The 144179-nt window shown below is 36.9% G+C and overlaps 1 protein-coding gene across 1 annotated transcript; it reads left to right on the plus strand.

The window, feature by feature from the left end:
• Positions 1-37483: 37483 nt before the first annotated feature.
• Il15 (interleukin 15) lies at positions 37484-121126 on the plus strand. Its single transcript, XM_004868894.4, has 8 exons — positions 37484-38070; positions 65703-65824; positions 106496-106594; positions 107568-107665; positions 108955-109039; positions 113351-113395; positions 115492-115629; positions 118776-121126. The coding sequence occupies exons 3-8, from the start codon at positions 106583-106585 to the stop codon at positions 118884-118886; spliced, it is 489 nt and encodes a 162-aa protein (XP_004868951.1). The 5' UTR covers positions 37484-38070; positions 65703-65824; positions 106496-106582; the 3' UTR covers positions 118887-121126.
• Positions 121127-144179: the final 23053 nt, after the last annotated feature.

Raw genomic sequence — 144179 nt, forward strand, 5'->3', positions numbered from 1 at the left:
ATCTAAACTTGATACAGAAATGCCCTGATCTAGTAGTTCAAACTGTCTGACAACTATCAAATGTCAGGGTAATTCCTTTAACATTCCTCTCGCCCTGACTCAGTGCATTTGTAGGAATAGAGCAAGCACATGAGCCCACAATATGGGAATGACAGGACTACATAGCTTGCAGGGCCTTTTCAACTCTGAAAATGCTGTAATTTAATATAGAGAGGAGATTATTGTGCATAAAAACATTATCTTCATAGCAAGTAGATTTAAAGAAATCCTCACATTTTTGAGGTCTGTATTTTTCATAGTAAAACATTGCAATGCAGCATAGAAAGGACAAAATGATTTGAATCTAGACACATATGCATTCACTACTTACACTATTTACTCTCTGGAACCAGCAAGTTATTTAAATTCTGTAATCCTATATGTCATAATTTCTAAAATTTAGATAATGTTATCCACACCTCAGTACAGTACTGTGAGAGGAAATAATACCTGTACACTTTTCAACCAAGTGCCTAGGACATTACAAATGCTCAGTAAATCTTTTCTATTAAAATAAGAGCTTTTTACTTTAATTGAATCTGAAAAGATTTTTATGATGATGTTTCTCATAAACAAATCAAGAAACTCGTAATGTCCAGTACGTCACTGAAATGAAACTAGGAGATAAATGTTTCAAGATTTTATTTCTTTTTGTTTGTTTGTTTTTGGTACTGGGAATCGAACTTGGGTCCTTGTGCTTGCTCAGCAGGCGGTGAAACCACTCCGCTAAATCCCCGGCCCCTGTTTCAAGATTTTAGAGAAAGATTGTTAGATTTCTCTTGGGGTGTTGCTTTCTCTTAAGGTGCAAAACTAGTTTTCTGTCTCAGGGATCTCATATCAATGATTTCATGCCAAGAATATTAGTGTATTCTGGCCCATTGCTACTCTTTTGCAGTTTCCTGCATTGAGGTATACAGATTTAACTCATTCCTACAAAGTGTTTTCTGCCTGTTCCATTTCTCCACCTTTGCTCTCTCAATGACACTCTGAAGGGAGATTTTCCTTCTCTCTCTTCCTACCTCTACAAAGGCTTACAAAGAAGCAAAATTAATTACTTCGAGGAGCCACTGGCTCAGAAAGATTACTATGTGCTCTTTCAGAGAATTACTTTTGCGTACAGAAACTAAACATGACTGGGGTTAAGGGAAGGGGAAGGCAGACAGAAATGTAGAAAAGAAATAAGCCAAGTGTTACGAGGTAAACATTATCACAGAGACCCAACATGTGTGGTCCATCAGCAGAGGTCTTCCCTCTAATCTACTGTCTGTGTTCAACTCAATTTGCAACAACTTTAGACTTTTTTGTGTTCATTTGAGTGAAGAAGTACCTAGGATGCAGATAGAGACATGAGAGACAGACTAACTCATGACCAAGATAAACAAAAACAAAAACTGTTGTACATTCTTCAATGAGTCTGAACAGTGGTAAACAAGCACATTGACAATATTAAAATCATCATATGATTTTTAATCATTATGAATGTTATAAAATCGTGAAATTTCTATGAGATATCAAAAAGTTTTAAAATGCCAAATAAGATAAAATGGCAATTCTATAAATTAATGAGATATAAAAGGATAGATGGGAATTCTTTGAAGTCAGAAATGAAATAAGAGAACAAGTCTAGGAGGTAACCCAATAGCACAGCTGCTCATGGGTCTGAGACATCAGTTGTACATTAGCTTAGAGCTAGCTTTGGAAATGGCTTAGGAGCAAGTCAAGGACAAAAATTAGTGCCATCATATAGAGTGAGAAATTAGCTTGGAGACCCCTGTGTAAAGCCCAGATTTTTAAAGACCTAAATTGAAGAAAGAATAAAACAGTAAACTTCTCTGATTACAAATTACTTTGGGCAAAGCTAAAAGCAATAGTTTCCCAAAATATTTTTGACTGTGGGTCTGCTTCTTAATAGGCTTGGGACTTGAATTCACATTATTTGCAATTTTAAAAATTTTAAAAATCTAGGTATGAGGCTTTCTAGGACATAGAGAAAGTAATCAAATTCTTTCTTAGTAAACATATTTTCACATCAAGCCTCACAGGTAGTAGGACTAACAGAGAGACATAGAAAGTTTATATGAACAACATATGATATGAAATAACTAAAAATCAAGTATCAAAGATCAGCGGATATAGTTTAGAAAAAGCCCAAATGAAGTTTTAGAAATAAAAAATACAATCAGAATCACAGCTAAGTTTATATAGCACACATCTGTAATCCCAGGACTGTGGTAGGCTGAGGCAGGAGGATTGGCAAATTTAAGCCCAGCCTAGATAAATTTGCAACTTAGTGAAAGCCTGTCCCAAAACAAACAAACAAAAACTTAAAGGCATTGGGAATGTAGCCTAGGTTCAATCCCCAGTGCCAAAAAGAAAAAAAAAGAGCTAAGTTTATAGTATGACAGTATGAAGTCATAAATTTATGTTCAGAGAAAACAAGTGATGGAAAAGTCAAAAATAGAGGTTGAGAAACCCCCCTAGTGGAATGAGTTATTCCAACATATGTTAAAGTTCCAGAAAAAGAACAGACTGAAGTGACAATATTTGAATGGATGATGGTCAAGACTTTCCCAGAGTTAATGAATTCATGATACAGAATACCAACAGATCACAGCTAGCATAAATGGTAATACTAAACATGCACAAAAACAAAAGCTGAAAAGAACCAAACAAGATGATAGTAGTTTTTTTAAAAAGGAGGAAGAAAGATGAATTACAAACAAATAACTAGACTAACAATTGACTTCCACAGGCTTCTCAATGGAAGTCACTAGTCACTTGAAAAATATCTTCAAGGTTTCTTGAAACTTTCATTTTTTCTGTGAAACATGGGGACACAGTGACTCCAATCTGATCTCCTACTTGAGGTATCCTGCTGTTGTATGGTATAAAGAGAAGTAATGGCTGCCATGTAACTGTCAGAAGCAAAACTGAATTTATTTCCCACGCAGACGCCTCCAACAATACTCCCTTCAACCCCGGCCTCTGGCCTTTTGGCTGTGCAGCTACTTGGTTACACACTGCAGAGGCACAGGGGCACAAAAGCCATTGTCCTGAGCTCCAGAAGTGAACAACAGAGAGAGGGCCTGTCTCAGGCTCCCTGATGAAAACAAGACCACTGGAAAAGTGAAGGGAATCTCTGCAATAAAGGCACACCAGACCACCGTGATTGGTAAATTGGAGGGATTATCAGCTCCCATCGGAAACTGGAATTTCTTCAGGGGAAAAGCAGCTGAAACCTGCAGTAGAAACTTGCAGAGTGCAACCCTGCAGGAGGACAGGGAGCTCAACTTGGGACTTGCAACCAGAAATCTGCCTGAAACTCACTGGTCTGGGACTAGCTTACTGAGACTCATTGACTTATAACTGTACACTGCTGCCCACATTGTCTATTGTGACAGCAGAGACACACCTCGAAGGAGGCCTTTTATTTTTTAAAGGTGATAGATTAATAACTACAACAAATTGTCATTCTTTAAGAAGTATTTGATGCTATGGTGTTGCTGATTGTCTGACTTGGACTAAGATGTCGTGATTGATCTAAACAGTTTTCCTTTCTGGTATAATGAAAATGAGATAGCCTCTGAGTCATTAGAGACTCAAAGCCGAAAGACCAGCTATATCTGGTAGCTAGCTCTGAGAAGCAAAAATTCCATAAGGGTTTTAAATAGACCAACAAAGATACTTACAATAAACAACTTCATAATATCAACCTAGGAACTAAAGGGACAGTACCAAAAACAAAAATGAGAAGGCATTTAAGCAAGTCACAAACCCAGACTTCCACCCCACAAAAGGCAATTTCTGGCGGAAATGAGTTGGAAAAGTCTGGCAATCAACCACCTGGACACCCTGAACTGATAGCACAGGAAAGTAACAAAACAGATGAATGAGGTTCTAGAAAAATTCAAAGCAGAAATAATCTCCCAGATAACTACAGAGATGGTGAGCAGAGTGAAAGACATGATTAGAGGCTCTAGAACAGAAACTGATAAAAAAATAGATGAGCTCAGAAACATGCTGGAAGCCAGGAATGCCCAGCATAAGAAAGAAATGGAAACCATGATCACCCAACATAAGAAAAAATGGAATCCATCAAACAGATATGCAGGAGATTAAAAACTCCATTGAAAGCATGCAGAGCAGATTAAGAGAATCTGAAGATAGAATATCAGATATAGAAGACAGGATTGCGGTGAAGGACCATGAAAACAGAGATTTCTTAAAAATAGTAAGGGACCATGAGAAATCAATCCAACAGCTGCTAGATGATGCAAAGAAGAATAACATAAGACTGATAGGAGTCCATGAAAAAACAGGAGAAAGTACAATGGACATAAAAAACTGTTCACAGAAGTAATAGTAGAAAACTTCCCCAACAGAGGAGGAGAATTGGACGTACAGATAAGCGAGGCATATAGAATTCCAACCAGCCATGATAAAAAAAATCTACACCTAGACGTATAATAGTCAAGATCTCAGAAACCCAACAGAAGAACAAAATCCTACAGGTAGTTAGAGAAAAAAAACAAATCACCTATAAAGGAAAGCCCATCAGAATCACGGCAGACTTCAAAACGCAAACCCCCAAGGCAAGAAGAGCTTGGAGTGATGTATTTCAAGCCCGAAAGGAAAACAGTTTCCAACCCAGATTGATGTACCCTGCAAAATTATCTTTCAAAATTGATGGAGAAATAAGAGACTTTCATGACAAAGAGCACTTTAGGAACTTCGTGAATACCAAACCAGCACTCTAAAAATTTTAGACAATATAGTTGGAAAAGACAATGAGGATCATGACTCCAGGAAGCCCAGCAGAATGAATCTACTGGGCACAATAAGAAATTAAACACAAAGAGGGAGAATCCAATAAAAAGAAAAAGTCATGACAATGTTAAGTCAATACATACTAGTTATAGCCATCAATGTTAATGGTCTCCATTCACCAATCAAAAGTAATAGACTGGCAGAATGGGTCAAGAAGCAAGATCCAACAATAAGATGCATACAAGAAACACACTTAATTCAAAAAGGAACTCATAGACTGAAAGTTAAAGGTTGGAAAACAATACTCCATGCAACAGGAACCTGAAAAAAAGCAGGAGTAGCTAACCTCTTTGCAGATCAAATGGATTTGAAACCAACACTGATTAAGAGAGATAAAGAAGGACACTATATCCTTTTAAAGAGAACAATCCAAAAGGAAGAGATGACAATCATAAATATCTATGCACCAAACACTAGTGCTCCCAACTATATAAAACAAATGCTAACGGACATGAAAAATCAAATAAGCACTAATACAATAGTAGTGGGGGACCTCAATACCCCACTGTCACAAATAGATAGATCAACTAAACAAAAACTAAACAACAAAATAATAGAAATCAATCAAATTCTTGAACAAATGAACTTAACAGATGTTTACAGAATGTTCCACCCCACCAAATCAAGATAGACCACATACTCACTCATAGAACATGTTTAAGTAAGTACAAAGGAATTGAAGTTACCCCCTGTATATTTTCTGACCATAGTGGAATGAAATTGGAGAGCAATAGCAAAAGAAACCTCAAGAATTTCATAAAAACATAGAAATTGAACAATACATTTCTGAGTAACCAATGGGTCACAAAGGAAATTAAGGAAGAAATTAGATAGTTCCTATAATTAAATGACAGTGACAATACAACATGCCAGAATCTATGGAACACAATGACAACAGTCTTACTAGAGAAATATATAGCAGCAAATACTCATATTAGGAAAACAGAGTGAGCCCAATTAAACAACCTGATGCTGAATCTCAAGCTTCTAGAAAAAGAAGAGCAGGACAAACCCAAAGCCTTTACAAAGGAGGAAATTATAAAGATCAGGGCAGAAATCAATGCAATGTAAACTAAGAGAATGATACAAAAAAAAAAAAATCAATGAAGCCAAGAGTTGGTTCTTTAAAAGAATAAACAAAATTGACAAAACCTTAGCCAACCTTTCAGTAAAAGGAAAGAAAAGGCCCAAATCCATGCAATTAGGAATGAAAAGGATGAAATTACAGTGGACCCAGCAGAAATCCAGAGGATCATCAATACCTACTTCCAGAACCTATATGCCAATAAGATGGAAAACACAGAAAAAATGGACAGATTCATAGATACATATGAATTATCAAAGTTGATCAAAAAAAATCTAAAATTTCTAAATAGTACAATGTCAATCAATGAAATTGAAAATGTAATCAAATGTTACCAACTAAGAAAAGCCCTGGTCCTTATGGCTTCATTGCTGAATTCTACAAGACATTTAGAGAGGAACTACTGCCACTACTGTTTAAACTCTTCAATGAAATTGAAAGAGAAGCAATACTCCCAGATTCACTCCTGGAAGCAAGCATCACCTTGACCCTCAAAGCAGAGAAAGACCCAACCAAAAAAGAGAACTATAGGCCAACCTCACTAATGAACATAGATGCAAAAATTCTTAATAAGATACTGGCAAATAGAATGCAGATCATCAAGAAGATCATTCACCCTGACCAAGTGGGAATCATCCCAGGGATGCAGGGATGGTTCAACATATGCAAATCAATCAAGGTAATACACGGTATCAATAGAGGCAAGGAAAAAAACCGTATGGTTATCTCCATAGATGTAGAAAAAGCATTTGACAAAATCCAACATGCATTTATGATAAAAACCCTACAAAAACTTGGAACAGATGGTGTCTACCTCAATCTGATAAAAGCCATCTATGAAAAACCAACAGCCAATATCATACTAAATGGTCAAAAATTGAAATCCTTCACACTAAAATCAGGAACAAAAAAACGATTCCACTATCACCACTCCTGTTCAATATAGTTTTGGAAACATTATCCACGGCGATTAGACAAGTGAAAGAAACAAAAGGAATAAAGATAGGATATGAAGAAGTCAAATTGTCATTATTTGCAGATGACATGATACTCTATAAAGAAAACCCCAAGAACTACATCAAAAGTCTTCTAGACTTAATGACCAAATTCAGTAAAGTAGCTGGATACAAGATCAATGAAGAAAAATCAATAGCTTTCCTCTACACAAACAGCAGACTCACCGAGAGAGAAATAGGGCCAACAATTCCTTTCACAATACCATCTAAAAAATTGAAATACCGAGGAATCAACCTAATGAAAGAAATCAAAGAACTATTCTCTGAAAACTATAGTACTCTGGAAAGAGAGATTGAAGATGATATCAGAAAATGGAAACCCATCCCTTGCTCCTGGGTAGGAAAAATCAACCTAGGGAAAATGACCATACTTCCAAAACATCTATATAGTTTCAATGCAATCCTAATTGAAATTCCAGCAGCATACTTCAAGGACCTTGAGAAAACAATCCAAAAATTCATTTGGAACAGGAAGAGACCCAGAATAGCAAAAGCAATTCTAGGTAACAGAGACATTGCAGGGGGTATTACAACTCCCAACTTGAAACTATACTACAAAGCTACTATGATAAAAACAGCATTGCACTGGCAAAGAAACAGACCTGAGGACCAGTGGAACAGATTAGTAGATGCAGAAACATCTCCAGTTACACTCAGTCCCCTCATCTTTGACAAAGGATCCAACCACCTTCACTGGAGGAAAGATAGCCTCTTTAATAAATGGTGCTGGAAAAATTGGGCTTCAACTTGCCAAAGAATAAAACTCGACCTCTATCTCTAACCATGCACTAAACTAAAATCGAAATGGATCAAAGATCTAAATATTAAAACAGAAACACTGAATGGAGTGGAACAGAGGTTAGGTAGAACTCTTGAATATATTGGTGTAGAAAAAGATTTTATGAAGGAAAGCTCAGTTGCCCATGAACTAGCAGAAACAATCAAAAGTTGTATCTCTCTTTACTAATAAGCTTCTGCACAGCAAGAAAAACCACCAACAGTGTGAAGAGAAAACCCACAATGTGGGAAATAATTTTCACCAGTAGTCCCTCAGACAAAGGTCTACTATCTCGAATCTATAAAGAACTTAAACAAATCAGACCTCCCAAATTTAAAGACTCATTGTAAATTTGGGCATCTGAAATGAACAAACATTTCTCAGACAAAGTAGAAATAGCAAATAAACATATGAAAAAATATTTAACATCACTGGTCATTGGATAGATGCACATAAAAACAATGCTGAGCTTCCACTTCCCTCCAGAAAGAATGGCTGCCATCATGAAATCAATCAATAACAAATGGTGGCGGGGCTGTGGGGAAAGAGGAACCCTGCTCCACTGCTGGTGGGAGTGTAAACTGGTGCAAGCACTGTGGAAATCGGTATGGAGATACCTCAAAGAACTAGGACTGGAAGTCCCATTTGACCCAGCTATTCCCCTGCTGGGGATCTTCCCCAAAGAATTAAAAGAATCATATCACAGTTATATATGTGCACCCATGTTCAAAGCAGCACAATTTGTAATAGGTAAAACTTGGAAACAGCCCAAATGCCCATCAACTGGAGACTGGATAAAGAAAATGTGGACTTTTTTTTTTTTTTAATAAAATGGAGTACTACTCAGCCATAAAAAATGAGAAATTAGAGACATTTATAGCTAAGTGGATGCACATTGAGGTGATACTCTTAAGTGAAATGAATAGGGCACACTTGTGTAATTACCAAATAGTTTCTCTAGTGTGAGAAACTGAAAGTGTAAATAAGGACTAAAAGGTATACTAGATAATGTGAAATAGGAAGAAAAGGGGAAAAGGGGTAGGTGAAGTTGGAGGGGTAGGGGAAAGGAAAGAAGGGAAAGGAATTAATAAGAGAAAATGAAAAAATGGAAACAAAGTCTTTGTAAATAGGAAGGGATGGAGGGGTTGAAGGGAGGGCAGGGGATTGCGGAAAAAATGAGAACCAAGAGAGATTATGTAAAGGTGCAAATTTCCAATGATGAATGTCATTATATTGTATACCTAAAATGCACCAATAAAATTTAAAAAGAAAGAAAAGAAAAATACCTTCAAATGCCAATTTTTTTAAAAACCTAGAACCCAGCAAAAACATCCTGCAATGAAGCCAAATTATAGACACTTTCAGAAATAAAAAGTCCATCACCTGCAGATTCTCTCTGAAAGAATAACTGAGGGTTTATTTTCTGAAGCACATACTTTAGGAAGATTCTAGTAGGAAGGTTTAAGATATTAAAAAAAAAATGAGGCATAAGGGGAAGTTATTGAAGAAGCTTACAGGGAGATTCACTAGTCTAGGCAATGCTCTCTTTGACTTTGTGGTTATTTAGTATCTGTTATATATGTAATGTTGTCTTCATATGTATACAACCGTAAATGATTCATAATTCCAAAAATAGATGAAAATATTCATGTAGTTCCTGTGGGGGGGAGCTTTATTATAAAAGACAAGAGAAGCATATTACCCTAAAAATCCAGTCGAAACCAAATGTCTGGAAATAAGTTTTTAAACGAAGCAAAAGCAAGTTTTCATGAATTATTTCCATTAAGGAGTCATTGTTTCTATGAAATGCAAGCGAGCAGCAGTCGTAAGGACAGAACAGCTCGCGGGGACAAATGGCCCCTATGCAAACATGACAGGCTAGGAAACAAAGGGAGATAGGTGTCAATAAAAGAACAGTGACATAATGGTCCCTGTTGAAACACTGATGCAAAAATTCACATATTGGAAATGTTCTCTTAGAGTGAGGAATAAAACAATAAGGTGAAAAAATGGTAAAAGGACAGCAGACATGAAAAAATAGAGAACAGAAATAAAAACAATAAGGTTAGAGACAGCGGTGAGGAAGCAGGTGACAGAACATCCACAACATATTTATAGCGGGCCTCCTATTTGCAGGTCCTGGGCTGTTACTAGCACATATCATATTCCTTACTACTACAATAGCATGGGAGTTATCTCCATTTCCCCAGCTATGCAAGAGGATATCACTGCCCAAGGAAGTGCCTTGCTAGAGATCACATAGTTGGAATTTGAACTCAGGCTTTTCTGATTCAAGTGTTTGAACTGTTCATCTTTTTCAATTAAATATCAAGAAAGGTAAATTTCAGCTTGGCACATTGGAGCTTGTAATTGTAGCACTGTGAAAGGCTAAGGCATGAGGATCACAAGTTCCATCTCAGTGTGGGCAATATTTTGCAAGACCCTGGCTCAAAATAATAAAAATTTTAAAAACCTTAGATAGGTAGTTCACTGTGAAGGCCCTGGGTTCCAGCTCCAATATCATGCCTGGGAAGAAAAGTAATTTTTATTCATAGACAAAATATCAGCATGGAAAAGGACATTAAAACTTTCTATTTCAAGCAATACAGCATAGAAATATTTAATATATATATACAAGTATATATAAATATATTTATATATCATATAGATCAAAAGAGAAAATGGATACAGGAACTAATACACATAATTTATAAGTATGAATGCAGATTATTGAATTCACCAAAACTACAAAAGAATAGATAACAAAAAGAAAGAAAATTTAAATAAAGCTTCATGTATGGGTTGATAATATTATTTAAACACTTCAAAGGAGAAAATGATTATGTTTGTATAAGCCAATTACAAGTTAATTCAAGGTAATTTTATTCAATTATAAGGTAATCTCACTTGTATCTTAAAAGCATTTAGTAACTAATACTATGATAAACCATCTTATTAAATAAAAATATCTTCTTTTCTGGGACCAGAGAGTGAACTTAGGGCCTTCACACTGAGCTATACTCTCAGCTTTTTTCTTTCTTTCGTTCTTTTTTTTCCCATTAACTTTATTGGTACATTTTAGTTATAAAATACAGTTACATTCATCATTGGGATCTTGTACCATTACATGAGTCTCTTGGTTCTTATTTTTTTCCCCTTCCCTTGCCCTCCCTTCACCCCCTCCACCCTGCTCTATTTGCAAAGACCTTGTTTCCATTTTTTTCCTCTTCTCATATTTTGTCCTTTCCCTTTTTTCCCTTCCCCTGTCCCTCCCAATTCGTCTGCTCTTTTAGACCTTTACTTCCTGTTACACAATATCAGTTATACATTTTTTAAATTACAATATTAAGATCTAGGAGACATTACTACAGATTTTACAGAATTCAAAAGGATATAGAAAGCATATTACAAAAATATTTTTTGAAATAAATTTGACAACTTCTAAGAAGTAACTTGGAAGACAAATGAATGAAACTAACTCTGGAGGAAATATAAAATTTGAATAGCACCTATTAAAGAAAGTATATTCCTAGCTTGAAAACCTACCTATATGACAACAGCAGGCTCATAAACATTTTAACTGATAAATTATATCAAACAATTAAAGCAGAAAAAAGAAAGAACACTTCTCCCCTCATTTTAGGAACTCAACATTGTGCTAATCCTAAAACTGGATAAAGATAATAGAAGAAAAAAGTAAGAACATAGGTAGAAATTTGTTTAACAAAACAAACTCTTAGAGGTCAGATCTGGCAGGATGTAGAAAGTGGTTTTAGTATAGGGATGGCATTGTTGGTTCAGCATTGGAAGATCCACCCCCAAAAGTCATCATTTTAACAGAGGAAAGGAGAAAGCCATATGATCCTGTCACTAGTTGGAGAAAGAGTATTGGACTAAATCCCACAGCTATTCATGGTAAAAGCTATCAGGAGACTAGAAGTAGAATAGAACCTTCTCAACAGATCAAAGACATGTACTCCATACTTCCAGTGAGAATGCCTTATATGAATGGAGATGATACAATGCTTTCTCCCTAAAGTGGAGAACAAGGTCATATATGCCTACTCTTCATCTGTCCATTAGACTTTGAAACATAGGTCTAAACCAAAATAGTCTGGCAATAAAGTGACACAACTAGAATAGGATTGGCATGGCAGAAGCAAAATCTTTATATGTAGATGAAATGATCATCTACAGAGAAAATACCAAGAAATCTCTAGGAGCCCCTAGAACTTGTACTTTAATTTAGCAGGATTAGAAAACACAAGGTATATATAAAAATTCAGGTCTGTGTATACTTTCTATAAATGATGAACTGGATATTGAAATTTAAAAGTTATGTAGGAGTGCAAAGGACCCAGAAAAGCCAAAAACAAAAACAAAAACAGTGTTGGAAGATGTTTAGCACCCAATTTTAAGACTTCTTCTAAAGCTACAGTAATCAAGGCAGTATTGGTGTAAGGAAAGACATATAAATCATTTGAATAAAACAGAGAATCTAGAAATAGGACCACACATATATGGTCTACTGGGTTTGAAGGATTATTTAACACTAGCATTTTACAGAATATAAACTCAATTCAAGAGCCAAGGAAGAGATAGTGTCTTCAGCAAACGGCACTAGAACAGCTGGTATCCGTATATAAAAAATTAACCTCAACCCTTTTTTTCCATACATGAAAATAACTTGAAGGGATCTATGAACCTAAATATGAAAGCCTAAAAGTATAAAACTTTAAATAGAAATTATAAGGGAAAATATTTATGAATTCAGGGTAGGCAAGAACTATCTAGGATACAAAACACATGATGTATAAAAGAAAAAAAATTGATAAATGAAATTCCATCAAAATTTAGAACTTTAAATGACATCATTAAAATGAAAAGTAGTCCTTAAACAGACCATATTTACAATGCATATTACCTATGAGCAGAATATATAAAGAATTCTTAGAGCTCATTAATAGACAACCCAATTAAAATGTAGACATAAGAAAATGATAAATAGCCAGTATAGCACAAGGAATGGTGTGCAATTCTAGAATCAGAAAAATACTAATCAGTACAATAATAAGATTGAATTATACACTCATTAGGGAGGTGAAGTTAAAAGTTTTAAAAACTTTGTCATGACTTTTTCTTTTTGTTGGATTCTCCCCCTTTGCGTTTAATTTGTCACGCCCAGTGGATTCATTCTGCTGGGTTTCCTGGGGTTGTGATCCTCATTGTCTTTTCCTAGGGTATTGTCTAAAATTTTTTGGAGTGCCAGTTTGGTATTCATGAAGTATCTGAGGTGCTCTTTATCATGAAAGTGTCTTATTTCAACATCAATTTTGAAAGATAGTTTTTCAGGGTACATCAATCTGGGTTGGAGGCTATTTTCCTTTAGGGCTTGAAATACATCAGTCTAAGCTCTTCTTGCCTTGAGGGTTTGCATTGAGAAGTCTGCTGTGATTCTGATAGGCTTTCCTTTGTATGTGATTTGTTTCTTTTCTCTCACTGCTTGTAGAATTTTATTCTTCTGTTGGATTTCTGGAATCCTAACTATTATATGCCTATGTGTAGATTTTTTTTTGATTAAGGCTAGCTGGAGTCCTAAATGGCTCATTTATCTGTATGTCAAGTTGTTTCCCCCTCCTTGGGAAGTTTTCTGCCATCACTTCTGTGAACAGGTTTTTTATGTCATCTGCACTCTCTCCTGTTTCTTCATTGACTCCAATCAGTCTTATGTTATTCTTCTTTGCATTGTCTAGCAGCTGCTGGATTGATTTCTCATGTTCCCTTACAATTTTAAAGCAATTTTTCTTTTCCTGGTCACTAATTGCAATCTTATCTTCTATGTGTGAAATTCTATCCTCACATTGGTTTCTTTCTTTCTGTCTTTAAATTTTGAGTCAGGATCTTACTAAGTCACTAACTGCCCAGGAGCAAAGATAATTTCTCATTAATAATCAAAAATTAATGTAAGGTTAAACATGAGAATCATTGTCAATGAAATCAAGAAGCAAGACACCAATATTTGTTTAAAACTAGTTCAAAACTGTGTTCAAATCAATAAAAACTTTAAGAAAGTGCTAAGAAATAGAATTTTGGAAAGTATACTGAATTATGATTATATAGAGAGGTAAGATTACCTATTGTAAATACCAAAACTTCTAATTTAGTAAATTAGACTTTCATTTTTCTAAATATTGGCACAGTGCAGGGAAACAAGTGGTGTCATATAGTATTATATGGGATGCTATTTTAAAAAATTATTTATTTATTTGTTTTGGGTTTTTTTGGTACCAGGGATCAAACTTGGGACCTTGTCCTTGCAAGGCAGGTGGCAGAAACACTGAGCTGAATCCCCAGCCCGGGATGATATTTTTAAATGGTCATATTAATTCAGTTTTCTCAGTAGTAAAACTCTACCTTTAAAAATAGACAGATATATACAAAAGCATACATATAAAACCAATTACTGTGATACTAAGTATAAAATAGTACAAACCCAACTAAAGAAGAATGTTTAATTAAAATATTACATAGCACATTCATTTAATTTGGAGTTTGAAAAATGTCAAAAGATGTGGAATATTAATATGTTAGGTGGAATGATATATTTTATTTTTATACTTTGAAAAATATAATTTAAAATAAAATTTTAAAAGTATGTATAAAGTATTATTACTACAAAGGAAAAGATCAATACTGTATTATCTTTTAGTGCTAAAATCATAAGTTATTTCCATGTTCTTCTTTATGCATTTCTATATTTAATTCAGATAAGGAGCTGCCAAGATAAAGAATGGGAGAGAGGGAGAGAGAAAGGGGAGAGAGAGACAGGCAGAGGAAGAAGAAGAGGAGGAAGAGCAGGAACAAAAATGTCTATACTAAAATAACTGAAGCAATATCACAAGATCATTTTAAATAGTTTCTCCCTATGATTGTTTATTGATTTAGTCTTCATAAAAGTATGTGAAATCTATGTGTATCTTTCATTCAAACATAAGGAGAAAGAAGGAAATGGTACTTTGTTTTTTTAATGCTTCTTAGACCAGAGCTGTATTTGATGGCAATAGAATACCAACAGAAAGAAAACAATGTATGAATCAGAGATGGTTGCTGAGTTAGAGAAACAGAGGAAAAGAAGGAAGGTTGTTGATGGAATGGTGCCATTCATGCATTCCACAGAGAAAAGAGTGTTGTGATAAAATAATACAGACATTTGATGGTGTTATTTGGAAGCAGGACCCATAATACTACAAAGTCCTGATGCTAAACATTCAGATCATTTAACACAATCTTGGGCCAAGCAAATGGGCCACATTAAATTTGCTGAATTGATGTGGTGAAGCCATGTCATATTCAGACAGCTGCCCTTTCCTGATAACAGCCTGATTTCAACTGTTTACACCAATGAAAATCTTACCACGTGGATCATCTTAAATCAACTCTCACATCATGTGCCTGTCCTCACTTTTTATGTGTGGAAACTAGCAGTGTAAAATGAACCTGTCCAGGATGGCAATGAAATTAAATGGTAAATGCAGTATTGAAGCCGTCTTCTCTCTCCCTCTCTCTCTCTCCCTCTCTCTCTCTCTCTCTCTCTCTCTCTCTCTCTCTCATTCTATGGTCCTTGCTATCTTGTGTGCACTCATTGAGAATATGCCCATATATTTATTGCCTAAAATGTAATATGCATTCTTACCTATTCCTAAAACTAACACAAGATGGGGACTATTAACACACACGCACACACACACACACACACACACACACACACACACACACACACACTGTGTTCTCTTTGATCTGTCCCACCTGTGAGACACTTATTTGACCCATGAGAGGCCAACAATCTCCAAGCTTGTGTACCACTATTTAACAAAAGAAACAGATACATACCTGAAGTTCCTTGAGAACATACACATAGCAATACACAAACAATTATGCCTGAGTGCTAAGCAGTTATTCTAAAGGAAGATGAACACAAATTGAAACTAACATGGAAAGTCTCCTCGAAGGGAGAAACCTCTTGAGATGGACGTGAAAAACAGCATTTGGCTTAATGTGTTAAATCATGAGAAAGAATGAGTTTGCTTTCTCTGTCAATCAAGATTTCACAGTTTAAGCAGAAGAGATGGCAGCAAACCAATTGTTGTTTAGAGTAAATACAATTATATAAAGAGAAATAAAACTCGGTATGTTAAGTAGTGGGACAGGATTTTAAAATACAACCTCAGAATTTAGAGTCTGGTTATATAGGCAGTTTCCTTAGGGTTCAGCTAATTGTTGACATTTAGAATAACAAATTTTTATTTGATTTTTATTTTTTCTTTTAAGTAAAGGTAACACTTTATCATCTACTTCTTTCTATATCAATTATAAAAAGATAAAAAATAAAAACTGTGTTTACTTCTTATTTTGGGCTCTTGTTCAAACTGTAGATACAGACATGATTTTTTGACTCATATATTAAAGACTGTTGTATTCACACAACAAAAAAGATCAAATAGCTCAGTTATAAAGTTGAGTGTTCCATAGCAATACAGAAGAAAAAAATGTGTGCTCCAAAATTACTCTGAAATAATATCACAAGATAGTTCTATTCAGTTTTTCCCTAAGATCATTTATTGATTTAGTCTCCAAGAAAGTATATGAAAAGCTGTGTGTATGTTTTATTAAATGTAAGAAGAATTAAGGAAATGGTACTTTGTTTTTTAATGCACACATTCATTCATTCATCAAAGAATTCAATACAAGTTTATTGGATGTCAATATATATGAGATGCTATGAAGAGCACTGAAAATGTTTAAATTTTTACAAAAGAACTATGTTGTTCTCTATGTTCTTCGGCACATTAACTCTTTGAATCCTAGTTTTGCCATTTGTAAATTGGGGATAACAATCCATATCACTTACATTAGTTTTAGGATTGGTGATATACATGTGAAGTTCTGAGGTTGGGTAGAAAGTAACATACAGGAATTGTTAATAATGTATCGGTTGATCATCAATGAGCCTACAGTACATTAGGAAAGATAAGGCTTTGCAGATAGAGGATGGTTTAAGCATTGGATCCACCAGTTAACTTCTGAAGCTCAGTTCCTAAATTAATTAATCACCACTTTAAGGCAGATAGAATGAAACATAGGCCCATCTTGCAGTGTTTCACAATTTTATATTTTTCCTATTGCATCATTCTGATACCACAAAGAAACAATATCTATCTGAGTGGATCTGGGTCTAGGAAATAAGTTTGTGTGACTCATGCTACTTCTTTAAACAGATTACAGTCTTTGAATTTTAATTACAGAATTCCTTTCTTCTCAACTTTTGAATGCATAAGAATAAGCATATAACTGGGGTGAAAATTCCCACTAAAGAATCATACAAAAGGATAGTCAATTAAAATATATGACATTAAGCCTAATTGTGATAGAAAATTTCAGAAAATCTTTTTTTGGTAAATAGTTATTCAAAAACTACTATTTGAATTATTTTAAACCTACAGAAAGCAACTACAACACATTCCATACTTCTTTTTAATGCCATTTGTTATGTCCTTCCCTTAGGAAAAGAAATATGTTTTAGCTACTTTCACAAAGTCTATGGTAGGTAGTAAACTCTGAAAACAGAGTTAACAATCAATAAATGCTAGTGAAAGGATGATTTGACAACTTTACTTTTGCATCTGCCAAAAGCCTATTTCTAAGCCACAAATCTTTCCTTTCTCAAAATAACCTTAAGTATAAATACAAGCAAGTGTAGATTTGTAAAGGGATGACCTATATATGTGTGCAGTGAAATGGTGCCAATGAAGCAGAAAGGTTTCCAACACAATTTACATGCCCATGATTAATTATTTATGTATGGATGAAAGTATCTTCAAATATCACGTATGACTATTTCCAACACTATTTCTATTTTCCCTATATTTAAGGACAAACATTAGTTTTTGAAACAAGATTTTCTTTTGTGTACTCTATAATTTCATTTCTTATTCATGTTCCAAATAGAACAAAAATGTCAGCTCTCCATACTGAAAGCCATTTTTCAGAGAAAAGGCCACTCCATGTGTGAGTTTCTTACTTTTTGCAATCAACAAAGAAGCTTTAAATGCCTTTTTAAAAGAATCTAGCACATTTTCTGCGTTATTATGGATAAGAACTCAAATACTTTGTCACACCCCTTTAATTAGCTTTGTAGTTTCAAGTACATGAGAGTGCTAACTTATATTATTTTTTAAAATTAATACATATTATCAACAATTTTCTTAAAATGGGCCAAAGCTGTTTGATAACAACCTTTTCTTTCTTTTTTATTTGAATTTTGACTGATGCATATCAGTTGTGCATGTTTCAATACATGTATACATTACATGTTGAAATCCGATGGTATTTCCTCAGCATATGTTATTTCCTTATGTAAAAACATTCAAAATCCTCTCTTCCAGATTAAAAGATATAAACAGTACATTATCATTATCTATACTCAACTTCCTAAGTAAATAATCCAGCAGAAATTCAACAGAAGTTTCTTCCATATAACTTTGCATCAACATTTTCTATCCGTCCTCCTTGCTACTCTCCCCACCCTCTGGTAATCACCATTTTATTCTCAACATCTGAGGTCACCTATTTTAGATTTCACATACGAGTGAGATCATGCGATACTTATTTACTTCTACTTGGCTCACTTCACTTCATGTCAGGATGCCTATTTCCATCCACAATGTTGCAAATGACAAGATTCCATCCTTTTTGTGGCTGATTAGTATTCTATTGAGTTCTATACCACAGTTTTTAATCCATTCATCAATTAGTAGATAGACACAGGTTGTCTCCATTTCTTGAATCATGTAACTAGTGCTGTCATGACCACAAAGATGACAATATCTCTTTGACATATTGACTTAATTTCCTCCTGGTATATATCCAGGAGAGGGATTATGGGGTCATGTGGTATTTCTGTTTTAATTTTTTGAAAAACTTCCATGCTGTTATTGAGATTGGTTATCTTAATTTAAATCAGCACTAAAAGTGTTCCCTTCTTTGACAGCAGTTTTTGTCTTTCATCTTTTTGAAAATAGCCATTCTTATTGGACTGAGGTGATACCTCATTGTGGTTAATTGAATAGTGATGTGTACCTGTTGGGCTATTTGTATATTCTCTTTTGAAAAATGCCTATTCTGATGCTCATTTCTAAATTGGACTTTCTTCTTTTTTCTAGTTCTTTTTCCTTGTGTGCTGTGGTTATTAACTCCTTGTCAGTTGTATACTTTCCAAATATTTCTTCTTGTTCTTTAAGTTGTCTCCTCATTGTGGCAATTGTTTTCTTTTTTGTGCAGAAGTTTTTAACTTGGTAAAATATCACTTTTTTGTTTTCTCTGCTTTTGGCATCTATTCCAAAAATATTCTTGCTTGTTATAATGCTCTAAAGGGTTTCTTCTAAGTTTTCTTCTAGTACTTTTATAGTTTTAAGTCTTACATTTAGATTTTTGAGTGAATTTTTTATATGGTGTTGGGGAGATATTTATATTCAACTTTCTGCCTGTGGATCAAATTTTCCCAGCATCATATATGGAAAAAATTGTGCTTTCCCCAATGTATGTTCCTGCATCTTTGTCAAAGACCAGTTGGCTGTAGATATGGAAGTTTACTTCTAGGCTCTTTTCTGTTCCATTGGTCTAGATGTCTGTTGCTATGCTAATACCTTGATGTTCTAATTACAGTATAATAGTTTTATAGTCCTGCTTTATTTTTTTACTTAAGATTGTTTTGGTTTTTCCTGGCTTTTTTTTTTTGTAGTCCCATACAAATTTTAGGATTTGTTTTTCTAGATCTGTGAAGTGTATTACCAGTATTTTTATAGGGAGTGCATTGAATATGTAGGTCAAATTTTAAGAGTATTCTTCTAATCTGTGAACATGGGATGTTTTTCAATTTCTTTATGGCCTCTTCAGTTTTTTTCCCTAATATTTTATAATTTTCATTGTAGAAATCATTCAACTCTTTGATTATATTTATTTCTAGATATTTTTATTTTTGTGGGTATTGTAGATGGGATTGCTTTCTTGTTTTCTATTTCAGAGAGTTAACTATTGTCATATGCTGATTTTCATATGTTGATTTTGTATCCTGAAAGTTTGCTGAATTCAATTCAATTATTAGTTCTAAAATGTTGAAGGAGTCTTTGGAGTTTTCTATATATAAGATATTGACATCTACAGTGACAATTTGAGTTTCTCCTTTCCCCCTTGGATTCCCTTTTTTTCTTCCTAAGTGCTTTGATTTGGAATTCCAATAGTAATGAATAAAGATGTCTGTTATGGATTGTGTCTAGATGTTCCCCCAAAAGCCTCATGCAGTCATAGTCATAGGTGGGGCTTTTCAGAGGTGGCTGGATCTAGAGTGTGTGACTCTGGGATTGATTCATACTGAAAAGCTAGAATCAAGGGTACTAGGATTAAGGGTGTGAGAGCTACCTGCCCTAAGTGACATGTATAAGATATAAGGGGTAAAAAGAGCTATGGTCTTCTTTGTTGCTTTGTTACCTTCTGCCTATCATGAACTGTTTCTCCTCTGTGATGTTTGTCTGGCATGCCACCCTACCTTGGAGCCAGAGGATTATGGACTGAAACCTCCACAAACTGTGAGCTAAATAAACCTTTTCCCTTTAACTTTGGGAGTAGGGTATTGTGTCTCAGCAACAAGAGAAAAGTAGCTAAGAAAGTTTTAAGCTCTTCCCCATTCAGTATGATTTTTTTCTTAAATTCTTTTATTGGTATATTTTAGGTATACAATACTTTTACATTTATGATTGGGAAATTGTACCTTTGTATAGTGTACCTTGGTTCTTATTTTTTCCCCATTCCCCTGCCCTCCCTTCAACTCCTACACCCCTCCCTATTTACAAATACTTTGTTCCCATTTTTTCCTTTTCCCATATTTTTTCCCTTCCCTTCTTTCCTTTCCCCTACCCTTCCCACTTCCCCTACCCCTTTGGACCCAAGTGCCCATCAACTGGAGAATGGAAAAAGAAGATGTGTTTTTTTTTTTTATAAAATGGAGTACTACTCAGCCATAAAGAACGAGAAACTAGAGACATTTATAGCTAAATGGATGCATATTGAGGCCATACTCTTAAGTAAAATAAATAGGACACACATGTATAAATACCAAATAGTTTCTCTGGTGTGAGAAACTGAAAGTGTAAATAAGCATTCAGTATGATTTTAGCTACTAGCTTGTTATATATTACCTTTATTATAATTAGATATGTTCCTTCTATATTTGCTTTATTCTGAGTTTTTATCATGAAAATATATTGAATTTTATCAAATGATTTTTCTGCATATATTGCAATGATCGTATCAATTTTTTCTTTATTCTGTGAATGTGATATATCATATGTATTATTTGCTTGCATCACTGGGATTAATCCCACTTGATCATGACAAAAAATCTTTTTAATATGCTGCTGTATTTGGATCACTACTATTTTTTGAGGATTTTGCATTTATTTTCACTAAGGATATTGTGCTGTAGCTTTTCTTTGTATGTATGTGTGTATATATCTTTGTGTAGTTTTGGCTTTATGCTAATGTTGGATGTGTAGACTATGTTTGAAAGAATTCCTTCCTGTTCAATTTTTTGGAATAATTTCAGAATATCTGGTGTTAGTTCTTCTTCAAATGTTGCATACAATCCAGAAATGAAGTCACCTGATCCTGGGTATTTCTTTGACAGGGGTGCTGATTATACTGATTCAACACATTGTTGTTCTTTTTGGGTATTCTATTTCTTCACTAGTCAATCTTGGTGAGATGAATGTATCTAGAAATTTTCCCATTTCTTTTAGGTTATCAAATCTGTTAACACTAAGTTGTTCAGACTAATCTTTAATCATCTTTTGTATTTCCATAATGTCAGTTGCAGTATCTCCTTTTTAAAATTTCTGATTTTATTTGAGTCTTCTCTCTGTTTTTCTTAATCCAGCAAAGAGTTGTCAAATTTGCTTATCTTTTCAGGGAATCACCTTTTCATTTCACTGGCCTTCTGTATTGTTTTTTAGTCTTTATTTAGTCTTTGTTTTCTTTATAACCCTTATTACATCTTTCCTTCTACTAGCTTGAGGTTTGGTTTATTCTTGTCTTTCTGTGTCATCAGGGTACAGTAATAGCTTGTTTATTCAGTTCTTTCTCATTTTTAAAAAAGATGGGCCATGATTAACATAAACTTCTCTCTTAGCATTGCTTTTTGTATACTCCTCAGGTTTTGGTATGTTATTTTTCCATTTTCTTTTATTTACAAAATTTACATTTCTTCATTAATAGTTCCTTAAGTATTTTAATTTACACAATTCCCTAAATTTTTCTTGTTACTGATTTATAGTTTTCTTGCATTATAAGAAAAGAAAATTGAGATGATTTCATTTTTTAAAAATTTGTTGAGACTTGTTTTGTGATTTACTATAAGATCAATGCTGAAGAGTATTCTGCTGTTGAGAAGCATGTATATTCTACAAGCATTAGATGGCATGTTCTATAGATGTCTTTTGGGACCAATTGGTCTAGGGTGCAGTTTGACTCTGCTATTTCTTGTTTGACTTTGTGTCTGGATGATCAATCCATTGCTGAAAGTTTGAAGGTAAGGTCCCCTGTTATTATTATATTGAGGTCTATTTGGTCTATTAATATTTGTTTTAGATATTTGGAGGCTTTAATATTGGGTGTACATATATTTTACAATTTAATTTTTCAATATATTTATAGCTGTTCATATCGGTTTCTTATAGGGAGATAACTACTGGAGCATTTTAACATCTTGCTACACTCCACACTGGTTTTTGATGTGTCAATATTACGGATATTTATAATTTCCAGTTGCTAAAATGACTCATTTATCTTTATGTAATGACTGTGCTTGTTCTTCATTTTTTTATTTGCAGTCTACTTCACTTATTATGAGTGATCTTGTTTTTTGTTGGAATTCATTTTCATGGTATATTCCTTCACTTTAATTATATATAAATCCTTAGAAGTGAAAGGAGTTTACTGTAAGCAGCATATAATTCAGCTTAACAAATCCAACAGAACACACTACATCTTTTATTTAGATAATTTAATTCATTTACATTTAATTATTGATACTTAAAAGATCTTATATATTAGTCAGGTTTCCTTTACTACGGCAAAATATCTAAGATGATAAACTTAAAAGGAAGAAAAGTTTGTTGTGTCTAACAATTATGTTTTAATGCATGGTCGCTTAGTCCTTTGCTTTGTACTGATGGTAGCATGGTACAGTACGTCATGGTGGGAGCACATGAAAGAGGAGGCCTACTCGCTTCACAGAAGCCAGTAGGTAAAAAAACAGAGAGGAGGGCCCAGTGTCCTAATATCCACTTCAAGCTCATACCCACAATGACCTGTCTTCCACCAACTAAACCCCAGCTCCTAAAGGTTATACCACCTCCCAAAAGCGCCATTGGCTAGGGACTAAGCCTTTAACACATAGGCCTTTAGGGACTATTTGAGGTACAAACTATACCATCAGACTATTTTTATGTTGATGTTTATTTTCCAGTTCTATTGTAGTTTCCCTCTCTCTTGCTCTCTTTCTATCTCACAGTGTTCTTATACGGTTATGTGATTTTTTTTCTAGTGCTAGATTTCGATTCCTTGAATTGTTATTTTTAATTTTTGTAGTTATTATGATTGCAAAAATTTTGGTTTATAATAAACTGTTTTGACATGATAATAACTTAATGTTTATCATATAGATATGAAAACAGACAGGATAAAAGTATAGTCATAACTTGCTTCATGAACTTAATTCATTCCATGATTCTGGGGAAGATGGCCATGTTTGTGTTCCTTTGGGGAAAATGGACATGGTTGTGTTCATTGCGTGATGCACAGTATTGACTATAGGACAGATTTAGTGGTGATATATGTTCTTAGCTTTTGTTTGTATGGGAATGTCTTTATCTCCTTCTTATATAAAGGATATCTCTGCTGGGTATAGTACTCTAGATTGGCAATTCATTTCTTTCAGTGTCTAAATGTTGTCCTACTCTCTCCTGGCCTGTAAATTTTCTGCTGAGAAGACTGTTGTCAGGCATACTGGGAGTCTGTTACATATTACTTGTTCTTTTCTATTGCTAGTTGAGAATCTTCTCTTTGTAATAATCAACTTTGGAGAGCTTGATTGAGTTAAATCTCACTGGTAACTTTTTACCTTCCTGTACCTAGGTAGCTGTACCCTTCCCTAGACTTGGGAGGTTTTCTGTTATTATCTCTTGGGAAAAACTTTCTATTCCTCTGACATTCTCAAGTCCTTCTTGAACTCTGATAATTAAAACATTTGCTTTTTTAATACTGCCCCAACATACCTATAAGATTTCTTCATTCCTTTTCATTCTTTTTTTCTCTCCTCCAACTGTGCACTTTCAAATAATCTGCTTTCAAGTTCTTTTCTTTGTTTGATTGAAGCAAACCATGCTATTGATGCCTCCTAGCACAGTTTAAATTTCATTTGTTTTACTTTTGAGTTTCAAGACTTGATTTTTTAAAACTATATCCATCTGTATTAAGTTTTGCTGTTAGAGTATTGAATTCTTTGTTTTCTCAACATTTACTCAGCTCCTTAAAATAGCTTTTCTGAGTCATGTGAGGGTTCACACTTATCAGTTGCTATGTGATTGATTTTTTGTGCCTTATTTTGTTTATTAGACAAATTCATGGTTATCTGAAAGTTCTGGATGCTTTTTGGTCAAATACATAATACATATTGAAAGATTAGATATTTATTCAAGTTTTCATTATGAGGATTTGTTTGTGATTGTGTTTTCAGAAGGTCTAAACAGTCTGGTTGTTTTTGTTTTTTTTCTGAGCCTGTGAACACTTCTGCTGTTTCATCTCTTAGTGGCTCTTTTAAGTAGAGGATTTCCCTGTCTATCATTGGTGTGTTATTATTTCAGCAGTAGAGGGTGCTCCAAGTCCAGATGAGTCTCAGATCTCCAGTTGGTGTTTTGTTCAGAATGAATGGGGTGGGGTGTATCTAAAAAGGCCATTCAGTCCCTGTAAGAACATACCTAAGGCCAGGTTAGGCCCATACACTCTTCCACAAGAAGCAGCCTGTGGTCAGGCATTGTAGGATTCTGCTCAGCTATAGATCTCACCATGTAAGAACAGTCCTAGCTATCTAAGCAGTTACTTGGAGATTACCCCCTCTTCTCCCTGCAAGACAGCAATTACTCACTCCATGTCCTGTTGCCTGGGGCTGGAAGATAAATGGTGTGGTCAGTTCCACAGCCACAAATGTTGCAATTCTAGATTACACCAGGAGCCCACAGCTTGCCATAACAGTGCACCATGAGATTAGTGTCCTAATGTTGCTGGTGTGAATTCATGGGCTGAGGCTGTTGTAAGCAGCAGTAGTAGAGCCTATCCTGCACTGGCTTTTGCAGAGTAAGGCTTGGTAGTGGGCTTGAAATCTAAGGTCTAGATGTAATTCCCTTCCCCTCCCCTAAGCAGGAAGCTTGGATTTGGTGGACGGACAATGAAGCAAGCTCTTTCCTTCTTACTTTCTTTAACGTGTCTTTCTCTTTTCATATTTTAGTACAACAGCACTGTTAACTCTCAGTTGGTCTCTTTTAGCTCCTGTGAAAGTAGATTGGTCTGTGACTAGCTGTTCAAATTGGTTTCTCTGTAAGGAGGCAACTGCTGGAGCATCGTAACATCTTGCTACTCCCCATGCTGGTTTTGATGTGTAGGTATTATGGATATTTTGGAACTTAATCTTTATCTCTTAATTTAACATCTATAGCTGAGGCATGTTAATGATACCCATATCATTTCTTAATGAATCAGTTCTGGGTTCTGCCATTACTTTTTTTGACAATTAGAATTTAATAATCTAATTTCTTCATGCCCCAGTTTCTATCAAGACAAATTAGAAATATCAAATGAGTTTGTTTGTATGACTTTTAAAACAAAGGCCTCTTCCTAGCAATGTTTCTTAGACTTTAACTAGTATGTAAGTCAATTTCAAAATTTCAAAACCTCCAGACAAATTTTGTATGAGGACATCTTAATTTTAATAAAAAAAATGAATCAGGTTATAAATACAAGTTAGGATAAGTAGTTGCGAAGCTATTATAGAATATTATTTTATAATAATACACATTGCTACAGAGAAATGTTTGCAACTCCTAAACATTAGGTATATCATATAAAATGTAATTGGATGAAATACAGAGAACATTTTGTATCAAAAATAATTATTTGGCTGCTATGACTCTTCTTTCTCAATTAGCGTTGATAACAGTTTATTTTAGAAGAAAATAATGTGTCAATAGCATTTTTCAAGTGTATTTTCTGCAATACAAGTTCTGTAAAATATTAATTGGTGTTCTGCTGTAAAATGATTTTTGCATCAATAAAACAGAAAAAAGTTAAACAAAATGAAATTTTTAAAATAACATGATACCTCAGAACTTTAAATATGTTGATAGTCATTTTGGACCTGAACAAGAAATAATGATAAAATCTAACTATACAACTTATTTTCTTTCATGGTTAGTACTTTTTGTGTTCTTTCCAAGAAACCTCTGCCTACCTCAAGATTTTGAAGATTGTCCACTATGTTTTCATTTATAAGTTTTATCATTTTCAGCTTTTGAGTTTGTGTCTGTGAACCAATTTTAAATTATATGTACACGAGTTAGAGAACAGAAAATATTTCCCACTAAAATACCCAGTTATTCCTATATTATTTGTTGAAAAGATTATCCATTCACTCACTTACCCAGATACAAGTGTCAAACTATGGATATATTTCTGAACTTTCCATTTAATGCCACTGATCTGTTTAACCTTAGTCTACTGACCCGTTGTTGTAACAATGTTGAATTTTCCAATTCATGATCATGGTGTTTCTCCAAGGATTTAGATGAGAGGTTAGCAAAAAGGGTAAGACAATAAACATTCTAAGTTTTATTAAATTATCTCTGTTTAACAGAAAAAGCAGCAATTGCTATATATAACTACAGGTCATTCTCAAAAGAAAAAACAGGTCACAGGCTGCAGGGTATAGTTTGCCAACCACTGATCTAGATCATCTAGTTTCAGCAGTATTTTGTAGTTTGAAGAGTGTTTATGTTTATAGGTATATTCTTAAGTATTTTATGTTGAGTGCTTTCGTAAATTGTATTTTTCAAACATTTTACTTCATAATGATTAATGGTTTGTGTATAAAAATTACAATTTATGTTTATATTGTGTATCCTGTGACCTTGCTAAATTATACTTCTAGGAATTACTTTGGTAGCCTCTTCCTCAGAAACCCATTGCCTGAGAATGAAGACAGTTTAACTATTTATAACCAATCTTTATGGTTAACCATAACTATTTCTAACAAATCTTTCCTTTTTACTATTTTCCTGCCTTTTCTGGCATGTCCAGTAACAGTTGAATAGTATAGTGATACTAGTTTACAACTGACCTTAGGGATAAAGAATTCATATTTGACTAGGGAGTGAGTTATTCTGTAAACTTCCTTGTACATCCCATTATCAGGTTGAGGAAGTTATCCTCTATTTCTAGTTAGATAAGAGATTTTATCATGTCTGAGTACTGAATTTTGCCAAGATTTTTCTACTTTATTCAATCAATATTGCACTTTTCTTTGATTGGCTTTCAAATGTTGAATCAGCCTTGCATTAATGGGTGATTCCAATTTGTTCTTTTTAAAATTAAATACAACACTGGATTAGATTTGCTAATATTTTATCAGTTTTGTGCAATGTTCAAGAAAGACTTCTGTAGTGTCTTGATTTCGTCTTGTCAGGCTACCTCTGACCTCATATAATAGGTCACTGGGAAATATTTACTCCTCCAATATTTTCCTAAAGATTTTATTTAAGATTGGTAATATTTTTCCTTAAGTTTTCCCAGTGAAGGTTTTAATTATGAATTGATTTCTATAGAAGATATAGATCAATTAAGATAGCCTGATTTTTTTTGATCAGTTTTTGTAACTGTGGCTTTCAAGGAATTTGTTCCATTCTTCTAAGTTTTTAAATTTATGGTCATAAAATAGTTTTTAATATTCTCTACTTTTTATGTAGTACCATACTTTTTTTTTGCTCAAATTCTTTTATTGGTACATTTTAGGTATACAATACATTTACATTTATTATTGGGTGCTTGTAACTGTACATGCTGTATCTTGGTTCTCATCTTTTCCCCATTACCTGTGCACCCTTCACCCCCTCCACCCTTCCCTATTTACACACACTTTGTTTCTATTTTTTCCTTTTCTCATAATTTTTCCTTTCCCTTCTTTCCTTTTCCCTTCCCCTCTCACTTCCCCTACCACTTTGGACCTTTTCTTCCTATTTCAAATTATCAAGTATTCATATTAATCATTTTAATCCTTGTTTACACTTTCGGTTTCTCACACTAGAGAAACTATTCAATATTTACACATGTATGTCCTATTTATTTCACTTAAGAGTATGGCCTCGATATGCACCCATTTAGCTATAAATGTCTCTAGTTTCTCATTCTTTATGGCTGAGTACTACTCCATTTAATTAAGAAACCACATCTTCTTTATTCAGTTTCCAATTGATGGGCACTTGGGCTGTTTCCAAGCTTTAGCTATTACAAACAGTGCCACTATAAACATGGTTGCACATATATTGCTGTGGTATGATTCTTTTAATTTTTTTTGGAAGATACCAAGCAGGGGAACAGCTGGGTCTAATGGGACATCTAGTCTGAGTTCTTTGAGGTATCTCCATACTGATTTCCACGTGGTTGCACCGGTCTGCGCTCCCACCAAAATGGAGAAGGGTTCCTTTCTCCCCACACTCCCGCCGGCATATTTTATTGGTTGATTTCTTGATAGCAGCCATTCTTTCTGGGGTGAGGTGGAATCTCAGTTGTTGTTTTCATCTGCATATCTCCAGTGACCAGTGATGTTGAACATTTTTACATATATATATTTGCTGCTTTTACTTCTTTGTCTGAGAAATGTCTGTTCATTTCAGATGGCCACTTTTGAATTGGGTCTTTGAATTTGGAGAGTCTGACTTGTTTCACTTCTTTATATATTCTACATAACAGTAGTCCTTTGTCTGAGGTACAGGTGCTAAAAAATGTTTTCCCACATTGTAGGTTGTCTCTTGACTCTGTTGGTGGTTTCACTTGCACTGCAGAAGCTTTTTAATAAGGTGAGATCCCAGTTGTTGATTCTTTCTGCTAGTTCCCCTGCTACTGAGATTTTGTTCATAAAGTCTTTTCCTATGCCAATGTCTTCAAGAGTTCTACCTAACTTATCTTCCAGAAAGTTTAATGTTTATGCTTTCATATTTAGATGTTCAATCCACTTTGATCTTAGTTTAGTGCATGGTGATAGATATGGGTCTAGTTTTAATCTCTGACAGGTTGAAATCCAGTTTTTCCAACACCATTTATTAAAGAGGCTATCTTTCCTCAAATGAGAGTGATTGGATCCTTTGTCAAAGTTGAGGTGGCTGATTATGTCTTGAGTTGTTTCTGCATCTTCCAATCTATTCCACTGATCCTCGGTTCTGTTTCTTTGCCAGTACCATGCTGTTTTTAACACAGTATCTTTGTAGTATAGTTTCAAGTTGGTGATTGTGATACCCTCTGCCATGTTGCTGTTGACTAGAATTGCTTTTGCTATTCTAGGTCTCTTCTGGTTCCAAATGAATATTTTGATTGTTTTCTGTAGTTCTGTGAAGTATATTGTTGGAATTTCAATTGGCATTGCATTAAATCTATATAGTAGTTTTGGAAGTATGGCCATTTTCACTGTATTGATTCTTCTTACCCAGGAACAAGGGATATCTTTCCATTTTCTTACATCCTCTTCGACCGCTTTTTTCAGAGTGCTGTAGTTTTCAGTGTAGAGGTCTTTTGTTTCCTTTGTTAGGTTGATTCCTAGATATTTCATTTTTTTGGATGCTATTGTAAAAGGAATTGTTTCCTGAATTTCTCTTTCAGTGAGTCTGTTATTTGTGTATAAGAAGGCTATTGTTTTTTGAGTGTTGACCTTATATCCAGCTACTCTACTGAATCTGTCAATTAAGTCTAGAAGTCTTTTGGTGGAGTTTTTTGGGTCTTCTATGTAAAGTATCATATCTTCAGCAAATAATGACAGTTTAACTTCTTCCTTTCCTATCTTTAGTCCTTTTATTTTTTTCTCTTTTCTATTGCTGTGGCTAATGTTTCTAGAACAATATTGAACAGGAGTGGTGATAGTGGGCATCCTTGTCTTGTTCCTGCTTTTAGCATGAAAGTTTTCAGTTTTTGACCATTTAGTATGATGTTGGCTGTTGGTTTTTCATAGATAGCCTTAATCAAGTTGAGATAAAGACCTTCTATTCCAATTTTCTGTAGGGTTTTTATCATGAATGGGTGTTGGATTTTGTCAAATGCTTTCTCTGCATCTATTGAGATGATCATATGGTTTTTGTCCTTGGCTCTGTTAATATAGTGTATTACATTTTTTTGATTTACATATGCTGAACCATCCTTGCATCCCTGGAAGAAGTCTGACTTGGTCAGGGTGTATGATCTTCTTGATGACCCTTTGTATTCTGTTTGCCAGTGTCTCGTTGAGGATTTTTGCATCTATGTTCATTAGGGAGATTGGCCTGTAGTTCTCTTTTTGGGTTGGGTCTTTCCCTGGTTTTGGAATCAAAGTAACACTTGCTTCTGGGAATGAATTTGGAAATATTGCTTCCCTTTCAATTTGCTTGATGAGTTTAAAGAGTAATGGTGATAGTTCTTCTTTAAATGTCTTGTAGAATTCAGCAGTGAAGCCATCAGGACCTGGCCTTTTCTTTGTTGGTAAATTTTTTATTACATTTTCAATTTCACTCATTGTAATTGGGGTGTTTAGAATTTCTATATCTTCTTCATTTAACTTTGGCAATTTGTATGTATCTAGGAATCTGTCCATTTTTTTTCTGTGTTTTCCATTTTATTAGACTACAGGTTCTCGAAGTAGGTATTGATGATCCTCTGGATTTCTGCTGGATCTGTTGTGACTGCCACTTTTTTGTTTTTAATTGCATGGATTTGAGCCTTTTCTTTCCTTTTTTTGATAAGATTGGCTAAATGGTTATTGATTTTATTTATTCTTTTGAAAAATCAACTCTTTGCTTCATTGATTTTTTGTATCGTTTTCTTAGTCTCCATTGCATTGATTTCTGCTATGATCTTTATAATTGCCTCTCTTGTATAAGCCTTAGGTTTGTTATGGTCTTCTTTTTCTAGGAACTTGAGGTTCTGCATTAGGTTCTTAATTGGAGTTCTCTCTTGTTTTCCTGATATGGCCATTGACTGTTATGAATTTCCTGCACAGAACTGCTTTCATTGTGTCCCACAGATTCCTGTTTATTGTACTGGTATTATCATGTACTTGTAGAAACTATCTAATTTCTTCTTTATTTTCCTCTGTGACCCATTGGTTGTTCAGGAGGGTGTTATTCAATGTCCATGTGTTTATGGGGGTTTGTGGTTTCTTAAGTTATTGGTCTCCAATTTTATTGCACTATGGTCTGATAATATATAGGTGGGTAACTTTTACATTTACTTAGACATGTCCTAAGAGCTAGTATGTGGTCTATTTTGGAGAATGACCCATGTGCAGCCAAAAAGAATGTGTATTGTGATTTTGTGTGGTGGAACACTCTGTAAACATCTATTAAGTCCATTTGTTCAATAGCTTGGTTCATTTCTGGAATTTTGTTGGTAATTTTTTGTCTAGATGATCTGTCTATTTGTGATAGTGGGGTATTGAGGTTCCCCACTACAATTGTATTAGTGCTTATTTGGTTTTTGATGTCCATTAATATTTTTGTATAATTGGGGCATTTGTATTTGGTGCATATGTATTAATGATTGTTATCTCTTCTTCTTGGTTTGTTCTCTTCACAAGGATGTAGTGACCATCTTTGTCTCTCTTAATTAGTTTTGGTTTGAAATCTACTTTGTCTGAAAATAAAATTGCTACTCCTGCTTTTTTCTGGGTTCCTGTTGCATGGAGAACTGTTTTTCATCCTTTTACATTCAGTCTATGAATTTTTTTTTTCAGTTAGGTGTGTTTCTTGTATACTGCATATTGTTAGATTTTGCTTCTTAATCCATTCTGCCAGTCTATTTCTTTTGATTGGTGAATCGAGGCCATTAACACTGAGGCTTATAATTGACAGATATTGACTCATCCTTGTCATGATGTTTTACTTTTGTTGGCTCTTTCATTTCTTATTTTTCCCCCCTTTCTCTTTAGTTTCTTACCTTGCCTGGTGGCTTCCCTCTGTTGGGCCTCATGGAGTTGTGACCTTCATTGTCTTTTTCTAGGATGTTGTTTAGAATTGTTTGGAGTGCTGGTTTGGTGTTCATGAAATTTCTCAGGTGTTCTTTGTCGTGGAAATATCTAATTTCCCCACTGATTTTGAAAGATAATTTTACAGGATACAACAGTCTAGGTTGGAAATTATTTTCTTTTAGGGCTTGAACTACTTCACTCCAGGCTCTCCTTGACTTGAGGGTTTGTATTGAGAAGTCTGCTGTGATTCTGATGGGCATTCCTCTGTAGGTGATTTGTTTCTTTTCTCTAACTGCTTGTAGGATTTTGGTCTTCTGTTGGATTTCTGGGATCTTGACTATTATATATCTAGGTGTAGATTTTTTTTTTGATCATGGCTAGTTGGAGTTCTATATGCCTCTTTTATCTGTATGTCCAATTCTCTACCTCTGTCTGGGAAGTTTCTACTTACAACAACAACTCAGACTTCCACCCCACCAAAAGCAAATTCCGGGGGAAACGAGGTGGAAAAGTCTGATAATCAACCACCTGGACACCCTAAACTGATAGCACAAGAAGTAACAAAACAAATGAATGAGGCTCTAGATATGTCCATGATATTTCTTACATAACAAAATCAGTGATATTTTAAACATTAATTAAAACCTTCTCTTTATAGCACTGGAATATAATAGAGTGCTTCAGAAATCTGATTTTGATAAAACATTTTGAAGAAAGATTAAGAAGTCACTAAAAAGTGATTGTAGGATGAAATACGTATATAAACAAAATGAAACCATATAAACGATCAAATCACCTGATATTTGCAAATAATGATGATATATATTTACATGTATTACATATAGATCTTTACATTTATTAACATGTAGAAGTATGTCATGGGTGTAAATGTGTATATAAGCTCACATATATACATATCTTTAATTTCTCATATTTTGATTCTAGAAAGAATTTAGAACTGAAGTAATTCTATATTTATTGAAAGCCTACTATCTGCCAGCCGCAGGGTCAAAATCAGTATCAGTACAACTTTTACTGTTGATATAGACATGTTATTGATGTTGATTTTAGCTTACATTCTTCTGTTGCTGTTTTTATGTATTGTAAAAATGGGCAAATTTAGTCACAGACTAATTAAAGATATATGTGTGCATTGCAATAATATACAATAGAAAAATACATTTCTTTTCACAATTTTCATTGAAATAAGTGCCAACAAATGAGTTCATATTGCCTGTGTCTACAATATATTCCCATGTTACAAAACTAAGCGTGACAAAGGGCAGAGGAATGAGACCACCCAAGCAGGCCAGTGAAAAGCAATGAGGCACAGACTTTATTCACGTAGGTCCAGGTCCACTGTGGGCAACAAAGCCATCAGTGGCGAACAAAGAAAAGGCAGAGGGCTTTACAGAGGATTGGGAAAGAGTTTGTCATGCACAGGGGTCAGACCAAGTATTTGTGATTGAGGTCCATGTAGTGGTTAAAGCAGCTGTGTGAATGTTATCAGGTAACTTGGTGCTGGGAAGATGTTGTGCTGTACTTTGTAGTCTTACCACTTTTCTGTAACATACTGTTCTGTGTTCTGTCTGCCCAGAGACGGCACAGCCTGTATCTGGGTGGAGACAGCATAGCCTGCATCTGGTCTTTAGCCACCTGAAGGAATGGTGTGTGTTTGCTGAGGGCTGTGGTTTTTTGTATCTGCTAAAACTGTAGCTTGGAATTAAACAACATAATTTAAGCAGGTCATGGCCAGATCAAGCCTGACAGTAAGGTAATTTTTTTCAACTAGATTTTGATTGATAGGTCAACTTAAAAAGTCTCTTTAGAATACTATTGTTAGCCCCTAAATTCATCTCTTACTCCTTTCAAAACCCCTTCTCCCTCTTACTAAGTACCAACACATTTAAAATTTTAAAATTATTATTGTTTTTAAGTCATCTCCCGCTTGAAACCAGTTATCTTTTCCTTCTTTGCCATGAGAGCATTCAGACATGAAACTCAAACAAAGTTACCCATCTCTTAGTCAGGTATTAGCCACAATAGGTCCACCATTGGATTTGCTGTTTAAATCTACAACGATGTTCTGCCAGCCTGTTTTCAGTTACTTTATTAGGACTATGAGTACCAGAGCTTCCTCAGTGCAGCTTCATTACAGAACACAATGAGATCAGGAAGCAGAAATTCAAAGCAACTGATGAGTTTCCTTTCTGGTGGTGGCTAAAATTACTCTGAAGCATACAATGGCTTCTTTCCTAATAACCCCTCTGTTTTAGAAGCAGCAGAGTGTGAATGTCAATTTAAAGCCAGCAGAGGGTACAGGTGTCTGTTCTCAAGCCAGACTACTTGAGTTCAAGTCTTTGTTGGCTCAGTCAGTTGCCAAGCGGTAAAACCTGAGGCAGGTAAAGAAAAAATCTCTCTTCCCCAGCATCACAGAAAAGAAATAAAAAGATATATCTCCCTAGGCCTTGGTTTCTCCATTTGTAAAATGGATATAACAATAACTTATCTCTCAGAGCACCGCTGTGAATACTGAATGAGTATTTGGGCTTACATTGCTTACATATATCAAATACCTCAGTGTTACCCTACGAATGTGTACAATCAAAAGAAAAATGATAAATAAAAAATTTGTGCTTAGCATCACACCAAGGACTCAGTGTAAGAACTACAGAAGTAAAAGCTAACTTTGGTGTAGCTCTGAAAAAGTGGCAACTGCAGAAACTTTTGAAATCTTAAGCACTCTTTCAGAGCAAGTACATTCCTCTATTGTCAGGACCTCCAAGAAAAAAATGAAGTTGCAGGCACTTCAAGCACACTTTATCTAAAATGGAAAACAGAGATCTCAGGCAGGTTACATTTTCCAAAGAACAGAGTATCAAACTGGTTTTGGCTTGCGACTTAATCTTAAGAAGACAATAAGTAAGGCCACAGTCACTGACTTTGAACGCTAAATTAGATGAGCTAACATTTAACTTCTTTCAAAGTAGCAGTCTCAGAAGCAATAGAAAACATTTATTAGCAATCTATTTTAAAGACAGCTGTTCAACTGGCATTGAGTTTGAAAAAAATATATTAAAATATATTAAACTATGATTTTTTTCATTCTTTGAATTACAGAGATCATTATAGCCACTTCTGTGAGATTTAGCTAATTTTTACTTTTACATACACTGCAGTTTTATTATTCATCTTAAGGCAGTTTCAAATTATTTCATCAATCTTGATCTTTGCTTTTAATTTATGCAGTGGAATTTACTTGCTCATTGGTGTGAATAATTTTCAGTATTTTGCCAAACAGCCTGTGGGAACTGAAAACACAAATTGCATATATTAGACTTTTCTGTTTGAGTGTAAGGCAACAAAAACAAATGATGCTACAAACCTAACTTTATTGAATTCCAGGCACTCATAACTAATTCATAAATTCCTTTTTTGTCTGTGATTAAGAAAACAAATTTGACTTATATATTTGGGAAGCAAATAGTAGAACAAAGCATATCCGATGGTTATAATAATTTGCCATTTCACTTTATTGTGATTTATGTTAACCTCCCTAATCTGACTAAATGTTTTATATATCATCAACTGCATTGTTCCAGAGCATACTACATTAGAGGCTGAATCAATAATTATAGGCCAATTTTATTATTCTTGTACTTAGGTACTTCCAAGCTCAGCCTGCAAAGATTGTTCCCATCAGTTTCCTAGTGCTGGGAAATCTCTCCAGCAGTTAGGAAGGTTTAATTTACTGAGGTGGCTGCAACTGCTTAAAAATATACTGTCAGACGCTGATGCCCCTCAGTTTTTGGGGAGAGCCAGCATGGTCGGAGCCCACCAGCTGAGTCTGGCTGGGACTAGCTTTCTGCAGAGCTTCTATGGAGAACAAGAAGAGCAGAATTTGGGAGCTGAGGCATCCTCCCCTCGCCAGCAGCAGCCTGAGGTTCTGCTGAGTGGTGTTGAGTATGGTCCATGAAGTACCTTATTGTCTGGACATTTACTTCCTCCACCAGCTGCAGAACATATAGCACCCATACAAGAGGTGGTCAAAGGAGAGGAGAGAATTATTCACCTTGCAGGGGTCCACACTGGAGCTGAGGGACTAGGTCTATTTGCACATTCCATCTCTCTTCACAGATACTCTTGCTTCAGGCCTTCCACAGCTGCTCTATCTCTGAGAGGAATCTAACCCAGCTACAGGCCTTTTCTCATGACCTATGCGCACTGTGCACATCAGAGCTTCGACATGATTGCTGTGCGAAGGTCTGAGTGACTTGAAATCCCTTGGCATTATGACCTGGAAAAGAATGATTGCTTCATTTCCTTAAATATGATTTCCAACTATCATGACTTATTTTGATTGGACTAAAGTTTGAAGTCATCATCATCAAAAATCTATCAGTTATTATTTCAAATATAAAGTGATAGAAGAAAGATTACATTTATGGAAACAAAATTTCATTAAAAAGACTTCATGTGAAATTTAATGTACACTTTATAATTTAACAATTTCTACAATTTTTGTTTTATTTTTATCCTATTTATGTAGTACACATCAAACACAGAAAAAATTTTAAGCTCCAAAGATTCTGATTGTTTTCTCTGTGCATTGACTCAAAAGATTTGGGAAGCACCGTCCTCTAGTTCACTAGGGATTCTTGGTAAGTCACATCCCTGCCAGATTGTCCCAGGTGCTTTCAAAAGTAGACATGAACCCTTGGCTGCTGACATGATCAGCACGTAGATCAGTCTCAAAAATTCTGTCTTGTCTTCCACCTTGAGCTTGCAATGTCTCCTGGTCCTGTCACACCGGGCCATGTGTATGTTTTACACTTGCCTGTGCATTAGACTGGAAAAGTGACTGGAGAGAGGTTCATTTCCTGCGAGTCTACTGTCCCTGCCAACTGACTTGGCCAAATCGGTCACCTAGATGTTGTGTAAAAACTCACAAACTCCTTCAGCCTGTGAGGCCGGCCAACAAGCAGGTCTGGAGCAGCTGCCCGTGCTGCTTCCATGCCCTTTCCCTTCCTCCGGGCACACTCCGTGCCCGTGTCCCGGGCTTTCGATGACGCCCAGGCGGTGCCGACCTGTGGACAGGCTCTGCTGGGCTTCAGGCCGTGCCTCTCCTTGGGAATTCTCCGCAGGTGTCTCAGGAAGTGGAGGCGAGGCAGGTGGCTGGCGCTCCTCCCTTCCTCTCTCGCCCTTCAGTTTCTGTGCCCCCGACCCTGGAGGTGGCAGAAACCCGCCGAGCTCCTGGGAACACCTGGGGCGGTCTTCCGGGAGCGCGCGACCGTGCCCCCCTCCCCAGCCTCGCCGGAGGTGTTTGTCTTGGCCTCTGATCCCGGCTCTTTCTGTTTCGCTTTTCCTTTCGCTCGGGGTGGGTACTCCCCGGGGGAAGGTGGCCAGGGCGGGGATCCCAGCTGAGCCCTGGCCCCTAGTCGGGTGCGCTGGCTACAGCTCCCAGGAGGTACGGGGCGCGAACTGCCCGCCCGGAGAGGGGAGGCATTGGTAGTTCGCAGGGCGCTGGAATTTTCCCCGAATGCCTACGCGCCGGCCCCTCCCGACTCTGGTTCTCCTCACCCACTGGTCCGCACTAGCCGCCGGCCGGCCGTCCCGCCCTCTGGACCAGGACTCCAGTTTTGAATTGTGCTACGTACAGAGTTGTTTTTCCCCTTCTGACCCTTTATTTTGCTCGTAGTCTCTGCCCCATCCTCCCGCCCCTGCACGGGCGTAGACGGTGGCTCCCTGCGCCCGGTGCGCTTCTCCAGGGCGCCCCGCGCTCCCCGCTGCGCACGGGCGGTAGCTGGGCTCCGCGCCCTGCGCCCCTCGGACCCGCTCAGGGTGGCGGAGGGTGAGCGACACGCGCCCCGCTGCCCCTGCCACGCCCGTGTTTCCAAGAAGACATGGTCTGGGAGCCCTGAGCGCCGAGATTTGAACCTAGACAAGCTCAGAAAAGTCAAGAAAGGTACCGCTCTCTTCCTCCTTGTGCCTTTGAAACTCGCTGTGGCTGCTGCTTTTGCAAAAGAAATTACTCCTTTCTCTGATCCGGACAGGTCTTCTGGGGCGAGAAATGTGTAGGAATAGGCAGTGCTTGGCAAGTAGGCCTGAGTCTGCCTTAGCGACGGCTCCGCACAAGCCGCTTTTTCCCTTCAACAGTTATCTGGAATGCCAGAACAAACTGGAGGAAATGCAGGCAAATTGTATTGACATAAAGTTCTTATTCAAAGGATCTTTAAAAGAACATCCAGTTAATTTCTTCAAGTGTTATTGCGACTGTATATTGCAAAAGAGTACAATTCACTTGTATTTTATTTATGCAATTCCATGCATTTAAAATTATGATAACTTAAAAGTATTTGTAAAGAAAGTGATTCTTGAAGGATGGCTAACAGTAGACTCTTAAGGATGAGTCAGAAGGTGGAACTCGAAGCAAAGTGGTTGTGAGCAGCTATTTTCCAGTAGACTTTTTAAAAAAACCTACTTTCTAATATTATGTTACTGACATGACCCCACTTGCAAGTAGTACTCATCCTGAGATTTCGGTGTTATTAACTAGGCCGAATTTTAATTAGACTCGGATTTCTCCTGCTGTTTGATGTGTCTTGCAACAGTGGCAAGAAAGGGTTAGATTGACTGCAGGCCCACAGCTTCTGATAGGCAGAGTCTTATGGGCTTATTTTTGTGTCACTGCTTTCTGATGATTTGGAGTGGAACTACAGTTCTGTTTTTAAATGATGCTTTTTGTTTTAATCCCTGCAATTAGTATATCAAATGTCGACAGCTCCGTTACAGTGTTTATCAATGAAATATGTTTATCAGCTATGGAGGATGGAGGATGGAGAGAAACAGTGGTTTCAAGTTTAATGAAATAAGAGTTTGGAAATGGAAGGTTTTAACCTTGGATTTCTTAATCTCAGGTTTGCTGCCTCTGAAGGATTTCAGAAAGGCTGTAGAAGGAGCCCTGAATTCCTGTTTCTAATATGTCTTTGACCCAGACAGTTAAAATTTTTAGAACTTAGAAAACTGTCCTTTTCTTCCCGTTTCTCCTAGAACCTTCTGTTTTGTTAACTGTTCTTCTGAAGCTTTTTTTAATGATGATATAGACAGAGCTGTCTTCAGATACACAATTTGAGTTTTGGCCAATAATGTGAGTAAATAACGACATCTATGAGTCCTTACATACCAAACATTGTTTTCACTGTGCATTTAAAAAAAAATCATCAACATGAACATGTGGTAGAGATTGGATTTTATAGCTGAGGAAATTGATGTATACAGTAATTAAATAACTTCCCCAAGATCACAGAGCTAGAAAGTTGGCACAACTAGGACTCCAACTTCGACAGGTGTGATTGTTGGCATTTTTAAAGAATGATATTATTCCTATTGAAATATTTTCTATAATTTGACAGTGACAATGATTTCATTTCAAGACAGTGTTACGACACTAAAACGTTGGCTTTAAAGTACCACTTATATGGTACTTGTGTAATGGACATTATTAATTATCTATTTAATATCTTTATAATCAAGTAATATTCACATTAATATCCGTATATGTTTGGTTCCTTGGACATTTTCTTTTATGGTCCACATATGAAAGTACTTGTGTAATTTGCATCAGTTTCTGCTGTTTGATTGATGAATAATAGACAAATTTGGATTAAGCTGTACATGGAGTGATCAAAATGTACAGTGAACATTTAAATTTTAAGACATTATTACTTTAAATGACTCATTGCCATTAATCCCCTTCAAAATACTTCCCCTCACTTCAAACATACATATCCCATTATTCTTGCCACCTTCAGAAGCAATTCTGAGAGTTCTCTTTCATGAGTGTTTTTATGAGGTGTGATCAAATATATGGTCAATGCTGCTGTTGAGTGTTATCCAGTAGGAAGGAAAACTGATAAAAACTTTACAGTGTGTCCTCATCCACCTTATTCATGGATCTTCTACCATGTCACCTTTGGCTATGCCTGAAAGTCAAAATAACCATGAAAGATAAACAGTCTGAGTCAATTCAGGACATCTGGGCAACTCTGACAGAGCACCTAAAGACACTCATGGAAGGAGACTTCCAGAACTGGTCTAGGAAATGTTAGGAGCAATGGTGTAAAAGTGTTGTATGGGAAGGTGAGTATTTGGAGGGGGATTAATGGCAGTATGCCTTTTACTGTAATATTTAAAAATGTAAACATTCACTATATTTTTTCAACCACACCTTCATATATCTGTATCTGTCTATCAGAGTAGAATGCCAGGAGTCATGGAGTGATCAGCAGGTAAGAAGTCCCTATTGTTTGGCAACTCCAGTTAACTATTTGGGAACTCCCCTTTTCAGAAGCTTCTATGGTGGCAGCATTGGCAAGAAGCCAGTTTCTTTGTCTAGCTCAACATTAGTTCTCAGATTTACTCACTCAGTCATAACAGTAATTGCATAAGAATATTGAAATTGAGCTGGGCACGGTGGTGCATGCCTGTAATCCCAGCACTCAGGAGGCTGAGGCAAGAGGATTGTCATGAGTTCAGGGTCAGCCTGGACTACATAATGAGTTCAAGGCCAACCTGATCTGGCCTACATAGTGGGACTTTGTCTCAAAAAACAAACAACAAACAAACAAAAAACAAAAGATTATTGAGACTGAACATTGCTTAAATGCTTGCTGAAGTGGTTGGATGGAAAGTTCTGTAGAGGAACTGAGAGAGACTTTGTGGATTTAATGAGTAGTGGAATGTAATTAATAATTTGATGATAATTCTCACTAATTATCAAGCATATGTATATAACATATATGTATGTATCTTATATGGTTATGGATATGTGCATATGTATGCTTACATAGAATATATCACTTGTTAACAGCTGGGGATAGATATAAGGGATTATTTTCTATTCTCCTTCCAGACTATAATGAATAAGGAGATGGGGTAGCCAAGATATCTTGAAAGAGAAACTGAAGTACAAATTATTGTTATTAACAGTATCATTCTAGTAGGAACCTAATATGAATCTGAAAGTTACAGAAAATGCTAAGGGGCTATGTTTCAGGCACCTTGCTGGTATTTCTTCTGCGTGACCTCATTGAATTCTAATAACCATTGTGTTTTAATCCTGGCTGTCAAACAAGGAAAAAAAGATTGTTGCATGCAGAATTTCATTTAGATTAGGACTTCCTAGCAAGATACTCTGCTGAAATTTATTTTGATTTCAAAGTCAATGAGCTCTCTTACCCTTTTCTTTTTTGAATTTCATGTTTTCTTTTCTAGGAAAAGTCAGGTGTACAGTATAACAAAAAATAAAATGCCCATATCCTTGCCATGAAATAGGGCCTCATTTAGGGTAATATAATGTTATTCATTACATTGCTTTATGTTAAGAATGATATCCTCTTTACAATGCTTTATCTTTTATTAGTATTTGTTTGCAAAACATAATCTTTCCATTCCTTGTGTGGATTTGGTACCTGTACATAACACGTCTTAATTTCTTTTTTCTTCCCTTTTCCCTTCCTTCCCTCCCTCTCCTTCCCTCTCTTGGTCCATTTCCCATCTGAAAAAGATCTATTTCCCTACTTTATGTTATCTTTTATTTTGCCCTTTATTTATAATTTGGTTTCTCATATAAAAAGTTATTCAGTGCCGAAATGAAAAATAGGAAAAAAGAGGCTTTTTGAGCTCAGTTCAGTTCAACAACATTATTTTGTTCACAGTTGTATCTGAAGGCAATGTATTTATATCCACCTGCTTGGGGTTTTATCTTACTGCATGGGGAGGGGACTATATAAGACCATATAAAAGTGGAATCCAAAGTCTGAATGCACTGCATAGTTGTGTCTTCTCCCAGTGCTAATGGTTCTTCAGAGTCTTTACAGGTTAACAACATCAGGAAAGTGATAGGAATTATTTCGCTAAATGAAGGAATAGAAACTGAAAATGGTCCTCGAAGGAGATTGAATGTTAATCACAAGATTGGAGGGGGAGAAGAAGAAGCTCTGTTAATCATTTTAGCATATAAAATAAGCTCAAAGAGGACCTAAGTCCTGAATTATCCTTTTCTTTGATTGGCATTGTGCATATCCTTTCTAATTGAAACTTGAGAAAGGAAGTTCCCCCTGTGCTCCCTGGGGCAGCACATATACTAAAGTGAAGCAGCCTCTTCAGACTGTTGGCACTGACCTCTAAAATTTTCAAGGCATTATCCCTTCATTGAACATTTCACAGCTAGGGATCTTGCAATATATTTTCCAGTTTTTTGTTTTCCTTACTCCTCTACAGTAAAAATAAGTATATACATCAAAACTTAAGTTTTTAAGGGATTTTTATTGTTAAAAAGTATCCTTGGTTATGTTGTTTTAAATATGAGTAGTACACAATTAATCAAAATAACCCTTTAACTTTTAATAGTTAGTGGGAATAAAACTAAAACTATATTTTAAATGTGTATTATAGAAGTGCATATGCTTGATATCAGTGTTCTTATTAAAATTTTCTTTTGCATCAGCCTTTAAAATTGCCTCTGTGGGTGTTGCCTTGGGGAGGCAGGGCATATAGTGAGATTGGGCAGGAGAGAGGAACTTGTCTTTCTTTTGTGACTCAATGGGGAAAGGGTTGTTAGGAAAGGGGAAGTGGGAAAGGAGAACTGCCTAGAAATCTGCCTTCCTCGGGCACATTAGGAGCAGCACTGGGTCACTGCTGAAGAGGGCCTCGGTGAAGCGAATGTGGAAAGTAGTTCCCGTAGAATTCTGTGCCTACACAATGTAGCCTTGCTAGGGTGCCCCCCGAAGTGCTTGCTTTTCACTTAGGAGATTTCTGGTCTATTCAACCTACCCCTGCACCCTTCCCTTGGATTCTGGATTAGCGTGACTTATTGTGCTTAAGGCAAAGTGTGCAAGTCAGGCAGGGAGCCCCAGGAAGCTGCCCAAAGACAGCCTTAGGCAAGGAATCTTCACAGGGGCTTGGGGAGACTGCAGGTTCCCTTCATTTCCTCTCCCGGGCCTCTGGGTTCTGCACACACTGGTCCTTCATTGTCAGCCTTCATGAGTCCTGCTCAAAACATCCCCACCCTCTTCAGCTTTTGCTGCCTCTGTTTACGCCTCAGACAGATTTATGATTTTTCCTTTTATGAGCTTATTTGGTGCCATATACATTCCTTTAATAATATTTTGTGTGTCTATAAGTTTGTTTATTTATTTATTGCTGCACCAGGAATTGAACTTAGGGCCTTTGTACTAAACTACATCCCTAGATCCTTTTAGCTTTTATTTTGAGAGAGTCCGGCCAATTTTCTCAGGGTGGCCTCAATCCAAGGTCCCCCTGCTTCATTCTCCAAAATCGCTGAGATTACACCTGCACATTTATTTTCTTATGCATCTGCCTCCACACTTATGCTTTGCATAAAGACAAGTATGTCCTGTGTGTCTAGCAGAGGGATAGTTATGAATTTCATTTGTATTGATTTCAATGAGAGTCAATCAGATTATTCAAATTTGAATTGCTGAGTGGAAAAAGGTAAGGGAGGTAGGAGAGATATAAACAATATTGCAAAAACAATGTTAGACTAATTTAATTACAATGGTATTTTAGGAAAATTAGCTTGGGGTAGAGTTTATTGAAGAAAAAGGCAAATTAAAGATAAGAAACCAGCTAGAAATCCATCCAGCTATTTCATGTGTTAGTCTCATTCCCCTTATCTGCTCAATAGCCCTAGTAATTCTTTCTCTCCATCACTTTTTCCCTCTCCCTATAATAGGTAATTCCCATTACCATGCAGTTATACAATACCATGTAGTTATACAGTAATTCCAGCTATTAAGAAAAGAATTAAACTCATGTTTTTCCCCTTGTGTTTCTTTCCACCACCACTTGATTTTCCCTGCCCACATTTTAAAAGAAAACTTCCAAAGTTAACTACATTCTCTATCTGATGTCTCTTTCTTCCCATCCTTTCTTGAACCAGGCAGGCTGTCATCCCGCTGGTCCCTGAGTGTACACTTTTCTAGGTAGCAAGAATCTCTGCATTGCTAAACCCAGCAGTCAGTTCCTAGTTCTTTTCCTCTGATCCCTTTCTGAAAATTCTTCACTTCTGCATCTGGGCCACCCTTCTCTCTTTATTTCCTTTTTACCTTCCAGCAACTATTTCAATCTCTTCTGCTGGTTCCTTTCTGCACCTTTCCTGGAAACATAGGACAGTTTGAATACTCAGTCCTTGGCCTTTTTCTCCATTTGCATTTATTCCCTGTACGATTTCATTCGGTCTCCTGGGTTTTAATGCCTTCAGATCGATGGTTTATATATTTATATCTCCAGCTGTGGCCTCTCCCTCGAACTGAAGACCCTGTCCAAAGTCTACCTAACACTTCTGAGTATGTATCATTGGATTCCTAACTTCACTCTTCAATCTATCTCTTCCCATCGTACTTCATGGTAGTTGGCCTTTAAGGTACACAGTCACTTAACTGGGCAATCTTGGAGCTGTCCTTAACTTATCTTTTCTTGGGACCACACTGAATTTTCTTCCAAGTCATTCAGCCAAGCCTCCAAAATACTCTCTTACCCTTGTCACTGCTGCCAGCTGGGTCCAAGGCACTATCACGGGTGGAAGTATTACTGCAAGATCTGGTGTTCTCTCTACTGCTGTCCTTGCTTCCCCTCATACTGTAGCTTGTTCACAGCACACCAGCCACATTTATTCAGTTACCTGTTGATGAAGTAAAAATAACCAGCATAAAACAAGAACAAAATGAAACAACATCCCAGAACTCCATGGCTTTTAAAAACTCTGAAATTTATTATTTGCTATGGCTCTGCAATCCGAGCTGCATTCAGCTGGTTGGCTCCTCTTAGGCTGCTGGGAAGGACACATGTGGGAAGTAATAAACCACCCCCATACCTAGTTGTATACCATAAGAACCATTTTATTTACTCAAGTTTAAAAATTTGGACAGGATAAAGTGGTGATGATCTTTCGCTACCACACAATGCCTGGATCTTCAGCTGGAATGACTCAGTGAGTGTCTGAGGTGGTTGGTGACACTGGGTTATGCACATGGGACCTGCAATGTGCTGTCGCCTGGATTCCTTGCTTCTTCCTCACCACATGGCTGGATTGGGCTTCTTCATAGCAGGATGGTACCAGGGATGTCAGATGCTTATAGTGTCCACTTCCTGTCAGAGGAAGCAGGAGTTGCAGGCTTTTAAGGCCTGGGAGTTGATTCCCACACAGTCACATTTGTCTAACTCTTTTGGGAAAAACAAGACAGATGCCATCTCCTATTCAAGTAGAGAGGACACAGATCCCTCTTGTTATGATTAGAGTGTTACACATGTTCAGAGAAGGAAGGGATTGGTATATGGTAGATATGTTGGGAGAATATCTGCCTCAGATGTGAGCCTCTTAAAATATATTAATCAGGTTATACCACTCCTTGATTCAAAACCCTCCTTTACCTTCTCATCATATGATGAAAGCCAGATTCTGTATTTCCCTGGGTGGTCTGCATGTCCCTGGAGATTTGTACCCTTCTTCCCTCACCTGCTACTCCTTCCTTAGGTCACTGATTCACTCACACAGACAACTTTTCCATGCATCAACTGTAATGCTATGTTCTTGTCTGACTATCTTTGAATTTGCTAAGCTTTGAGTTGGTTCTTTTCTCAAATATGGTACACTCTCCCTAACCTCCTTCCAGATTGGGTTGAATATCACCTGTGTAATGAAGGTTTTCCTGACTAGTGTGCTTCAAAGTGCACTCCCAGCAACATTCCCTGCTTCACCTCTTCAGTATACACCTATCACTGTGTGACATGCGCCGTGTTCGTACTACCTTATCTGAACTCTTAAGAGTCAAATGGGTTTTGGAAATACAGATTTCTTTTTTCAGATTTTATCTGGCTATCCTGTAAGATACCTTTAGCATGTATCAAGCATAGAGACACTGCATCAAAAGTGAAATTAAATATAACTCATAAATAGTTTTATGTCAGCTCAATTTGTATTTTGTTAACTAGTGAATTAAAGAAAAACTTTCAGCTTTTAGAGCTCTTTTGGATCTAATCTACTAAGATAAGAGACAATGGACTTTATATGATTTATGTAATTTTTTTTCTTAAATTCTTTTATTGGTACATTTTAGGTATACAACACATTTACATTTACCTTTGGGAACTTGTACCTTTACATGATGCATCTTGGTTAATTTTTTTTCCCCCATTCCCAGCGCTCCCTTCACCCCCTCCAGCCTTCCCTATATACAAAGACTTTATTTCCACTTTTTCCATTTCTCAGCATTTTTCTTTTTCCTTCTTTCCTTTCCCCTGCCCCTCCCACTACCATTACCCTTTGGACCTCTTCTTCTGATTTTGTATTTTCGATTATTCATTCTAATCATTGATACATTTTAGGTATACAGTATAATGACATTCATCATTGGAAATTTGCACCTTAAATAATCTCTCTTGGTTCTTATTTTTCACCCTTGCCCAGCCCTCCCTTCAACCCCTCCATCCCTCCCTATTTACAAAGATTTTGTTCCTATTTTTCCATTTTCTCATATTAATCCCATTCCCTCCTTTCCTTTCCCCTGCCTCTCCCACTTCCTTTCCCTTTGCCCCTTTTCTTCCTATTTAACATTACTTATTATATGTTTTAGCCCTTATTTACACTTTCAGTTTCTCACACCAGAGAAACTCTTCGGTATTTATACACGAGTGTCCTATTTATTTCACTTAAGAGTATCACTGCAATGTGCATCCACTTAGCTATAAATGTCTCTAATTTCTCATTTTTTATGGCTGAGTAGTGCTCCATTTTATAAAAAAGCTCCACATTTTCTTTATCCAGTCTCCAGTTGACAGGCATTTGGGTTGTTTCCAAGTTTCAGCTATCACAAACTGTGCTGCTATGAACATGGGTGCACATATATCACTGTGGTATGATACTTTCAATTCTTTGGGGAAGATCTCCAGCAGAGGAATAGTGGGGTCAAATGGGACTTCCAGTCCTAGTTCTTTGAGGTATCTCCATCCTGATTTCCACAGTGGTTGCACCAGTCTACACTCCTACCAGCAGTGGAGCAGGGTTCCTCTTTCCCCACAGCCCCACCAGCATTTGTTATTGGTTGATTTCATGATAGCAGCCATTCTTTCTGGAGTGAGATGGAATCTCAGCTTTGTTTTCATTTGCATCTCTCAAATGACCAGTGATGTTGAAGATTTTTTCATGTATTTATTTGTTATTTCTACTTCTTTGTCTGAGAAATGTCTGTTCATTTCAGATGCCCGTTTTCGGATTGGGTCTTTAAATTTGGGAGGTCTGATCTTTTTAAATTCTTTATAGATTCGAGATAATAGACCTTTGTCTGAGGAAAAGCAGGTGGAGATTTTTTCCCACATTGTGGGTTGTCTCTTCACACAGTTGGTGGTTTCTCTTGCTGTGCAGAAGCTTTTCAATAAGAAGAGATCCCACTTGTTCATTGTTTGTGCTAGTTCACCGGCAACTGAGGTTTTGTTTATAAAATCTTTTCCTACACTGATGTCTTTAAGAGTTCTACTTAACCTCTGTTCCAGCTGGTTCAGCATTTCTATTTTAATCTTTAGATCATTTTCAATTTTACTTTAGTGCATGGCAAGAGATATAGGTCTAGTTTTAATCTTTGGCAAGTTGAAACCCAATTTTTCCAGCACCATATATTAAAGAGGCTATCTTTCCTCCAGTGAGGGTGTTTAGCTCCTTTATCAAAGATGACATGGCTGAGTGTGTCTGGCGTTGTTTCTGCATCTTCTAATCTGTTCCACTGGTCCTCAGGTCTGTTTCTTTGCCAAGACCATGCCTTTTTTTTTCACAGTAGCTTTGTAGTATAGATTCAAGTTGGGGATTGTGATACCCCCTGCCATACCTCTGTTACCTAGAATTGCTTTTGCTATTCTGGGTCTCTTCTTATTCCAAATGAATTTGTGGATTGTTTTCTCAAGGTCCATGAAGTATGCTGCTGGGATCTCAATGGGAATTGCATTAAATCTATATAGCAATTTTGGAAGTATGGCCATTTTCACTATATTAATCCTTCCTACCCAGGAGCAGGGGATGTCTGTCCATTTTCTGATATCATATTCAATCTCTCTTTTCAGAATGCCATAGTTTTCAGAGAAGAGGTCTTTGATTTCTTTTGTTAGGATGATTCCTAGGTATTTCAGTTTTTTGGATGCTATTGTGAAAGGAATTATTTGCCCTATTTCTCTCTCAGTGAGTCTGTCATTCGTGTAGAGGAAAGCTATTGATTTTTGTGTGTTGACCTTGTAATCAGCTACTTGACTGAATTTGGTTATTAAGTCTAGAAGACTTTTGGTGGAGTTCTTGGGGTCTTCTATATAGAGTATCATGTCATCTGCAAATAATGACAATTTGACTTCTTCATTTCTTACCTTTATTCCTTTTATTTCTTTCCCTTTTCTAATTGCTGTGGCTAATGTTTCCAGAACTATATTGAACAAGAGTGGTGATAGTGGACATCCTTGTCTTGTTCCTGATCTTAGTGTGAAGGATTTCAGTTTATGACCATTTAGTATGATATTGGCTGTTGGTTTTTCATAGATGGCTTCTATCAGTTTGAGGTAGAGACCATCTATTCCAATTTTTTGTAGGATTTTTATCATAAATGCATGTTGGATTTTGTGAAATGGTTTTTCTGTGTCTATGGAGATAATCATATGGTTTTTGTCCTTGGCTCTATTGATACAGTGTATTACATTGATTGATTTTCGTATATTGAACCATCCCTGCATCCCTGGGATGAATCCCACTTGATCAGGGTGTATGATCTTCTTGATGATCTTTCACATTCTGTTTGCCATTATCTTATTAATGATTTTTGCATCTATGTTCATTAGTGAGATTGGCCTATAGTTCTCTTTTTCGGTTGGGTCTTTCTCTGCTTTGGGGATCAAGGTGATGCTTGCTTCCAGGAATGAATTTGGGAGTATTGCTTCCCTTTCAGTTTCATTGAAGAGTTTAAACAGTAGTGGCAGCAGTTCCTCTCTAAATGTCTTGTAGAATTCAGCAGTGAAGACATCAGGGCCCAGGCTTTTCTTAGTTGATAAGTTTTTAATTACATTTTCAATTTCATTGGTTGATACTGGGGTGTTCAGAATTTTTAGGTCTTCTTCGTTCAACTTTGGTAAATCATATGTGTCTAGGAATCTGTCCATGTCTTCTATGTTGTCCATCTTATTGGCGTATAGGTTCTGGAAGTAGGTTTTGATGATCCTCTGGATTTCTGCTGGGTCTGTTGTAATTTCACCCTTTTCATTCCTAATTGCATGGATTTGGGCCTTTTCTTTCCTTTTTCTGACAAGGTTGGCTAAAGGTTTGTCAATTTTGTTTATTCTTTCAAAGAACCAACTCTTGGCTTCATTGATTTTTTTGTATCATTCTCTTAGTCTCCATTGCATTGATTTCTCCTCTGATCTTAATAATTTCCTCCCTTGTATGAGCTCTGGGGTTGTCCTGCTGTTCTTTTTCTAGAAGCTTGAGGTTCAGCATCAGGTTGTTTAATTGGGCTCATTCTGTTTTCCTAATATGCATATTCACTGCTATGAATTTCCCTCGTAAGACTGCTTTCATTGTGTCCCATAGATTCCAATATGTTGTATTGTCATTGTCATTTAATTGAAGGAACTGTCTGATTTCTTCTTTAATTTCCTCTGTGACCCATTGGTTACTGAGAAGTGTGTTGTTCAATTTCCATGTGTTTATGACAGTTTTTGAGTTTCTTTTGCTATGGATCTCCAATTTCATCGCACTATGGTCTGAAAATATATAAGGGATAACTTCAATTCCTTTGCACTTACTTAAACATGTTCTATGTGTGAGTATGTGGTCTATTATTGAGAATGACCCATGTGCAGCTGAGAAGAATGTGTATTCTGATTTTGTGGGGTGGAAGACTCTGTAAACGTCTGTTAAATTCATTTGTTCAAGAGTTCAATTGAGTTCTAGTATTTCATTACTTATTTTTAGTCTAGTTGATCTATCTATTTGTGACACTGGGGTGTTGAGGTCCCCCCTACAATTGTATTAGTGCATATATGGCTTTTCATGTCTGTTAGTATTTGTTTTATATAGTTGGGTGCACTAGTGTTTGGTGCATAGATATTTATGATTGTCATCTCTTCCTCTAGGATTCTTTGCTTTACAAGGATGTGATGTCCTTCGTCTCTCTTAATCAGTGTTGGTTTGAAATCTACTTGATCTGCAAAGAGGATAGCTACTCTTGCCTTTTTTTGTGTTCCTGTCACATGGAGTATCATTTTCCACCCTTTAACCTTCAGTCTATGAGTTTCCTTTTGAATTAAGTGTGTTTCTTGTATGCAGCATATTTTTGAACTTTGCTTCTTGACCCATTCTGCCAGTCCATTTCTTTTGATTGGTGAATTGAGACCATTAACGTTGATGGTTATAACTGAAACATATTGACTTGTCATGGCCATGATGTTTTCTTTTTGTTGGGTTCTTCTCCTTTACATATAATTTCTTGTCATGCCAGATGGGTTCATTCTGCTTTGCTTCCTGGGGTTGCGATACTCAATGTCTGTTCCTAGACTATTGTGTAAAATTCTTTGGAGTGCTGGTTTGGTATTCTCGAAGTTCCCAAGGTGCTCTTTGTCATGAAAGTCTCTTATTTTTCCATCCGTTTTGAAAGATTGTTTTGCAGGGTATATCAATCTGGGTTGGAGGCTGTTTTCTTTTAGCGCTTGGAATATGTCACTCCAAGCTCTTCTTGCCTTGATGGTTTGTGTTGAGAAGTCTGCTGTGATTCTGATAGGCTTTCCTTTGTATGTGATTTCTTTCTTTTCTCTGACTGCTTGGAGAACTTTGTTCTTCTGTGGTGTTTCTGGAATCTTAACAATTATATGCCTATGTGTAGATTTTTTTTGATCAAGGCTATTTGGAGTCCTATATGCCTCACTTATCTGTATGTCAAGCTCTTTTCCCCTGTTGGGAAGTTTTCTGCTATTATTTCTGTGAAGAGATTTTTTATGTCATCTCCACTCTCTCCTGTTTCTTCATTGAGCCCAATCAATCTTATGTTATTCTTCTTTGCATCATCTAGCAGCTGCTGGATTGATTTCTCCTGTTCCCTTATAATTTTGAAGCAGTTTTTCTTTTCCTGGTCATTAATTGCAATCTTATCTTCTATATCTGAAATTCTGTCCTCACAATGGCTCATTCTGCTGTGTAGACTTTCAACAGAGTTTTTCGTCTCCTGGAAATCTATTTGCACCTGTTTTATGGATTCCATTTGTTTCTTATGTTGGGATTCCATCATGTTCCTCAGCTCCTCTCTAGATTTATTAATCATGTCTTGCACTAGGGGCACAGTTTCTCCTGTTATCTGAGAAATTATTTTTGATTTCATTTTTTCCAGATCCCCTTTTGTTGCCAGTTCAGTGGGTCCAGTTGTTTGAGTATCAGAGTGTTCCATCTCATTTCCCTTTGGGGTTGCTGTAGGTGATCTGGAAGTCTGGTTTTGAGACTTATTTATGTGTTTTCTCATTTTGACGGGGGCGGGGAGCTGTTAGCACCTGCACAGATTACCTCCTCTGAGCTGGGTGAGGTGGGACAGGGGCCGGGCGCAAGGGTAGGGGTGGTGACCCAAAAGCCCTTTCCCATTGCCTGGGAGCAGCGGGAAGGATTGTGACCTGGAAGCCCCTTCCTCTGGACCAGGAGCAGTGGAAAGAAAGTGACCCAAAAGCCCTTTCCTCTGGTCTGGGAGCAGCGGGAGCAATGGTGGCTGGGAAGCCCCTTCCTCTGGACCAGGAGCAGTGGGACGATGGCTGAGAAGCCCCTACTTCTGGGCCGGGAACAGCGGGACTCAGTACCTTGGTCTGGTGGTCTGGTGGTCTGGTATCCTCTGCACCTTTGTAGTGTGGAACCAGGTGGCTGCTTGTCTGCAGTGGGGTGATTTAGTGTCTTCCATGCTACTCAGGACCTCGGTAGGGTGTGCACAGACCTTCCTGTGTGCAGCGGGCCAGAAGCAAAATGATCATCTACAGAGAAAATACTAGGAAATCTGTAGGAGCCCCTAGAACTTGTACTTGAATTTAGCAGGATTAGAAAACACAAGGTATATATAAAAATTCAGGTCTGTGTATACTTGGTATAAATGAAGAATTGGATATTGAAATTTAAAAGTTATGTAGGAGTACAAGGGACCTAGAAAAATTCAAAACAAAAACAAAAACAAAAACAGTGTTGGAAGACGTTTAGCACCCAATTTTAAGACTTCTTCTAAAGCTACAGTAATCAATTCAGTGTTGGTGTAAGAAAAGACATATAGATCATTTGAATAAAACAGAGTATCTAGAAATAGAACCACACATATATGGTCCACTGAGTTTTGAAAGATTATTTAACATTAACATTTTATAGAATATGAACTCAATTCAACAGCCGAGGAAGAGATAGTGTTTTCAGCAAATGGCACTAGAACACCTGGTATCCATATATAAAAAATTAACCTCAACCCTTTTTTTCCATACATGAAAATAACTTGAAGGGATCTATGAACCTAAATATGAAAGCCTAAAAGTATAAAACTTTAAGAAGAAATTATAAGGGAAAATATTTATGAATTCAGGGTAGGCAAGAACTACCTAGGATACAAAAAACATGATGTATAAAAGAAAAAGTTGATAAATGAGATTCCATCAAAATTTAGAACTTTAAATGACATCATTAAAATGAAAAGTAGTCCTTAAACAGACCATATTTACAATACATATAACCTATGACCAGAATATATAAATAATTCTTAGAGCTCATTAATAGACAACCCAATTAAAAAGTAGACATAAGAAGATGATAAATAGCCAGTATAGCAGAAGGAATGGTGTGCAACTCTAGAATCAGAAAAATACTAATCAGTACAATAATAAGATTGAATTATACACTCATTAGGGAAGTTAAAAGTTTTAAAAGCCTTGTCATGACTTTTTCTTTTTGTTGGATTCTCCCCCTTTGCGTTTAATTTGTCATGCCCAATGGATTCATTCTGCTGAGTTGCCTGGGGTTGTGATCCTCATTGTCTTTTCCTAGGGTATTGTCTAAAATTTTTTGGAGTGCCGGTTTGGTATTCATGAAGTTCCTGAGGTGCTCTTTATCATGAAAGTATCTTATTTCTCCATCAATTTTGAAAGATAGTTTTGCAGGGTACATCAATCTGGGTTGGAGGCTGTTTTCCTTTAGGGCTTGAAATACATCACTCCAAGCTCTTCTTGCCTTGAGGGTTTGCATAGAGAAGTCTGCTGTGATTCTGATGGGCTTTCCTTTGTATGTGATTTGTTTCTTTTCTCTCACTGCTTGTAGAATTTTATTCTTCTGTTGGATTTCTGGAATCCTAACTATTATATGCCTATGTGTAGATTTTTTTTGATTAAGCCTAGCTGGAGTCCTATATGCCTCACTTATCTGTATGTCAAGTTCTTTTCCCCTCCTTGGGAAGTTTTCTGCCATCACTTCTGTGAATAGTTTTTTTTATGTCATCTGGACTCTCTCCTGTTTCTTCATTGACTCCAATCAGTCTTATGTTTTTCTTCTTTGCATTGTCTAGCAGCTGCTGGGTTGCTTTCTCATGTTCCCTTACAATTTTAAAGCAGTTTTTCTTTTTCTCCTCACTAATTGCAGTCTTATCTTCTATATGTGAAATTCTATCCTCACATTGGTTCTTTCTGCTGCACAGACTTTTGATGGAGTTTTTAATCTCCTGGAAATCTGTTTGTATCTGTTTTATGGATTCCATTTGTTTCCTATGTTGGGATTCCATCATGTTCCTCAGATCCTCTATTTTTTTTATCTGTGTCCTCTCTAGATTTATTAATCATGTCTTGCACCATGAGCAAAATCTTTACTCTTATCTGAGTAATTATTTCTGATTTCATTTTTCCCAGATCCTCTTTTGTTGCCAGTTCAGAGAGTCCAGGTGGTTGAGTATCAGATTGTTCCATCTCATTTCCCTTTGGGGTTGCTGTAGGTGATCTGGAAGTCTGTTTTTGAGGCTTGTTTATGTGTCTTCTATGTTAATTTCTTAATAAAAGTTTGCTGAGTGGATGAATGAATGGATGACTGCTGAGGAACAGAATGCTATTAAAACTAGTGGGGAATAGAAAGATGAGCTATTTTCAAGGAAAATCTATTTTCTTAATGTATTTCATTTATTCAGTGAGTTGTTTCCTTCAGAGAACAATATTTTTGAATGTCCAGACTGAGTAGGCACTTTTCTAAGCCTTAATTCAGTGATGAGACCAAAGTACAGAGAAGAGTGTGGGAACTTCAAGACAATAATGAAAGACAAAAACCATATAGATCAGGAACAGATATGAGTTATAGATAAAACACAGGATGAAGTGGAGGAATAAATGAGCCTGATTTTTGAATTCTTATGATTGAGATAAATTGAAACTTGAAACTGAAAATATGCATAAAGTCATTAGGAGTACTGGACTAGAGGCTGGTGGAGCTATTGCTAAAGAGGTTTTGGCTTATGAATAATCAGTAAATAACTATTGGTTAAAGCCAGTTGTCAGGCAATTTCCCCAGGACACAAAAGTATGTATAGAAGGTTTGGGGTCATGTAAGATGAGAAAGTGGCAATCACTGAGCTAGGCACCCTGACAGAGGGAATGTTTGAGAAAGTCTTCAAGAAAGGGTTGACCAGCTGTCATGTCTCCAAAGGAGAGTGTTATGCTTCACACATTTTTTTTCCCCAGTAATGAGAACTGAACTCAAGTCCTTCACACTGAGCTACATCCTTAGCCCTTTATTTTTTATTTTGAGACAGAGTTTTGTTTATTTGCTAAGTGAGCCAGGCTAGGTTCAAACATACAGTCTTCCTGCCTTAACCTCCCAGAATGCGGGGATTACTGGCACTTACCATCATGGCTGGCTGCTTCCCACATTCTTGACTGTCTGGCATTTCTGCCTTTCCTTTTGCGTCTGGAGGAATTTTACTTCTACCATATGATTCTTCTCATCTTTAAACACGTAGTCACTTCCTCCTTGGGGTTTCCTCCAGTGTTCCTTGTATCCTGTCCTCTGGAAATATTGACCATATCTTTCTTTTGCTCACACTCCACCATATGCGAACTTGTCTCATACTCCTGCAGTATTGAACTATCTTGACTTATGTTCATATCACTTCTCTTCTCAGGTGAATGAAGAAGGAGATAATGCAGGACTTTGATGGTAGAGTTGGAAGAGCTGAGGTTTAGAAAACAGGCTCCTTGTGAGCCTGCCACTTGCCTGCCACATGGCAGACACAAAGTAATGTTATTTTTGTTTTCAGTAAGCTATCAATTGTTGCTGATGGGGTTAAGTAAGGTAAGGTTCTGAGAAAAGGAGACTGACTAGATTTGCCTACCTATGATCAGATGGCTGTTGGGAAATTCTCCCTGGAATATTGCTCATTGTCAGTTTAAGAAGGGAAATAAATTTTCTGAAGGGCCTAATATCATCCAGGCTTTTGTAGAACTGAAAACAAAACAAAGTAAAACAAAAAAATTCATGGGTCCAGAGTAGTTTAATCAAGTTTTATTATAAAGTGGATAATTTTGTTACGGCAAAGTAAATGCTTCAGTAAATGAGAGGAAATTGAAAGAAAACATAACCTGTTTTCTAAATCCTTTCAAACAGAAGTCCTTTCGTTTCCTCAATTCTGTTTGCCAAGTATTTTGAAAAAAAACTGTAGAGAAAAGATGGAAGTTTTATGAAACTAGCAGTCTTGTTGGCATATAATTTATTGAGTTCCTCTTCTTCTGAGAACTCATGAGAAGAAATGCATAACCATGAAAATATTATGTCACTTCTAAATTTGCCATGAACCCAAATATCAGAATAAAAAATATATATTTTCTACTTTTAGACTCTGCTCCTAGTTTTAGTTGGTGTTGCTGATGGCTTATTTGATTTGATGTTAAGCTATTTATCTTGTAAACTTTGACCTTTCTTATTTCAAGGCACATTACTTTCAGCTGCTGCAGTTTATAAAGCATGTATTCCATGCTTTCTAGACTATTAGTCCAGGAAGGCTAACAGTGGATCAGAAGCACTGATAAAAAATAAGAGATTTTTATTGATCACTTTTTCTGTACATCACTCTGCCAAATACTGTGAGGGACACAAGGAACTAACCATGATACTATCCAGTAATTGTTTATCTACCAAATTAATATTTGTCTATATAAAGCCGAGTGCACCATGTGTTGAATTATTTTCTGTTCTTTAAATATGCCGTGCTTTCTTTCACATCAAGATATTGGGACAGTCTGCCCGCATTGGGAGTGTTCTGTTTCATCAGTATCTCTCCTTCTGACTCAGCTGACCCAGAGGTCTCAGCTAAAGTTTTCTTTGGGAATATTTTCCTAAACCTGCAAGCTCAGTTTAGGTATCTTTCATTTTTAACTTTATTCAATTAAAATTTCAATAGTTAATGCTTATTGCCAACCATAGTGCCAAGCACTTTAATGTATTTAACTTTTCCCAAGTAAGGGACACTTTCTCCCCACTTTTCACATGAGTAAACTGAAGTACTACAAGTAAGGGGACTTGCTCAGGGTTCCCACTTAGGAAGTGGTAGCAATCAGGGCTCTTTACAGGGCCCACACTCTTCACATAGAAGCCACTGTTTCCTTTGTATAATTAATAATAAGTATTGAGATTAAGTAAGAGGATAAAAACATCATTGAAAGCCATGCAAATTAACAAACTACTGAAACTAATGATTGTTCAGCAAAGTTACAGATTTCAAAAAAAAGTCAACAGCATTTCGCAGTACTAAATAAAATACTGGCTAACATAATACAACAATAAAACCATACTACCTCCCCCAGCTACAACACACTCACCGCCATGAAATATAGTTTTCACAAGGATTGTGTGGATGACTCAGTATTAGAATATCTATCAGTATAATGCCCATGATGTGAAGAAAGATAATACTGAGATTAAGCTCTTGTAAGAATAGATGGCATCTCCAAAACTAGATTAAAAAATCTATGAAAATAATCTTTATTAAACATCAGATTTAATACAGAAATTTTAAAAATTCTGTTAATTTTAAAAGATGAAGATAGCAGAACTTGTACTATATCTATATCTATATCTACATCTATATCTATATCTATATATATTTGGGACCGGGAATCGAACTCAGATCCTTGCTCTGGCGAGGCAGGCAGCAGAACCACTGAGCTAAATCCCCGGCCCAACTTGTACAATATTTAAAGAAAATAGAAGATGACAGCAATAACAACAAATTTTGATTGAGTACTTAACTATGTACTAAGTGCAAAAGCTAGAGTATAGTAGCTCATCCATTGGTACAAAGGATGTTCATGGCACTCCTATCCTCCAAATTCCTTCAGTGTACAAGGTAATTGAACTACAATGAGTTAGATGAAGAGTTTTTCAGGGTAGTTGTTCATGGGTTTTTTATTGTTCTGACCCCAAAAGTAGCTGTTTGGAATTAGGTACAATGCTCACCTTGGCAGCACATATGGTAAAATTGGAATTAGGTACAGTGGAGCCAATTGCATTATAGTTATATTTTGTTGGTGGTAGTGATGGTATAGGTTAGTGTAACAGTTGACGTTCCTGTTCAATGGCAAAATACCTGATACCCACAATTTAAAAGAGGAGAGTTTTAGTTTGGCTCACAGTTTCAGAGGATTCATTCCATGATGTGCTGTCTCAAAGGCAGGAAAATCATGGTGGAAGAGTGGAGTGAAATTTCTTAGTTCTCAGTGGTGGGAAAGCAGAAAGGGGAACAGTGCTAGGAGAGAAGGGCCAGTAACCAAAATCACACCTCCATGACCTACCCAGACAGACCCAGAAGAGTGCTTTGCTAATCCCCTAGGTGAATTCCAAACCAGTTGTCTTAGTTACTTTCTCATGTCTGGGACACATTACCTGGCATCTGGAACTTAGAGGAGGAGAGATTTATTTTTGGCTCCTGGTTTCAGTCCATGGCCTGCTAGCTCCAAGGCAAAAAGACATGGTGGAAAGGTCTGGCGAAGAAATGCTGCTCACGTCATGGTGCCCAGGAAGCAAAGAGAAAATTGTGAGAAGCTGGGGAGGAGGTGTACCCTTCCAACTCACATTCCCAGTGACCCACCTCCAACCAGGACACAACTTTCAACAGCACACTCAAAGCACTGAATTCACCTGTGGATAGATCAATGGATGAGTATAGGGCCCTCATGATCAGTCACCTTCCAAAAGCCTGCCTCTGTGTGCATGCAGCTTTGGGGAAAATTCTTGGTGTAAACCAATCAAGTTGACAGTTAATCTCAGCATAACAGATAGTTACACCTAAGCTATAAAATGAAAAATACTCGAAACCTATAAAAACTGGCTTTTATATATAATCAGTACATACAGAGATACAACCCCCAAACATGTTATGATCCTAGATTTTGGCATAAGTTAGACATGCTTTGAAATGGAAGTTAATGTGGAGAAGTGTCATAATATGTATGTATTCTTTGTGCTTCTGTTAACTGAATGAACTCCTAGTGAAAAATTAAAATGGGGATCCGAAACACATCATTAAACCCTAGTTTTACTTCTTTTTGCAAAAATAGACAACACATTTAATTTCTGTGCAACTTTTTCTATTCTGGAAAATGTAAGTGATTAGACAGGAGAAATTCTCTGGGTTGTTCAGTCCAGTGCTACTGAAGATGACTACAACAGGTGAATTCAGTAATGTTGAGATAATTAGTTGTGACATTTATAGATGTTACTTAGGCCCTGGGCAGGACTTTAGACACCTCTAATGTTTTATTGAAGTTAACTGAGATTTAGAGTCATAAAGTTACATAGCTCACTAAGGTTACATAGCTGCTTACAGATAGAACTAAGATCAGGGCCTAAGTCTCCAGGCTGTCAGCCTATTCCATAGTTCTATGAAGATTAGTGAGCCTCCAATTCATCAAGGAGTCTTTGGTCCCAACATTTCATGAACAATGGTTTTGAAAATTTTAATATTTTACTGATGAATAGAATAGAAAAATGGTAGCTTATGTGAAGTAGAGTGAAAAAAATATGATGAATGGTCACACTACTCTTTATACAACACATTAAAGTGAGATTCTATATCTATAGAAATGTTTGTGACCTCAGAAAATTGTGGTACTACAATGAATGCAATTACCCAGAAAGCTGTGCTGTGGAACTGAATGGTGATCATTTTCTATGTCATGTCTATGAGACTTTCCAGTTTCCTTTGTTCACGGTCTATATTTGTCAAAGAATCTTTTTATTAGTAATTTGATCATTTGACAACACAGCCTTAGTTATTTAGAGAAGCAAGTTAGCTACTTCTATTACCTATATTCCCTGATGCTCGAGTCCAAAAAAAGAAAGAAATCTGACATATCAAACAACAAATATGCAGCCATTTTGTGCTTTCCGTAATAAGAACACCCAGTGGAAAGGAACAGAATCTTAGGAGTGTAAAACATGTGTGCTCCCAAAGAAGGAATGAGCCAGTGTGTGATGATGTCTATAAAGCCCATTTTCTTTGCTCCAAAGCTGAGGAGCAGGATAGAGGTGATATAAAGAAGAGAGAATTTAAAAGCAAAAATTAGAAAGGACAAAAATGGCTACCTCTTTATAGTAATAGTTTGGTAACTACTACTGAAATAAGAATATTTAATGAGCCCAATGAAGGAGGAGTTAAAAGAACTAAAACTAAGCCTCCCATCATGCGGGCAGATACTCTGTTAGATTTGTCTCACAGGATAGAAGGGTAGAGATGAAAACCTAGCAGTTCAATAAAGGATAGGCAAGTTTTACTGTCCAGTCCAAGGAGAGGAGAACCAGTAGCCAAACGGAGCACTAGTGCTCAGGAGTTCAAACACTCCTCCACCTGCCAAATAAATCTTATTAATAAAGTCAGCCTGCCTCTAAGCCCTACTGCTTTGCTATATAAACTTGGGTTAACTTATCAAGAAGGAGCCAGCAGCCAGTGCTTTAGAAACTACTACAGCAAATGTGTGGCCACTCCATTGACACAGAGATTCAATGTTCACTGTAAATCATTTTGTACATTTTATAAAAAACTGAGTATTTGTAATAAGAGATGACAGAGGTCTAATCAGTAAGAATAATAAAAGGCTAGAAGAATAACAGCCAATATTAGTTTGGAAACAGGATAGATAGTGAGGGATTATGTCCCCTAATGTGCATCTGTGTTTAATAAAAAGATTACTTTTGCCCTACATTGTTTTATTTAATTATGCTATTTCTGAGGATTGTGGTAATAGCACTTCTTTGCTCCTGTCAAGGATTACTGAGAAGCAGGAGAAATGTTTGAATCCAGTTATCTGCCAGCAGGAGAAGTGCTATATCATTAACTTGTCGTTTTCGCTGATAGGTCATTATCAGCAGGTAATAGGAAATGTGCACCATTACAAATTGTCATATGGTATTTCCAGCTACAGTGCTGAGAAACGTCTTCCACAGCAGCACTGTGTGATCACATAGAGACTGGTGTCATGACGGCTGGGATACATCACAGCGTACATTTTAATAGTTAAACAATTATCTATAGTGGCAGTACTGGAAAATAGTTTAGTAATGATTGGCTGATTTTTATGATGAAGAATAATTTTATGTGGCTCTTTTTATGTAAATACCTGAAGAGTTCAAAAGAAGGACATTCATTTTAAATACATACCTGGGTACTTTTGGGGGATTTGGGGCTCATTTATTTTTAACTGCAAATGCTTGAAGTTCAGCAAACCATTAGAATAGGTTTCCACATATATTTTTACAGTTGAATATTATATGCCATAGTTGCTATTATCTAAAGATATTGTGTAGATGGAACAGGGAGACTAAAACTAGCCACTGTTATATTCAAGTCCATCTCGTTTATTGTTTCTGGAAGCTAGAAGTAAATACAATATGGCTTGGCCTATGGAATAAGGAAAATATTTCTTTATTCTCTAAGAGCTAAATCTGTAAGGTTTCTACCCCCCTCTTCCTTTTACTTGGTTCTTTATCACTCTTCTCCAGTTACTGCTCTTCTAGTGTTCTTCAAAGCTTAGCTCAAAATTTACCAGCTATAAAAACTTCACCTTGATTGTCTCAGCCTATCTTTGCCCCTTGTTTCTGCTTTAGTAGGCTTTTTCCTTTCATGACTAAGTTTTACAGCCTTCTTTTTCGGTGAGAATTTGAAACCCTACCAGAGTTTGTCTTCCTAACTGGACCATTGCAGTCCAAGATATAAAAATGTTTGTTCCTAGTCTTTGACTTCACAAAGAACTTCCATCAGCCTGTCAATCAAACACATCACTAACGCACATTTGGTTCGCCTGACATTTTTCTTATAGTAAGATTTTTCTTAAGGAATTAGTGTGAGCTTTATTCAGTGCAAACTTACACTTCGATAGCACCGAACTAAGCTTTGTGGATGTTAATGACAGATGATTCTGTTACCAGTGCTATGGGTGAGGAAGTACAGCCTGATTGTGAGGGATGATGTGACTGCTTATGGTGAGGTGTAATTTTCACAATGGGCATAAATGTGCATAAGGAGCCAGTATTTTTGAGTACTCCCTGTATGGTAAGATCTGTCCTATGTCCTTTATATGAATGAGTTCCGTTAAACTTCACAATAACTCTATTAGGTGGGTACCATTTCTCCCATTCTACAGATGAGAAAGCTGAGGCCCTGACAAGCTAATTACCTTGCCCTAAATTTTACTGTTAGTTGCTAAGCCACATAACAAATCTAGATCTGTCTGAAATTGTTTCTGCCTCACTGCTGTTCAATAGAACCTGAAGTACTAGTGACACTGTTCTATCCCTGCAACGTCCCAGTGTGGTAGCCAGACTCCATGTGGCTCATCAGTCCTTGAAATGTGGCAGGTTCAACTAAGGAAGTGAATATCTAGTTTTATTTTATCTTAATTTACTTATAAATTTAAATAGCCATGTAGATTTAGTGCCTATTGTGTTTGACAGCTTGCTCTGGATAATTTTTAAATATTGCTAACTAGAAGACTAGTAAGAGGAAAAAGAATCCTTGGAGATAATGAAGTGCACAGTAAAGTCAAGATTAGGGGGTTGACTGTTACATGAACATAATACAGAAGAGAATGCAAAAGAGAACAAAATTCTAAGGCTGATGGCTGTGACTAAGATCAACTTTCACACTAAAAAAATGTTTTTCTCAAAATCCTTAATGCTTTTTTTCCAATATAAATCTTCATAAAGATTAATTTTACTCTTTTGATTATACAACATAATAGAAATGGATCAAATAAGAGATTGTTTAAAGTAAGTGTATCCCGGGACATTAACAGAGTAATGTAATCTTATACTTAACCTTCTGTGTGAATTTTGCCTCATTAACCATTGTGCCTAATTTTATTACACTATTGTGTTGGAATCCAGTTCTATATTTTAGAAAAGTAACATAATTTTCTTCATAATTAACAAGAATTTATTTTTAAAAAATCTAAAATCCTCATAATGTTTATATTTGTCTTACTCATTCTATCATTGTTTATATGTTTATTGAATTTATTCAGTACATGAATGTGTAAATCTTTACAAAGTGAGCTTGGGAGGCAATGAACCCAAAAAAGATGGTCAGTAAGTGGGAGAAAACAATAGAATATAGATAAATACAAAATAAGTTGATCTTCTCTGAATAGTCTTTGACTCTCCTGTTTCCCTCATAGAAATTGGTACCTAAGGTTTATTTATGCTAATTCAGAGATGCTTTTGAAACTCCTACCTTCACGATCCATTTGTAGTTATCCAGTTGAAAAAAATCTCAGATCCTGTAGCATTAGCATCACTTTTAATTACAGTTGCCCTGTGTACCCTGAGCTCCACATCGCTGGCTTCAGCCAATCATGGACGTACTGCATGATTAGGACCATGACAGTTGTATTTGTACTGGACTAGTGTAGACTTTTTTTTCAGGACCATATTCCTTAAACAATACAATGTAACAACTGTATATATTGAACTTATGTTCTATTGGGTATTATAAGTAGTCTTGAGATGGTTTAAAGGGTCTGTGTAGGTTATATGCCATTACCACTCCGTTGCATATGACTTGAGCATGTGTGGAGTTTTGTATCAGGCAGTGAGGTATCCTGCATACACTGAAGACTGATGCATTTCATAGCCTAGCCTCTTTTCCTTATGTTTTTCTAGCTTAGGTTAGACCCATGAGATCAAAAGGAGGAAAAGAATGTGTTCTACTTTGCTTGCCTTCTGCCCTTTGCCTGGAGGTTGGAGACTGAGAAGATGACTTAGGGTAAAAGGGCCAGTTATGTCTTGGCTTAACTAGGCCAGCCATTCATTGGTGTCTTTGTGGGAGAGGATTCCAAAGTTGGAGTCTCCTTCAGGATGTGTATGTGAGTTTTTCCGCACGCCTACAGTAGCTTCCACACTGATCTATTGTGGATGTTAGGCTGAACCTCTTCCTGCCGACTCAGTTCCTTCCCCTGGTCCTATAGACCACCAAATCTAGTTGCCTTAGTCCCCTTATAAAGAAGCAACCTTAATTAGGAGGAAATCCACACAGCTTTCCTGGGTCAAACACTGGAAACAAAGTCTACACTTCTGCCATTTCTCTTTTAAACTCTGGATACTTAGGTTTAAGGGCTTATCAACCATCCTTGCTGACATGATGTCCAGCCAGGCTAATAACAGTTCATATTAGACAGCTGGGGGTGCTATATCAAAATACAATACAATGAGTGGTGTAAGCTATAAGAATTTACTTTCCATAGTTCTGGAGGCTGGGAAGTCCAGCAACAAGATGGCAGCTGATTTGGTTTCTGGTGAGGGCTCTCTTCCTGCCTTCTTGCTGTGTCCTCAGATGGCAGGAAAAGAGGGAGAAGAGAAGAGAGGAGAGGAGGAGCGGGGCGGGAGGGGGAAGAGGGAAGCAGAAGCAGCAAGTTAGTTCTTTGGTTTCTCTTCTTGAAAGAGCATTAATTCCATTAGAGGGTCTCACTGTCATGACCTCATCTAAGCCTGATTACTTTCATGAAGCATCATCACCAAAGATGATTGCACTGGCAGTTAGGGTTTATCATATGAATGTGGCTTTGGGGAGGGGGCACAGTTCCATCCATGAGACAGTTCCTCTTTTGTGCAGTCTCACGGTCCCATAGCACTTCCCATCATGCCCTTGACTGGCGGTTACAGTCATTGCCTCTCTCTCTTCTCTCCAATATTTTAGAGTTGTTTATTTGTGGACAAAAATGAGGCCTTAGAGTGAATCGGTGGGGAGATAGTAGAAGTAGAAAGGTTTATTTCTACCTAAGTTAGCCTTGGAGTAGATGTCTCAACCCAGTTACAAAACTCTTTTTAGAATTTTTTGCAGCATAATGTTTCTTTATATTTCACACTGAGTTCTACTCACCAATTCTAGGGCAAGAGTAAAGTCACATTCAAAAGTCTCTTAAAATATCATTCCCCCTTACTGTCTTGAATTCTGAGCCTCTGCAAGCAGCATTCCTTTCTTCTGTCAGTTTCTCACTGAAGTCTTTCCAAGTCCTTCATCTTCCTCATCCCCATGGACTAATCCCTCACTCTGGCTTCACTTGGAGCTTTCTTCATTCTCCTTTTGAAACACTCAGAGCATTGTTTAGCTGTTGGCAGATTTTTCTCCACTACTAGGTGAGTTTCTTAAAGGTTAAAACCAGTTACTAGGGCATGTAGCATAGGTTCTTATGCACAGTATGTTTTGACCAAATATTTTAAAAATAAATAATGTAGGAAGATCCCATATTACAGGTGTGCAGATGGAGTGGTGAAATTGTTTTTCGTTTAAAATTACATGAAGTTTTACTTACCTCAGTGGTGGTCAGAACCAAGATTATCGAAAACAAATTATTAGTGTTAATATAAGTTCCTTAATATTATGGGACATTCTGAAATTTGGCTATTTCTTAATTTATTTTCTAAAATGAAGGTTATACTTTTTTTCTTCCCTCCCTCCCTCCCTCCTTCCTTCATCTCTCTCTCTCTCTCTCTCTCTCTCTCTCTCTCTGGTACTGGCAATCAAACTCAGAGCATCATGCTTACCAGGCAGGTGCTAGATCCTTGGCCCACTACTTTATTTTTTAAAAAGGGGTAAGTTAGACTGCCTTTTTAAAAAAATAGGAGGTATACCATTTTAGGATTTTGTAATGTTATAATCCAGTGGCGTATATTATTAATCCCTTTAAAAATCACGTATACTTTGCAACATGAAAGTCTATAATTTTATGCTCTACTGCTAAGTGTGTGAGTGGGGATTTACTCTGTGTTATTTTGTGGTAAAAATGAAACACATTTTACTGGGGAACTGTATGAAGAATTATAGTGTATTGTCAATATAGTTATGAATTAAAGTTTGGAAAGCTCTGACGATTTCAGGATTCACAGAAAAATTTCAGTCTTGACTTTTGAAGCTTTCTCTTCATTGATAGCCTGATGAAGTTTCGTACTTAGCCAGACACCTAAGGATGAGTGGATTGTTCAGTACCCAAAGTTGATTTTTTTATCCCTGTCTTTGCCTCCTACAGAGTCCATCCGGGTGTACAGCCACTTGGTTCTCTGCAGCAGTGTCTCATCGTGTTCCACGCTGGTGACCTCACACAGAGCACAAAAGCCCATGTCAGCAGACAGCCAGCCTACCGGAGGTCATGTAAGCCATGTTTTAAAATTGTACTGCATCATGTCGACACTTTTACACAATAGATGTAATAAGATGTAAGATGTGGCCAACCAGGTAAAGTTACATATGCTCAGAATTTTAAGAAAAGAACATCATGGTTGAAAAAGAAAATGCCATTTATGATATGGGATGTTTAAATCATTTGCCGAGGACAGAGGATATTGCACATAACAGAGGTAGGCAAATTGCTTTGTTCTTAAAAGAGCCAGATAGGAAATATTTTAGGCTTTGCAGTCCAAATGATTTCTGGCACAGCTAGTCAACTCTGCCCTGTCTCTGGAAAAACAGCTGGGTTTGTGGATGGGTATGGTGGTACCGCTAGAACTTTATTCCAGAAACAACTGGCAGGTGAGATTTGGTCTGTGGGTGACATTTTGCCAGTTCCAGGCATATATGATGAAATTCTGCCTCTCACTTTCTGCCTTAATAGTAGGCTAATTTTGAAGGAATGGTTTGCTTCAAATTATATAGCAAATGCAATTCAATTACCCAGCTTCTGAATTAGCTTGCTGATGCAAGAAAGTTAGAGAAAAAAGTGTAAACTAGATTGTTTAATGACTAATCATAATTTCTGAAAAAAAAAATTGAGAACAGTGTAAGATGAAGTTCCATCTCAAGAACTAAACAAAATAAACGCACAGAAATGGAAATCCAAGCACCTGGATTCTCATTGGAAAGTGGATACATTTCATCTTTATTTTCAGTTTCTATGTAACTCCTTCAAAATTTTGTAGGCTATATATAGATCAGGATTAACACTGTAGAAAGTAATGGGGTTTACAGAAATGGAAACTCTTTACAAGAAGCCTGAGAAAAAATGGGTAGTTCCACTCTTGCTGAGTCATTTTTGTTGCCAGTAAATAATAAAGGAAATAAGAATTGAAAGAAAAAAGTGTGAATAACATATCCTTAGTCAGTATTTACCTATAAACCAAAACTTAACCTTTGACTTCATAGACTTCCTTGAAAACAGCTTTATTTCCTGGAAATTTTACTGAGAATTCTTTAACTCAAGAACCCACTGACAGGCAGCCTTTTGGATACGCATGTGCTGGAGGTTGCTACATTGAGGGCACAGAGTTGATGCAAGGTAGCATTTTGGATGTGGACTTTTGGCAACAGTAATTTGGTTATGAATTGTCTTGTGACCCTGAGATATTGATGAAAATGAATAACCATCATTTCAAAATATTCTATGATGATTAATTTGGGGGTGAATAAGTTGTGACAGGGGAATTTTCTTGAAATGAAATCATACCTGGAAGATACAAGAAATTTAAAGGAATTTCCTCTAGTACGTCAATAGGAGAAGTCATAAGAAAAGTCTGATGTGCTTTGTATTTTTCTTTTGATGAGTTCTCTTTGATCCCTGGAGTTTTAGCTTGATCTCTGTATTGGTAAGCTTTCCGGATGCTGGGATAAAATACCTGACAACCATAATTTAAGGGAAGAGAAGGTTATTTGGGTCATGGTTTCAGTTCATGGTCCACTGGCTCCAAGGCAGGAACATTCTGGCAGGGGAAAGTTACTCACCTCATGGCAGCTGGGAAGAGAATCTAGGGACAGAGAGCTATCTAGAGATACAAACTGCACATTCACACCCCAGTGACCCACCTCCTTGGACTAGGCCTTTCCTGCCAACAGTGTTCAGCCAGGAAGAGCAGTGGGTGAATCCACAGATGCTTAAAGTGCCTTCATGAACAGAGCAGTTCTGCAGGAGTCTCTCGATCTAGTCAGATTGACAAGTGAGGTGAACTGGCACAGCTTCCTTCATCAGGGGCTCAAAAACAGGGTCGTTTTGATTGATTATTTCATAGTGGCCAGTGAGGGCTATTCCTGTCTGACGTGCAGAAGGGTGCAAATGTAGGCCAGGTGGAACTGGAGGTCTCAGGTGTCTCTTTGAATTTGCATTGTGAAAGCATGTAATCGAGTGTAATTTGTTACCTACTGACCATTGCTGTTACTGTAACAAGGACCCAGAAAGGTGGAATTCATACAGACTGTTTCTTCCAAAGTAGCTTTCATTTTGGCTCATTGACTGGGAAGCACAATATTCTCTACCATGAAGAGACCTTGGGTGCCTTGGGTGCGTGGCATTTGTGCTAACTGTATCTCACTTGTAGTGTTTACCATGATTTTGTTTTTTCTAACTTCCTGAGAATAAATGTATTTGTAAAGCAGAGTTTGGGTATCTTATAAAGTAATAGACATCTCAAATGTGCATGCTCTCACTTGAAGCTCCCTTCTTTTTTATTTTAGCTAGCACTGTACTCAAAGGCTTGAGTGGCTCTGAGTCACCATTTTTAATTTTATTTGCTTAAAGCTTTTTGTTTGCTTGTTTTTTGAGACGGGGTCTTGATACTTATGTATTCCAGGCTGACTATGTAGCCCAGTTTGGGCTCAAATTCACAGGCTCTTGAATGATGGGATTTTAGGCCTGTGCCACCATGCCCAACCTTGATGCTTTTAATAGTATTTCTTACTATCTTTCTGATTATCAAACTAATATGTGCTCATGGTAGAAAAAGTTAAAACAATAGAGAAGTGTAAAGTGGTGAAAATACCACTAGTCATGCAATTAGTAAGAGACAAGTTATTACACGGTTCTTTCCAGGGTTATTTTGCATGATTGCCTTGTGGCTTTGCTATTTTAACATCAAATTGTGAAGTTTCCCTGTACCACTACATAAATAAACATACTTTAATGCATATGTATTCAATCAACTTAAAATTTATCGTAATCAGTTATCAATTTCCCTGATTTTTGGTATTAAATATAATACCTCTGTGAATATATTTTTGAATAAATCTTTTTCCATATTTCTGAAAATTAGGATATTTCTTTCAAAATAGCTTTTATTTTGGATAAACCATTGAGAATCTTAATAGCCTAATAAGAAAGTTTCTTAAGAGAGTGTATTCATCAGGGTTCTCCCGAAGAACAGAACCAATATAATATATAATCCTATTGTTATATAATCATAATTATTAGATTATCTTACATGGTCACAGAGGCTAAAAAGTCCCATGTGGGCCATCTGCAAGCTAGAGACACAGAAATACTGGTAGCTACTCATTCTGGGCCAGTGATGCAGTCCCAGTTCAAGCCAAAGGCATGAAAGCCCCTGGAGTAGCCCTGGTAGAAGCCTCCTCTCAAGGGCTAAGGGACCTGAAGTTTGATGACCACGGGTGACAGCAGCACAAAACCACCTGCTCAGAAAGTGAGAGCTTGAGCAGGTGGTTTTGAGCTGGCTTCCCACTCCCGCCCATTTTGCTCCTTTCGGGATCTAGACTACTAGATGGTGCTGGGTACCATCAGGGGATTTTCTTCACTCCGTTTTGCTGACCTGCACACCAGCAGGTATTTCCTGGAAATACCCTCACATACACCCAGAAGTATGCTTGGGGAAACTCAGCCAAGCTGGCACTCAAATTAACCATTGCTGAACAGAATGAAGAGGTCTAGCATTACAGCTATGATAGAAGTGCTCCATGCATGTTTCAGAAAATAGGTACACATTGAAAACGTTCTTCATCTCTGTGCGAGTCTTAGCCATGTTTCCTCATCAACACTGACACTGAACAGTCCTTTCTCCTTCCATGAGGCATAGAGAAGTTTATACCAAATACACATCTGCTCTTAAAACCACACAGGAAACAAACAGATTGAGATTGAGGTTGGTGCTGGCGAGGCCTATGAACTAATTTTATGGCAAAACTCAGAGACAGGGAAACAACATAAAATCCCAAATATCCTATTTGTGGGCAAAACAGCTGAGGCTCACAGTATTTGTGCAGGAACTTTGCTAGAGTCTTTGGGAGAAGAGGTGTAAGGAAGAAACCTACTGATGTCAGTGACCACAGTCAGGAAGTCCAAGAAAGAAAGAGCCCTGTCCTGGATGAGAGTTGCAGATCTCCATCAGCACACCTCTCAAAGGAGAGAAATGCACTAGAATTAAGGGGTTGTGTGTCCTTTGGTGGCAGCTGCTAGTGATGAAGCTGGAGGAGCTCAGAGCTGCTACCAAGACCTTTTGTAAGTGCTCATAAAGTGTACATCAGGCTCCTGACAGGCAGAATCAGTCACCTGAACTGTGAATTTCTTGCCTGGGGTTCTCCTCCTCACATGGAAATGTAGTCAGGTTAACAGCTTTGACCAATGAAATGGAGAAGTTAACAGCATGACGTTGCCCTTTTCTCTGCCTAGAAATGACACCTTAGGGTGCAGTTTGTGTACCTCTGTGCACTTACAAGTGGCCTGGTGTACACACTTCTGTACTGGCTTTTCTCCTCTTTCCGGCTGCTTTTTCATTTTATTTCTTCCTGCTTTCCTGGAACTGCACTCCTTACAGGAACACTTCTAGGATGGTGATGTCAGTTTTTTGTGTTTTTCTTTTCAGAGCTTCATATCCTACCTTCCAAGCTTTCCTTGCCTTTAAGTTTTGTGTTGAGAAGTCTGTTGTAATTCTGATGAATTTTCCTTTATGGATGATTTTGTTGCTTTTTTCTAGCAGCCTTTAAGATTCTGTTCTTGTATTAGATTTCTGGAATTGTAGTTATTGTGTGGAGTGGTTTGTTTTTGGTTTTTGTTCTGATCATGGCTACTCAGGGGTCTATATGCCTTACTTATCTGTATGTTAAATTCTTTTTCCATGTCTGGAAAGTTTTCTGCTATTATTTCTTTAAACAGGTTTTTTATGCCCTTCATACTGTCTGATTTTTCATTAATTCCAATTAGACTTCTTTGAGTCATCTAGTGGGTGTTGGATCCATTTTTCATATTCTCTTGTTTTTAAGATTTTGTTGTTTTTTGTTTCTTTTTTGTACCGGGGATTGAACTCAGGACCTTGCACTTTCGAGGCAGGTGACAGCACCATTGAGCTAAATCGCCGGCCCTGTTTAGAACATTTTATGGACTCATATTCCCTTCTATGATGGGCGTCAATGTATTGTATCTCTTTCTTTAGCTCCACTGGATTTTTATTAGTACCTTCTCTAGACTCATTGATCATTTGTTTCATTAGGGTCATTATCTGATTAGTCATAGCTTCTTTAAGCTTGCCAACCACCATATTGAGGTGTTTTACCTCCATAGATCCCTTTCATACCTTTCTGCCATGTGGCTTATAACTTCCAACCACTCGATCCTCCCTGAACTGCTTTTGGGGCAGTTGGGAGTTTTGAAGACATTTTGTTGCCTTGTCTTTTCATGTTTCCATTTTGTTTGCTTGCTTTTTGTGGTGGGCTTTGCAGCTTCTTTGGCCTGATGGTTTGTTGTTTGGGAGTGACCTGCAGTACTGTTTGTGATTTCCATGCAATTCAGATATTGGCATGCAGAGGAAGCCAATTGAGGGCAACAACTATGTCACATTGGGTATGATACTAAAATCAGCAACAACAGTGGTATCAAATATCAACTGGATACCGACAAACCCTAAGAACCACTGAGAACTGCCCTTAGCTAGAGCGAAGAGATCAATAACTTTAATGAAGACACTTAGGCCATTCAGATAATGATCTGTAATAACCACTAGTTTCTGCGGGATGTAGGCAGTGGTGCAAGAGCTCAAGCAGACCACTGGACTAAATGCCATCTCCTCAGGCCCCCCTGTTCTGATGGTTGCCCCCAACAAATGTGACCTTCCCACACTTACACAACCCGGTGATCCTGCCGGACCAAGCTCAAGCCTCCCAGGTGATCCTAGGATGTCCCTGTCTAGCTGTCACCCTCCCCTAGCCTGTCTCCTAAGGCTCTCACCCGGTGGGTTCCTGTGCTAGAGGAACACTGCAGTCCTGGGGTGAAACTGTGCTCCCAGATGTTAGTCTTGTCTTCAGTCTGCTGCTCTGTGCCAAGGAGAACCCAGAAGCCAAGCTGACTAGGGTTTGGTAGTTCAGCTGCTCTCCTCTTACCTCCTGCGCAGTTCACACAAAGCCTGGGCTGGCCAGGGCGGCAGCAGAGGCAGTGTGCACGTGTCTTCACTGCTCCTACCTCCCACACAGGTCACATGGGACCTCCGGAGGGTTTTTTTTCTGAATTTTTGACCTATGAATTATTTACAAATGTGGTGCTTAGTTTTAATTTTGTAATGACTTGCTTTATGGCCCAATGTATGCTTAACTTTAGCAAATGTTCTAAGAGGACTTGAAAAACAATGTGAATTTTGCCATTGTGGTGTACAGAGCATCATAGAAATCAAGTATATCAAGTTTATTGTTTTTTCCAGACCAATGGTATCCTTTTGAGTTTTTCTTTTGCAATTTCTTATATCAGCTTTTGAAAGAGACAGTTTAAAAATACCTACAATGATGATGAATTTGTCTATTTTTCCTTTTTTTAGTGCTATCAATTTTACTTTACAAAATTTAAAGCTATGATTTTAGGACACTACAACTTTAGAATTATGTTATCCCCCTGTTAGATTGACCTTTTCAAAGATATGAAATCGCCCTCCCTCTTTTCAGTAAGACTACTTGCTTAAAATCTACTTTGATATTAATATAGCTACTCCAGCTTATTTCAGGTAGTGTTTGGATTATGTATGTGTAATATATGTATATCTTTTCCCTTCATTTACATTCATCCTTTCTTTGTATGTTTCAGGTATGTCTCTTGTAAATGGCATGCTGTATTTTATGTTTTTGTTTTTAATCTATCTGACAATCTTAGATTTTCACAAAATATTTTATTCATTTTCATTTAATTACCAATACAGTTGTGTTTGTATCTATCATCTGCCCATATTTTTCTGTTTAATTCAGCTCTTTATGTTGCTTTCCCTTCTTTCTTGTCTCTATTTGCATCAATCAATATTTTATCGTTCCTTTTTCTGCTAATCTGTCAATTATATTATTTTACTCTTACTTGTTAACATATATATTACAGAACATCTTTTTAGTGTCTGCACCAGATATTAGTTTTTATATGAATATTATAAAATGCATCTTTTGTATATTACATTGTATCTAATGATTTTAAGAAGAAATAATTACAATGTGTGATTTAAACCCTTCCAGAAGAATACAAACTTCCAATTATTTTCATGAAGTTTGAATTTCACTGATATTTAAGCTTGTTCAAAATTTCAGAAAAAGAGAACAATTTCCCAATTTGTTCTATGAATATCAATGCAAAAGTCTTCAGTAAATTATAAGCAGAAAGAATCTAGAAGCTCATTAAAGAAGTGATATATTATGACCATGTAGAGTTTATTTTAGGAATGAAAGATTATTAACATCATTAAAATAATTCATCATATTAATGGATCTAAGGAGAAAATATATTAACCCTTGCAGATGCTAAATGTTCAGGTTTTAAAACTCAGCAGTCATTCTTGATGTTTGAAAAACTGAAGAGAATAAAAATCTGAGCATTTGGTAACTATGACAAGCTGTACACATGTGTATGTACACACATGTGTGCACACACATACACACACAATCTCAGCCCAAAGACAGTAGCATAATTAAGGGCAAAATGCCAGAAACATTTCCCCTGTTTCTACTAAAAGTACAAGTGAGGTAACTGTACAATTCTCAACCCCACTAGTGAAGTCGAGCCAGATTGCCCAGCAAAGTACAGAAGAACAAGAATTTGAGCTCTAAAACAAACAGGTGCAAGTAAAACTGTTGTGTTTCCCTGACTATTTAGAAATTCCCCAAACTCTAGCTGAAAATTTCTAAGCATTACAAATTCTGGCCTCTAAAATAGGAGTAAATAAATAAATCTAACTCATGAAAATCAAATTATCATTAGTAGTAGATGCTATGATACTCTTCATAGAAGGCCCAAAACTTCCACCAAAGAACTCTGAGAATTAATAACCACCTTCAGCAATGTAGCAGGAAACAAGACCAACACACAAAAATTATTAGCATTTGTGTATGTCAATAGTGAGCTCAATGAGAAGGAAGTTATGAAAACAATTTCATTCACAATTGCATCCAGAAAAAGGAAATACCTAAAAATTAACCTAATCAAGGAAGTGAAAGACTTCTACAAAGAGATCTACCATACTCTGAATAAAGGAGATTACAGAGGATGTCAGAAAATGCAAAGATGTTCCCTGCTCCTGGGTCAGCAGAACCAATATTGTCAAAACGGAGAATACTCCCCAAATTGTTACTCAGAGTCAATGCAGTCCCAATCAAACTACCAGCAGCATACTTTACAGATCTAGAGAAAACCGTCCTAAAATTCATATGGAACCACAAGAGACAGCAACAACAATTTGGGGCAACAAAAGCAAAGGAGGAGGCATCACAATACCTGACTTTAAGTTATACTACAAAGCAACAGTTATGAAAACAGCATGGTACTGGAATGAAAACAGACATGTGGACAGATGGAATAGAATGGAGAACACAAAAACATCCCCAGACACACTCAGCTATTTGATCTCTGGCCAAGGGGGCAAAAACATACAATAAAGGAAAGATGCCTATTCAACAAATAGTGCTGGAAATATTGGGTATCTGTTTGCAGAAGTTTGAAACTGGATCTATATGTCTCACCATGGACTAAACTAACATCAAAATGAATTAAAGATCTAAATATTAAAACGGAAACATTGAACCTAGTGGAAGATAAAATAGGTCACACACTTGAAATCAGAGGTCTAGGAAAGGATTTTCTAAGCAGAACTTCAGTTGTATAAGAAATAATAGCAAGAATCAACAAGTGAGTTTACATTAAATTAAAAAGCTTTTGTATAGGAAAGGAATCATTTAGTAGTGTGAAGAGATAACCTACAGAATGGATAAAACTTCTGCAAGCTGTTCCTCATGCATAGAATATATAAGAACTCAAAGAAATTAGACCACCTAAGCTGATTTTGGTGATACATGCCTATAATTCCAGTACTTGGGAGGCTGACACAGGAGGATCAGCCTGGGATACATAGTGAGTTCAAGGTCAGCCTGAACTATATAGCAAGTTCCTGTCTCACTCTCACCCCAAAAAACTTAGTATATAAAATAAGGTCAAGAAATGTGCAAGTTAAATGAAGAGACACTTCTCAGAAGAAGTGCAAATGGCCAACAAACATGACAAAAAGTTCAGCATTTCTGGTCATTAGAGAAATGTAAATTAAAACAATGTTAAGATTCTGTCTTATACCAGAAAGAATGGCCATGATCAAGAGGTCGAAAACTAACAAATACTGACAAGACTGCAGTGAAAAATCCTCCTACACACTATTGGTGGGAATGTAAACTTATTATGGAAATCAGTATGGAGATTTCTCAGAGAACTGAAATTAGAAATTTCATATGACTCAGTTATCCCCCTTCTAGGTATCCTCCCCAGTAAGCTTAAGACATCATACTACAGCAATACATGCATACCCATTTTATAGCAGCACAATTCATAACAGCTAAATGATGGAAGCAGCCTGATAACCCATCAACAGACTATTAAAGAAAACATGGTATCTACACACAATGGAATATTACTTGGCTATCAGTAGGGACAAATTTGAGACATTTAAAAGAAAATGGAAGCACCTTGGAAATGTAATGTTGAGTGAAATAAATCAGATACACAAGCTTGAATACCATATAGTATCTCTCATTTGAGTAAGGCTAAGTACAAACAAAAAGTATGTTAAAGGATTTATATAAAGAGACATTGGGGTGGATCTCTTGCAAATGGGAAAGTGTCCAGGAAACCAAGGCAGAGAGAGAGGAGTAGAGGAAAGGGAAATAAAGATATGCTATGTACAGAAACCTAATAACCTCAATAATTATAAATATTATTTGTCATAAATGTGAAATAATAATAATAACAACAATAATAAAAATGTGGAAAGGAAATTTAGAAATGGGAGGGAAGTGAGTGGGAAAGGGAAAAGGATTAAAAGTAACAAGCTGTATTATATACCTAGTCCCCAAGATGACTGTTCACTGCATGTTCTATAAATATGTACTAATAAAAAATAAATTTTAAAAAGGAACAAGTCCATCATCTATTTTTGAGGGCTCTGTTTATTCAATTATAGGCAGGAAGGATGGAGTTAGAACAAATATTAAAGTTTTAAAACATTCTATTTTTCAGTTCTCTCATAATGGTTGATAAGGATGGCTGTGTTTATTTTTGTTTTTATTTCCTAATACATGTAATTCTTAGAAACTTGTTGAAATGCTTGTATGGTTAGTCACATATGCACAGATACATGAGCATAAATAACAATCATCACCTACTGTTTGTGAGTGTATTTGTTTAATCCTCTCTTTTATTTTAATTTTCTGGTACAATAAGTTATTTCAGTATTCTTTGGAGACCAAGCCTGATATTGTTAATATTTTTATGGGACATTAACCTTTTTCTACTTGTCGCAGTTAGTAAAGATCACTTTATCAAACTGTGATTTGGACTGAAAAGTGTACAGGAGAAACACCTTCCCTTTATTAATATATATTCATAACTGTGGTGTATTAGTCCCTTTCCTGTCACTAGGACAAAATATCTGACTTCCATAACCTAAAGGAAAAGTTCATTTTGCCTCACGGTCACCAGTGGATTCAGTACATAGTCAGCCAGCACCAAGGCACAAAGGGCCTGGTGGGAGGGCTTGGTAGAGGACAGCTGTTCATCCCATGGCACCAGGAGGCACAGAGGGAGAAGGAAGGGAACAGCTGGGCACAGGAGTTCGCCATTCCAGTTAGTTTATGCTCTGCATGCCCTCCTCCATCTGGCCCACCTCCTAATAGCACTTCTGGCTGCTGAACTCATCAATGGAGGAGCCCACTGATGAGTATAGCATCACCATGATCCAGTCACTTTCTAAACTTTTAGGGGACACTTTAGACCTCAACTGTAACATGGAGTTAAACCCCTTTATAATTTTATTTACATGTTAAACGATTGATTTTGTAATAGAAATCACAGTTGGTGCCACACATGTCTCAGTGTATATCCACAAGGTGTGTGGGAGATTCATTCTTCAGAATGGAGGTGCTTCTGAGAAAAAGATGCTGTAGCACCAGAGCCTCAGTTTACCCTGGCCCGTGCTGTTATTTTGTCTCTGTCATGAAGGGCTCAGTTTCCTTTATGCCAGCTCAAGCTGCTGCTCCCATGCAGATCTCTGACAGTCTCCCCACCCATCTTCCATGTTCCCGGTGGGTTTTGGCAGGGATTTCTGGATTCCTTCCAGAAAATAGGATTAGATGTGGCAACTCTAATCTAGTCTAATCTAATCTAATCTAGTCTAATCTAATCTAATCTAATCTAATCTAATCTGTGTCTATTGTGCTGGACACATCATCCCCTTTATGACTCTGTCACCTTTGGCTGCCTTTTCCGTGGGATTGCCCTTCCAGTTGGTGTCCATTAGAGACTGTGTGGATGGGCAGGACTAAGCCCACCCTGGAATGCACCTTCAACCACTCTCCCCAAGCGTCAGTGCTGGAAGGACTTTAGCCCCTTGTGTTTTCTTCTACTTCTGTTTCTCTCTGCTTTCCCACCCCCTGGCCGAAAGATCGACTTGCATCACATCACTCTTCTCCAGAGGGGACCAATGTGGTTAGCCTTGGCTGCCAGGTCGTGCTTCCCCTCTCTACTGTTGAATAAAGTACATCTAGACCAAGTTGCGTTTTTCAGGATTGGAACCCTGGAAAACCTGGAAAGTAGGAATTTTTCAAGTGAGCAGTGGAACTGGTTTAACTGGAAAAGGAAGAGTACAGTGTAAAACATGGGTGCAAGCCAGGCTGTCTGGCTTCCTGTTTTGGTATGTGACTTGCTGAGTACCTTTGGATAAATCACACAATTTCTTTATTCCTTACATTTGTCTTCTTTAAAGTGATGATAGCAATACCTTCCTTATAAAGTCTTCATAGAGCAAAAATTATTAATGAAAATGGATAGTCAGCACTTGATATCTTGGCTGCTACTCCTTTAATGTTTTTGTTAATAGTCAAAATTATCTTTCTTTTCTGTTTTTGATGATGCGGGACATAAGTGGAATATAGTAATGAAGTCTACAGGTGACTTCCTCTTGGAGAGTAAATGGAAAATAAATTTGGAAATGCATGTGCCTGGGTAAGGAGGACTTCAAAAGTGCATTAGAATTTTAATGTACAATAGTAAAGCAACAAGAAGACAGGAAAGAATTTGAGGGATTCTCAGCAAAGCAATGTTGTTGATTTAAATGAGCCCATTTGGAGCACACACAGCATAATCAAAGCATGAGATAGAGGCACTGTAGCTATGGGAGTTCAGCTTTATAGTGATGCAGACCTAGACTTTGTGATTCCAAGCAGCAGTAGTGACAGGGGGAGGCAGAGAAAGTTGTCAGGGCTCAGAGAGGGCCTCTGAGCAAGGACAATGGTGGATCAGGTTGAATGTGGCAGAAGTGGAGAGCTGGGAGAACAGGATGTTGTCTTGTAGTAAAAATTAATTTTACATTTATTAAGTTTGAGATCTTTAAGTAGAAATATCCCAGGCGCGCGAGATCGACAAACTGTTTCTGTCAATGACCAGATCATAAATATTTTGGTCTTTGTGAATGAAACATTACTTTTGTCACATATTCTCTGTAATTTTTTTACTATTTTAAAATATTATTTAATATATATATAATGTATCTGTAAAAATGTAGGACAAAAATAAGCTACAATCTATTTGGTCCATGAAGCCAGTTTGCCATCTCTTGCTGTAATATATTGAGAAAGAAGAGAAGCTTGACTAAGATAGTCTAGAGATCTAGATTAATCTTCATCATTTGGATAATTAAAATCATGTGTGGGCATGGGCGATGTAATGATATGCATAATGTATATTTTTTCTCAATGGCCCCTGGTTTATACCTACCATCACCCTTGTTATTCTCTTAAGTAGTGGAACAATAAGCATATCTTTTGTTAAAGTACAGGATGAAAGTGAAAGACAACTTTTAGTTACAGTGTTAGGCTTCAGGAGCAGGCAAAGTCTGTCTCTGACCTTCTGCCCTTTTTTCGCTTGGTCCATTTTCTCCCTGATGCAGACCAGAGAAACTAGAATTTCTCTTCCATAGTGCAGGCGATGAAAAATATACTCATCTTCCTCAGCTTTTCTGTCTTGGAGCTGCCACTCAAGAAGTTCGCTGACCTACCTTGTCTGAGAGCAAATCATTCATTTGACCTCTGTTTCTGGAGGAGCCCCACCCCATACCCACGAGGAAGGGAGGCTGCACTGAGCACCAAGGAACCTGCACAGACAGGCCCTTCTGACTTTCTTCACTTAGTCTGTTAGCAGTAGATCATCCCCTTTTTGTTGCACCATGTCTCTGCAGTTGTCGCTGCCTTGCTCACACCTATACAATGGAATCTCCATTTAAAAAAATCCAGAAGGATAGGGCTCCAGAGCTTCTGGACTGCTGCATATTCATTCTTCGACAGAGAGGATGGTGGACACCAACTCCAAGGCAACAGGAGCTCCTGTGCCCAAGACCCTTCCAGATCTTTTCTTATGTATCTTTGCATCTGGATGTTTATTTGTATCCTTTAAAATATCCTTTATTTTAAAACAATCTCATATATGTTTCCCTGATTTCTGTGAGGTTCAGTAGCAAATCAGTGGAGCCTAAAGACTGAATTGTGGGAACCTCAGTTTGTGGGCAGTTGGTCAGAAGTTTTAGAGTCCTGGACTTGTGGCAGGTGTCTAAAGAGGGGGCAGTCTTGGGACTGGGCCCTCAACCTGTAGGATGTGAAACTCATTGTAGGTAAATTGTGCCTGAACTGAATTGGATTAGCAGAAGCTCAACTGGTACGCATAGCAAAATTGATTGCTTGCTGATGGGTGTGGCACTCATACATTTTAGGACCGCAGAAGTGATTATGTTGTGAGCTTGCAGTAGGAAAAACTGAGTTTGAATTTTTTTACATAGTTTAAAATTAAAGGTAAATTATGTAAATGTTTAAACTGAAAGGCTTTTTGTTTAGAAAAAGAGTTTATAAAATCATGTCTGTTTTTTTGTAAGCCCTGTAAAGTTACTTTCTGAGGACTGTGTTTCCACTCAGTATAAAAGTAGATGCAACAAAATTAATACAGATATTTTTAAATTGTGAATTTGAATTTAACCAAATAGATTCCAAAAATTCCCAATTTTCTAATCCTATGGAAATTGATGTAAAATAATTTTGACTTACTGGGTGTTACAGAGACAAAAGAGTAATATCATTGGTTTATGACAGTATTGTGGTACATGATAGAATAAAACAGGCCATAAGAATTATATCAAACTGCATTTGGCATGAAGGAATTGGGATAGGAATGCTTTAACGACAGGATTGGAAATGATTATTTTCTTTTAAAATTTACCAAAGGAAATGCATTATAGAAAGATCTGAAAAACAAACAATTTGAGTTCTGTTAATTTGTCCAAATTAACCTAAATCAATGGCACATTTTGAAGAGGCCTATTAAACTACCCATAATTATTGAGTTCATTTGTTCCCTTAATTCGGGCAGATCCCCAGAGTCTAAGTATGCTCTCTTAAAAGAATTTTATTGACTGCATGTATAACAAATCATTCTGCTTTTTATAACAGGTTTCTAGGAAGATTCCATTTTTCCTAGTATATCCCAGAAATTATGTTATTTCATTTAACATGACACCTTTCAAAAAAACCCCCGCTGAAATCTAATTTACATAGATGCAGAGCTAAGGTTACAGAAATAAAGTTTAGGTCAATATTATATAAAGGTATCTTAGTGCCTTAAATGTTTGACAAATTGGATTTTACTTACCAAAAAACAGCATCAACCACCATCACCACAACAAAAATAACCCAAACTGAAAATATAACACACTTAAACTCCAATTCAAGTGAAAATAACAAATGATTGTCATGGAGGAGAAAGACCTGGGAGGGCCTGGGCCTGGGGTTGGCTTGTGTATACATGACAGTCATCTTAAATATTTAAAGTATCAGACAAAGAAGCAGATTCATTTTTCAGTGTTTCCATGCATCTGTCCATTTCTTCCTTTAAAAAATTACCTTCTCTATCTAGTCATTATATATACATATTCAACATATCAAAGATGAGTACTATAGTCACTACCTCAAGAAGCTCATATAATAATGAATATACTTACAGGTTTGTGAATATATTAGCTTTATTAGCTAGGTCAACTTATGAGTCTTTTTTTTTCACAGCTCTACACGTCTGGAGAATAATAATATCTGGCTAATAAGATTATCCCTAGTAGAAAAGTAGTTTCTGAAAAGTACTACAAAATCATGTAGAAGATTAGATAATTTTATATTATAGATTTAAAGATTTCTTATCAAGGCACGACTCAGATTTTCTGAGTCTTTAGATTTACAGTAGGTAAAGTGGGTCTGTTATCTGTTGCTGTGTGATAAACCATCCAAAATTTAGTGGCTGAAAATTATAGCACTTTAGTACTTCTCATGATTTTGTTAGTTGACTGATTTTCTCTTTTTTTTCTAATCTTGTTTGGCCTACCTGAATGTATCTTCACGCATATGTCTGGTCTTAGTGATGGCTGTGGTTCTGATCTTCTCTATCATGTAATTTCTTTGTTTAGTGACTAGCTAAGTTTTCTTACAGAAACATTACAAGTTGGAGAAAACAGAGTGGGAGGTCCTCCTAGGTCTTAACCTTCAAGGTCACACATTCTTTTTGTCAATTCTTCTTGTTCATAGCTAGTTTTAGGGACAGAGATAGCGTAGTTTCAAGAGGAGGAGAAACAGACTGTGTACACACGAAATGGGAAGGATCGTTGTTAGTTAACAATCCACCACAGATCATTTCCCATGTAAATTTATTTTTTATTTCAGTAGTCACCACTAACAAACAGTAGTATGAAGGAATACTTTAAGCCTTCCTATATAGTTCATAGTATTTGTTGGTGATTAAAGAAATAATGCAGCACCTACTAACCAATTTGCTGTGAGAGAAAGATCTGCCTGTGACTTTGAGGAAGGCTGGTGGTATGAGCTTTAAAGTCTTGCTGTGTATCATTGCACCCTTCAGTGCTTTAGCAATAAGATGTCAATTCTGTCTAAACTCCTGTCACTTTTACACTTTCATGACAAGAAAATATTATAATTCAATTTTCCTCTTATCTCTATGCATAACCAAAGGTTAGAAAGCGCAGAGTTGCCCGGGGAGTATTGTTGTTTTCTTATTCTTTTAAGTGAGTAGTTTTCATATTGTTTCTAGCCAGGTAGTCTTACTTTTTAAGCATCTCACAATAGACTATTATTTTGTTGTATGGATCTATCTCTGCTGATTTATAGTCTCAGTGACTTTATAATTTATATACCACCATCTCTCAAGGGTATACATGACAAAGCAGAAAACATGAACTTATCGGGTTTGATTAAAAACGGGATTTCAAACATTTGGAAATAGCAAGAATTCTACACTGAATTATATTCACAGAAGTAAGATTGCAATGTAGAGTTTAAGTGTGTAAAAGCAGTGATAATGAAGAAAATACACCAGTTTACAGCCTGTTGTGGTCATCAGTCATAGTCTCTAGCTATAGGGATTGTCTGTTTCTTACATTTTGGCCTTTAGATATGTTGTCTGCTCAGCTTGAGATCTGTGATGTTAAACTTAACTATCAACTTGTTTGGTCTCCTGGATGTGTCTAGGTATGTCCTGGAGGCATGACCTTGGGGATTATATCTTGTCCCTGGACCCTTTCTCTTTGGTTATGTTAACCTCTTTGGTTCCTGGCTACCATGAACTAAGCAACTCTGTTCCTCCATGCCCTTCTGGCATGATGTTCCTGTCTTGGAGATAGCCAACAATAAATTGAATCCTCCAAAACCATGAGACAAATTAAACCTCTCCTCTTAAATTGTGGGTGTTTGGTGCTGTGATTTAGTGATGGAAAGTTTCGCTTCACTGTTTTCCTCCAGAAAGCCATATCCACGGCAGACACTTCCCTTGCATGTTGTAATGGCATCCTCCTCAGATATGTGTCTTTCTGTAGTAGCTGTGGGCCGGTTTGTCTTCCTCACTATCTTGTGAACTCACAGAGGGCAGTCATGACTTTCACCTTATTCGTAATTGTGTCATTTCTTAGTACAGTAGATATAGCATTATAGTGGGCAATTGATATTTGGAGTAAACTGCAGTAAAAATTCCCTCTTTTCTTTATGTATTCATATCCAAATAAAATACAATAAAAGCCCCATTTTTCTGGATCAGGACTCACAGTTTTTGGCATTGAAAAATAGAAAATGTGCAATGATATGCATTTTCATTGTGTGCAACAGATTCATGTTCTGCTTTATAATACTGTTTTATGGAGACCAGAATCTACATGGCCTCATATTAGATTGTAACTAGGTGATCAAGGATAGTATTTTTCTTCACTTACTTTGTATCTTTTCTGTTTTCCAAGCACTTTGATGTGGGAATTATGGTCACCAAATCAAGTATCTTAACTCATCTCTACATTTTCTACTATGGCCATGGGCTTCTGCTTCCTACAGCCTATCTGTATCTTCCTTTGGCCTCTGGTCAATGATAATCTCATTATCCCATGTCCTCAAAGCTCTCCAATATTAGATACCAGTTCTTTGTCTACATCTGCTCTTTGGAGAACACATACAAGATAATTTATTACCACTGTACTCATGGTGTTAATGGTGTTTATTACCACTTCACAATATATGCCACTCATGGTGTAGTCTGCCACCTTTCTTTTCTTTTGTTCATTTATCTCATACATACGAAACTTTTTTATGCATCCTGACAGCAGCTTCAGAGATACTACTCTCTGACTTTCATTATATGGTTTATTCTCTACAAAGACAAACATTCTCAGTTCTCACCTTGCTCCTAACCTTCCAACATAATTAATGATCTGCCTTTTTCCTTTCATCTGTATTTGTATTTTTATAACTATAAATTATTTGGATAAGCCAAACAGTGTAAACAAATTGAATAGTCACAAACTATTTGATCTTTCCCATTTGAGTCTTGTAACATAGAAACTTTAAAGTCTACAATAGATTTGTAAGATATTGGAGGCTACTTCAGTTGATCTTTATCATATTAGTGAACTATTATTATAAGAGTATGTAGGACCTTTATTTAATGAGCCAATAGTTTTTCAGGATATCTACCTTTTTGTTTTTGGATTCTCTATTTTTTTAAAGTATAACAAAGATAGGGTAGAAATACTGATTGGAGATAGTTTTCCACATAGGGTTTCTGGAACCATTTGATTGTTTTATTGTGGATCTTATGAAACTTTAATTCACACAAACCTACAAGTGTATTTAGGATATAGGGAGACCCCTAGGCATAAGTACTTGTATTGGATTAACAATTTTCAAAGGATTTTAGAAAGGCCGATTTGTAAAATGTGTCAAAAGCTCTTCAAGTTTCATAAAATCAAGTATTTAAAGGTATAGTAATTATACCTTAAATTATTGCTCTATGTTAACTACCATTAGGCACATTGCATATATAATCTCATTACTCTTAATTATGATCATTTATGATTTGTATTATTATCTTTGTTTTCCAGCAGCTCTGGCAGTTACATAAACTGCCTTACATGTTAGTTTATCACTGTGCAACAAACCATCCTAAATTTACAGGCTTAAAATAACACTATCAATTACATTACAGTTTTATAGATCAGAAGTCAAGGCAAGTTCAACTGGGTATTCTGTTCAGGGCCTCGCAGAGTAGAAACCAAGGGGTCGACTAAGCTGAGCTTCTATCTGGACATCCTGGAAAGAATCCACTGCCAAGCTCAGTCAGGTTGATGGTAGATTTCAGGTGCCTGTGGTTATAGGAGATAGGTCTCTGTTTCTTCGGTGCTCATCAGCAAGGGCTTTTCAGTACTCCCAGAAGATTTCCACATCGCATTTCATGTGGCTTCCTCCATCTTCAGATCATCAATGCTGTCTCATTTTTCTCATGATTTGAGTTTACCTGGCTTCCCCTCTCTCCTCTCTAGAACAAGTTCTCTGATTTTAAGGACTCATGTGATTAGATGAAGTGTCCCTTTCCCCAATAATTTCTCTGATTTAGATCAACTGTACCACGTAACATAACACAGTTCCAGGAGGGAGATTTCATCATACGCACAGTGAGGGTGGGATATTTTGCTGACAGAGGCATAATTCTGCTTATGACAAGTAACAGCAAAGTTAAAGGACAAGCCTGGGTTGGGTTGACACTAGACCTTTGTCCCTAACCCACATTCATCAGAAGACCTGGTTTTACCTGTGGGCAGATTGCCACACTGTATTGGTACCACATGCTGCTATAAAAAGTACTGCCTCACTGGGTTCCAAGCCAAGTGTCACACATGCTGGTTCCACCTAAAATAGGAAATCCAGGTGGCCCAGAATCACATAAATTAAATTTTGTTATGCTCTGCATATTTCTGTGATTTGTATTCGTGATTCTAAGCTTAGTCTACCCTATTTTATTATAAGTTTGATTGCTACTCTGTGCCATGTCTCCTCTCTGTCTCATGAACACACTTTAAAAACTTGGAATTACTGCAGTTGAGCCAAATAACCATAATTCCCATACTAAGGTGATAATAGAATTGCAAAATATACAAAGTCAAGAGTATTATATTCATGATCATACCAAACTTCTGTGTAACTAATGATCACATGAATCTTTCTGAAAACATAATCTGATTTGGTGAACAGTGAAAGAAGACCCAGCTTAAGTTCTATTTGTTGATCTTAAATAACATAAACATATAGCACACATATTTTAGGCTGTTGAGTATAAAACTTTTTGAGAGAATCATTGATTTCCTTGTTGACAGCTATTGAATCTTGTTTTTTTTTTTAAGACAGTGACAAGGATTTGCTTTTTGTTCCAAGGTTCATTCTTTTCTTTTTTGATGGTTTTTAAAACTTCTTTGTCACTAAGGCAATGACAAAGATTTGCATTTTTTTCCCTATCATTCATTCACCAGGCCAGAGCCTCACAGAGTATAACTCGTTTGAGTGTATTAGGAGCAGTGTAGATTGTATATGAAACAAAATCCAATTCTAGTAATTTGGGATAGTACACTAGATATCTCTGGACCTCATTGTCCCTAATTATAAAAATGAGGAGTTTCAAAATTCTGTTATTTTGATGATATCTGCTATGATATACTTTTGTCAAGTTGCTGGAAATAATTAATTTGGATTTAACTGATAGGGAATTTTTTCCTGGATCTCATAAAGTCATGTGAAAAAATTTACAGAGAGATGTGTATAAATAATTTAATTTACTAAAACCTCTTGGAGTGTGCATGGTGCTTACTGAATTTAAACTATAGAATTTCTCTTTCAACAGCCAATAAAACTGTTCTTTTTTTAAAACTCTTGTCTTCTCAAATGTATGTTCATTTTTGTCTTTCATTTGCATGTTATTTTGCCACAATTTATACACGGCTGCACTTACTTTAAATGAGACATAATTATTTCTTCTGAGATGTATTACCAAAATAGGAATGGACATAATGCTGCTGATTATAGATAGGGTGGCTACACACTAGGGTGATGAAGGTAGCTTTACATTTTTCTGTGAAATATATAATTTGAAACACTGATATTGTCATTTTGATGAGTTCTTCCAAAAATCGATGGCTCAGTTTTGATAAGTCAAAGCATCTACATGATATTTTGAAGTGTTACAGAAAATTAAATTAACAGGACTGAACTATAACTTTTCTCCCTGGAAAGGAGGATATTATGGGCAACATGCACACAGGGAAAGAAATTTCTGGTAATAAAATTTGGAGAATAGCAACCAAAACAGTACAAAACTATTCATGTTGTCATTCAGTATGTAGGAAACAAAAAGAGTTTTCACTATGCAAGTATCTGTACTACTACAGATCTGCAATGATGGCTTAGTGCAAGGGGAAACAGCTGTTTGTTTGTTTTTCTTTCAGTTTTATTTTCTTTTTCCATTGCCATTCTGTCATTGTGAGGCTTCATAAAGCTGCAGGATTCTGTTAGGGAAAGTACCAAGTCCATGTGCTTTGGAAGCCAATGTGTTGATTTTCTAACTTGATGGCGGTGCTTTATTATAGCTGGAGGGAGAGCGTGACTATGTGTGTGAGTGGCAGGGAGGCAAATGCCACCAATACTCTGTCCAGAAGTGAATGATCTACTGGGTTTTATGTGCTTCATTCTGCAGAATGAATGTTGTATCACTGATTTCACTTTTTTTGTTATTGTTTGAATATCAGATGTTTCTGTTTCTGTCAAATACTTGATTGGAAGCCTTCTTGTACAGTTTCCTTCATGGGGATGGCTTTATGTTTTGGCTATAAAGTAAAATTCTATAAAATTTGATTGGAAATTCGTTTTATGGATTGCCATCCAGCGCGCTATTAAAACCTCAGAACCTGAGTGTTACGTTGAACTCAGAGCTGTGTTTGACTGGTGGGATTTGGACATATCCTTCATCTTATACTTTCTTCCTACAGAGCATCTCTGTCACCAGCCTTCTGTTGGACTCCAAGTCTTGTTCCATCCACTCTTGCTGTACACTAGAAGACCTCTGGGTTTCTTCTTTGAATATTTGCAAAGCCAAGAATTACATATCATTTAATTTTAACCATTCCTTTTTTTTTTTTTTTTGGTAGTGGGGATTGAACTCGGGTCCTTGTGCTTGCGCAGCAGGCGGCAAAACCACTGATCTAAATCCCCGGCCCTATAACCATTCCCTTTTGGATGTTTCTTTGGGAGATTTTTATTGCAGGGAATATGCTTTAATGCCACCTCTTCCTTATTAAAACTTCTTGTTTGCCTCTTACATTTTGTGACCCTGTCACCCAGTCATGTTTTCTTACTGGCTGACATCTGGTATTTCATTGAGCCAGTGCACAGTTGTTTACTCCCTGTCATTCTCTGACTTATTAGTGGTTCTTTTTATCCTTCAGTGGAGTCTGAGAGAGTGCTATTGTAAATAGCAAATTTGCTATTGTTTATTTTCTTTCCTTCTTAAAAATATGCCTGGATTTTTGCTCTGAATTCTTTCATGAAGCGATGTACTATAAAACATGATTCCTTTACTTTTTCCTAAATTGGCATGCTTAATTAACCTGAGGCAAAAGGAAGTGGATGAGAAAAAATTTTAAAGGGTAATAGAAGTCATAGTAGTCTCTTGCTTTGCCTGGAAATAGGCTGCTCAGTGTCCTAAAGAAATATAAACTGCACAGACATTTCTTCACATTTTCCTTTAAAAATAAATAAATGAAAAGGTAAGTGGCGGTCCAGACAGATTGTCTATTTCTGCCTTCATTCTCAAATGTTGAAATGCTCCAAGTGGAAAAAGAATTTTCTTTCCTCTTCTGTTCTGTTAATGTTGTTTGCTTAATGTAAATATTCAGTTCAAGCATGATAATGGGGGCCTACGGGAATTAAAGTGAAATAACAAGATTCTGAACACATTTTTAAATTTCCATATAATTTATGTTTCATATATTTCTACTTGAAATGGAGAAAACATTTTTTTAAATGCAATTACTCTGTGTCCCTTTTACCATATAAGACTGACTTTCCAGTTAATAACACACAGTATCTCTGAGTAATCCAGTTAAGTCGTTCATTGGCTCAACTAAGAGTTGTCACTGAATAAAGTTTATTTTCTCCATTGGTTGTGTCCAACTCCCAAACATTAAATATCTATTTTGTTGTTCTGAGGCCAAATATTAATATTTATTTTTCTGTAGTATGCTCACTGTGGACTTTAGTTTAATTCTCAAACTTATTGAAGTAACATGAGCTGAGATATGAGTTTTCTCAACCATTAAGATGACAGAACACATCAGCTGGTATACAGGGCACTGTATTGTGTAGATTACTAATTTAAGACATTGCTTTTATAGTGCTCCTTTTCCCTCACTGAAAACAGTTTTTGCTGAGCTGCGTGGGTTTTTTCTAAACATTTGTTCAGAGTTTACAAGACAGTTTAAACTGTGTGTTTACATGTAAATGATCAGTACACTAACATCATGTCATAGTATGTGACTGTGGCAGCATAGAGGATGAATGATTACTGGGAGATAAGGCTTAGTTCAATCACCAAGAGGCCCAAAGAGCCATCTCCTCAGTGAGCACTCAGCCTTAGGGAGACTCCCAGGAGAAGCTGTGAAACCAAGAACTCTCTGGATTTTGTTTAGAATATCAATGTAAGTGAAAAAAAGAAGAAAGACAGTTTGGACAAGGAGCTGTCTCAGACAGGTTTTCCTGGAGAAAGGGGAAGGACAGTGGCCAGATGCATCATGCTTCACTAATCTAAACTTCTTGCTTAACCATTCATTTCTCATAGAACCTGTGTGCTTTCGCCCCACAGTTTAAACATTCACTCCTTGGCCAAGTCCTCTACAACATCACCTTTGTTAACTGTGTATATACTTCTCTCTTCTAAAATTATAATACATATTCATTAAAAGAAGATGTGTACACTAGCAAAAAAAAATCACTTAATAGTGACTGAGTCTAGCCATAGAAAATATTGATAATTGAATCCCACAAAGAAAATTAATTTTATAAAGAGTTACACATTTCTCTCCATTAAAGTTTGGATCAAAATAACTTAAGATATAAAATTCTGGCTCAAAAGTATTTAGGACATAAAATCCTGGCTATAAAATACCTATCATAAAGTCATTCTTGTTTACCTTTGCAGATCTGTAATACTTGCATGCAATACTGTGTATAATCACATTTAAAATGTACAAGCTCTATATGAGCAGGGATTTGGGAAAGGCGAGTATTTTGTTTTGTTTTGGTTTGGTTTTCTTCTCCATAATGGCACATAGAGAGTGGAAGGTCAAAATTGGAAAGTTCCTGTGAGCAGTTTGGGAAAGGCAGGTGACCATGTGGTGTAACACAAAGAGTTATCATAGCTGAGTAGACTAGAGTTGCTGCCTCTTCTTGGTTGTTCTACTAATGGAACTGGGAAACCTGGGACAAGGGATTTAATAACTTCTGGCTCACTTTGGTTTTGTTCACATATGTTTGTCTCTTCATGATGTTCCACATCTGTGATTCAACCAACAATGCATCAAAAATAACTATGAAAAGTGCTGAACATGTACACTTTTCTTGTCATTATTTCCTAAACAGTATAACTGATTACAGACCATTTACACTATATTGGGGATTATAAATAATCTAAAAATAATTTAAAATACACAGGGGAGTATTTGTAGGCTCTATGCAAGGACTGTGCCACTCGATCTAAGACACTTGAGTATATGTAGATTTTGGTATCCATGGAGAATCCTGAAATCAATTCCCCACAATATGACTATATGAGGTTAACATTCCCAAAGTTACGTTCACATTTAGTTTTCAGAAGAACAGTTGTTTAAAATGGAGCAGATGATATTAAAGGGGCAGTGGAGAGCCATAGGTGGGAAAGGGAGTGGTGTAAGTTTCAGAGGAGAGAGCATTTTCTAATTTTATCTATCATAAGATTTCTTAAGGGAACTATAACTATAACTGTGAATGGATTTCTAGACAGTATGAGTTGTGTCCAGCTCTAACAGGCATCCCAAAATGCAGAAACAATATCAATATTGATAGAAGAGATTTTTAAAAATATACTTATGGAGGCAAGAGTAACAAGCAGTGTTGCTATAGAAATGAATGTCCCTGTTGGGCATGTTATGTTGGTGAAGCTGAGAGATTTGGTGCTGGGGTCTCAAAGTAATGGCCCAAACATGTGTAGAGTTTAAGAACTAACACATAAGTGTGGCGTGCAATGAACTATAAACTCTTACCCTTTAATAATTCAGTTTTGCGTTTTTCTGTAAAAAAAGAATAGCCATGGATGACCAGAAATCCAAGTAATTCATTCCAGTAGATGGACTAGTTATATGATTAGAGTCATAGTATATCTAAAGGTAAACATCACACTAGCTGAGTTAAAAAATGATATTCATTTTTCTCTTCAACTATGAATTTAATTCCTCATAAATTCCTGTTGAGTACAATGACTAGGTAACATTGCTAAAAATCTAAAGTGGTTGCCCATTGCCTAGCAAATTAAATCAGATTCTTCAACTTGGCTTGAAGCTCATAGGCTCCAGGCTGCCTAGTCACATTTTTTTTTTGTCTCCCTTCAATGCTTTTCAGTCAGTGGCATCTTACTTTTTCTCATAATATGATGGTATTGTTATTACTGGGTCTGTATTAGCTTGAAAAGACTTCCTACTTCCATTTGAAAGTTTATCCACTCTTCAGAACTAACCTCAATTTCCATCCAAGTAAAAAAAAAAAAAGCCTTCTCTATTCACAGCAGCATTTCATCAGTATTATTTACTAGTTACTTATTTATATATTCATAAACACTCAACAAACATGTATTGAGTATTTTATATGTTACCAGGGCTGTCCTTCCCTAACCATGAATTTCTATTGCATGTGAAGACATACGCAATTAGTGTACTATTTGTAGTTGAATGTTTATCACCACTATAAAACAACCCACAATGGCAGTGATTATGTCTGCTTTGTTTTTAAAGAGACATAGTGAAATAGTACAGGACAAGAGCAGTGGGGATTTACAGAGCTGGCTGTTGTCTACTCTTGGCTGCTTGCAACAGGGCCTGGCACACCCTAAGCAAGATTCAGGTTCAGGGAGCCTTAAGCTTTCACTGTGTTTGGGCTCTTTAAGAAAAAGAATCACAGATTAGGATTGCATAATTAGGTAATGGGAACAGTTCCTAAGAAGGAGGTTATTCCAAGGTATTATCAACCAGCAAAAATAATTACATCGTATTGCAAGAAAACCTAGAAGCTGCCACTGACCGAAAAGCACTTTAGGAAGTCCCTTTAACGAAAAAGGATCCCAGATTATGACTGCATAATTAGTTAACTGGAACACATATTAGGCATTTCTTTAGAGTGGGAAAAGAAATCACAGGTTAGCAATATTTAAAAAAATGAAAAATACCAAATTCATCACAAAACAGTATCATACTTAAGACCCTGACTCATCTTTATAATACATCCTTCCGTACAAATATCTGGATGCATAGCCTCAGATTTCCTTGTTCGTGTATCAGTGAATTTCAATATTTTCTCTATAGAAAATAAAAAGAAAATTCATTCTATTCTCTAGCAAAGTCAATTGAGAGTTTTACCACTGATGGGTAGGAAGTATTCACTCACTTTCATAATGCATTACCAGAAACGGTACCTTTCTAGCTTCCTCCACAGTTTGTTGTTCACATAGTCGGCTTGCGGAGGGAAGGAAGCCATGCAAAAGTCAGGTTTTTGGGTCTCACTTGCCATGGTCCCAGACAGCCTGGTCTCTTGGCAGCACCGGACAGCACCTTTACCCTCTGGGAAGGTGTTGGTGTGATAGATGAGGGGAAGAAGCAGAAAGTAGCCCAAAGCCTGGGACATAATGAACTTGAAGCCTTGTATTTACATCTGCGGCTCACAAGTCAGGCCTAGTTTCTCCCTGAGGTCTCCTGGAGTTCACCTTTCATTTGAGTGTAGATAGATGGAAGGAAATGCTGGTGGCCTCTCTGCTGCCAACTCAAGATGACTTTTAGGAGAGAAAAGATAAGCACCTGGCAGCCACCACCCTCCAAGCTGACACTAGAGACCTGAGCTGTTTCTTCCTCACACAGGCAATGCGGGAGCAGGGTACTAATGTGTCCCATTTCTTGCCTGGGAAATCCACTTAATTGAATTAACCCTTGCTATTTGACTCTTTTATTGCCAAATTGTTTTTCAATCAATCTGAAGGAATTTGATGATTAGTAACCTTTTAGATTTGTATACATGTTTGTATTTTCAGGGGTAATTGTCTTTCTCGGCTTAATTCAAAAGGATAGGATCCCAGATAACCCAGACTTTTACGAGAGTGGCCTTTGAAATGGGTTGTGCCACAGCAAATGTTTTAATGTGCAATTTTTTAATGTTTCACGATCAACTTAAGATCAAATCATATTGAGATAAAAAGGCATATTTCCTCAGTTCTTAAACACCATGTGTAGCGGATGCTATTCTGTGGCGTTCTTCTTCAAGGATGTAGAATTTGTCATCCCAAGTGGTAGTTCTGTACAAGATAATTTCTACCTGTCCAAAGTCACCTTCCCTCAGCACTTGGCAGCCTTCACCCAGTGCTCATTGGTGGGAGTGGGATGGGGGTTGTTGATGAAGGCCCAGGTCTGGTTCCTCCAACCTGGTACCACTCTCATGGCCCACCAGCCCAGCTTCAGAGCTGCACAAGGCCCGACTCATGATTGCATAGTGACTTGACTTCTCTTCTCTCTTCCTAATTTAACCATCTTCCCTTCCTATACACACAGTTGTCCTGAAGCCATGTCCCAATATACATCATATGCATAAATCTGATATAGGACCTCCAAATGATATAGGGGAAATAATATAATTCCCAACCTGCTAGACATCTGATATGCCAAGTTCATGTTCCCACAATTGACGAATCCCTTCTGAGGAACAGTCAAAGTCATGAGTAGGAAACTTTTATTGAGAGATGTAGCTCCTGAGAGAGGCAGGAGGGAACCCTAAAATGGGATGCCAATAAGCCCACTCTACAGAGGAAGTTTTATGGAACAAAATCTTGAAGTGGGTACAATGTGGGTAAAAACCATGATCAACCAATAAGATTACAAGTATAGCGGCTTAGGTAATACTGATCTAATGGGGAAGCAAGTCACGTAGCAGGGATACATGGAAAGATCAAGGACCTTAATTTCAAAAAGATGAGCCAGGAGGTCCTGGTCATCCACCCAGGTAACTGCTGCCTATTTAGACTTATTGGACCAGGTGATACTAATCATAATATATTGTTTATCCCTCAGTGAAGTATGTACCTAGTCATTCCATCTTTATTTTGGGGCCTGGCCTTCAAGGAATGCACTTCCAGCCACAGTTGTATTCTTAACTTCTGCACTGACTCCTTTGAGTTCCCAGCCCTATCTGACTGCCTATATTTTTACCTAACTTAGCTGTTTATAATAAATCTACCTCAGAGACCCCAAACACCATCAATTTTTAAAGAAGCACAATCTTTTTAATAATAGCTTTTCTGATAGCCTGTGCCTATAATCCCTGCATTCTGGAAGGCTGATGCAGGAGGATCACAAGTTTGAGTCCAACCTGAGCAACTTTGATTTAGAAAGATCCTGTCTAAAACTCAAATAAATAAATAATTGAGCTGGGGATGTAGTTCAGTGCAAAGACCCTGAGTTCGTTGCCTAGTATTGAAAAAAAGTTTTTTTTTAGAGATGAGGGTGGAGATTATTTAGAATATGGAACCAGTTTTAGAAATTGAAAAACATGCTTTTCTTCCATTTGAGAAAATGCACTGTCAGAGTACAGGGGAATGCTATCATTGCTGTGTAATGAGGTCCACTGTGACCCATAACCTGTGGCAATTAGAAGCCTTTTACTGAAGCTGTTAACCTCCAACAAAGGTTAAAGATTGCTGCTGTTCCCTTTTCTCTCTGCAGTTTTCTCTTTACCTGCTCTCCTGGCTTGATCTCCCCTGAACTTGTGATTTCAGACCAAGGCATTGTATCTCTTGTCCTGATGTCTCTTGAGTTTCTGATTTATGCCTTCATCTGTCTTCCTGAACCTATTCTATAATGTCCCACTACGCTCCCAAACAAGATATTCAATAATAAGTGAGTCAACTTCCCCTCAAACCAGTCTTATTTTTAATATCAGCTTAATTGCACCACTATCTTGATATTCCAGACTATAAAATCTGTTGGTCATGCTAGACTCTTTCTCCTCCCTCACACTGCATATCCAGATAGCCAACAATATGTATTAATTTTCTGATGAAGATGTATTAATTTTTCTAGTGAAGTATTACTCCAACCAGTTCTCTCTATTCTTATCTCCTCCTTCTCTTCCTCCTCCTCTTCTTTCTCTTGTTTTTCTCCTAACTCTTGTCCTCCTCTTCCCCCTTCTCTCCACTCCCCGCCTTCTTTTCTGCTATTCCTGACTGAACCCACAGCATCAAGAATGCAGAGTGCATACTGTACCACTGCAGCAGCCTCCATTCTTATTGCTATTTCCTCAGTTTAGGTTCTGCAATAACTGATTCGCCATGTTCCCACCTTTAGCCCTGCTTCCTCGAAATACATCCTGTGTACACTGGTTAAGATGCTCTATATGAAATAATGTTTCGATGGTGTCCTAAAGGACAGGTACTGTAGTGATTTGCCCTTGTAACCCTAATGCCTGGCACATGTGAGATACTCAATATATGTCTGCTGAGCAGAACTGGGTATGACCTGTTGATTCTGGACGCTTTACTTGTTGTCAGCATCTCCGTGGCTCATGGATTAAGTCAGATTTTGGTCCTGCATTGATACACTTCTTTAGTACCATAATGAGCTTTAAGTTTTGCTAATGTTTGAAAAATCTTTTGTAAAGTATTCAGAGGTTTGTTTTATTATATACATTTCACCTAGCCCTTTAGCTCATTTTGTGATTTTCATTCTAATATTTTCTTCATAGTCTTGGGCTTATTTTGATAATATGTATTTTCTTAAAAAGCCGGTGTGCAAGCCAGTGAGTGTCATGGCACACGTCTGTAATCTCAGCACTCTGGAGGCAGAGGCAGGAGGGTCACTGCAAGTTTGAGGCCAGGCTGGGCTCCATAGTGAGTCCAAGGCCAGCCTGAAGGACATAGTGAGGCCCTGTCTCAAGAAAAAGCCAGTGTACAAATTCATTTGCATGAACATATAATTTATAGAAAATTATACAAAATTTCCATTTTGCATTTTTAATATATATATATAATTTGAGATTTTCCATTTTAGTTTGATAATATTTGCTTGCAAAGAACCATATCTGAGTTTTATAATCTCTTTTTTCCATACCTTAACTTGTCCACCACTTTATTAATACTTTATTGTGTTTTCTTTCTGCTTTTTGCATTTTTATATCCCTAAGATTAATGAGTAATAAAAATAGTTCAATTTAATGTATTTGTATATAATTATGCTTTTGCCATATCGCACAGGTATTTTAATTAAGTGTAATTGCCATATTGGCTTCCTTTTTAATCCAAGGATTATATACAATGATCAGAATACATTTAAAACTGGATATATCTTTACTTGCTATTATTTTGTTATTGATTTGTAAATTAATTACTAAAATTATTATAATTTAACGTGATTCTGTGCAATAGTTCAATATATAATTGATATTACTGATTTGAACTCACATAATATGCCAGGTATGATTTAAAATATTTGTAAGTTTTCAGATTAATGGGTCTGGTATATAGACATTTTAGGACTAGGTCCTAAATATCATTTTATGAGTGCTCTACGTGTTGACTATACTTTAAAAAGAAAACCCAGCTTTTTTGAGATCTAACTGGCATTCAGTGAACTGCAGATATTTAAATTGTGTAATCTGATGGGTCTGATATTTGTACACACCCTGAAACCTTCACCACCATCCAGCTGAAGGACGAATCTATGTGTCGGTTTGCTAGGCTTTCCATAACAAAGTACAATAGGTCGGGTGGTTTGTACAATATATTTCCTCACAGTTCTGGAGGCTGGGAGTCCAAGATTAAGTTTTTTGGCAGGTTTGGTTCCTTCTGGGGCTTCCTGTCTCCTTGGCTTGCAAATAAGATCCTTGCGTTTTGTTCTCACACAATCTTTTCTCTGTGCATGTCTGAGTTCAAATCTTCTGTTCTTTATTTAAGTTTTATTTTTATTAGCAAGTTTGCAGTAATGATTACGTTCCTTGTGAGCAGTTGGTGCATGCACATAACATATCTCAATTCTTGTTTTATCCCTCTCTCCTCCCCTCTCCCCTCCATTTCTTGATCCCCTTCCCATTTGCCAAAGATCTACCTCCGTGTTTCCTATTTTCTTTCATTTTGCTCTTTAATTTATTTATATTTGGGGTTTCTTATAGAACAGAAACCAGGCAATATTTACAGTTTTGCGTCTCATACTTTAATTTGCTATCTCTGTAGGCTAGAGTGTTGCCTACCAACATCTAATATGCATAAGTACCACATAAAATATTGTTTATGTACTTTAAAATTGTACCCTAGGCAGCAGTATCATGGAGCCATCTTTAATTGGCTAATTAGACCCAAAAGTTAAATAATCAGGAAATTTATGAGCTAGTTTTTAAACCATTGGTACCTTGAAATCTATATGGTGAGGTGTTTATACAACAGAAATTGGTAAATTTTCTAAATATGGCTCTTTTTTCTTTTTTGCAGAGCTACTTTGTAGGCATACCAAGGTGACACCTAGTAATTGTTGTATATGTTTAAATTTCTGAAAAAATAATGAAATTCATGATCATTCCTTTTTTCTATTTATTTTTTGTACATAATTTGAAGCTATACTGTTAGGTCCATGCATGTTCATAACTGTTCTATCTTTTCAGAGGTTTTTAACTTTTTTCCATATGCATTTTCCTTGGTATGATTTACTGCTTTTCAGCTGAATTCTATTATGATATTATTATTCCTATAGTCACATTTAATTAGAATTATCTTTCTGTTCTTTAATTTTAAATCTTTTTACATCATGTTATTTCTTATCAACCTATAAAATGTATCTATCTACTTCAGTGGTTCTTAAATCAATCTTAATATTTGTTCGTTTGGTAAGCTGATCTAGAGTTTATAGCATCTTTGCATGTATGAGTAAATGAGTCCTGGTGTGTTTGGACTTATTACTGTCACATTAATATATATTACTCCCCTGTGTTTTCTTTATGTGGGTTTTCTTTTTTACTCCACCATCACCAGCATCACTACCACCTTCTATTAAATTGCATAAGTTTCTTTGTCCCATTTTTCTTTGCCATGGCTTTATAAATTATATATACCTGGTTTAGGATCCCCCCCCCTTGGTTAAATTTTATCTTGAGTTTTGCAGTTAATTAGTATAAATATGTTTCAAGTAACCTAAATAAAATAATAATCTTAGTATGAGTTTACTTTCTGTTTCCCTTGTTCTTCTATATCACTTCGCCCATGGAGATTATCCATGATTTTCTGTATTGGTATTTGAGAAAGTACATGGTTAAATCAGTAGATTCCTAGCATTGGTGTTGAGGATGGAGTGATTGCAAAAGGCCCATGGGAAATTTTTAGTATTATAAATGTATCCTGTATCATGTCTCAGGTGATGATTTCATGAGTTTGTCAAACTGTTGGAACAGTGCTTGTTATTTGCAAAAAAAATATGTTCCTTTATTGTGTTGAAATTACACCTCAATCAACTTGATTTAAAAGTTTGGTCAAGGAGGTCAGAGACAGGAAGAAATAATTAGCAGGATACAGATTTCAGTATAACTGAAATTGTTGTAATTCAAAATTACTCAACTCAATGGTTCAGTATTATTGATACTATTGATTTTTGACCACATAATAGAACAGGTATGACTTCAGACTTGTGATTTTAGATGTTGCATGAACATTCTTTTTCCCAGAAATACTTAACAGGTTAGAATTTGAAATTAGCAAAATGAGTGTAACAGAAAGATGAAGTGTGTTGAAAACTTACTATCCTACCTAGGATGACAGCACAGTAACTGACTGGAATACCCCCTGGGTAAGGAAGCAAGTTCAGCTAAGAGGCTAATGGTTGTGATAATGGGGACAATGTAATTAAATCCAAAAAGATGTAACATTCTAGTAACTACTTTAGCATGCCATTAGGTATTGGAAGTGCAGTAATAAACAGGGTTTCCAACCACACCAATTTCACATTTTCACAAAATGATGTAAAACAACAATGTACTTTTCAAAAATGTCATTAGTTAATTAGAACCAAGTGTAGATGTTACTTGTTTGGTAGCCATTCTTTCCTATCTATATTCTTCACTCCAATGATTTTCTCATTGTCCTAGTAGCCTTTTCGTATAGTTATTTCACAGACATTTTGCAGGTCATATATTTTCTAAGACCTGGTGTGAAAGAATGGTGTTTTCTCTTTTCCTTAAATACTAATTATTTTCTAACTTCAAGCTCATTTTCCCTTAGAACTCTGAAGATGAGTTCTTTTGTGAGTATAGTGATCGGATTCTTTCTGGCTTTTCTTAATTTGCTATTAGCATGTTCTTCTTTATCTTGGAATTAGGAAATTTAATTTAAAATTGCTTTGTTTTTCATTTATCCCTTTTATCCCCCTCAGTGTGAAAGCTTGTGTTTTTTCATTGTGAAATTTTCTTTTATGCTTTTTTTGGATTTTTTCATTTTTTCTCTTTTCCTTGCTCTTTCTAGAACTCCACTTGGATACTATGCTGTAATTCCCATACCTGTCTCATAATTTCTAACATTTTTCCCTTTGTAATATTGACTGGGAGAGTTTCTCCACCCATAGGAAGTATTTCAGTGAAGTGCATTTGGAAACACAGGCATGGATCTCATTGCTTGTCTCTGGACAGTAGACTTCCCAGCTGTGCTAACCTGCAGAAGCTGCCCTATATACATGCCTTAGAAAACTGTAATAACTAGGATTTTTCAAGAATACTTACAAAAACATTTTTCAAAACATTAGCACCAAAAGACCAAAACAGTACATGAATATATTGCTTCATAAAACTATGATGAGAGAATGTTAGAAGCACGTACTCTAATATGTCCTCCACTATATATTTGCATCTTTCTTATCTAAGATGATAAATGTCTGAGGTGTTCATGCATTCATTTTATATAACATCATCTGTTTAATCGTTTTGGGATAATGCTGGCCACTAAGGTGTCTAAATCTTGTTGCAGCTTCTGTCCTTGGCAGGTCAGATAACATTTAAATTGATTATGGTTTGCTTTGGAAGCATAGTAGTATAATTAAGCAATTTATCTTGTTTTACGCATTCCCCAAAACTTTGAGTGAGAAATATATTATACACCTTTGTATAAAATGATGTTTTTAAAAAAGAGTATAACCAGTCATATAAAGTGGTATGTCCTTAAAGAAGAAAGATTTTAACCAGTCATTAATTTCTGTTGTTTGGATGAAATGTGAGACTTAGAGGACTACATGAGGCATTCTCTGTTGCTCTAATAAAATACCTGAAGCTGGATGCTTATAAAGAAAAGAAGTATATTTAGTGAATAGTTTTGAAGGCTAAAAATGGAAGATCTGGCAGCTCCATCAGTTTGGCCTGAGGTGCGGGCTTCTTGGCAGACAGCATTACCAAAGTGATGATGCATGCAGAAGGGAGAGGTCACATGAGAAACTATCTGGGAAGCAGACTTGATCTTTTATCCCAACACAGGAACCATGTATGGCACCCCAACAACCAAACCACTCACTGGACCTCACCTCTTTATGGTTCCTCTGTCTCTTAATACCAAACACTGGGGCCCAAGTTTCTATCACATGAACATCCGAGGGACAAGCAACATCCAGATTATAGAACCTTATAAGAGAAATCAATATCAACTTCAGCCCTTTTATGTGTGTGAATTAATTTTTTTTTTTTTTTTGGTACTGGGGATTGAACTCGGGACCTTGTGCTTTCGAGGTGGGTGCCTAAACCATTGAGCTAAATCCCCTGCCCGATGTGAATAAATTTTTGAAAATTTAGTGGTAACTTCTGGTCCCACAGTTAATAATGATTTATTGCTTACCCTTAATATTGAACACAGATTGTGTTCGAGTTAATTTCTTTTTTGAAAAATTCATCTTGGGCCGGGGATTTAGCTCAGTGGCACCGTGCACACCTGCCTTGCAAACATGAGGTCCTGAGTTCAATGATCCCCTGATACCTCAAGAAAAAAAAAATATCCTCTCAGTGTCTATTGAAATCATCTTGAAAGCAGTTACTAAAACATTGCCAGTGCAATTAATGGCAGGAAGATATGAGTTGTTTAAGGAATTACTTTCTCAGCTGTACTAAAATTAGGCCTGATTAAGAGATCTATAGGGGTCAGAGTCCATCAGCCAACCCACTGTTTATTTATCAGAACATGTGGTTCATGAGTCACAGACACTGCCACCACCTGCTTTGATAGAACTTTATTGGAACACAGCCAAGCCCATTCATCAATGCATTGTCTGTGGTTGCTTTCCCAGGGTAGTGGCTGAATTTAGTAATTATGATAAAGACCACAAGACTTGCAAAGGCTGAAATAGTTATTATCTGGCCCTTTGTAGAAAGTATTTGCCACTCTCTGCTTCATACGTGGTGATAGTTTTGCCTCTCCAGATCTACCACTACTTCAATACCATTATGAAAGTGATTTACTGTTATCTGCAAGGGCCCTGCACGTGTTTGTCCATGTCCTTACTCTAGCTCTTCCCTCCAACTGTATGCTATCTCTGTCCTTATCCTCAGGCTTAAAATCTATCCATTCTTTAAAGCCTGACTCAAATAACACTTTCTCCATGAAGTCCTATAATAAGGAAGTACAATTGCCTGGACAGATCTCCCCATGCTCCCTTACATAGCGTTGAGCATCCATGGCCCTCCCTTGTTTGCACTTACATGACCTACATCGCAGGGTTAAGTACAGTTCTCTACCTACTCCCTTGCAGCTGACTGGCTGGAGAAGACATACACTGACTAACCTCACTCTATGACTGTTTATGACTATGTCTTCCATCAGGTCTGGTTCTCATACAATTAGTACTGTGTGTACCCGTTCTCCCAGATACCTCAATGGCTAATCTATCCAGTCTTTGTCCTCCAACTCCTGACACCTCCTTCCATCCTCACTCTCTGCTCCTGACTTTTTGTCCTAATTACCTGAGGGAATTTGAGCAATACTAGAGAACTTACACTGCTGCTGGCCCCTGCTTGCTGTCTACCCTCACCATTGTACTCAAAATTACAACCTCATGTCTCTTACCTTGTTCTGTACATTGTTTCCTATATCATTTGTCACCTCTAATAAAATGTATAATTGTCTTGCTTGTGTATGTTCTAAATGGTCTGTCTTCTTGCCTAAAATCAAAGTTCTTTGTCTCTTGCAATTATTTATGTGTCCGAAGGTAATATAAAATACCTACCCGTAGTAGGTGCTAAATGCATCAAGTGTATTAAATGCATCAAGAACAGTGATGCTGTCTTCTGTTCTTTGCATTCTACCCAGTCATGACTTGCCTTTGTTTTTTTTTTTTTAGTGAATGATTGATGTTTTTACCCAGTGAATCAATATGTATAACTTTTTTGGTTGGTAAATCTTTAAATTTTAAATGTGTGACTAGATAAGTGAGGAAACAAAATAGCACAATGTTGGATATTTCCTCACCAGAAAGAGCTACACTGTTGGTGTTGAATGTAACATGTTTTAGATATTTTCACAAGTCACTACCAAATAGAACTGTCACAGCTGCCTGACTGTATTGATTTGTCCCCTCTTCATGGTGTAGCCCCTGGCCTCTGTCATCCTGGTAGGACTCTGTGCTCTGAGCTCCCTGAGTGTAGGGTTGGGATTTCCTTTCTTATATTCTAGGATCTAGGCACTCAGCTGAGAGAAGGGCAAGGCAAAGAAGCTAATGGTGAGGTCATATCAAGGTCATTTGCAGTGAGGAGGGAAGGGTTAAACCCTGCTCACATGCTTCTCCAAAAACATAACCGAAACTTCTTCAGTGAATGACTGATGTACACTAGGCATTCTGTTTGTATTCTCAGAAGGGAATTAAATTGGTTTCAGCCTTTTCATTCTAGTAGGTGTTAATCAGCTTTCTGACTCTATACCAAATACCCTAATCAATTTATAAAGAGAAGGGGTTTGTTTTGGCTTACAGTTTGGGAGTAAGTTTAAGTCATTGATTGCTTGTCTTCATTGTTTTGGAACCTACAGTGAGGCAGAACATGATGATTGATGAGGCAGACAGAACTGCTCAAATTATGACCTGGAAGGAAAAAAGAAAGGAAGAAACATGGGCCCACAATCCCCTAGGAAGACACCCGCAGTCATGAGAAGACCTCTGACTAGGCTTCCAGCTTCCACCCCCGTTCCAGTAGGGCCACGATCGGGACTGAGCCTTTGACACATTGGCCAGTGGGGCACATTTTACATCCACATGACAGCAAGGTATTTTGTCAGTCCAGTGAGAAAATGTATGTGAAAGGACTTGAGTTTTGTTGCACGTCAGAATGGTTTAAAGGGCCCAATTTAAAACTCTCCGAGGAGCCACTTTTAGTTATTCACAGCAATGCCTGTGCCTCTTAACGACAGAGTTGGTGAAATTTCTTGTGTCTCCCCTCTTCTTGCCCAAGTTGGCAACCTAGTGAGACCCTGTCTCCAAAAGTAAAAAGGCTGGGGGTGCAGGTCAGTGGTGCTTGTGTAACATGCAGGACCTGGGGGTCAATCCCCAGTACCACATTTTTTAGAACTCACCATTAGTATTATTCGGTCCCAAGTCCATAAAGAGTATATTTTTGAACCATGGAATTTCATGTACTAAAAAGGCCATAGGGAACTTAAAAGGATTTGAAATTTGAAGCACTAAGCGAATGTAGACAAAGAGAATGGTTACAAAGTGAGAGTAATAAGGAGCATGATTTCATTGCATTAAATTACCCAATTGATAATGTCTTAGTTACTTTTCTTACTGACAAGACACAATACTCAACACCCACAACTTAAGGAAGAAAGATTTATTTTGCTTCATAGTTGGTTGAGGTTTCAGTCCATGGTTGGCTGACTCCAAGGCAGGGCAGAATCTCAGAGGAGAAACAGCTCATGATGAGGTGGCAGGAAGCAGAAAAGGATCAAGGGAGGAGGGAGGGAGACAGATACTTTCAGGCCACGCCCCCAGTGACCACCTTCTCTGACCAGGCCTCATCTCTTAAATCACATTGACCTCTAAACCCATCAGTGGACTGAACAACCAGAGAGTCTCATGCCCTCAGCATCCAGTTACCTCCCAAAAGCCCCATCTATGAGCTCATGGGGCTTTGAGGAACTTATAGATACAAACCATAACAAACGAGCAATTAGATTATCTGTAACAGGAGGATTAGAGTTAATATGTTCTTGTGGGGAAAAATTCTTATCAGATATACCATTAATATATCTTATTTCCCTCAATAAATGTTAGTTTCTATAGAACCAGAGGAGACCCAGAATAGTCAAAGCAATCCTGAGCAAAAAGGCAAAATTGGAGGCATTACAATTACAGATTTCAAATTATACTCCAAAATTATAGTAACCAAAGCAGCACGATACTGTCACTAAAGCAGACATGCAGACCAATGGAATAGTATAACAAACACAGAAACTGCCCACATACAAACCCTCAGTCATCTGATGATTGATGAAGGGGCCAAAACACTTCGTAGAAGATAATAGCCTCTTTAAGAAATAGTACTGGGAAAACTGGTTAACCACATGCAGGAGATTGAAACTAGATCCATACCTGTCTCCCTGTACTAAAATCAAACAAAAATAGGTCAAAGACTTAGATATACAATATGAACAGAAACTTTAAAATTGCTAGGAGATTACATAAGGGGAACACTTTAAGCCACAGGCACAGCAAGGACTTCATGAACAGAACTCCCAGTAGCACTCAAAATAATATCGAGAACTAACAAATGGAATGACATCAGGTTAAAAAGCCTCTTCAAGGAATGGAAGCAGTCAGTAGAGTGAAGAGACAACCTATAGAATGGGGAAATAACTTTGCCAGCTACTCTTCTGATGAAGGACTAACATCAAGAATATGTAAAGAACTCAAATTAACTCTAGAATCGAGCAACCCAATCAAAAATAAGCAAATGAATTGAACAGACACTTCTTAAAAGTACAAATGGGTAAGTTTATGAGCAAATATTCATCATCTTTAGCCATTCAGGAAATGAAAAATCAAAACAACACAGATTCTGTCTTGCCCCAGTCAGAATGATTGTCATCAAGAGCACACACAGCAACAAATACTGGTGAGGTTGTGGGGGAAAAGGAAGCCTGCTGCATTGTTGGGGGTGGAGTAAACTAGTACTACTACTATAGAAATCAGTATAGAGATTCCTCAAAAACAGTAAAAATAGAAATTTGATTTAACCCAGCTATACCTCTCCTGGCTTAAGACAACATACTGTAGTGATACATAAATACTCATTTATAGCAGCATAATTGATAATAGTTAAAATCTGGAAACATCCTAGATGACTATCAACAAATGAATGGATAAAGAAACTGTTGTAAGCCTACACAGTGGAGTATTATTTAGCCACAAAGAAGAACAAAATCATGTCATTTGCAGGAAAATGAATGGAACTTGAGACCATAATGTTAAGTGAATTTTAAGTCAGATACAGAAAGGTAAGTGTCACATGGTTTCTCTTATCTGAGAAACTTAAAATAAAAGAGTAAAGTTTGGGAGTGAAGGTATGAAAAAAAAGGCAGGGATTTTGGAGATGGGGAAGGGAATCAGTGGAAGGGGCAGTAGGGAGCTAAAGGGATCAAAAATAATCAAGGTAAAAAAAATAAGGTATATACATGTGCCAATTCTTCAATGGACGCAACAGTCATGTATTGCAAACATACAGGAATAAAAAGCAATATACTGTAAACCAGTGACTTTTATATTTTGAAAACATGTGAACAGTATAATAATTATGTGGGTTTATGCAACTTAATTTCAGTTGAATACTTTTGTCAGATGAGATGGTAAATTCTTATTTTTTGTGTTGTGTGGTCAATAAATATGTATTATTTTCAAGGAACAGCAAAAATTGTTTATATTTTTTATATTTTGGCTTTAAATATCTTTTAATGAAATAAAGTTGAATATGGGAATATTTAATTTTTACATTCATCTACTTTGAATTAGAAAAAAATAGAATTTTGTTATTCATGAAATTCTCAAACAGTGTCTCAGTTAACAATTGTTTATTTCAAAGATCAGAAGACATCTATTCAATGTATATTGATGTACACAATGGAGTACTAGTCTGCCATAAAGAAAGATAAACTTGAGGCATTCATAGGTAAATGGATGCACCTTGAAAGCTTACTATTAAGTGAAATAAGTCAGACACATGAGCTTCAATATCATATGATTTCTCTTGAGAGAGAGAGAGAAAGCAAAACAAAGATAGATAAATAGGAAATAGGGAGATGTTTTTCAAATGGGTGGGGGAAGAAGAGATGGAGAGGCAGGAAGGAATGGAGGGAAAGGGGATGGAATAACGAGAAGAAAAAATTAAAATTGAGTTTTTGCAAATGGAGAAGGGGACCAAGAGTTGGAAGGAGCAGGTATGGATGGGAGAGTTGAGGACAACATAAGAAGTAAGCTGTGTTACATGCATGTACCAACCCCCTGATAAATGTAATCATTATGTACTGCAAACATGTACTAATTTTTAAAGAAAGAAGTAGCTGCTGCTGTTGTAAATTAGGTTGTCAATCAGCCGTTATATGAGTCTGAAGTGTTTGGTTTCGTATACTTTTCAGTAATATGGCTCTGGAATTTATCCATTCAGATATAACATAATAGAAAGTTTTTGATCTTTGAAATCAGAAAAACCTGGTGTCAAATCATGGTTGTGATGTGCTTGTCGTGGGGCTGGGGCAGCTGACTCAAATGCTGCTAATTTCACCTCACAGGATTAAATGTGATGCATATAAGGAGCTAATACAGTGCCCATTAAAAAGTTCAATAAATCTTCACTAAATATCAGTTCCCTCCCTTTCTCCCTCTCCCAACCCACTGGTGACTTCATGGTCCTCCTTTGCCCTGCCTTGTGTTGTAGGTGGAGTTCTGGATGGATGGCTGCTGGAAACCCATGGTCTTAGCCAGCTCTTCTTCAATACTTAAGGATTTACCCTGACACTGAGTAATGAGAATTTCGGTAAGAAACAATAGATGAAAATAGCATAAGGGCTTTTCTTTAGAAAGTCACTTGAATCTCAGATACTTCATAACAAGTGATGTTATTATTCTCTAAAAATTGGGGGATGTTGCACATCTGAGCTCTCCTAAGGACTGTCCTTAAAATGAAATGAAATACTGCTTAAAAAATGAGATTAACAATTGTGCTGCGCTCTTTATGTCATCGTAAATGCATTATTGCACTTACTCAATCCATTTTGTTCTTTGAACAAAGAGTGCTCGGTACAGTGTGTAACCTGAGAGGACATAATCTGGTGATCCTCTGTCTCCTCAGCAGAGACTAAACGAAGGACAGACTTAATAGCTGAGGTGGGAGCTAACACTGCTTTCTGAAACTATAAAAGTTGGATAACACAAAAGAGTCAGGCAAAAGTATCAAGATACTGGGGATTTCTAAGATAAATGATTTTCCTAAGTCACCAAGAACATGTATTATATACATGGTTTTTAGGATAGAGTATCTTTAGTTGGTTCCATTTTTATCCAAATGTTATTAATATTAATATATTAATAATATTAATATATTATTAATTTGGATATTGATGCACCTTTTAATGAATATTATTAATCTGTGCTGTAGAAAATGTGTTAGCCTATTAAAATAGAAGGATGAGAGGATTTCAAAGATAATAAAAAATATTAAGTGCTGACCTTAGTGTATATGTAAATTACTAGGTATACGAACTGTTAAATTATTGTCATTGGCATTTATCTGGAGAAATATGAACTAAAGAATCATGTACATAGAAGAATAAGTTGGAGGTGGGATGAGAAGAAAACAAAGATTAATTTTAGTTTTATTTCTAATTTATGATTTCTAATTATGAAATGATAATAACCTTTCCTTTTTAAAAAGATGATAAAATGTTATTTTATCTATAACTTTTGAACTAAAAATATTTTACCATCTTATCTGTGATTATATTTTTCAGAAACCATATTTGAGGAGTACTTCCATCCAGTGCTACTTGTGTTTTCTTCTAAACAGTCATTTTTTAACTGAGGCTGGCATTCACGTCTTTGTTTTGGGGTAATTTCATCTGTAGACACAAATATCGTGTCAGTGGGGATGGTGGTTTTAAAATGAGACACTGACATAAGGTTCAGGCTCATGTCTCCAGATACTCAGAGTTTGGGGTAGAATAGGGGGCAGGTTATGGGGATTCAGAAGTGTGGTAATGTTTCTATTATCTTGGTAATATTACAAATGGATATTCTATCCCTCAAATAAATTGGGCCTCTTCATAGCTAACTAAACTTGAAACTACATTGCTTCTTGATATCCTTCACATTTTCCCAGAGTAAGAAGCAGAGTTTTAGAATTTGCTCATGTTACTTCTCAATCTGGCCCAAATGCTGATTCCTCTTACTGTTTGATTTCTATCCTCATTCAATTTAAAACATTTCCCTGTTTAGTTAGGCCTTTTGTTTTTCCTCCCAAGAAACACTCATATTTTTCCATGCCTATTAACTTTTTTCTTCTTTCTTAGATACAGCTAATATATTGCCCCAAATTGACCCAAAGCACTTAACCTTTTGTTATATAATATGTCTCCCAGTTCACTTTTCTTCTCCTATTGCCTTCATGGTATGAGAGAACTATAGATTTATACAGGGAAATCTGCCTCATAAGACAGATTAGCACTGACTCTCATGCTTCTGTGTGAGAATCATCAGGGAGTGACTACATTTCTTGAAGCTAGGAATCATTTTGCAGCCACGTGGTTAGTTGAAGTGTCTTTTGTCTGGATGTTAAATTTCAATTTTTACCAGAGTAAGTATATGATCATTCAGCCTGGCTTGAGCTGAAGTTTATAATGTTTATGAAAAAAGCTGCTCCAAGCATAGGACTAGCATGAGCACCACAGCACAAAAGAGACACACTGAATCTACCACAAAGAACATTTTCTGTCACGGTCATTACATGAAAGTGATTGTTGCTTATTTTAAGAGCTGCATCTATTTATTAGGCTTGAATGTCTCGTGGAACCTCTATGTAAAGAAAACTGTTAATTCATTCAAAATATTTAATGAGTACTACCACAGTCTGGCATTGTTTCTATTTCATGTGATAAATGATACCAGGTTATTTATAAATTATGCTTCCAATTAGAATTTTCTCTAATCCTCCAGGTTGGCCAGTCTTCTGGTTAGCCTGAAGTTTCAAGGCATACTTCCTGTTTATACTCACCTATAAGGCTGTTAAATTCTCAAAGGCAAAAATAACACCAACCTTTTCAGTCATCAAAATAAAAAATACCTTGATTGCTCTGTTTATTATGCTCATTCCAAGTGATTTGTTCTGTGGATTTCTTTCAGTTGTATCAGTGCAGCTCTTCCTAAAACAGAAGCCAGTTGGCATGATGTAATACATGACTTGAAAAGAATTGAAAATCTTATTCAAGTAAGTACTCATTTTTCCATAAAATAGCAGGTATATTTGCTATGAAGTATATAACTCCTGGTTTTCTTGTTACTTTATGTTTGCCTTAATGAAATCTCACATGAAACAGTATTTTTGTAGAAATTTATAAGCTCTGTAACAGTTCAAAAGAAATAGTCCCTGTTTTTTTTTCAGATTCACATTTCTTTAAGTTTTAATTTATAATTGCCTCAGCTTAAAGAGCTGTAGTTTCCACAGGTCAGAGAGACTTCCTTTGCCTATTTAGAGAAACCAGGTAGCTTGTCAGTACTACAGTGGGGCCAGGGTGCCCTAGCCCTGGAAAAAATGTCAGGCTTGTGGACTAGAGACTCTTTTGTCCCACGAAGAGCCAGTCCATGGCCTAATAGAACTGGCAAGCAGTACAGAGCAGAGGCTTCACTCACAGTGGTATGGAGAGGTAAACTTTATCACTGGAATATAGGCTGTCCCATCCTCCACCTTGGGAATTGCGTGACCTGGCCTCGAGAAATGCCTTCTACCCCAGGCTGTGACATCAACAGGATCAGTGAGAACACCAGTGGTAGCTCCTAAAAAGGTTCTGAAAACTTACCTGTCTTTGGAATTACAGCACACAAAAGTAGGTCAGAACTTGCATGCTGAATCTAAACAGCATGTTTGAAATGCATGTTAAAATGGAAGATTTAAACAGGACAAAACTCTCTTAACATAATAGCTATAATGCCATAAGTGAAAAGTGTGAATCATACCAAGAAAATGAAAATCAGAATTAAGACAGTTTTGACAAGGTTTTGAAAACAGCCGTTATGACAATTCTTCAAAAAAGCAATAATGGATATCCTTGAAACAAATTAAAAACTAGAACGTCTTAGCAAAGAAATAAAAGAAATCTGGAGTTGGGTGTGGTGGCACACAACTGTAATACCAGCATTCAGGAGGCTGAGGCAGGAAGATCACTGGAAATTTGAAGGCAGCCTCAGGTACGTAATGAGTTCAAGTTCAGTCTGAACAACATAGCGAGACCGTGTCTCAAAAAAAGGTGGGGGGACTAAATGGAAATTACAAAACTGAAAAATGTAGTAACTGAAATTAAAAAACAAACTAGAAAGGCTCATTAGCAGGATTATTATGACAGAGAAAAGATAGTCAACCTGAAGATATAATACTGGAGAGAAAACTGAGGGGCAAAAGGATGCTCAGGGACCCATGGACAATAACAAGAGAGCCGTCATTCCTATAGTTCTTAGGAAGAAGAGAGAGAGGACACCAAGTAAAAACCAAAGCTGATAACAAACCTCACCCTAGGTAGGCTATCTATGAGAAGCATAATTCAAGTATAATAAAATAGGACATTGAAATTAATAGAAGAAAATATACCGTATTGTATCATGTTGAATAGTGTACCCCCAAATTCTGTGTCCACTTGGAACCTCAGAATATGATTTTGTTTGGAAATAGCATCTTTGTAGCTCAATTAGAGAAGTAAGACTAGGTCATACCAAAGTAGAGATTGATCATAAATTCACTGTCTAATGTCCTCATAAGATGCAGAGAAGCTTGGCAGGATGAATGCTGTGTATTCAGACAGAGTTAGACTGACACAACTCCCAGGCAAAGGTGACCATGGATTGTGAGGACTCACCAGAAACATGGCAGAGGCAAGGAAAGATTCTTCCCTAGAACCCGCAGCCAGAGTTTGGCCCTTAAGAACACCTTGATGTCAATCTTTTAGTGTCCACAACTGTGAGTATGTATATCCCTGCTGTTTTAAATACTCACTATTTGGTACTTTGTTATAGCACTTCTAGAAAACTGATATACATGGACACACTACTTTTATAATAAACCAGAATTGGCAATATTAGATATAGCAGACTTTATGGTTCAGGAAAACAATAGAAAAAAATAATGATATATAAAGCTAGTTATTTGGAAAAATCTGAAAATAAATATAGGAGAATAAATTAATGAAAGTGGAATCAAAAGAATAGGAAAAATCAATGAAACATAAAGCTAGTCATTTGGAAAAAATACAACTGATAAACCTCTAGTAGGACTGAGAAGAGAGAAGACACATGTCATCCATATCATAAATGGAATTGGGGGTTATCTTTACAGAATCTGATGTAGTTATTAAAAGGATAAGAAAAATCATTTGGAATTGTATGCTCACAATTCCTCTTTTCTGGACTGAATTTTATCCCCTCCTCCAAATGCATAAACTAAAATCCTAACTGCCAGGACCTCAGAATGTAACTGTATTTTGAGAGTAGGTCTTTAGAAAGCTAATTCAGTTAAAATGAGGTCATTTTGGCAGATTCTAACCCAATATGACTGACATGAAGTTTAGCCAAATCAATAAAGAAGAAACGACATGAAGTAAAAAACATTAAAGAAATGCAGATTGGAAAAAAATTAGAAATCATTCCAAGTTGTCTTCAGAAAAATTATCAAAAACGATTATATTTAGTGGACATAAATTAAAGCATAATGACCTATCATTATGTAGCTATAACAGTGCCACATGATCCAACAATGTGGATTTAGACACTTATCCCAGAGAAATGAGAACTTATGTTTACACAAACACACATAGTGTCCATTGACATTCGTAATTTCCAAAAGTTAGAAACTACCCAAATATGCCTCAGTATGTGAGTAGTTAGAAAACTTTGGTATGTAACATCATAGAATATTACTGAGCAGCGAAAAGGAACAAACTAAGGATAACAAGAAGTCGGGTGCATCTCCAGTGTATTACACTGGATGACAAAATCTCATCTTCATTGTGCTACATTTACACAGTGGAGTATATTCAGTGATAAAAAGAAGTGAGCCATTAAGCTGTGAACCGAAGGAAATAGAGAAACTTTGAAAGGGATGATAGCAGTATACAGTGAATGCTTAAGATTTTTACAAAATTATTACAGTAAAAGATGCATTGCCATTAATCCCCCTAAAAACAACACCCTTCACTTGGAATACAATTATCCCATTGCTTTTGCCACCTTCTAAAGCAGTACTGGCAGTCCTCTTTAGTGAGTGTCTTTACAAAGTCTGACCAAAATTATGGTGAATAGTGCTGCAAGTGTCATTCACTGGAAATGCAGGCTGGTGAAAACATGACAGTATGTCCTCATCTGCCTTATTCACTGGATCTGGCACCATGTGACTTCTGGTTCTTCCCCAAAGTCAAAATGACCATGAGAAGTAAATGTTTTGATTATTCCAGGGCAGGGAGGCAGCTGTGACAACACAACTAAAGACACTCAAAAGAGAGGACTTCCAGAACTGCTTCAGAAACTGGCAAGAATAATGGGATAAGTGTGTTTGAAGCAGGGATAGGGGGTGGTATTTAGAGTGGGATTAAGTACAATAGGTCTTTTACAGTGATGCATTTTTTAAAAGTTAAACAGTCTTTTAGTTACACATCATATTGTTAAGTGAAAGAAGACAATGTAAAAAATTACATATTACATGATCCTGACTGTATGACACTTTGGAAGAGACAATACCATGAAGACGATAGAAATATGAATGCCTGCCAGGGGTTAGGAGGGATGAATGGATGAGTAGGGATGAACATGGATAAGTTTTAAAGCAGTACAGCTATTTTGTATAATACTGTTTTAGTGGAAACATGTCATCATGCGTTTGTCAAGAAGCGTAGAATATATATATATATATATATATATATATATATATCACAAAATGGGCCCCAATATTCTGTAACCTTGTCATAATAATGTCACTATATAAAAAAAAAACCGTCTAAGATAATTGACTGACTGATGAAAAGAAAAGGTTTATTTTGGCTCACGGTTTTAGAGGTTCTAGTCCATGATCTGGTGGACCACTGGTTTTAGGCTTTTGGTGGGGCTGCCCAATGTGAATGATGAAACAAAGTGCTCACCTCATGGCCAAGAAACAAAAGGAAAAGGAGGGGCAAGTGTCCCACAATGCCTTTCGAAGGCACACCTCAGTGATGTGTGGGACTCTCATGAGGCCCCACTTCCTAAAGTTTCCACCATCTTCCAATAGTGCCACCTGGGGCACCAAGCCTATAACACGCAGACCTTTGGGAGACACTGAGCATCCAAACTAGAACTTCACCATGGGGGAAGTTTGGGGAAGGACACATCGGGTCTCTTGTGTGTTTTCTCTTACAACTGCATATAAGTCTCAAATTATCTCAAAAATTATCTCAAAATAAAAATACAAGTTAAATAGCTTAATTTTCTGTTTTCAGTAAGTTGTTCTCATGTCTGAAGCAAGACAGTTTTATTCATGCTATCTAATTTTGTTTCTTTTCAGTCTATACATATTGATGCTACTTTATATACTGAGAGTGATGTCCATGTGAGTAAATTTTTTTTTAAATTGCTACTCGTCCAACTTTCAAAAGCCTAAGAAGCATGTGTTCATAACTTAACTGAAATATGTATAATTTTCAAATGTGATTTTTGGTGCATTCTTATATGATCAATGCATTTTATAAGTGATTGTTGAAGTTGTGGGGCTTGGGGACAAAAAGCTACATGAATTCTATTTTTTAATGGTGCCAAATCAGAATATAAAGATGTCTTTTCCATCAATGTCAAACAAAATATATTGTATCATTTTGTGATGCAGTTAGATCATGATGCAATTAGATGCTACAATCGGGTTAACTGATTCAATTTAAAAGTACTCAGCATATCAGTTATTTCCAGTTCTGCAGTGTATCATCGTCTCTCTAATCATATTTTCTACAGATTGCTTAAGGGCATCCATGTTCTTTAGTTTGCACAGATCTCTACATTTGTCAGAAAATCTTTCTAAGTATTCTTTAGGTGAGAATAGAAACATCATCCAAAAAACTTACCAGAGTTAAAAAGTGATGAACTTGTTTCATTAATACACCGACATTGCCTAAGGCTTGTAGGATTTTGGTCATGCTGTTTGTCCATTCCCTCTGGATTGTCACTAAAACCAAGAAACAGATCCCCAACTTCCCCACATAGAAAATGAACTGCATTATATGTGTTCAGAACAATCTTCTCTTTGTTATGCCTCAATTAGAACTTTTCTAAACTAAAAGTTGTACCCCACTAACATTATATAAGCAGTAGAAAGAAGCTATAGTCAGGAAAGAAGGGAATGGAATTAATATGAGAAAATGAAAAATGGAAACAGTCTTTGTAAATAGGGGGATGTAGGGGTTGAAGGGAGGGCAGGGGAATGTGGAAAAAATGAGAACCAAGAGAGATTATGTAAAGGTGCAAATTTCCAATGATGAATGTCATTATATTGTATACCTAAAATGGACCAATAAAACTAATTTTAAAAATTTGATGAAGTAAAAAACAAACTAGGAAAAGCAGATGTTCGTCTACCACCTGGGTAGTGCTACTACACATAGAAATGTTCTCCCTTTTCTGGCTTCAGCATGCTTTCTGTTTTGCTTTTACATGTTGTTGTTGTTGTTGGTCTAAACAGAGAGAAGTCAGGAACCATTAACATTGAGCATCCTGAGCTTGCTTTTTTGCAAAAGAGATAAACTTTCAACTCATGGGCTTAAAAAAGAATCTGAGATTGAAATTTAAACACTGACTCAACTGTTTCCTACCTGTGGTAGAAGTCACTAAACATTTCTGAACCTCAGTTTTATTGTGATAGGATCTAGCTTTTGGTCCTGAGCATCTATAGTGGATGGGAGGGAATATTACCATCTCAGGCACATGGACAAGTCCTTCCATTAATTTACTCATCTGGAAAGAATTTGTTAAGTGCCTATAGGGATCAAGGCACTGTGCCAGACATTGGGAAGCTAAAGTCAAAAACCAGGAAGTCATAGTCAAGTCTAAATTAGAAGTTCTCTTTCTTTGAGCTATAGGTTTTTGTTTAAAAAAATCTATTGTGGGAAATGCATTTTTGAGGTGCTTAAAAGGTTTCTTTCTGATTTGGCAAGGCTTTGAGTAGGCACTACTTCTGCTTTGATTTTTTTTTTAAACTTCTTGGAATTCCTCTGCCTCTGGAATTTCGGAAATTACAAGAAGAGTTTGGCTTGCAGCTACTACTATTTAAGCTGTTATGAATCTAATGCTTAAAAATTCTTATGAGTTCACTTTATGTACTAATATTTTGGCAGTCTAGGGCCAGTGGCACCAAGCTTTCTACAGGGTGACTGTGCTCAGTGAGAAAAGGCAGCCAACTATTTCCATGTTTTTGAGTTTTACGTTCTTTCTTCTGTACAGTAACTCCATTCTTCGTGCTTCTTTACTGGTTTGGTTGGTTTTGATTTTCAAAGCCAAAATCTAAAAACCATTAAGTTGTTCATTGTATAAAATTTCTTACAAGAATTGTGTGTCTATAAAATAATTGGATCATTTTATCAAATGGAATTATCTCAATGTTAAAATGGATAATGGAAAAATATTTTTTTCAAAATAACTCTTTGGAACTCTTACTTTTAGCCCAATTGCAAAATCACAGCAATGAAGTGCTTTCTCCTGGAATTGCGAGTTATTTTACATGAGTCCAGAAATGTGGACATTCGTGAGACAGTAACCAATGTGATCTTCCTGGCAAATAGCAGTTTATCTACTAATGGGGTGAGTTTCCCAGTCTTTGTGCAGAGATGTAGCTGATGTTCTTGGCTTGACTAGGAAAAGTCATTGTTAGATAAGCACATCCTCCTGAGGGTCACTCAGAAGACAGAATTCAGTTCCGTCACAAGACTTGGTTTTGCAGAGTTTCACTTGACTACGTGGACTGAGATGAGTCACTTAGTGTCTTTGCTTTCCTCTCTTGACATGATTATTTTTAAGGTCCAGCAAAACACCATTGCATGAAATGTCTGACAGTGTCTGGTGCACTGTATGTACTTGAAAAATACTGGTGAATCTGAATTCCAGGTGCTTGATGGATGAAAAAATCTAATTTTGATTTTACAATTTTGATTACACATCATGGGCATGTACACAATCCTAAGCTGTTCATTGATTTATTTGGTAAGCAAACATTTAATGAATAATGCCAGGCTTCAGTGCTAGGGCCATAGGGGTGAACCAGGCAGACAGGTGCAGTGGGTGGGCATTAATTACATACTCAAGTGTTTAACAACAGTAATTTTGATTCACATTTATTGAGTTATTACTGTGTGCCAGACACCCTTCTTTGAGGCTGCTAATTGATAGTTCGTTTAATCCTCACAGTACATCTATGAGACCACTATTCCTATTTCTATTTCTTTTTCAACATGGCGATCCTTGTTTCTGTTTGAAGGTAGAGGAAACTGGAGCACTGCGGGCTTGAAACACTTGCTCCAATTCATGCAGCTAAGAAACGGGGAGCCGGGCTTCTACCCAACTAGTATCACTCCAGAGTCCGTCCTTTCATCTCCAGAAAAGATAAATGCTGAGAAAGGATAATACTAAAGCAAATTAATTAATATTTTAAGTAGAATTTGAGACATTCCAGGCAGCATGTGTAGCAGAGGGTTCCAGGAGAGCAAATATACTAAGGACTCTGGATGTGGGCTGCAAGAGTCTTTCTTATCCTGAAGTACAAAGAATTACAGCTTTCATGGCAAAGCCATGCTGGCCAAATCAAGGCAGACAAAAAAAAATTTATAAACAGAGAAAGCATAATAAAATTAGTTCATTTAATAAATACTCTTTAACCCTCAGGCTACAATATGAAAAAAAAAACCTATGACCACTGATCTTAGGAAGGGAAAAATATAAATCAAGCAATCAGTAAACAAACAAGTAACAAGCCACTTATGTGTTAAGTCCAATAGCACCACAGAAGGCAGATAAAAGGGACAGGGCTTCTAGTTTAGAGAAAGTTTAACTTCATAAGCTGCCATGTAACAAAGCTATGTAGGTCTGCGCCTTCAGGATGGCATGGAAAGCATGCCTTCAGGAAAGCATGTTCAGGCACAGGTGAAGGAAAGTGCAGTGAGCCCAGCTGGTATGGCTGGTCACCTTGGCTTTTCCCTCCAAAAGGAAGGCTCCTTTAGGTCTTTGCATAAATGTCACTTTTTCAGTGCTGTCACCTTATCGGTGGGATAACTTGTGAGCATACAAATGTAGAACTTTTAGCCTACATGCTGATAGTCACCCTCATCACCATGAAGTATGGCAAATGTACTGGAGTGAGCAGGCAGGACTGCACAGCCACAAGACTTGGTTGTGCAGAGTTTCACTTGACTGTGTTGGCTGAAATGAGACATTTTAGTGTCTTTACCTTCCTCTCTGAATTATTTTCAAGATCCAACAAAACAGCACTGCATGAAATGTATGACAGTGCCTGGCACACTGGATGTGCTCAATAAATACTGAAGAATCTGAATTCCAAGGGCTTAATGGATGTAAAATCTAATTTTGATTTTTGCTGGTGTAGGCTTCATGGTTTGGGTGGTCTCTAAAATTTGTTTATTTGTGTTTGATACATTTGGAATATTCTAGTTATCCATGAGATTGTGTTTGAATTACTGTGAATTGGTTATCTGATCTACCTAAATGGATCAACCCAACCCATAAGGATTGAGTGGCTACTCTGTGTCAACCCCTGTGTTTAGTGATAGAGAAACAGAAATATGTGGCCTTGTCCTCCTAGGAGAATTTAGAGGCTAATAATGTAAAAAGGGTAAAATTCCATAATATGAATATAATACATGAGGTTTTATGAGATAAGTCCAAATAAAGAGTTCTAAGATCTGGTGATGGAATATAAAACTCAGCCTAGGAGCTTGGAGTTTCAGGGAAGCTCCTTCCTAAAAGAGGTTGTACGTGAATAATCTTAGGGTGTGTAGCAGCAGGAAAAAAAGAAGAATGTCACAGACTTAGAAACAAAGGCAAAAGAGCATTCAGTATCATGATGTACGCATAGGAAGTAGAAGTGGGAGCTCATTCAGTGTTCCTAGAGTATGATGTTTGAGGCTGTTATGGCTGTATCTGGATGTCCCCTCAAAGTCTCATAATGCTCAGAGGTGGGGCTTTTCAGAGGTGGCTGGATCTAGGGCATGTGACTATTGATAAAGGGCATGTGACATCTAGATTAGTCCCCTGTTTAGATTAGCATAGTTCTGGGTGTGCAAAATAGATTTACTAAAGAGGGAAGCCCCACCCTTGGTGTGAGTGGCACCACTGAATAGGCTTATAACCTAGATGAAATATAAAGAGACAGAAAAAAAGGCAGGTTTGTTGCTTCCTGTCTGCTCTGCCATGGACTGTTGCTCCTCTGAAATAGCCCTCTGGCATTCTGTCCTGCCTTAAAGCTAAATAACTATGGACTAGAACCTCTATAAACTGTGAGCTAAAATAAACCTTTCCTCCTTTACTTTTGAGTGTCAGCTGTTTTGTCTCAGCAACAAAATAGTAACTAAAACAGAGGCAATGGGGAAAAGTGAAAGAAATAGTTGAGGAGGAGCTCACAGAAGGCCTGTGTACCATGCAGTGAGGCATTGACTTTATACCAGGAGTAGATGATAAGAAACCATCAGAGGGTTTTAAGCAGGAAGCCCATGGTCTGATAGACATGGTTAATTTTTTTTTCAATGACTATGATTCACTATAGGAAAAATAAGCCCATATCATATTTTGCAATTCTCTTTTCTCATAGTTCCTCCTAATATGATATTAATTTCCCCACATTTTCATGTCTCAAGACCTGACCATATGGTTCAAATAATATTTTCTCAGGAAAGAAGCATACTGGACTTGTCAATCTAACTTTTTCTTTTTATTTGCAGAATGTAACAGAATCTGGATGCAAAGAATGTGAGGAACTGGAGGAAAAAAATATTGCAGAATTTCTGCAGAGTTTTGTACATATAGTACAAATGTTCATCAACACTTCTTGATTGCAATTGATCTTCAGTGTTTCTATTATTAACAAACATCTTCCCATTGCTTACAGCCAACAAAACACTCTGCATATAAAATGTGCTACCAAAACAAGTTTTTCTAGCAAGAAGATGATCAGGATACTGGATCAGATGAACTCTTAGAAATGACATCAGAAAAAATGTCTTTGAGTGACATAGTTACTATGAACTTCTCTGAAACTTATTTTAATTTATTATAAAGTTGTACATATTTGTAATATAGTATAAAATTTTAAATAAAATTATAGGGTTCTTTTATCAATTGAAATTGCACTGATATTTCACCTCTCATAGGAAAATAGGGGCATTTGTTCAAGGGTGATAGTCAAATTACGTAGTAAGTAGGGCACAACCAACACCAGAGGTCAAGAGCTATACTGGATTCAGATTACCAGCCCTCATTTACTTCTGGGTTTGGTGCAGCACCCTCGGGAAAAATTGGCTACCAGTGAGAAAAAAAGGAGCTATGCATGTGCCCTCCACTTTACTCTGTAATTCGGTTATTGAAATGTAAAGCACTTGTTATGAAAGAAATACATTGCAATACTTGGCATATAATGACTATCAGTAAATCCTAAGTGGTGGTGGAAATAAAAACCTTCACTGAAAGATAGAAAAATGTACAGAAAATGAATAGTTGCAACTATATTTATATTTCATGCTTCCCAAAGTAGAGGTATTTTATTTTCACAATTCTGTTTGCCGTATTTGTAGAATCTCTTTTTAAAACCTGTTGATTCAAAAAAAAAAAAACCAAAAAACTGTTGATTCATTGTAGTCTGACAGAAAATAATTGTTTATGATTTTCTGCTTATAATTTTTTATAATGGTTTATTTTTTTGCATTATACTCTAAAATTTGCAAGATTTCTAGCTTTTCTGTTGGTGGAAAGTAGGAAAAAGCCATAATTTCATTTATTTCTTAAGTTTCCAATCTAATCCTTAGATAAAGGTTAGTTCTCTGATTGTTGTGGAGGGAGAAGGAAAATAATAATGCCAGTCATATTACCAGTAACATTTTTGGTTTTATAAACGTATAGTGTGCTTAAAATTTGGAATTTTCCAATATTCAGAATATAATTCTTCTCACATTAGTTACTTAATATCAATCAATTCAGTTGGTCTTAAGAAACTCCGGGGATGGGTCTGTAGCCTTTATTTTCACTGCTAGGGATTGAGTCCCGGACTTCAAGTGCTCATTCACTGAACTGCCTTCCCAGTCCTGATCTACAACTTCTTAATGTACTAAAGAAATAAAATATACAATAATCTCAATTTTATTTTTCATACTTTACTCTTCACACAGTCAGTCTTTGTTATTTCCAAATACACCCTTCTTCAGTTGCCTTCCTTCAGTGACCAGCCCAGTGTCAGTTACCTAGAAAATACTGGGTTCAGGTCTCACCTACTGTCCTACATGTGGAAAATATTTGCCATACATTATATACAAGAAAAGCACAAAATTATATATCAACCTCAAACAATATAGGTAAGCCTAATAGAAATGAAGTTTACAGTCAAAGTCATAAGGGAGAATTATGTTCTTGCATTTTCTTAATTTCAGGAAAAGAGAAGAGAGATGAGAGAATATTAGCTCTCTTCTTCTGGCAATAAACCAAAAGGACTAGAAGGCAAGAGATATGGAAACACAGGCAGAACCAATACTTCATTTGTGAGCCAAGAGAATTTTAAAACCTGACTACAAGTCTAATTTTATATACTCTCATTCTTTTTCTTAGAAAGGGGAATCAAGAGAATTGTTTCATTTTGCTGCTATTGCTACAGTTTTCAAGAGGGGTTATATGTTTTGATGTGTTACTGCTGATGCCATCAAATTCAATAACTCATATGGTCAAATCCATATATACAATATGAAAATCAAGTAGTGTTACTGTTCTCTCTTCCCCACCCAACAAAGAAATACTAGAGAATGCATTTTTACTCCTTTTGTATTTTATCAGCCTTGATGTAAGCTCTCTGCAGTCATAAGTAAGTCATGGATAATGTACACATGTCACATACAAATATTTTGCCCAAAGCCAATACCATTTCCATAGAGATTTTGTTTAATGTTTCTGAGTGTGTCTGATGACTGAACTATGTCCTCAGCAAATAATTTATCATGCGAGGTAAACTTCAGCTACATTATGAAATTCTCTAGTCATAATTGTATCTATCTGATGTAACATCAAAGAAATAAATGAATTATTAATGGTCATGCTTTTAGCCTATATTTTACTTCTTCAATAATGCATTTTGAAATAAACTATTAGAGGAATTGAAGAGGAAATTGCTACACAAAAGCAGAGTTCAAAATTGTATATTTTGCTTTTGCAAACAGTGTTGACCCTTTCAGAGAATCTAACATCATCCTACAAGTTGTTTTTGTGTATCATTGTTACCATTGCTTTTTCATTGAGGATTTCATCCCTTTGATCATATTGGAATCTTATCACTGAAAAGCTACTGTATGCCAACATAATGCTAGGTGCTACAGTTACAGCTGTGAATAGGAAGGCCCCAGTCCCAACCCTCATGGAGTTTGCAGTCTGGTAGGAGTGTCACAATATCCAATGAATCATCCAAGTCCTCATTTGGGTGCTGTCCTTTTTATGAAGGACACCAGGGAGGATCAGATTTATCTAAGCAAGCAGAGAGTTTCTTTGAGAAATGATAGCAGAGTTTATCATGGATTTTGATTAGGAATTGTCTGGGAGAGCAGAAAGAGTTCACTGCAGAAACAGCCCGCCAAGGCCTTGAGTCAGGAACCATGGATATTCAGAGAGCTCAAGAAATTCTGGACTGACCAGAATGGAGAAAAAGACCAAGAGAGAAAGCAAGTATTAGAAATGTCCACTGATTTCACAGGCTTTATTAAAGAATGTTCCACATCCTTCAAAAGAAACATGCTTAAAAAATTCTGACATGCATTAAAAATACTGGAGGCATCATTTCTACTGTCAAGGGAAGAGTTGAAATCAAAATCTCCTTAAGCACTAAATCCCAGGTTCATAAAATTATTTCTGATAGCATCATCTTACAGAAGCTTCACCACAGGAGTCATTTAGTGAATCCCTTGCAACACTTGGAGAGAAACATTGGCAAGCAAGTACTCATTCACTGTCAACACAACGTTTATAACTCATGTGATTTGAGAGGCTGATGTCCAGAGAATTGATGTGTAAGTCCTGTCTTGTCCTCTGCAGACAGTCAAAATTGGTGTGTTCTCAAAGTCTTCCCAGAGGAAAGGCTCCTTGCAAGATGAACATTCTAAGTCATGTCTCACTGAGGGCCATTTGATGTAAGGGATCCCAGTGATTTTCATCATGTAAAATAGAGTCAAGGAAGGGACAGGAGCAGGAAGTTAGTGTTCAGGGCGTGACAAGGCACAACTGAAACAGGAATTAGAAAGGAAAGATATGACAGGGTAGAGAGAGGAAGCTTTGGCACAAAGCATTTAATCAGGACAGACTGCACAGGATTAGAAGACATGAAAGCTGATATGCTTAAGGAGAAGCTAAGAAAGATGACAATGCAGAATAAGTGACAGCTAAAAGCCTGTAGGTGAAAGGGGGGCCTGTGCAGCCACAGTTCTTCATGATAAGCACCATCTTTCTCAACGGTTTTCAAAGGTAATGGTCATCAGCCAACTTCAGTTTCCCAACTTGAAGTAATAAAGTCAAAGCCCCTGATGCACCTGTGAGCACTGAAGTAAGGGCACACCAGCCTGATGGAAATGATAAGAATCCTTTTACACATTTACGATCCTCTAAAGTTCACAAAGCACTTTTATCTACATTATTTTATTAGATAAGAGTTTTTGTGTCCCATGGGCATGGATAAGAAGAGGTGCAGAGCCTTGGAAATATTTATTTTTGTCACTGGTGTGTAAAAAAGAAAAGAAACCACCTGAAACTTTTTTCAAGTTCAGCTGTGTATTTTTCTATGCCCTATTACCCTTTATATGTCTTTTTAAATAAGCATGAGTATAATAATTGGGGTGGAAATTATTTGTTATTCGAGAAATGAAAATAAAGTTTAAGCATGTATTCTTATTTCATATTTTGATTTTTTTTTCATCAAACAATTCCATTCTGGTGCTTTGTTTGCTTTGCCCAGATGGTAAATGCATCATTAAGTTTATCCAGCCTGAATTAATTATCTTTTTATAGTAAAAGAAAATCCTCTCCTTCTGACAAGATGTTCATGCTCTATTTATGAATAAATAAAAGCAGCTGTTGTACACCACATTATTAATAGCATTGGTGTAAACTTATCATCTGAAAAGAAATCCACTCTTTTCAATATACTGTAAGCTCCTGGTATTCCAGAGTTTATTACAGAGTGAAAATCCTAGACTTTTTATCCACATTGCAGCATATAAAAAGTCATGCTTCCTATGAGGCACTTGAAGCAAAACAGCAAGCTTAAGGCAGCATGCTCTTAGACGGTTATTCCCTTTGCGGGTCACTTGACCCTGTTCTTCAGTGTTTTGCCTGTGAAGAGTGGACCAGCAAAGCATCTTTCCCTGGAAACAGAAAGTTGACAGAGGCTTCATCTAAATGCCACAATGTTGCCTTTCCATGGTTTTCAGGTGAATGATTTTTTTGATAGGTAATATGGCCATTGTGGAAGAGATTTTTTTTTTATTGGTAAGAGAGAGAGTAGGTTTGCAAAGCATGGGAGCCCTTTCCCCTAACAAAGAGGTCTTCTACTTTCTGAGCCAGGAAAGGTTGGATGAAGGATCACACTTGTCATGACAGTGAAGTCGACTTGGCCTGTCTGAAGGATCTTGGTTTTCCAAGACAACACCTTGTTTCTCAGCAGAGCTGACTTGTCCCTAAGGATTCACTTCATTTTCTTAGTCATCTTTATTTCTGACAACAAACATAAAAGGTGCTCAAGGAACAAATATCTGCAAGTGTTGGGACCAAAGCCCAGTGACAAAAGTCCAAGGGAAAGCTTCAAGAAAGCTCACTGTAGAGAACATGGAAACATTAAACCTAGGAGTCTGTCTGCCTGCATGATGACTGGAATGATAATAGTCAGGGTTATGGTGGGAAGCTAAAATGCTCCTTCAAAGTCTCATGTTTTCAGAGGTGGGGCTTTTGGGAGATGATTGGATCACAGGGTGCTACATTCATTAGCAGAATAATCCATTGAGTTTGTAGTTGAATGTGCAGTTAGGAGATGGTCCTGCTGGAGACTGGTGGCTGAGGAATGACCTAGAAGAGTGTGATTGGCCTGAGCCCACTGAAACCATGTGCCAAATAAACCCCTCCTCCTTTAAGTTTCAGATTGAGTATTTTGTCCCAGCTACCAGAAAGTGACTCATACAATGACTGCTTTCCAGCAATTACTGTGTAAACAATGCCAGTGGTTATACTCTCCTCTAAGAAAGAAAACAAAAAACTTTTTTGGCCTAAATTTTAAGCTATTTCTCAGTTTACCATTTTTAAACATAATATAAATATAATATGCTAATTAGCATATATTTGTATACATTCTTTAATAAACTTGCATGCTACAAGAAAATTAATTTGGTGGCATCTGCTACATGACCTTTAACCCTGATGGATGACAGTTGCTTCTGAAGAGTTCAAATTTGTTCATAGCAGCTCTGGGCATGGTTGACGCCATTTCCATTGCTCTGGTCCTGCATAGCCTTGGATAGTAAAATGAACAATAATAGCGCACTGACTTTGAAGACGAAAAAAATGAATCTCACTTCAGCCAAGAGAGGACACTGATATAGGGAAGAGATGGAACTCCCAAATCTGCTAGATATCCAAAATGCAAGTTCGTGTTCTCTAAAATTGAAGAATGAATTCTAGGAACAATGGAGGTTAAGAGTAGGAAAAAATTATTGAGAGAAAGATAGCTTCTGCCTAAGACAGACAACAGGGGGACTGGAAAGTGGGTTGCCCGAGACCCTATTTCCCAGGGGGGTTTTATGGAGCAAAGCCACGAGGTGAGATGGATTCAAGGTGGGACAAAACTGTAAGATCCAATGGAAAATTACAAGGTGGGCATGAGGTGGGGCAAAACCATGATCAATCAATAAGATTACAACTTCAGTCACCCAGGTAATATTGATTAAATAGGAATGAAATGGGAAAACAAGTCACATACAAAGAATTTCCCATTTAGAATATTGTCACTGTGATCTATCTATAAGGAAGTAGTACCTTTCTCCTTTATATAATACTAACCAGTAAATGTGCCTTAATTGTCCTCCATGTTGACTCCTTGCTGTATTGACTCCTTGAGGGCTGGTATCTGAGGGTGGCCCTGTCTAACTGCCTACAAAATAATCTAATTAACTTACCTATCTACAGTAACACTTTGAGGTATAATAGTTTTGCCAATTCAAATTTCAACATGAAGTAATTTGTTAGATATGATTAGTATCTTTAACTTTGAAATTTGTTCATGTTTGACTTAAAACTGAAGAAAAATGACATAGAATGTGACCTCAGTGATGTAATTTTGTAGTTGTTTAAATAGCATCTTTTTCAGATTTACTAAAATTTGCTTATTAGTTACTGGTCAGTTATTTATATAAAATATTTTTTCAGACTTATTAAAGAAAGTCAAAATCATTATGTAGATATAAATAATTCAGATAGTTCTGATTTTTGTCCTCTGTAAACTTAACAATTTTGGGTAGTTTTTTTTGAAACTGTAATTAGTTATAATATTTTCTGAATTTTGAAAATAAATTTACATGGGGACAGAGGGAACACATATTATGAGTTCTATACATGAAACTATATGAATGATGAATCCTTTTCTAGACGTAGTGACAGGAAGAGAGAGGATGTTATCACAATTCAAAACCAACAAAGTAGTTTTTTAATAATAGGAAAAAGGCACTACTAATGATCAAGTAAAATTAGGACAAGTTACTAGTAAAGACTTGAATAAGACCAAGACTGCATTGAAGAGGGGAGGATGGATGCTACTTTATTTTAATATTGCTACTTGCCAAAACATTGCTCCAGAACTTGAGCTGGAGATAGACCTCCCTCGCATATCCAGTGATAGGAAGTAGAGGGCAAAGAATGTAGTCAATACTTGATAACTGCATGGTATTTGAAACTCTAATAAATGGTGAAAAAGTTTGGGGAATGTTCAGATATTATTCAATATCAAAAATTACTTTTTGATGCAAACTTTATGGTCAATAAGAGAAAATTGCAATATACAACGAAACCTTGAAAACATAGTTGAAATTATATTTAAACATCCCTAAGAGCAAGAGTTCCAAACATCATTTTAGAAAAAACATCTCTATCAATTTGGAAGATCTCAGCATTGGGACTTGTGTTACTCAGCTTCCCACCACTGCAAGAAACTGAGAGGATGCGAAGAGGAAGGGTTTGTTTTGACTCACAGTTTTGGAGCTTCTTGTCCCAGATAAGGCAGACTCACTGCTGTTGAGCCTGTGACAAGGTGGCATATCATGGCAGGAGCCTGTGGTGTGGAGCAAAACTATTTACCTTATGGTTGAGAAACAAAGAAGTGGAAGAAGAAGAAATCACAGCCCCATAATACCCATAATACCACCAGAGATTTAAGATCTTCCATAACAGTCCACCTCGCAAAGATTCCAACCCCTTCCAAGAGTGACATGCTGAGGTCCATGCCTTTAATACATGGACATTTGGGGGACATTTAGCATCCATATTATAGCACAGTAAAACTTCAAATAACTATTAATAAAGTCAACTGTGAAGAAACACATAAAGAGAGAAAAGAATGAAGAGAATTTGTCATGTTCACTAAGGGACTGAAAGATTTCTGTCAATTTCTAGGCCCGCAGAAGTAACTCAACTTTTATAACGAGATCTGCTAGTGGAAAAGAGTTCACTTTTGGTTTTAACCTTTGCTAACTATTTATGCTGGTTTTGATTTCTCTATTACCTTAGTCATCACTCAAAAGCTTTTCTAACCTGGCATCCACTTTCACAAAACTGGCTTTTTTAAACATAGGATTCAGGGAGTCTCTATCCATGGCAAGTAAATACAAGTGTGGGTATCAGTGCACAGAATTCTTTTTCAGCTGTGGGTCCATAGTTTTCTTTAGATCTTTAGCAGGTCTCATGAATGAAAAAAGTTTAAGAATGACTATCTAGGAATTTGTAATCATTTCTGTTAAACCAAAAGGTCAGGCAGCATTGTATCTTGTAAAAGGTGCATATGTACTTGAATGTGCACTTTAAGATCTTGTTAAAATGCAGATTATAACCCAGTAGGTCCCAGAAGGCATGATGCTATTGGTCCAAGAGTCACACTTTGAGCAACAAGGATATAAAGCTCAAAAAGTCTGGCATCAGAGAGCTCTGGCCTAGGATATTCCAGGAAGCCACAACCATGACTGGATGGAAGCCATCCAGAGAAACACAGGAGTACATGTGGTGTTAGACATCCAATCCTGGGAAGTTGCTTAACTAGGTGTTCATTTTCTGGTGTCTAAAAGGGCTTAAATGATATTGACTAGCAGGATTGTTGTGAGTTGAATAAGATGACCACTATAGTTCTTGGTAAAGTGTAGATACTAAATCGCTTCTTCCTATCCCCTTCCCTGAAGCACTTTTTGATTTCTTTTACTCCGTGAGGTGATTATTTGGGAGTTAGATTCAGCATAACTGAGAATAGCCTTAGGTTGAAAACAAGTACAGCATTACATATACCCAGAATTTCCTTGAAAAAGTTCTCCTCATTTTAATATCTCCTGGTTCCAAACAGAATTAGTTTTTAGCCTTTTCTACCTATCAGATTTCACCAGCAGTCATCCAAAACACATGGGCTTACATCTAGTTGCCTCAGGGAATGCTGCTTTTCAGCCCACAGGACCACTTCCCTTCTCAAGCCTGTTCTAACTTCAACTCTTTTACTTGCACTATTACCTTCTACAGTGAATGCTGCAGTATTTCCAAATTCCTCCTCATTCTCCACTGTTCATTTTCAAGCTGTTCTGTCTACTTGATTTTTGTCTGTCTCACCACAACAATTACAATGTTTATACTAATACCACTGCTGAGTGTAACTACTTACAGTATTTATATTAATTATTGATTTCATGTATGACCTTGGAAGCACATCTTCTCATTTTGTCCTTCTCACATTAGTCAAGAACTGAGTATGTGTAGGTTGAGTTGCATTACAACTTGTAAGTGTCAAGTGAACCTGGGAGTTTGAATTCTTTAGAATATGTCATGGTTATTTATTCTTGTAGTTTACTTCATTACCCTTTCTAATGAATGATTTCATGTTCCCATCATTAAGCTGCAAAGGCAGGACTGTTTGGTCACACTTTTTTTTATAAGCAGAATATCAAGGTCATAGTAAACATGTAACACACATTTGACCTACTATCTAATTTTCATCATTGACAAAGACTCTGAGCAGATGGTAGTGACAAATATGGTAGAAAACATCAGTAGTGATTTACAATTTTTCAATTCTTGAAGTTGCCACTTCCGTGAATAGATGACTGTAGAAAAATATAGAAAAAGAAAGACTGTTGTGTTATTCTTAAAGACTATTAGGCTCAAGGTTACCAGTCAAGCATAATTCTTGTTTAATTCTCCCATTACCACCTAATCCTGTTTATGTCAGGAACACCTTTAATAGAATGTCACTTCAAATCATGGAACTGCAAAGACAAGCACTGTAATTTACATTAGCTCCAAAAGAATACCCTGTCCACAGCAACCCCTGAGCTAGCAAGTACATCAGGGACAGTGCATCCTGCTTCTGAATTCTCAGAAAGCCACAGCTATTCCTTGATAGCTGCCCCCAAAAGTGACTCCCTTTTTTTAGGGACATTAATCAGAGTGATCTTCTCCCCCTTTCTGAAGGGGATCCTGGGAGAATATCCAGGAAAAAAAAATGTTAAGACACTATTGTTTAACTTCAGGGTCTCTGTCTAAAGAGGAATGAATTGGATGGATCTATCTGTCCCCTAAGTATTACTTCTGCAGTTCAGGGTTTTTGTATTTCCTCCGAGGCCTATGACTGTCTTTGATGAGTTGGGTAACTCCATGAGAACGCCTTAAATGCTCAGCTGCTTAGATACCATTGAAGAAATCTGTACTAGTATCTGAAACACAACACGACCTAACATTTACACGTGGTTGGCCTTTGGCAGCCAGAGACAGTAAAGTACAACATAGTCCTGTACAACTTCAGGTGTCATAGCTCTGAGGTTTTCAAATTTCAGAGCTCAGTAGGCCAGAGATTAAGTAGAACAGGTGGGGAATAAAGAAGCATAGTCACACTGGAAAGGTCCATCTGATAAGGGACTGGAAGATTCCTGCAGGATGTGGTCAGGTACTCAGCTTTGTCCCATTTTTTCTACTTCCTTGAGGCATCATGACATACTTTTGACTGGCTTTTTTATGATTATAATTCCCTTTGTCTTCTGGCAGCTCACAAACTTTAGCATATACTGGAGTCTTTTGGAGAGCTTATTAGAACACGGATTGCTGGACCCCTGAGGTGAGAAATTCTGCTTCAGAGGGTCTAGAGAAGGGGAAGAAGCAGTCACTTGCATTTCTAGCTACAGGAGGAAGATGCTGCTATTGAGAACCACTAGCCTATTACATACATGCTTTGCAACACTTTTCCTTTGGATACACATCACTTTTTTTAAATCAGGCTTCCCTGTTTACAGTTTTTTCTCCCTTTCAAATTAAAAAGTACCACTTTGTTATAGCTTGTGTCTAGATGTCCTCCCAAAGCCACATGTGGGCATAGGTGGGGCTTTTTCAGAGGTGGCTGAATCTAGAGTGTGTGAGGCTGGGATTGATTCATGATGCAGTTCTACACCCAAGGGCACTAGGATTAAGGGTGTGAGGATTAAGGGTGCTCCCTGCCCTAAGTTGTTGAGATAAAAGGGGCAGAAAGACACTGTTAAGGTTTCCTTGTTGCTTTTGCTGTCTACCCACCATGAACTCTTCTCCTCTGCAATGCCCCTTTGTCAAGTGCCATACTGCCTTGGAGCCAGGTGATTATGGACTGAAACCTCTCCAAACTGTTAGCTAAATAAGCCTTTTCTTCCTTAACTTGGGGTGTTGGGTATTTTGTTTCAGCAATTAAGATACACTCCCATCCCCAAAACCAGAAACTCGTTTTCTCTAAGGTCATTCTAGAATCAAAGATTATCTCACTGCCCCAATTTATGGCTAATGCACAATCTCCAAATTCATTGTTGTTCTTTAATGGCATGCTACACACTTATAATTTTGCTTTATTAATGCAATATTTGAGTTACTGCATGGAAAAATTCATATAATCTTTCAATAGAAATTTGTTCTTCACATTTTCTGGGGTTCTAATGGTGACTTTTACTCTGTCTCTAAACTCATATTCATGTCTCCAATTAGGTAGCAAAGAAAGAATTTGAACTAATATGTATCTGGGTATCTTAGTACCCAAATAGAGTACTAAATGGAAGTGCACAGACACATATTCCTGGGAGTGTCTGGGAGGCATGAGAAGAGCCATGTGAAGGCTACACCATGTCTCTTCAAGGAGGTGACACAAGAATGTACAGGCTGGGTGAGCAGAGAAGAACATGCCAACGCCTCTCCGCTGACTCCTGGGTGGTTTCCTAGAGCCACTCTGGCCTCAGCACTTTCCCCTCCCAGACACTATCTCCCTGCTCCTTTGAGCATCTCAATTGCCCTAGCTCTTACAGAAGGAGTGAAGAGGGCAAGCATGCTGTTCAGTGCAGAAATCTCCCATTCGGCTCCCATACTGGAAAAGGTGTTTTGTTCTTTTGACCTTAAATGCTGCCCAGATTGTTATCTTTCAGAACAACGACAAAATTATTTCTCATTTTCTCCTCACCATCAGTTTCCTCAAGGCCTAATAATTTGATCTATTCTGCATTTTCCCCAAATAACTTAAAAACAAAATTGTTATTCTGGATGATGGTGCTTTAATGTCCTAGCAATCACACATGGGGAAATTAATCAGAGAGGATGATTGGTATTTGGACAAAAAATAAGGCAGAGTGCACAGAGAGAGGGATCCCAGGCAACCTCCTAGGCAATTCTGCTTGCTCACTCCATATTTGTTATGCTTGGGAAAGAATTACGAAGGAGGTGTGACCCCAGCTTTTCTGGTAGCCCTGCCAAGTGATGTATGATGTTTATGACACTTAGGGGGAATTCTGATGATTTTCTGGGGTCAGTTTGGGGCTCTATGTAATGCTCAGCTCAGCTCACTGTTTCTTGTGTAAGCTGGAAAGGCCCTCTATGGTCATAAGCCCCAGAACTTAGAACACTTGCCTGGTTTTCATATCTATGAAACTCCCAGTTCCCTGAAGCCATTTTATTATTCAATCACTCAGACATTGCCACTTACATTTCACATAAAGGATAATGTCAGAAATCTCAAATAATAACTTCCTCAATCTGAATTCTGAAATTTTCTGTCAAATGGTCTCTCTTTAGTGTTTCAACCTCATCTCTATTTCTCTAAATTCTCTCCACTAACCTCATTGGCTGTACCAGTCTTTTCTTATCGTAAAACCAAATTCCATCCTCCATGAAGTTTAAGCTGAACATTCCTCAAGAATCTTTTGCCAAGACAACCTATGTCATTCAGATCTCCTTCACTCTTTCTAATCCTCAATAAATATCTATGCATTGTGCCACATTATCATATATATATATATATATATATATATATATGCTTGTGGTTATAATTAAGTTATCCCAAGCAGATATAATTTTCCCCCCATTTAGTGTGCAGCTAGCTGGTCTCAAGGAAATCTTTTCCGTTTTTGCATCCTCCAAGGCATTAACAAATCTTTCATTCATTCCACTTATGACTAGAAAAATAGATGAATCCCTATGCAGATCTCCAAACTTAGCTTATTTGAAGCTGATAGTGAATAATATACATGGTCAGGAAGGAAAAAGTAAAACCAGATACATTTACTTTATAAGAACCCCAGTTTAGAGAGGTCCATAGTAATTTCAAACAAAAGGTCTAAACAAAACTTTTTGAGTCACTTCTGAGTTTCTGGGAATTAACTCCTGTGTAAGGGAGATAATGTTATCACACACCCCCAACTTCTGACAGAGCTCTGTTCTTTATCATGATAATCAATTGTATTCTTTCATTAAGTTTCCTTGTACATGCTCTCCATGTTTGTGATGAGAATATTAGATAATCATAGTGAAATAAAGAAAATATTAAAATTGCACACAGTTCTACCACTTAGAAGTAATCATCATGAACAGAGTTTTTAAAACTAATTTTCCCTTTCTTTCATATGTGCATTCCTGAAGATTAAAATGAGTTTATATTGCACACAAAATTTTACCTCATTTCTTGTAAGCCTCATTTTAAGTCATATCCTATTCAAGTCATTTAAGTTTATCTTATTCATATGTTACACTTCCTTTTTTTCTATAGTTGCACCTTAGTTATTTTAAACTTTCATTATTATAAACTATGCCTTAAGTCTTTTTTTTTTTTTTTTTTTTGGTACTGGGGATCGAACTCAGGACTTTCCGCTTGCAAGGCACTCCTCGGCACCACTGAGCTAAACTCCCAGCCCTCCTTAAGTCTTTTTGCATATTTCCGGTTATTCCTTTAAGATATGTGCCTCTCAGTCAAAAAATAAGGATATTTTAAGGACATGTTATGGTTTAGTGGGAACTTTCTCTTCCTTTCATAATTTGCTTCTGCCCATACGAAAGAGTGAACATATCTACAGCTTCCAAATGCACAGAAGTGGCAGAGGAGAGACATACGACTTTTTACATCTCATTCTGCAATCTCTCACCTCCCACTTTAGTGGACAGTATGCTGGGTCAGCGAGCACGTTCACAGGACCTCTGTGTTCATTGTTCACTTCGGTTCACAGTAGCCCTTAAAATTTTGGAGGGAGAAAAGGTGGCCACTAGCAGGCGGCAGCAAGTCTGAATTGGTACTGGAGGAAAGCAGTTACCCTCAGCCAGGCGCCAAAGATAAAGTCTGATACTGGAGGACAAAGGAAAAGACTGGGACATTTGAGGGGAAACCAGACCTCTCCTGGATCGTAGGATTCACTGCCCGCCCACCCTGTGGGCCTCGTCCTGGGAGATGATCAGACTGAAGCACGGAGCTGGCCTTTCCATAATGGCCTGGCTGAGGGAATAGACCCGGGATTGCTCTGTGCACCCTACCGGGCTCGGCAAGTGAGACATCAGTAACCTGGGACTCAGAGAAGCCAAATGCAGGAGCACAGGCCACGATGAATCGCCAGGCACCCGTACCTCTCTCATAGTGACCCACATAAACGGAGTGCTGGTCGGGCCACTCAGTGTGCAGCCACAATTACTGGCTCCCTCCCGCGGGCTGTGAGCAGATCCCAGTTGGGCACCATGGAGGGAGGGAAACGGTCTGTGAGTAGCATGTAGGGCAGAGAGGAAGGGGAAATCCGGAGAGGAGAGAACCGGCGGCCAGGTCAAAGGGCAATTGGGCGGAAGTGAATAGGGCGGGCCCTCTCCTCTTGTTTCTCCAAAGTCCAAGAAGACTTGAGGGGGCATGAGGTCCTGCCCGTCACCCTGTGGTGGCAACAGGGACTGGGCTGAGCCTGGTGGCACCAGGTTGTGCAAGTGGGGCTGAGACAGACAGAGAGGCGGCTCGCTGGCCATGTCGTGGGCCAGGAAAGCATGTGGAGAGAAGAAACAAAGGCACTCACCATACCGCACCCCCAAATCAACTAAGGCAACTGATCCGCGGAGGCCTGCTGGGCCACGCTTGGCGCAAGCTACAAACGAGGCACAGGCACAGGCCTGGAGAGAGCATCCGCTGTCACAGCTCCGGAAGGCAGGCGACTGACTGGGCCGAGGGGGACCTGCTTTGCTGCTCACAGTCAGACTGTGCCCCTGCTGTAGAGGGCCCCTCGGGAACACACTGGTTAATGCTGTCGCGATTGTGTGAAGGTTTTTATTTTTCTTTTATTTTGGTTGTTACAGTTCTTTCCTCGCTTCTTTGTTTGATTTAGATCATCTTGGTTGGGGTTTTTTTCTGTTTTCATTTTTTTTTTTTTTCTCCTGTGGTTCTTGGTTCTTTATTGGTATTGGTATGTCATTACATTTTGCTCTATTCTTGGAGGTTTTTCCTTTTGACCTTCTCCCTCTTAGTATTCTTCACTTCTAGTTTTTGACTCTCTTCCCCATACTTTTTTTCTCCTCTCTTGCTCATTATGTTGTCTCCTTGAATTTCCCTCTCCTCCTTCCTACCTGTATGAGGGCATAAATGTAACAGGAGCTTGTATGAGTGTGTTAGACTAAGAAATAATCAGTGCAGTAATTTAAGCAATACCAATTAAGGGGATTTCAGGATAACCCTTAATAAAATGGGACTTAGAGGAGCCAAACACAACTTTTAACAGGTTCCCAGGAACTCACAGCCTCCTTTGATCTCCAAATACAGTGAGTGATACCTTGGTTCACTTGATTTGTTCTACCATTTTGGAAAAGATAGCCACTTTTGTGTTTTTGTGGGAAAGATGGCCATGGTTGTGTTTACCATCCGACTCAGAGTTTACAAACAAAAACAAAATTTTTGCCAAATGCTTCTGTTTGTGAATCAAATTGTTTGCAAATGAAAGTGTGTGTGAATCGAGGTTCCACTTAGCACCCACCCATCTGCATACCTACTGCTGCCTACACACATACTCTTTCAACCCCCCCTAAACACCAGCTCTGTGCCCAAGCTACACAAATAATTCCAACAGAGTCCAACCTCCTGTCTATTTTTTACCTATTTACATTTCTCATACCTTGCTCGCGTCCCACTGATACAAGATCCCCCTTCCTCCTTCTTCTCCCCCTCATCCCACCTTCCACAGCAGTAAGATAGTCTGTAGGGGTACTGCAAAAGGGTGAAATTATCAAAACATTTTTTGTTTATGATTTATGTATGGTTGGATCTATTGATGCTGTTGTACCAGCTAGAAATTCTCTCCTTACAACACAGTGACAGGGTCCAAACCAATTAAATTGAGTAGACTGAAGTGGTAAACGGTTATCTATTGACAAATAAAACCAAGAGAACATAACTGAAAAACAGAATCTGACTAAATAAATCTTCATACCAACAAGTTCTCTTCACTCTATTTGATATCAACCCTCAGCATAAAAGAAAAGGAAAATGAAAAAACGAGTCAACAAAATGCTTCCAATGACTTCCAGTTCTTCAAAAGCAGATCCAAGGGAAATTGATAGTGAGGAAATTAAACATTGGAGAGCTGAACTGTAGTAAATGATTAAAGAGAAAGCAAAGAAACTTAGCGAGATCAAAGATAATCATAACTCCAAAGACAGTGGATCTATCAAACAAATTGATCAATGTGGCAAATGGTTCAAAACAGAATGACAAGTCTACCAAAGAAATAGATTCCATGAATAGGTGCCAAACAGAAAAACCACAGATAAAGAATTCTATTGAACTCCTAAACAGCAGACAAAACCAATGTGAAGACAGTTTCAGAAATAGAGGACAAAAATAGAATCACATGATGATATATTCAGAGAAATCTTTAAAAAGGATAAGAGATCAAGAAAAATTCACCCACAAAGACTACACTAAGACACTACAAGACTACACAAAGACACTACAAAGACTAACCTAACGCTAATTAGAATTAGAGAGAAATTGGAGGAGAGAGTGTACAGAATAAAAAATATCTGTTCACAGAAATCCTATCAGAAAAACTTCCAAGTATGGGGAAAAAACTCAACATTCCGTAACATTTTCCTGAACACTCAGTAGTCCACAAAAGAAGTCAAGGAAAAAATGAAGCAATTCCTAGAATCAAATGATAATGCCAGTACCAGATACTAGAACCCATGGGACACAATGAAAGTACTCATAAGGGGAAGTTTATTGTGAATGCTCACTTTAGAAAAGCAGGGTGCTCAAAAAAATAATGTAACAATGTACCTCAGGATATTAGAAAAAGAACAGTCCAAACCCAAACCTAGTACAAGGATTCAGGAAATCATAAAACACAGAGTGCAAACTAACAAAATTGAGTCCAAAAAACAGTACAAAGAATCAATTAATTGAAGAATAAATAAAATAGACAAACCCTCAGCTGAACTTAACAGTAGAAGGAAAGAAAAGACCCATATTCATGCAATTTGAAATGAAAAAGATGAAATCACAGCACATACCACTAAAATGTAAAAGATCATTAGTGACTACAGTACTATGAAAAATTGTACTCTAACAAATTCTAGACTCTTGAAGAAGTGGACAGGTTCCTATACATACATGAATTACCAAAACTGAAACAAGAGGACATAAAGTTCTGAGCAATCCAAGATCAGACAATGAAACTGAGGCATTAATAAAAGAGTATCAACTAAGAAAAGCCCAGCAGCTAATGGACTCACCGCTGAATTCTACAAGACCTGCAGGGAGGGTAACACCAATAGTCTTCAAACTCTGTAAAGAAGTTGAAAGTGAAGGAGTACTTCCAAACTCATTCCTGGAAGATGGCATTGCCCTGATTTCAAAAATGAGACAAGGACCCAGTTAAAAAAGAGAACTGCATGCCAATTGCTTTCACAGATTCTCAGCTGGGCTATATAATTCATATGTCTTGCTACTGGTTGGCCCTGATTTACCTCATGTATCTCACTGCCAGGCAGCTGTGATTTGAATTCAATCATTTGATTTTATATAGCTAAAGTATGTAGACTCTTTTGTTAATTTACAGTGCTAAAACCAAAAAAGGACATTGTTAGATTAATGAATGTAATCTTGCAGCCAATGCATTCAATGAATACGTGTGAATTTGGATGTGAATCTAAAAGATCAAGAGGAAGAATGGCAGCCAATAACAGAAAGAAATATGATAGAATGTGAGCAAAAGGAACTGCAAAATGCAGAACTTCTGATAAGAAATATTTCAGTGATCCTTTTGGATTATATAAATTACTCATATCTGATAATATACTTGAAATTATAGTTGAAGAACAAATAGATATGCCAAACAATGTGGCTTTAATGCAAAAAGAAGAACACATCAGCAATGCTGGGAGTCTGTCAAAATTAGTGAGATGAAAATTTTTTAGGTATATTATTAATTATGAGGATTACCAGCTATTAGATTGTATTGATCTGAAAATAATATGTATGCTAATGGACGTATAAAGAATGCTGTACAATGTGATTGATTTCTTGTTATTTTAACTGTTTACATTTCGCAGAGTATACCACATGCAGAACTGAAGATCTCTTGAAACTGTTTAGAACAATCATGGAACAAATTATTAGTATATTCAAGAATGCAACAAAATCTGGAAAAAAGGTTATGAGAGATATAAGTATGATATGGCAAGGGTGTCTGTGTTTTCACCAATACATCAGAGGTAAATGATACAAATATAGGATAAAATTATATAAATTATGTTTGCCTAATGGTTACACCTATGATTTACATGTTTGTGACAGCAAATGTGGAAGCCCTATGATGCATCGATATTCTAATGATGTTGTTTCGAAATTAATGAACAACTTATTTGAATACCACACATTATGTGCAGATAGTTATGTGAGTATTTCCTAGCACAAGAATTTTTATAAAAAGAGATTATTTTTGTAGCACAGTATAACCAAATTGAATTTTTTTATCAGTATAGGCAAAGACAAAGCAAAATTATGCAAAATCAGAAACTTTGAAGGTTGTCGTGGAGTAAAATTTGTTAAGGGGACTGATAAAAGAACTGTTTGCATATTAACTTGTAAAAATCACACATGTCTATTGATCAAAGCAAAATCTAGAAACAATATATGGTATTGTCTTTGATTATAATAATAACTAGAAAGGCTTTGATTTAGCAGACTAGATGTCATAATATTATAGTTCCTTAAGGAAAACATTAAAATACTCTTAAAATTTTTTAATTCTGCTAATTTGTAATGCAGCAGTTATAAATGCATATTGTATATACCAGCAATGGGGTACTCATAAGATTTCTATGTGAAAATGTAGAAAATTAATTATTGATAAATTATTAACCTGTGGGTAAATCCCAAGGCACAAACTACTCAGAAAAAAGTTCACTTTATAGAAGCTTATTTGGAATCAGCTAGAAACATATGCAAGCAATGAAGAGAATGTTATCAAGAATTATGTGAATAAATGGATGCCACTGTGGCTGCAAAAACACTAAATGTGTTATGATGTTTTGGACATTCTGCACAAATCAGCTGCCTTTATGTATAAAATGTTTTAAAGAAATTTTCACACATAAATAAATTTCTTTAATGAAATAAATGAATTTGCTGATTATTGTAATAAGTCTTTAATTGGTATGCCTGGTATTAATTAATATTTATATTGGGGCAGTAATTGTTAAAATTCGAGCAACTGACTTTATTTGGTCCATTTGTAGAACTTTTTATTAATTTTATTAGTAAAAAGTGATAAAAGTGATTAGATCCATTTGTACCACCAGTGGTAAAAGCTGCCTGATTGGACTGTCATGAACGTACCACCAGTCAAGCAGTGTTAATGAACATAGCTGCAAAAATCCTTCACAAGATAATAACAAATACAATGTAATAAATAATTAAAAAGATCATACATCATGACCAAGTAGGTTTCATCCTAGTGATGCAAGGATGGTTCAGCACATGCAAATCAATAACTGTAATACACAGGGTGAGCTGGTCCCAGCACCTGGAAGGAAGCTCCCCCACCACCATCCCAGGCTCCTAGGGCAGTGAAGCTCAGCCAGTCCCAGCACCCGGAAGGAAGCTCCCTGCCTCCATCCCAGGCTCCTAGGGCAGAGAGGGTGAGCTGGTCCCAGCACCTGGAAGGAAGCTCCCCCGCTGCCATCCCAAGCTCCTAGGGCAGAGAAGGTGAGCCGTGTGGGCACCAGAAGCACCCCCCCTCCCACCGTGGAAATGAAAAGACATATAAACAAGCCTCAAAACCAGACTTCTAGATCACCTACAGCAACCCCAAAGGGAAACATGATGAAACACTCTGATACTCAACCACCTGGACTCTGAACTGGCAACAAAAGAGGATCTGGGAAAAATGAAATCAGAAATAATTACTCAGATAACAGCAAAGATTTTGCTCATGGTGCAAGGCATGATTAATAAATCTAGAGAGGACACATAAAAAAATAGAGGATCTGAGGAATATGATGGAATTCCAACATAGGAAACAAATGGAATCCATAAAACAGATACAAACAGATTTCCAGGAGATTAAAAACTCCATTGAAAGTCTGTGCAGCAGAATAAACCAATGTGAGGACAGAATTTCAGATATAGAAGAAAAGATTGCAATTAGTGAGGAGGAAAAGAAAAATTGGTTTAAAATTGTAAAGGAACACGAGAAATCAATCCAGCAGCTGCTAGATGATGCAAAGAAGAATAACATAAGACTGATTGGAGTCAATGAAGAAAAAGGAGAGAGTGAAAATGACATAAAAAAACTCTTCACAGAAGTTATGACAGAAAGCTTCCCAAGGAGGGGAAAAGAACTTGACATACAGATAAGTGAGGCATATAGGACTCCAGCTAACCTTAATCAAAAAAAATCTACACATAGGCATATAATAGTTAGGATTCCAGAAATCCAACAGAAGAATAAAATTCTACAAGCAGTGAGAGAAAAGAAACAAATCACATTCAAAGGAAAGCCCATCAGAATCACAGCAGACTTCTCAATGCAAACCCTCAAGGCAAGAAGAGCTTGGAGTGATGTATTTCAAGCCCTAAAGGAAAACAGCTTCCAATCCAGATTGATGTACCCTGCAAAACTATCTTTCAAAATTGATGGAGAAATAAGATACTTTCATGACAAAGAGCACCTCAGGAACTTCATGAATACCAAACCGGCACTCCAAAAAATTTTAGACAATACCCTAGGAAAAGACAATGAGGATCACAATCCCAGGAAACCCAGCAGAATGAATCCATTGGGTGTGACAAATTAAATGCAAAGGGGGAGAATCCAACAAAAAGAAAAAGTCATGACAAGACTTTTAAAACTTTTGACTTCATCTCCCTAATGAGTGTATAATTCAGTCTTATTATTGTACTGATTAGTATTTTTCTGATTCTAGAGTTGCACACCATTCCTTGTGCTATACTGGCTATTTATCATCTTCTTACATCTGTCTACATTTTAATTGGGTGGTCTATTAATGAGGTCTAAGAATTCTTTATATATTCTGCTCATAGGTTATATGTATTGTAAATATGGTCTGTTTAAGGACTACTTTTCATTTTAATGATGTCATTTAAAGTTCTAAATTTTGATGGAATCTCATTTATCAGTTTTTTTCTTTTATACATCATGTTTTTTGTGTCCTAGGTACTTCTTGCCTACCCTGAATTCATAAATATTTTCCCTTACAATTTCTTCTTAAAGTTTTATACCTTTAGGCTTTCTTATTTAGGTTCACAGATCCCTTCAAGTTATTTTCATGTATGGAAAAAAAGGGTTGAGGTTCATTTTTTATATACGGATACCAGGTGTTCTAGTGCCGTTTGCTGAAGACACTATCTCTTCCTCAGCTCTTGAATCGAGTTTAAATTCTATAAAATGCTAATGTTAAATAATCTTTCAAAACTCAGTGGACCATATATGTGTGGTTCTATTTCTAGATTCTCTGTGTTATTCAAATGATCTATATGTCTTTCCTTACACCAACACTGCCTTGATTACTGTAGCTTTAGAAGAAGTCTGAAAATAGGGTGCGAAACGTTTTACAACACTGGTTTTTTTTTTTGGCTTTTCTAGGTCCTTTGTACTCCTACATAACTTCTAAATTTCAATATCCAGTTCTTCAATTATAGCAAGTATACACAGACCTGAATTTTTATATATACCTTGTGTTTTCTAATCCTGCTAAATTCAAATACAAGTTCTAGGGGCTCCTAGAGATTTCTTAGTATTTTCTCTGTAGATGATCATTTCATCTACATATAAAGATTTTGCTTCTGTGGTGCCAATCCTATCCTAGTTGTGTCATTTTATTGCCAGACTATTTTGGTGGGGACTAGGTTTCAAGTTTAATGGACAGATAAAGAGTAAGCATACCTGCCCTTGTTCCCCACCTTAAGGAGAAAGCATTGTATCTTCTCCATTCGTACAAGGCATTCTCGCTGAAAGTATGGAGTACATGTCTTTAATTTGTTGAGAAGTTTCTGTTCTACTTCTAGTCTCTTGATAGCTTTTACCATGAACAGCTGTAGAATTTAGCCCAATACTTTTTCTCCAACTAGTGACAGGATCATATGGCTTTTTCCTTTCCTCTGTTAAAATGATGACTTTTGGGGGTGGATCTTCCCATGCTGAACCAACACTGACATCCCTATAACAAAACCACTTTCTACATCCTGCCAGATCTGATTTCTAATAGTTTTGTTAAACAAATTTCTATCTATGTTCATACTTTTTTCTTCTATTATCTTTATCCAGTTTTAGGATTAGCACAATGTTGAGTTCCTAAAATGAAGGGAGAAGTGTTCCTTCTTTTTTATGCTTTAATTGTTTGATATAATTTATCAGTGAAAATGTTTATGAGTCTGCTGTTGTCATATAGGTAGGTTTTCAAGCTAGGAATATACTTTCTTTAATAGGTGCTATTCAAATTTTATATTTCCTCCAGAGTTAGTTTCATTAATTTGTCTTCTAAGTTACTTCTTAGAAGTTGTCAAATTTATTTCAAAAAAGATTTTTGTAATATGCTTTCTATATCCTTTTAAATTCTGTAAAATCTGTGGTAATGTCTCCTAGATCTTAATATTGTAATTTAAAAAATGTATAACTGATATTGTGTAAGAGGAAGAAAAGGTCTAAAAGAGCAGGGGAATTAGGAGGAGTAGGGGAAGGGAAGAAAGGGAAAGGAAAAAATATGAGAAGAGGAAAAAAATGGAAACAAGGTCTTTGCAAATAGAGAAGGGTGGAGGGGGTGAAGGGAGGGCAAGGGAAGGGGAAAAAAATAAGAACCAAGAGACTCATGTAATGGTACAAGATCCCAATGGTGAATGTAACTGTATTTTATACCTAAAATGTACCAATAAAGTTAATGGGGAAAAAAGAAAAAAAAGAAAGAAAGAAAAAGTATGAGAAAAGGAAAAACTAGAAACAAAGTCTATGTAAATAGGGAAGGGTGGAGGGGGTGAAGGGTGCACAGGTAATTGGGGAAAAAATAAGAACCAAGATACATCATGTACAGGTACATGTACCCAATGATAAATGTTAATGTATTGTATACCTAAAATGTACCAATGAAAGAATTTAAGCAAAAAAATAAAAAATAAAAAAAATAACTGTAATACACCACATGAACAGAAGCCAGGACAAAAATCACACAATCATCTCACAACAGGTATAGAAAAACCTTTGAAAAAATCCAACATCCATTCATGGGAAAACCCTAAAGAAAACAGGTATAGAATAACCTTATCTTAATATTATAAAAGCCAGTTATGAAAAATCAATGGCCAACATCATATAAAATAGGGAAATGCTGCAAACTTTTCATCCAAAATCAGGAACAAGACAAGGATGTCTACTATCTCCAGTCCTGTTCAATATAGTACTTGAAATAATAGAGTGACTAGGCAAGAGGAGGAAATAAAAAGGATATGTCTCAGTCAAGTTATCATTAATTGAAGATGACATGATTCTTTATCAAAGAAGTTCCAAAAGCCTCCACCAAACACTCCCAGAATTAGTACCAAATTCAGTATCAGAATGCAATATCAACACATAAAATTCAATAACATTCCTGAATATCAATAATAAATACACCAAGAAAGAAATTAAGAAAACGATATCATTCACAATAGCATCAAGAAAAATACTTAGGAACTAATCAAGAAAGTGAAAGATCTCTACCACAAGAACTATAGTACTTAGAAAAAGGACTGGTTTTATTTTGGTTTGAAAATAATGTGACCAATTATTTTGCTTTGAGGTATGAAGCAGGAGATTTCAGTTCATTCATTATTTTCCCCCAAAATTAACTAATTACATTTTATTAAATGATTGTTCTCCCACTTATCCCATTTTGAACACTTTCTATACTTTTTCCTGAATCTATTATTCCTGTTGTTGGAGCAGAGCAAGAACTTTCTGCCGGCATTAGCAATACTAAGCAAATATGCTGAAAAACATTAAAGAGTAGATCAAGAAGAAAAGCAGAGAAAATTTTACTCCACACGGAGTGGAGGATTCATTTTGCAATGACTTTTGCCAGAGTGCATGGGTGGAATATAAATGCATTGACAGAGTTCACACAGTAAAAAAGGAGCATGCCAGAGACACAGCTCTGGCCCTCACTGGACTAAGTATAAAGAAAGCTACAAGGGCAAACAAACCTAAGGCCACTCATGAGCCTTCTCTCTGGAAAAGGCATCTTGTCTGAAGATCTGACTTCAGCTCTATTTCTCTCACAGTGACACGTGTACTAGCCTCTCAGAGACTAGATGCCAATAAACAGCCCAAATCTACCCACCTTCTTTGCTCTGATTTGGTGCTCCACAACCAACTCTCCCAGTAAGAGCTGCTTCTTGTCCCACTTGCCTGTAGAGAAAGAAAGTACTAGCCTGAGGATGCACGTTTGTGGTCCCTTGGCAATGAGCAATCTCATAAAATTGCAAACTGTGTTCTTTTGAGAGCTTGTTCATGTTGGTATCCCTGAGATTTGGGTCTGCACATCAGTAAGGAGCACGATAACTCTAAAGCAGTTTTTCTGTGACCAGAGCTAACATTCTCTAAGACTTTTACATTTGACCTTGGTCTCAAGTGAATCTAGATATCTAACAACCCACTTTGTTTACATCCATAGATTAGGGTTTATTTTAAACGGGGAAAGGACAGGCTATCGAGGACCTCGTCATCAGTAATGATTATTAGTAAATGGAGACTGAAGAACTTCCAGATACCAGTATTAATTATTTACTCCCAAGAAAGTGTAATCAAGTTACAAATGTTAACTCCTCTTAGAAATTTCAAGAAAACCCTATGTGGTCATGGCCACTGATGGTGCATCAAGTCCAAAAGGGTCTCCACATTCAAGAAAAAATTTTGGACTATCCAGAGGGGGGAAAACTTTTTTCTGGACTATCCAGAGCCAATGTGTGGAAAACTGCTATTGAATTTGTTTTTCAAATCCTGAAAAAGAAACAAGTAAATATAATTTCTTAGTGAATTTCTGCCCCTCATGTAGGAAGAAGCAAGATAGAAAGAGAATTTCATTGTGAATTTATT

This window comes from Heterocephalus glaber, unplaced genomic scaffold (assembly GCF_053883595.1).
Source record: "Heterocephalus glaber isolate CG9 unplaced genomic scaffold, H.glaber_assembly_v1.0 deba00001587, whole genome shotgun sequence".
NCBI lineage: Eukaryota > Metazoa > Chordata > Mammalia > Rodentia > Bathyergidae > Heterocephalus > Heterocephalus glaber.

Coding starts and splice junctions, on each gene's coding strand:
- Il15 (XM_004868894.4), top strand. Junction 107,666..108,954: donor ATTCACGTCTTTGTTTTGGG/GTAATTTCATCT, acceptor GATTTCTTTCAG/TTGTATCAGTGCAGCTCTTC. Junction 115,630..118,775: donor GCAGTTTATCTACTAATGGG/GTGAGTTTCCCA, acceptor TTTTATTTGCAG/AATGTAACAGAATCTGGATG.